Consider the following 123,609-nt stretch of genomic DNA (forward strand, 5'->3'; position numbering starts at 1 on the left):
GGATGTCCATTGCATGAAAGATTGCACAAGATCCACCTCCCACCTCCCACCCCCCTCCCACTCCCCTCCCACAGCCTAAACTGACTCACTCACATCGGGGACTAACGATAAAAACAATAACCTTTGCAGTTGATACGGTGCCTTTCACGCCGTCGGATATTGAAAGTCTTCCCAGGAATCAATGTGAAGCATTTTATTCATTCCCAAAGGCTGAACCTGAATCAGCTTTTACCGATGTAGCTTTTGTTGCAATTTCAGGGCTTTAGAAACGCATCCAGAGCTGAACATGTGTGGCTGAACATTTCTATGTGGTAATTGCTATGTCCAAACTTCCTATCTGAAGGGGTGGATGGGTGTTACCCACATCAGAACTCCAGAAATTTACAGCACAGAGAAAGGATCACATTGGCCCATCGTGTCTGCATAGGCTTTTTTCTCTCTCGACAAAGTGAGACATGCAGCAAGTGCAGCCACCAATGGGTTAAATTTAACAGTGCAGATTTGTTCATTTCCCCAATGGCTTGTCATTCCTTCCTAAAGATCCCCTATATGGGAGGGGGCCAGGCGGGGGTGGGGGTGTTCAGAGGTGAGACTTTGACCTCAGAGTTGGGCTGAAATCTCCATCAGAAACAATGAAGTTACCCAAATACACAGGAACCTGACACTGGTAAATGGATGCCTTCCATTGAGGAAGACTGTGAACATGTCAAACAAGGAACAAACAATGCGTTACACACAATGCCAAACATGTTGATTTTCCGATTTTCTTCTCTGAGAAGGCTGTGGGCATTTCCCTGCAGCAACGTCCGATAACAAGCTAGACTTCCTGTTCGTCCAACTGTTTGTTCGACTTTTACAATAAGTGTGACATTATATGCCGAGGCACTTCATAGTAATAACGATAATAATAATCCTTGCATTTGATATAGAGCCTTACACATATCTCTCGCTGTGTCCCAAACCCTCTTAAGTGCTCTGAGGCGCTAACTTACTATAGAAATTAAAAAGTTATTGTTGTTTAAAATGTATCTCTTACACCCAGGCTTTGGTCAAAATTACTCAGGGACCTGCATCATCTTTGTGAAGCATTGCCAGAGACTTTCACCCTATACATGAAAGTCTCTGTGCAAGTACAGTACAAGTCGTTACTGTTGTTGTTGTTGTTGCTCTTGCTGACCACAAGCCGCCAGCAGGAGGCAGTGTAGATCAGAAAGGAATGGCAGTGTTGCGGTCGGGTCACGTGTGCGGCAGACGGTCAGTTTGCTCAGAGTCACAGCAATGGAAACATCAGTCATTCATTGGCTGTAATTGTTCTGGGCACAAGTCCACACACAGCGACATCTATTACCGCTCACACTACACGCTGTGCCATTAACCAACATCCTGTACATGGGTCAGTCAGAGGTGATTTGAGACCCAAAGAGGTGGTAATGGTGTGGAATGTGTTCACACACATAAGATGGGCCGATGGCGGGATCTGTGACCAGGGGACTCCGATATAAGATAGTCACAAAGAGAAGAGGAAGGAGAGCTTGGTTCAGAAGGTTCCATTTCAGCCTGACAAAGTTGTATTAAACACGTGCGCAGATACTTATACTTTTTAAATCAGTGACACTCCCCCCAAACATGCAAATTGTTGCCCCCTTTTTACATGGCAATCCCCAGCCCTTTTCTGGAGCCACTGTTGTCGACCAGGTTAAGATGGTAGAAAGGCATTAAGGGTTTCAATAGGGAAGTCAATGGGTATATGAAAGCTAGAAGGGGTTTGGGGATAGGACCAAGCGCTACAGGACGCTACCCCACGTGAAGAGCACTGTATAAATGCAAGTTGTTGTCGTTGCTGTAGGACGGGCAGTGGGATTAAAAGTGCAGCTTCCTCTAAGAATTAGTGCAAAATCAATGGGCCGAATGGCTTCCCTCTGCTCTTTAAATTACTATGATTCTATGATTCAATCCTCACCTAATCTGCCCTTGATTTTTTTTCTGAACAAAAGTGACTTTCTTTTCCAGTGGGTGGCGGAGGTCAGCTGATTAATTGCAGTTGCGTCACATGACAGGATGATCCCTGACGTTGTTAGAACTCAAGAGTGCGGTTTAAAGTGCGGAGAGCCAAAAAAACAGGGTCAGGCCTAACAATTTAAGGCGATGTCAACGTAATGAACCATTAGGATTCATTAACCCCTGACCAGATAATCCACGCATAGTAGGGCTGTGAGCTCCTGTGTTTACAGGACAAATAGACAAGTTTGCAGTAGCTACAGAACAAAAAGAGGGCATATTTTGTCTTTAGGAAAGTTTCCATGTGTTGCTCTTACAATTTGGTGTCTCTCTCTACCAGTGCAGGAGAAAAAGAGTTAGTTTTTTTTATATGGTGTTAAAACTCCACAAAGCAGTTCACAATGATGGGGTTCAAAACTGACCCAATATCTTGAAAAGTACAAAGTATCACCACAAGGCGTCAGGAGTGCACCAGCCGACACTTTATCAGCTCAATTTTTAAGGCAAAATAATTCACAGCACCGACACACTTAGATCATTTAATAATAATTATAATAATAATTATTATAATCCTTGCATTTGATATTGCGCTTCATCATGTCGTCGAGATGTTTCACAGTGCTTCACAGGATATACTGTAAAGTGTAGTAACTGTGTATTTGTAGGCAAACACGCCAGTTAATGTACGCACAGTAGTGTCCCACCCAAACAGCCAATAAAATGAGTAACCAATTTTATTTGGGGGATTATTGGCCACGGAACTGGGAGAGAGAAAGTCCCTTCTCTTTTCGAGTGGTACCACAGGATCTTTAATATCCGCCTGAATGTCTCATCTGAAGGACGGAGTACCTTTGAAGTGGGCATGTTTGGGAAAAACAATTGCAGAACAGAAAACAGGGAATGGCCCTGAATGAAAAGGAAGATCGCATTTAATACCAGTGTGGAGTTATTGCAACAGCTTCAGGAGATCAAGGATGTGCAGCTAACATCGGAAATAAGGCTTTATCATGTGGTCGAGATGTCTGAAAGTGCTTCACAAGATTTTGCTGGAAAGTGTAGTGACTCTGTATTTATAGGCAAATGCGGCGGCAAATTTGCACACAGCATTGTCTCACAATCAGTAGCAAATTGGCAAATCAACAATTTAGATGAGGGGATTGTTGACCAGGCCACAGAATTGGGGAGAAACTTCCTTCTCTTTTGGAACAGTATCATGTGATCAATCCCCCCACTCGCCCATGACGCTCAGACAGCTTTGCCCCATTTTCAGATCGTGCTTGAAGACCTTCCTCTTCGACCATTATCTACAGTCACTTCCCCCCGGCTTGGCGTCCTTCTCTGCCACTGTCAAGCGCTCTGGGACACTACCCTGTGTGAGGGACACTGTGTAAATGCAAGTTGTTGTTGTTGACGGGCAGCAAAATGAAAAGGCGAGGATTGAGTCTTACAGAACCTGGATGATCTTTACGCATTTCTCAACCGTAACCTTGATTTTTATAATTGTAGGTATGTGTGTATTACCTGATTGAATTACAGCTTTGTGAGTCATTTCTGTTTTATCTATTGTGCAGCAATGTAAACACCAGTGGACCTGCATTTCCACCAACGTCCTTGATTTCACTAAAGGTGACATGGTTAACTTCAGTGACGCGGAGAAAATTGGCTTCTCTTCGCTGACCGTAGGGACTTTACCGCGTGCAAAGTAACTGCTGCCTTCACCTGCAAAACACGCGGGTGGGTGACTGCGCTTTACAGTATATCCCACGAAGCACTTTGTGGCATCTCGCCAACCTGGTAAGCTCCTGTAATCAGATAATAATAATAATAAGAGTCCTTGCATTTCATATAGCGCCTTATTACATCGTTAAGACATCTCAAAGCACGGGGGGGGGGGGGGGGGGGGGGGGGAGAGGGATGGTAAATGCTTTGAAACTCCACCCTTAACCAAAACAACCGCACCAAAATCCAGAGAGAGAGAGAGAGAGACTAAAAAAAAAGCAAGCCAGCTTTTAGAGCGAAACTTGTGGAACCAGAAAGGGAGGCAGGGTGTGTCGAGAGGAGAGAGCTGGGAAAGGGATCAACGTGAAACTGACAAGGGAAGGAAGGGCTTGTGTTCAGCTCTCTCTCTCTCTCCCTCCTCTCTCACACTCACTCACTCTCTTTCTCCTCTACTCCTGGGGAGTGTTTTTCCTACAGTTTTTGGCGCTGTTTGGGAGTGAGCTTGAAAGTTATAAAGAGCCCAGGATCTGTTTTCTTAAGGGAATCGCTTGTGTGTGTGTGTGTGTGTGTGTTGTGCTGTGTCTATGCTCCTGTGGGGAGGTTTCTGAGCAAAGCGACAGAGAGAGAAAGAGAGAGAGAGAGAGAGATGGGGGATGTAATCTCGACTCACCTCGACGAACCCAAACGTCAGTTCATTTCAGGTAAGAAAATGATATTTTTGTAACCCCCTTTTTACCCTCCTCCCTCCCCCCCCCCTCCAAACACACACACACACACACGGCGAATTATTTCACCACCGAAATCTACCCATTTCTTTAATGAAACCAAACTTCAATTACAAGTTTCTGAGCCGAACGAGTTCCCCCACAGTCACAGATGAATTCTCTGTAACATTGAGAGCTGTTAACACAACCAAATAGGTGTAAATCTCTCTCTCTCTCTGTCATGTCAGTAGACTGCACTAATCCAGTTTGTACTGTGCAGCAAGAAGTCTTCTCGCTTTCTACTGTAATCTTTTATTACCCCACACGGTTGTCAAACAAATATAATAATCCCTTAATCCCCCCCTTGTCCCTCCCTCCCGTGTGGTCAGTATTTCCCTCGATATCGCCTACACATTTGCGGTGATGAAAGTTTTTTGGGGCGACTTTGGGCGCGGATGTGAGATAGTGTATCTGCACATTGGAGTTTAACACAATAACTGTGAGACCTTCGGTCCAAAGCCTTTGACTTGGGGTTTTGTGTTGCGAGGAGCGTTTGTGTAATAACTTTTGAGTGGGAAACCATCCACTTCAGAGGAGAGGGATGGAGGGGGGAGAGGGATGGAGAGATGGAGGGGGAGAGGGATGGAGGGGGGAGAGGGATGGAGGGATGGCCGGGGGAGAGGGATGGAGGGATGGCCGGGGGAGAGGGATGGAGGGGGGAGAGGGATGGGGGGGGGGGAGAGGGATGGGGGGGAGAGGGATGGCCGGGGGAGAGGGATGGGGGGGGAGAGGGATGGAGGGATGGCCGGGGGAGAGGGATGGAGGGATGGCCGGGGGAGAGGGATGGAGGGGGGAGAGGGATGGAGGGATGGCCGGGGGAGAGGGATGGAGGGGGGAGAGGGATGGCCGGGGGAGAGGGATGGAGGGGGGAGAGGGATGGAGGTGGGGGGGACAGGCAGGAGAAGAGAGGGAGCAGAGAGAGAGAGAGAGGGAAAGAAAGCAGAGGGTAAGGAGATGCCATTAAATCGTATCCTATTGTCCAGGTCATCATGAACAATAGTCAGAGATCAGATACACAGAGGGACGATAGTTGATAGTTGATTAAAGCGAAGTGTGGAGTTCGTTAAAAGGGGAGAAGGAAAGAACCTTTTTGTTGGAATAAAGCCAGGAAAAAAACAGCCGTTTTATAGGCACCTGAAAGTCAGAGGCTGGTAATGTGTTTTTTTGGGGGGGAGGAAATGTTAACCCTTTGTGAGTTAATTTGATAGCAGATCCTTGTCACGTCGCTGAGACGCCTCGAAACACTTGACAGGATGTACTGTACGGTGGAGCGACTGTGTGTGTTGTGGGTGAAGCAGGACATAGTGAGGATGCCGATGGTGTTAGCTCACTGCCCTTTCTTACCCCTCCCCAGGCAGCAACAGACGTGCTGGGTGTGACACCCCCACCCCACCCTTTGCCTAAGTAGCTGTTTTTGGTGTAGCAGCTTGGATGCTGAGTGCTGCCAAGTGTTTAACACAACTGGTCTTGCCTCCCAGCCAGCAGACACTGCCCCCCCACACACTCACTCCATTGACTGTCTGGATGTGGCTCTCTGGCCTGACTCCATGCCTTTCCTGGCCTGGGTGACTCACTGTCACATCATGGGTTGTATTTCCTCATCAGCTTCTGCAGCATCGTCTGTATGTGCTCTGATTATTCTAATAACAATCATAATAATATAAATATAATCAATCATTTGCGTTCACCTGAACGGGCAGCCAGGACTTCAGTTTAACATTTAGTTAATCCCAAGAATGGCCCCTTGAACGATGCAATGTTCCCATCAGCACTGCGCTGGAGTTTCAGCCTGGACTGTTGAGTTCAAGTGCCTACGTGGGGCGTCTGACAGCCATCTGCCTAGGCCTGTGATGCTTTCACCCACAAAATACAATCCACTTTACAATATAAGCTGTGAAGCGCTTTGAGACGTCTCAAGGACACGATGAGGCTGACAGACAAAGTTCAGGAGATCTGATGAGTGAGCCCTCTATCAATCCACGTATTGTTGGTCGGACAGCAGTGTTAGTTTGAGCCAAATGCCGAGGGGAGGCAGTGGAAAAAGGCCAGATATTCTGGTTTGTTTTGTGTTTCATTTGGCACTCAATCTAATACTTTCTGTAATTAGGTAAACCGGATGCATCCCTTCAGGGCAAGAGAGCGCACATTCCATTCTAACAATCTATTTTCTGGGATTTCCATGGTATATAGATATATATATACATATATATGGGTGGATGCATGCAATTCTCAGTTGGGTTTGGATACTCTTTTAACTATGGTGATGTGTTTCCGCATGTGTCAGACCAAAAGACAATCAAACTCATACCTTGACCACCTCTGAAACTATTTTATGAGCTGGTATGATACAAACCTAATAATATAAGATTATAATCCTTGCATTTGATCACAGAACCTATCACATCAAACTCTTCAAAGCAGTTTGCATAGCTTCTATCAAATTGAAGTGCTGCTGCGTTTCGCCCACAAATATACGGTCAATTCACTTTACGGTCTATTCTGTGAAGCGCTTTGAGACGTGAAAAGCGCAATATCAAATGCAAGGATTTTTATTATTAAATAAGTGGCTGTGGATTTGCAGGCGAAGGCGGCAGCCAATTTGCTCACAGCAGTGGCCCACCAAAGGCCACCAAGTCAATATCCTTTAGAGAAAATAATCTGCATTGAAGTGTAACAAAGTTAGTAAGAATTGATACGAAAGCCAGAGTTTGGGAGGGGAGAAGGAAGGCTTCAAACTATCAATGTATTTGGACCGAACGACATTGACTCTGAAGCCAGCAGGGCGGGGTTCCTTGAGGGAGGTGCCAACAACGTAAAACAAACTAAGTGCTTCATGTCACAAGAGCTCCGAGATTAAGTTACAGCGTTTAGTGCTCCAGGGTAACCAGAGTCACTAAAACTATTACAACACGGGAGGAGGAGATCTTAATGAACATTGAGCATTAGTGAGGGTGAGGGAGCAGAGGGAGAGCATGTACACACTGTTAGAATGGCCGCCTCTATATTATAATCTAATAATAAGCCTTACATTTGCTATAGCGCCCATTTTATCACATCAACGAAGCCCTTCACAAGGTTTACCACAGAGCACAGTGACTGTATTTTACACGAGAATGTCTGCAATCAGAAATGTCACTTCCCTCAGCTTCCCTCTCGGAAGTGAGAGGCATGGGTATTTGTGAGAAAAAAATGCACAGCGCATTGAACCCCTTCACCGCTGTCAGTCAGTCGCCTCCGTAGTCTCATGGTAACTTGGACCACTGGACCAGATCAATCAGGGCTATTGATTTATGAATTAAATTTGCTTTTAAGTCGGGCAGCTTTATGTACATTTGGAGCCGGGAGGTTATTGAGACGACTTTTGTCATCCCATTAGTCCCGAGCGGGTTACTTTCTGAGCAGAAAGAGCTGTTTTTAATAGAAAAAAATGTTTCACACTCGCCTCCTGGATTACTGAGCCACCTTCCCCTCCAAACCATGGTGGTTCAGACTCTGTGCTCGGTTTATTGAGCTAGCAAAGGGGGCTGGTGTGCACCTCCCCCCCTCACCACCACCATTGGCTCGAACACAATATGGCACGTGTACGTTTTAGTGTAAAAGCAGATAAAAGGCTGGTCAGGAGAGTAGGGAATGCCGGGGGGCACATGACCAAAGACACGTGTGTGGCTGTGTTGTTTCGGATCTGGAATTGCTGCTCTGCGCTGTCAGGCTATCTATTGTATAAGATCTCAGATGAGAGAGTTGAAAACCGACTGGGGAGTGTCGCTTTGAGACGTTTTGCTGCAGTAAACCCTGTGTCGAATGCAGATAATAATAATCGTTGCATTTGACATAGCGTCTTATCATGTCATCGAGACGTCTCAAAGAGCTTAACAGAATATACTGTAAAGCGAATTGACTGAACATTGATATTGTTGTTGTTTGTGCGCATGTGGGTTTTTATCGTGAGCTCTTGCACGCTGTCTTGACTAAACTGAACTCCTGATAAGGAACCAGCAGCTGCTTTAATTTTCTGTGAGCAAAGTGCCAGGGAGAGCAGCTCAGCAAAGGTCTCCTTAGCCCAGTGTGTGTGGACTGCTGCCTGCTAACTGAAATAGCCTTTGTGAGCAATGGACTGAATAACGCCAAGCTTCATAACAATTGCGATGTGTGAAGATAATACTAATACTAATAATAGGTACTTAAAAAGGAAAAATGTGTAGGCTGATGGGATAATGACGGGGAGTGGGACTAGTTGAACAGCATTTTCAAAGAGCCGGCACGGGCCCGATGGGCCGAATGGCCTCCTTTGGTGCTGTAAAATTCTATTATAATCCTTTTGCGGGTGGTGGGAGAAAACTTCTTTGAAGCATCTTAATCAGGAACGTTTTGAAGCTGCCTCTATGTTATTACAAGCTCGGTTGTGGATTGAAAAAAAATATTTCCACATCTGCTCTTTCCTAGAGATGCGGTACATCTGGGATTGCATGAGCTCCTTCTCTCCCCCTGCCCACCCCCAGCTTCCTGGTGGGAAGACTGGAGCTTGAAGCAAGTTTTGAAGTTAATTGGGCTCGTTTTTCCAGCAGTGACCCCCCCCCCCCTCCCCACCTCCAGTGACTTGTGTTGAATCTCTCAGGGAACCAAGTCCTGGACATGCCGAGCTTTAAACCCCCCCACAGCAGAGTTGGGGTCTTCTGAGTCCTCCAAACGCCTCCTATCCCAGAAGAGGATGTAAATGAACAGCATTGCTTACAGACCACAGGTACAGTGCAATTCTCTGTCACTGCCCCGCCCTGGACTCCAAATTATCCCTCGTGAGAAAGTTCAGTGGCTGTAATGAAGGGGTTGAACAGAGACAGAAGTTTGGCTGGAATTAATGTACAGTGTAAAGAGAAAGGAAAGCAAATGCATGTGGGAGAAAGAGTGTCTGCCTGGCTCAGTCTCTGATTCAGGGAGGGAAAGAGGGTGAGAACATGTGATTCAATTTGTCCATGTTTTTGCATGATGTAATACGTAACCAAATCGACTACGTCCTGACAGGTTTTTTAATAGACGTGGCAGATTAAAACAAAAATGATGACTGCATGTTTCATTTGAAGAAATAACGCAATTAAGAAAGAGCCCACGTGATCTACTGTAACAAACTGCAAAAAACAGCAAATCAGTGGGTTATCATTAATGGATTTGTTAGTTGATGAGACAAAACAAAGTGAAACTTGTCTTAATGATAATAACATAATAACAATAACATAATAATATAACATAATAACATGATAATATAATAATAACATAATAATAACAATAATAATGATGATTAGCTTAACCCTTGGTTTGATAAGCACCTGATTCACGTCGTCGAGATGTCTCGAGCGCTTCACGGGATTTCATTGTGAAGTGTAGTAACTATGTATTTGCAGGTGAGAGGGAGGAGAGGAGGCCAGTGAGTTGGACTTCAGGTCTGACATCACCTCAACAGACGGCTGGAAAGACCTTTAACCTTGACCTTCAAACCCATTCAGAGAGCAGAGTTGTCTGTCTGTCTCTCTAGCCCAGCATTGCCTCTCTACAGCCCTGTCAATACGACACGTGACCTTGTATCCCCAGAGTGATGTCTTGCCTACCGAGGCAAGCCTGGGGGGTGGGGTGGAGAGGATCTGCAGGGTTGGGGTCTGGAGATTTCCACTGACCTTATTTCGCCTGACCTCAGAGGAATTTACACCGGCTCCAAACAAACAAAAAAAAAATTGAGTTTCTCTGGAAACCAGGAATGCCTGCTATGAATCTGGACATTTTTGTGGTTTGGAAATCTTGTCTCGCAGAATTCGCCTCTGAGGGTTGGCTATGTTCAGTGGTAAGTCTGGCCTCTGGTAGGGGCAGAAGGTTGTGGGTTCCAAGCCCAGCCTGTATGGGGCAGTACTGAGAGAGCGCTGCACTGTTCAGGGTGCTGACCACTTGCCCAGGTGTAGATGGAAGTTAAAGATGTCAAGGCAGTGACTGGAAAGAGAATTGCTGCCTCGTTTCACCCCAAAATATACAGTCACTACACTTTGTATATCCCGTGAAGCACTTTGAGACATCTCAACGCCTTGATAAGGCCCTTTATCAAATGCAAGGATTATTACTATTAATCTCTTGAAATTCTATCCTGGAGTCACTCTGATTTGCTCCCCTCCTTCATCTCAAGATGTATCTCTTTTACCGTGATTGCAGACATCTTTTCCCACCCACAACTCAGGTACCCATCCAGGGGTTTGAAGCGCTTTCAGTCGTCCTCCCGACATGAAAGTCGCTGTGTAAATGTGAATTGTGTTGTACTTGGAAACCTGTCCGTGTTTGCAAAGAACTTGCTGGGGCCACAGAACAATGTTTTTAGCTGTGAGATGTCAGGCTCGTTCTGGGCTGATTTAGTACTGTAATATTCTGTGTCGGTTCTTTTTGTCAGGTTACATTTAGGAAACAATTCTATCATGGCTGCGTGGGATAAATGGATGGCAAGTCATGCTTTGCGGAGTGCATAAATTATCCCACAAAGCCAGGAATGTTTACTTTATTGTGTGGGCCGTTCACTGTCGTGCCAGTAACTTGAATAATGACTGTGTTCTGTTGACGTTGAAAGCAAAAAGAAATAAAAATGCTGCATGTGGGATCGTGCTTTTTTTTTAATTGAACCTCTGGTTTGGTTCCTTTGGTTCAGCCTCTCTGCCCCACCCTCTGGAACTATACTAGGAGCCCCTCCATCTCGCTTCCTTCTCTCACCTCCTTCAAGGTCCGTCTCAAGATCCTCCTCTTTGACCGCGCCTTCGGTCATCTCCCGCCCCCTTCATCCCAAATCCAACCCCCAAATCAGGTGCAAACTCTCCACTGTCCAGCACCTTGAATGGATTGTTCTTTCAAAGACCCAACACTAGATGCAATAAGCTAAATCTCTTCAGTGCTGTGACTTTCTATAGTTCTAATACAGTCGGGTTTGCCCACTGTAACGAGCTGCCACAAGCTGAACTGTTTATCGCAGATCATTGTATGCCTTACCCCCAGTGTGTTTGATCCGGATGCAATAGCAGACTGTGACGTGTGTTGTGAGGAAGCACAAGATGAGTTTGGGTTGGTTGTTCAGCCTTGAAAAGAGCTTTGCCAAGAGGAGAAGTTACGGAAGTTTGTACAACACTAAATGGGACCAGAGAAAATAAAAGCCAGGACAATGGTTTTTTTTCAGGTGCAACAAGGCAGCAGAACAAGACTTCACAAGTTCTAGGCTGAGAAAGATACGGGAGGGAAAGGTTTCAATGTTGTGAGACTTAAAGGACCCCTGCAATCCTCGGTAGAAAACCGGCAAGATCTTGTCCACTTTATATTCCCAGTGACGTGGCTGCCTTAATCCCTTGGCATGTGGCTTCACTCAGACAGGACTGGGCAAAGCCTGGACTGTTCATATTTAACTACAGAAGAGTCTTGAGTAGAGCACTGCCAAGCTCTCTGCCCAGCAGAGAGGAAAGACGACATTGCTGTGGTTTGTTCCATTTTGGGTTGATTTGCGTTAATGAAAACAATCTCTTATATTTCCATCTTCCAATCCATCTGTCCTTCCTTCACTGTCAAGTGAGCTTTTCCAATTTGGGAATATAAACATTCTGTTCCTATTCGTTTTGTTTGGTTAATGTTTTTTTTAAAAAAATATAGTGTAAGGAGTGGGTTTCAGACTCGGCTCAGTTTGTTCCACTCTTTGAGCTCACGATCTGACTCTCACTCTAGTGTGGTGCTGGGCGAGGGATGGGGGGTGGGCAAGAGCTTCGTCCTTGGAAAGAAGTTGAACCAAGCTCCTGTCTGTCTGCTCGGGTGGGCATCAAAGTTCCCGTGACGCTGCTTTGAAAGAGAAAGTAGTTCTCCCGTTGTCCTGGCTGACAAACCTCCAGATTAAATGCACAGCAGTCACTACACTTTCCAATGCCATCGGTGACGATTTACTGTGGGGCTGTCAGTGGCCAGAGCTTACAGTCAATGGGAACTATCACTTCCTCTGCCGCATATTGAGTTGTGATTTCAACCCCGCCCGCCTCCCAACCAACTGTGTTATCTGTGCATGGTTACAGACCTCATTAAGTTTCTAAGTTACAGCTGTCAATATCAAATCAGTTTAGTTTGAGGTTTTTTTTGTATGGTGGGGATGGGGGTGTGGACAGCGTGAGATTCTAAACGAATGGGAATAAGTTAGTTTGTCCTGTAAAGACCACCTCTCAGCTACAGTTCACTTCTTCAGATCCCCTGTGAATGTGAGTGTGCATTTTGTCTAAGTGTTTCCTGTAACTACACCGTACAATGAGCATCTACTGTTTGGTTGTGTTGGCGTCCAGCATCTCTCTACACCCAGACACAAACACACCCACTTTGTGCCTGGAGGACAGTGTCTGAATGTGAACAGCATGGATGCCTGTGTCTGCGAGCAATCAAGAATATATTTCTGGAGCTGGGAAGGATGGAGTGGTTGGAAGGGAGGGTGGAGTAGGGAATGAAAGGAAAAGCTGTGAGCTGGTCGAAAGAGGAGAGAAAACAAATTGCCTTTAGTGGCTTTATCCATTTATTTCTGTCTATAACAGGATAGTCACTGGAGAGTCTGACCCTTATGGATGTGAATTTGATTTGGATGAATCTCTATTGTCCATTTCCAATGATAATCCTTGCATTTTATATACAGTTGCAACGTATCACATTGTGACATCTCACAGCGCTTCGCAGGATTTACTGCAAAGTGAGCATGAACTCGCGCATACACAAAGCACTGTTAATGCTCTCCTTGAACCAAACATTGAGGTTGTTTCTCAGCTCGGTATTACTCATAATGGTTTTCCCTTCAGAAAAGGTGAGTCAAAGATTGTCAGAAGATTAGTTTGGATGAAGAAAGGTGTTCGGCCCATCTGATCTCACCCTTCCAGAAAAAAACACCCTCACCATTCTCCTTCCCATCACACCATCAAACTGACCGTTTTTTTAAAAAAATGATTCCCAATGTCCTGACCTTCCTGGCAATATGCTCCCAGTCATTAATTACCCTCTAGATAAAGAAATGGTTACTGGTGTATATAATATATAATCCTTGTATAATCCTTGTTTTTACCCCCACCCCACGAATAATCCAGCTGCGCTCCCACAATCTGAGAGAGGGGAGGTTTCACACGACTGTCTTTTCATGCGCTGTCGGTCAGCATGAAAGTGCCATTAATCCCACCTACTGTACTGTTAAACACAAACCGAACAAAGGAGGAAAAATAAAGAGCTCGGTTCAATGCCTCGCCCGCTTCCAGTGATTGCATTTCTATCTGTTGATTCACTCCAACCCAGTGCTGAGCCAAGCAGACTATTTCTTGGCAATCTGAGTTGGTGATCAATCCAGGATTAACCATGTGGGAGCCATGGTACAGTTTTTTCAAGGCTTTAAACTCGCACAGTCTAGGCTGACACTCGGGTGAGGGTGGGGAAAGAACGCTGGATCGTTGAATTAGCTATCCTTCAATGAGATGGTTAAACTCAGCTCCCGCCTGCGCCTGCTCAGCTGGATGTTAAGGATCCCGTGACACTATTTTACAAAGGAAAAGGGTCTCTCCGGCCAATGACCCCCCAGATAAAATCGGTCATTCACTTCACGGTTGTTTATTGGATGCTGCTGTGCCCAAACCGACTGCCTTGCTCACCAACAGATACAGTCACTGCACTTTATCGCAATTCCCTGTGGCGCGTTGTTGAGGTGGATCTGGTATAGTTCACAACCATGAAGAGCAAGTAACTATGAATAATACTAATTAATAATAATAACTTTTAGTGATAATAGATGCCCGTTGAGCTGATATGTCCATTAAATGCTAAAGCATTCAGGACAAGCGAGAGGGGGATAAAATACCAATATCAAATGCAAGTATTAAGATTAAACTCATTTCACCATTTCAGGAGGGTTGTCTGTTTATGTTCTGGGTTACTAGGTGACTAGGGAGTGATGATCAGGGTTTTGGACCAGAGCAGGGAGTTGAGATCAGGAGGGGTGGAGGTCAGGGATGTTTGGGGTAGGAGGGTGACCAAAGGGGAGGGTTTTGAGACGTGCCTTGAAAATTTTTAGAACATAATGAAACATACGTTGGTGCTTCTGTTGGCAAAAGGCTTGGACAACGTTTGAAACTTATTTTTTTGGTGGGGCTTTGCAACTCTTCAGAAGGTTACATCAGGCTAAAGGTGGGGGCTTTACCTTCCAGATGGGGGGGATGGTGGGGGAATGTGGGGTGAGTTAAAGGGCTCCCCCTTAACGTCAGACTGTGTCTTTAAGTCTTGTTTGCTTTGTAGGAGCATCAATTTGCCTGTAAGCTGCCCAAGGCTGACACATCTCGTTCCAGGCAAATCTATGTCCCAAATAAACCTGTGTGAGATAGCGCGAGCTCTGGCCGAGGACAAGGTGACACAGTTGTTGAGCGCCACCTGGATTAGCATTAGGGCACCAGTGCCTGGTGGAAGAATGTGTGTGTCACATCACTTTGCATTGCTGTGCTGTGGTGGGGGGGAAACTATGACGCTATAATGAGAGTCTGGTAGAGGGTAGAATAGGAGGACGAGAAGAAATTGGCTAAAGGACCTTCTTTACAACAGACAACAAGAACTTGATTTGCTTCTGTGTCCCAGGGAGAGGGCGGGAAGTGCAGTTCAGTTGAGAATTAGCCATGATCCTCTAAAGAAGGTTGGACAGGCTTGATGGGCCGAATGACCTCTCCTATTCCTAAATGAATGAGGATTCAGAAGCAAATCTGCCCCTTGTGTAAGCTGTTAGGATGTCTCAGCACAAGAGCAAATTCCTTGTATTAGTCGAAGTTTATATATTTAAAAAAAAACTTCTTTCTCCAATTGCTCGAGTAAATGACTGGAACCGGCAGGAAAGCAAACCCTAAAGCCGTCTCTCAGCGTGTACAGGGCTGTGCAATGTCTGTAGGCCTTTGATCGTGGATACTCAAGCTGCACCTCATTACTGCTGGGTGACTGGCACAGAGCAGGATTCCATCCTCAACCTGCTGATCGTGGCTGGTTTACAGATCAAGATGATTTCAATAAGAATAATAATCCTTTTATTTGGTACAGTGCCTTTCAAGTCAGTAGGACGTCGCAAAGCACTTCACAAGATGTACTGTAAAGTGGATTGACTGTGTAATTTGTATGCTAGACGCGGCAGCCAGCTTGCCCACAGCAATATCCCATAAACAGCCATGGAGTGAGTGAGTGGCTGATTTTATTTGGGGGATTGTTGGCAGGACACTGGGAGAGAGAGAAACTCCCTTCTCTTTTCAAATACTGGCCCAGGATCTTTAATACCCACCTGAGCAGGTGGACGGAGACTTGACTTAATGTCTCTTCCGAAGGAAGGCACTTCTGATAATGCAACACCCCCCCAGCACTACATTGGAGCATCAGCTGAGACTATGTGATTCCAAGTCCTAATGTGGGTAGGGCTAGAACCCACAACTTTCTGAGCGCTACCACTGCACCAGGCTGATGCACAAATTCATATATTAATAATAATAATAATCCACATCTGGTTGTTTCTCAAGCCAAGAGCTGAAACCACTTTAGGACAATGTCTTGCCCAATGTTTGCAATCAGAAAGGGATTAGGTAGAGTTCAGAATTGCCCCTGGAGCTGCTATGCCAGGAATTTGTCCTTTGCAATGGGAAGTATTCCAGGCTGCAGAAGAGCCAGCTTCGAGAATTAAGAATGATGGTGTCAGTCAATTCAACAAAATGTAAAACTCACAGCTGATAATTTGCTGTTGTTTTCTGGTACCACCTTACATCGCTGTTCACGCAGTATTCTCAGGTCAGTGTCTAGGACCCCTTCCTTCCTTCTGTCGCAGGAGCACACCATTTGTGGCACACTATCTGTCTGGTTTGCGTACTCTTGAGCAGGGTGGTGGGTTTTCCGTGTGTGTCGGACGCATATTTAAATAAGTAGCCAAACTAGGATGACTTTGAAGTTGCTTTTGCATCCAGTTTATATGGAAATGTGATTTAATTGAAATTAATAGGCGTGAGCTGTGAACATGGTGCACTACATACAAAATACAGTTGTAATCATATAGAAATAAATAATAATCCTTCCATTTGATATAGCACCTTATCACATTGTTGAGACGTCTCAAAACGCTTCACAGGATACACTGTAAAGTGAGTTGACTGTATATTTCAGTCAAAGCAGTCACCAGTTGCCTGCCCATACTGATAACTTGTGCAGACATTGGACTTCAACTTGATAATAAAACTGTCAAATTGCTTGTCCAACGTTTACACTGGTTTAACTGGAAACAAAATTAAATAATCTTTCATGTGTCGCAGACTCATAAGTGTGCATGAATCCAGTTATTTTCTAATTACAACTTTCTTCATCATTTTTCGACTTGTTAAGTGGGGGTGGGGGAGGAGAAAAAATGTTGGATTAGAGTTAATGAAAAAATGTGCTGGGAATGTACAAGGAATGTTGATAATTTTCCCCCCGGGAATGCTCGCAAGCTCCCAGTGCCTCTTGCAATGCAGTTTAACAGTCAATGAAAGAGAATTCTTCAACACTCATAATACTGGCTATTGAACGTGCTCTTGGAGACTGCTTAAAGTACCCCAAGCTCTCTGTAAACTTGCTGAACAAGCATGTCTCAGCGTGAATAGCTTCCAACAGAAGCCCACAGTTGCCATTCATTCTACAATCTAGATGCTCCCTTACATTCCCAGCCTTCGCGAGCCAGGACTTTGCTCCTCTGTGATGCGGCAAACACACAGTCTGTAGTGAAGGCACTGACCCTGTAGGAAATAGCATTCATAGTGAGGCCAGTGGAAACATTCAAGCAATCTCTGGGGAGATTAACTTTTCATGTTGACGAGGTCCAGAGATTTCTCTCACTCTCTCCAACGGGGGACAGTGACTGGCGGCTCAGGTCAGTGGTGTGGAGAGTGCGAGTGAACCCTTTACCCCAATTCAGGAATGGGACGGGAGTTGGTCCTTCCCCCAATGAGCTGCTGAGTTGAGGCATCACATTTACCCCTGCGTGTGGCGATACAGAGCTGAAGGTCAGGGGTACAATTCCCTGCCTGTGCTGACTGAGCAGATCTCAGTTCTAAAAATCCTGCAATAACAACTTTTGCATTTGCAAGGATTAGTATTATATTATTTATTTGATACAGCGCCTGATCACGTCCTTGAGGCATCTCAAAGTGCTTCACAGAATATACTCTAGGGTGAATTAACTGTATATTTTATGGGTCAAACGCAGTAGTCAATTGCAAGAGTCTTCAGTTGTGGGGGCAAGGCAGAGGGATTGAGGGAGAGTTCCAAAGGTTTGGGATGTCTTCCCGACGTGAAAGGCCCTATACAATGTAATATTTTGTTGTAGTAGCTGAAATATGCATTCAATGTTGTGGTGGCAATCCTTCCCCGCGCCCCCCCCACACCCTCATAATGCTGGACTGCTTTTATCAAGGTTGCTGAACAAATAATAAAATTGCTCATTTCGCCCGGCCTTTCATGCAGTAATGATTCAATCAGATCTCGAAATAATCTCCACACTCTTTTAGCGAGCCACTTTGATTGCAACTCTTTATGCACAATAAGGATTGAAATTAACATCAGTTTCGAATTAATTTCCTCTGCGCACCACTGGAGCTGAAAATTGTTCCAATTTGATTATCTAAGAAAGCCACAAACAGATTTGTCTCGAGCTCCAAACACTTGTGTGCAACCCAAGTACAATCCTTGCATTTGCATTTGATATAGCGCTTTATCATGTTGTTGAGATGTCTCAAAGCGCTTAGCAGAATATACTGTAAAGTGAATTGACTGTATATTTTGTGGGTGAAACATGGCGGCCAATTGCACACAGCAGTGTTCCACACACAGTCGTGGATTGAGTGACCAATTTATTATTTTTATCTATTTATTGAACTGATTATTAACCCCTGGATTGCGATCCACCAATCGACTAACAACCAGGTTCCTACTTACTGCTAGGTAAATAGAGGCGTGTGGAGGTAGTGAGTGAGTAGTGTTTACAGTGTATACATTAGTGTATACATTACTGACTGACTGGCTGTGTGGTTTGAGCACGGTTTATTGAGCGAGTGACTCTCTTTGATCAGGAGTCTCATCAGCGAATCCTTCTAAAAGACGATCGATTTCATTATGGTCTTTGCTTATACTTCTTGCCAGCTTTGCTGTTCCAGCTGGAAGTCAAAGCAAACACTTGGAAATTTCTCTCCTCAGGAACGATTTTAGCCACATAATTTTTGGGGGAATCCAAAATTTCTCCTCTTACGAAACGTGGAGAAGCTAACAACGGAAGGAGATTGATGGCTGCTGACAGGGTCTATTTCCAAGGATCCATTATTGGGTTAATGATATACTGAACAGACTGCTTAAAAAAATTGTCTTATTACATTTTATAAAATGCTCGACTTTGATGGAAATCAAATCGCTCTGAAAAAGGGAAACGATTCCTGTGTGAAACTTCAGGCAAAAAGCAAAGCAAGCCATCGTTGTGTAATTTGGAACTAAAAGTATAACAAGTGCTTTATACAAAGAGGTTTTGGAAAGCATTTGAGCTGCTTCATGTTGTCATGCTGTCAGTAACGCACATATCAGGGTTTTTCAACTGAGCAAATGGTAGCTTAGTGCTGGGTTCAATAATAAAGTGCTCACATAGCTTCTCAATTCAAATCGCAAGCCCCTCTGGGCCTTGTAAGTAAGCAGCTGGGCTGGGAGCGAGCTGAGTAGTGTTAAACACTTACAAAAAGGCTAGCAGCCAAGACCTGGTGATATGCGAGCCAGGATTTCCAATTCCCAATGGGAAACGTGCATCTTTAGGAAAAAGGGGTTGGGGGTTTGGGGGGTGTTGGAAGAGAACTAGGAACGTAGCATTGTAAGGAACCAGCTTATGGCTCATCGTGAGGTTCATCCGACCAGCTTCAAAGTCAAAAGAATGAATAATTCATACACCGGTCTTTCACTCCTGTACCTCATTTGGTTTCTTCAAACACTAAAGGAATTAAAACCAATATTTGAGGTGAAACTGTTGGGTTACAAATTGTGAGGTTGATTCCAACTCCCTGACTGTCCACTGCCGTGGGACGTCCTCCCGACGTGATAGGCGTTATACAAATGTAATTTTATATTGTACTGTTAGTTATCACCAGTGGTAATTGACATCGCCACCAGTAATTAAGGCATCACAAGGTGCTATTTTCACACCAAAGGGGTTTCTGTACTTGCACGTGGTGATTGTGTACATCAGGGAGAAGGGAATCGGAAGGGCAGAGGCTCATGTGAAGTGTAAACAGAGGTATTCAAATTAATGGTCAACATTCGTCATGAACAATCTGCCCTTTGTAAATGGTGAGGATTCAACCTGATGCCTCTCAGCTGCATTGTGAGACTTCTCTCCACTCACATGCTTCCCTTTTCTCTGACCAGGCAGTAGTGTCACTCAGGGATTTTAACCCTGATGGAAGGATAGGAAGATCTGATCAGTTTGCTGTCAAAGACAAAGCGTATGTCGTATTTTTGATTTTTTTTGCGTGTGTAAAGTGCATCCTGTTCGTAATTTCCAGACAAAGCTTACGTTTCGATTAGCCTGGGATCGTCAAGCTCCTGCATCGCATTAGCTGATCAATAGTTTACAAGCTCTTAGTCATTTGCCATTTCGGAGACTTCACAATATTACCACTTGGATTTAATTGCTAATCCGTCACCATCCATACATTGCAATGAGACATAACTGCATTTCAATTGTTCCTCTTTCTCCAATCATTCTTTTCCCCTCCACCCCACCTCCTGATGCTATATTGCAAGTGGATTAGACAGGCTGGGCGACTCTTCAGCCTTGAGAGATATTATTTTCTAACAGAAAACCATCTAATCTGCTCTTTAAAGAATCAACACTTTCTGTTTCCGCTGTCTCCCTGGGGATCCTGTTCCATACGTTTACTACTCGCTCACTTTCCATTTCCATTTGCTTTAAATCTCCTGTTTCGTGAAACGAGACAGAGCTGAGTACCCACCGATAAGGAGACATTGCTTCACTTTTATGTAGGAATAGACTGGAAGGGGTTTGAAGCTGAGCAGTCAGCTCCCTGAACCCCACAGGTTCGCTGATCCCTAAACTTGTAGCACTGGTCAGTGTTCACTCTACAGGCTTGAGCACAGAGACCGGCTGATGCTCTTTAACCTCATTGATCTGAACCACTGCTGCTGCCTGTGATTATAGCTGGGTCGTCTTTGCATTATGTTACTGACATTTGGATCAATGTTTAAAATCCCTGCCCTTTCACCTTCAAATCACGCCTACAACAGCCCTGCAGAATTCACATTTCCGACCTTGCTAATGCAGGGCATCAGCATTAGTAACTAATATCCTTCAGAGAGTTGGCAGGGACTGTGGGAACGAGTACTTGCCGGGTAGGAACAGCCCCAGTTGAATGTTAGTGCAGTTCCTGCCTGCGCTAACTCTTTGTCGCCTTCTCTTTGTTGTTGCAAATTATCATTTAATAAGCAAACAAATGATGAGGGGCCACTGTGAAGCTAAACGTTGTCCCTAGGCTCTAATTTCAACAGCAGTAGAGGACTCAGCAGAAAGTCACTTCTATTCTAGCTGTTTGTGCATTCGCCCCCCTCACCCTTTGCCTCTCCTTTTCCTCTCCGCCATCTCCATTTACTCTAAAGATTAGTCCAAACAAATAATTTGATGGCAAGTTGGAACAAGCAACAAAGTAGGTGCAGCTGCATACCAACTAAGTTTGCAATGCTACGTTTTGTTTCTTTGACTGTTTTAGGTCTTTTGATTTATCCAGACTATGACAATACTTCTAATGTTTTGTGTGTGTTATTATGATATGGAGACATAGGGCAACACGGTAAACATCGTGTTTACGTACCGGCCTGGCTCAGTTAGCAGGGCTCTTACCTCGGAGTCAAAAGGTTGTGGGTTCAAACTCCACGTTGGGGACTTTGAGCTCATAGTCTAGGTCGATGCTCCAGTGTAGTGCTGGCGGTGTACTGCATTGTTGGAAGTCCTTCAGTTAAGACATTAAACCAATGTCTGATCTGTGCCTGTTCAGATAGACGTTAAAGATCCTATTGGCAATGTTCGAAAAGAGAAGGGAGTTTCTCCCTGTGTCCTGGTCAGCAATTTCTCCCCCTCCCCACCTCCCCTGATAAAATTGGGCACTTACCTCATGATTGTTTATGAGACATCGCTGTGCACAGTTTTGCTGCTGTCGAAGCCTAGACTGCGAGTTTGAGCCCAGAACCCTCTGACTCAGCACACACACACACGTTAGAAAGAAAAAGTAATTTGGAAGAAAAAGATTGAACACACAACCAGCTCCAATAATTGGACGTGGAGTTGCTCCAAAGAGATCCCTCTGACTCTCCTCACCAGAGTATACATGTCCAATATTTGATTTGGCATTTGAGTTCCATAAACGGTCATTCAAACACAATGACTGTAAGATATTTTGCGTAAACATTTACAAGTTTGCATGTGGCAGAGAGAGAGAGAGCTTTTGCAATGCTTTTTACCTGCTCTCCTCCACCCTCCCATCTTCTCTCTTGTGATGTGATGTTTTTCTGTGCAAAATGCACGAAACAAATGTTGGATGGAGTCCTTAGCTCACTGTGTGGAACGTGACTGTGAGCGTCTTCTATTCAAGGTGCTGTGGCTTCTAGAAATGGTGCAATATGTAAGATTTCCACCTGACTCAGGTGGTAGCATTCGCTCCTTATAGTCTTCTAGAAGGTTGTGCATTCAAACCCAACTTCAAGCTCTTAATCCAGGCTGACACCCCAGTGCAGTGCTGAAGGGGCGCTGCATTGTCAAAGATGCTGTCCTTTGGATGAGATGTTAAACTGAGGTCCTGTCTGCCTGTTCAGATGGAAATTAAGAATCCCGTGGCACTAGTTGAAAAGGGAAAGGTGTTTCTCCCAATGTCCTGGCCGACAATCCCCCTTAGAGAATGTAAACAAACAAGGCAGCCGATTTGCTCACAGCAATAATAATAATAATAATCCTTGCATTTGATATAGTGCTTTCCACATCTCCTCGACGTCTCAAAGCGCTTCCCAGAATATACTGTAAAGTGAATTGACTGTATATTTGTGGGCGAATGTCCTGGAAGTCATGAAGTCAACGTCCACCTGATGTGAAAGTCACCATATAAATGTCAATTGCATTAGATATTGCTTTCTGGCAAAAGAGTTTAATTTTGACAATTCAAACTATAGCAATAAAAGTATTGTTCATCATAAAAAAAGGTCGGCCAAAATATTTCTCCAATTCCTGGAACTGAAGGGAATTGCATCTAAAAATAATTTGAAGGGGTAGCACTGAAACCGAGACTCTGATTATCAGTCGTTGTCTCCAAATGTTCCTTCTTTTTTTTCCTCACTTCCTCAGCTCTCCCTTTTCCCTCTAAAGCAACCCATCTCCCCACCATGTAAAGCTAGACAGCCCACTTATTGGGATATAATGCACTTAAATGCAAAGCTGATCTAATAAAATTTCTGATGCAAGTAGTGAGCTAAGTAGTTTCTGGCAAAAGGCCAGTTCCATTATTTAATGTTTCCTCTGCCGCATTTTGGCAAATGGCCGGCCGTTTGTATCCATTGCAGTGTTTATGTTCCACTACGGAAATCTTGCAGATACACCTCAGACTTAACGTCTTGTACAACTGCGTTTGAGAATGCGTTTGAGAATTTGTCACCTACCTATACTCCATCAGAAAAGCAACAACAACTTGCAGTTGTATAGTACGCTCCCTGCTCCAGCATTGTATTGGAACACCAGCCTAGACTGTGAGTTCAAAGACCTGATTTGGGGGCTTGAACTCACAATCTTCTATCTCGGAGGTGTGAGTGTTACCGACTGAGCCAGGCTGACGCCTGTTTTCATTTTAGGCAACACGCCAATATCTCCTCTTCCACTCCCAACACCTCATCTTGGCAACTCTTGTGGTACCAACTCATCCCGACTGCTGCGTTTCGCCCACAAAATACCAGAAACATTTTGAGATGTCTCAATGATGTGATACGGCGCTATTTCAAATTCAAGGAAATTATCTTTATTATTAACTCCATACACCAATGGTCGAGTGTTCTCTTTCAGAAGATATAGGACTATTCTTTGTGATGTGGGTTAGGAAGTAGCTGCCGAAGAGCTGAAGGCTGTAACTCAGTCCCACAGCTCATGTTTTCCTGGGGGCATCTGGGCCATTCGATTGAATTGCCACCTTGTATTTGATTCATTATATGCAAATCTGCAATGATGATTACGATTACTGCACTGTTTGTCATCCGGTCCTCACCCTCCCTGATCATTGTAAGGTAGATAAGCCTCCGAACAATGCCTGTTCAAAACGGATGGGAATTGGCAAGGTATCCAAGTGCTGTGCGCATGATATGACTGCACTTGTCAGAACAGCACATCGTTGGGTGGGGTGGGGGTGGGTAGCGGCAAGGAAAATGAACAAAGGTTCCGTTATGCTGGGTTGTGACTCACTCTGGGTATATATTCCAGGTTGGTCGTGTTTGCTTTGATGATGGACACTAGCAAACTGCTGTTTAACAGTAATCAGAGACGAGTGAGCGCATGTTAATTGTTGGCACGGTTACACCCCACTGTATCTCTTCTTGCCTGAGCTTGACGGTTGAGGAAGTGAGAGTTTTAATACATATTCTATATTTACTTGACTGGAAAAGAGAGATATCTAGTGAAGAGAGCAGATAATGCCGATGCACTGACAAGTGCTCTGTGATGAGTTTTTAAACAAAAGGAAATTGGCACAGCTACCAAGGTCGCCCTGAGCAGTTTCTATTCAATGCAACTGGCTGCCGCGTTTCACCCACAAAATACAGTCACTCCACTTTAAAGTATATTCTGTGAAACTCCTTGAGACACCTCTTTTCAAAGACCCGGCACAGACCTGATAATAATGATAATAATAATAATCCTTGCATTTGATACAGCGCCTTATCACATCTTCTAGACGTCTCAAAGCGCTTCACAGAATAGACTGTAAAGTGAATTGACTTTATACTTGTGGGCGAAATGTGGCAGCCAATTACACACAGCAGCGTCCCACATACAGTCGTGGATTGAAATGACCAATTTTTAATTCTTTTTTGAGGGATTATTATCAGGCGTGTGGAGTAAGGAAACTTACCCAAGGTTTTGCCCTGGGTAACCCAGGTCTCTCACTTGCAAAGCGAGTGCTCTAACCACTGAGCTACATGACTCCACGATGGGCCGAACGGCCTCCTTCTGTGTTGTATGATTCTATGAACTACATGATAAGGTGCTTTATTAAATGCAATGATTATTATTATGTTATTGTGCCTTATTGAACCGTATTGTGTCTTGCAGAAAGGACTGGCAAGATCCTGCAAGAGTTTTTTCAGTTCTACGAGGATCAGTATCCACTGGCACTCTTCAATAAGATCCGCTACGAGGTGGAAGAAAATGGTGGCCCACAGCCCCAGCTTCTGGAGAGAAAGGCAAGTGTATTGAATCAGAGGCTCCTGCCCTGTGGCTCTCCGTCACCCGCTCAGGGAGACAAGACCTCACGTTTGTAATGTACTAATTCAATGTGTCCTAATCTGTTTCTCCACGCTGGCCTCCATCTCTGGCTTCCGCTCAGCAGGGGAGATGGTCTCAATGTCTTGTGGAGTTGGGAGCACAGGCTTAATGTAACAGAATATAAATGCAAGTTGTTGTTGCCATTGTTGCTGGCTGTTACTAATGATGCCAAGTCCTCATTGTCAAAACTCAGAGTTCAGGTTACTCAGGGGGCTGAGGAGCAAACAAGCCGATGGAATACACAGAGCCAGATCCTGGCAGCAAACAAATATCCTTATCATTGTATAAACCATTGTTGGTGGCTTGCTCTGTCGCTCTTTGGCTTCTTTGGGTCTGGAAGCAAATGGAAAGTAAATGAATACTTGAATTCTTTACTGAAATCAGGCGTTAGCACAGCCTGAAGGCATTTGGGATCTGTTTACTTGTACCAGTATTTACGATGCTCATCAATGCTGATCTCCACTGAACATCCTCCAACATCTTGACCAATGTAAGGTGTGGGTTATGACACCGGTGCAGAGTATGTCAGCTTCACTCGTTGAGTTGGGCACCTCATGGACAGTGATGAACAATCAAACACACTACGAATGGCGAGTGGCCATGTCTGGCTTTGTCTACAGCAAAGCTCCACATTGCTTCATTGTCACCTTCTCATTATTTGGTTGTAGGCCAAGGAGTGATGGGTCGTGTGATCTGGGACTTTTCACGAATAACCAGGTTTGAGTGGCTCAGACCATTTTCCTTTCCTGGCATTAACATGTGCTGGTTTTCATGCAGTTGTGTTGAGACGGTTGCTGTGGTTCGAGCTGGCAGGTTGGGTTGCTGCCTCTCCCCACCGCACGTTGCTCCCTGGTTAAGTATCTCTGGAACTCATGGCTTGCAGAGAATGACATCTTTCCTTGCGTTGGTATCTCCTGTCTCAAATTCCATATTTCGCTTGCTTCAGATAACTAGTTGGCTTGACCTCCTGTCCCGAGCCGTCATGCTCAAGGGAGAAGAGATCATTTTGTCTCCCCGATGTTTTTTCAGTTGTCTCGGTGTTAAATCAAACATTTTACTTGTTCAAATTTCCTCTCTGCAGAAGATTAAAAAAAAAATTGTTTGGTCAGCCGGGTGTCAGACTCACATGGGAATCCATCACCATATTGAGGCGAGTCCAAACCAAATTACTGAGAGTTCCACATGTGGGTGAAAATTTCCATTTGTCTGGTACAGGGGGTGGGTGCACTCTTCCTTTCTTTCTCTCTTTCTGTTCCACACCTGCCCTGAGGGAATTGCCCTAATTTCAGAGAATTTAGATGCGGGTTGATGACAGCCAAGGCTTAGGGACCCTAGGGTGGGTGTACTTGAGGTAAGTCCTGGAGATAAAATGTTGCATTTTTGTAGATTTAGCAAAAGCTTTCAGTAACTAAGCTTTGGAAATCCATTGAGGGCAAATAGTTATTTTTGCAGAACCTCATGTAACCTTTAAGGTCAACCTTCCGCAGAGGTCAACCTTTAGAAAAGTTCAGCAAACTTCTGGAAACCTGATCTGGTAACTGGAGAAGACTCTTTCATAAGAATGAGCGCTTGTGTGTTTATTCAGGCATCAGCTTTGCACATCCCAGTGTTTGGGTCTCCAGTAAGTCAGTCCTGAGCTGACAGTGCCTTCAGACCATGAGGACCACCCACAGGTTTGTATCACCATAGACAGGATGAAGAGTACACTAGGCTGACAAGATTCCAATGACCTTCCCATGTTTTTCCTTCCACTCATCCTCATAGTAGGAACATAGGAGATCCGATCTACCATTGCGTACTTGATCTGCGTACCGCAGTGTCCCTTAGTTCCACCTTTCTGTCATATCCCTTAATAGTCTTACTGTCCAAATAGCAATTGTCCCTCTTCCCTCATCAAGGCACCCCTCAATACGTATCTCCTGTACGTGCTTTTGGTCAACTTCCCCCCGCAGACCCCCTACCCACCCCGACCCCAGCTCCAGTACCTATCTAGCATTGTCAATTGCTTTGCGACGTCCTCTTGACGTGAAAGGCACTGCGTAAGAGTAAATTGCTCTCTGTGAGACTATTGTCTCTTGTCCTGGTCCTAACCCATTTTTGCGCTAGTTTTAAGGTTGTACCCTCTTGTAACTGACGAACCCACTGAGAGAAGAATGCATTTATCTAATCCTCTCCGACTTTCGGGAAAAGGTTTGATCTCCAGGGTTTGCTGGGTGAGCATGGGGATTGCGCTGGTTGGAGATGGGCCTTGCCATTGAACCAGCCAGTGGGAGGAGAACCTCCTAAATTGGCTCTGCACTAATAACTATCTGGTGGATTGTGTTGGCCGGGACACTAGGGAGAAAAGTTACTATTGAAAACCAATATCTCCTTGCAAATACCTGGTGACAATCAAAGGTCAGATGGGCGGGGGAAATTCAGGCAGTTTTAAAACATCTACAAACCTGCAATGTATGGAATGCTTGGTCTCTCTCCAAATATTTTAACTTGGCAATCCATCCTGATCACCCTGCTCGGCCTCCAACCCTCTCTAGTGTTCATTTGCCCTTCAGTATACATTTACTGAATCGGTCACTTGCTCTGCGGCTGTTTGTGGGATGCCCCTATGTGTAAATTGGCTGCTGTGTTTCACCTACAAAATAGTCATTGCAATTTACAGTATATCCTGTGAAGCGCTTTGAGACGTCTTGACGATGTGATGAGATTCTATATCACATCCAAGGATAATTATTTGTTATTATTATTTTCCGCTCAGTACCTGCAGTAATGGATCAAGAAACTGTTCAGGAGACTACCTTGCAAATGCCTATTAAGTCGATGGCTGAGGAGTGTGGGGGAAGAGGTGAGGGCTAGGAAGGGGAAGTTATCAGGGTAGTGGGGGGTGAGAACCCTTTCCATCAAAGTCATTGGCTGAGTGATAAGCTTTTGATTCAGAGCTCGTATTGCTGTACTTTCTCCAAAAGGAATGGTACTGGAGATGTTGTGTTGGGATATGTCCTTGCTCCTTTGCGGCCAACTGCCTCTTGGTTTGGCAATGTGGAGCTGAAACAAAAAGCATTTAAGTGACTTAGTGGATTCCTGTAGTGTTGTGTACATCATTTGCCTCCCCCCTCCCCACCTCCACTCTGGTCTACTGCACGTCTCCCATCCCCTCTGAACCACCATCGGCAGGAGAATAAATCAGATACTTTGGCCCTAACCTCTGGAACTCCCTCCCTCTACCACTCCATCTCGCCTTCTCTCTCTCTCGCTCTCTCTCTTTCTCTCTCTGTCTTTCTTCAAATTCTGCCTTAAAGTCTACCTCTCCGATTGTACTGACGGTTACCTCCACCATCTCTCTTGCTCAGTGTCCAACCCCATCACTGTGAAACGCTCTTGAGACGTTCTCCTATGTGAAGAGGACTATATGATTGCTGCTCGTGTGGTGTTGGAGGGTTGTTGGTTTGAGCCTCTTACAGACACAGCAAGTCCGTGTGAAATCTGTTTTGTGTTGGATTCCAGACAGTGATGGTAATGAATGAGTTAAAGGATGATCAGCCTTGAGTTATCTGGTTTGGCATGCACCTTGTTTTTTTCCCTCCTTGAACACGTAAAAAAGAAGCATTCAAACCGTAGACAGACATTGCTCATTGTTTGTTACTGTGAAGAAACAAAAGGTCACATTGATGGAATAGATGCGAAGAATTCTGAGGTTTGTTTATGATGCTTTTATTGAGTTAGTCAATCTGGGTCATTCCCTAACCTTGGAACACACAAACTGTGGATCCCAGTCGTAGAATGGAAACCAATCCATTCCCAAGCTAAATGACTAAGTCAAATTGCTATAAATGTGAGCAAAACCTGCATAAAGAACAATTGCTTAACTCTTGCCTTTGTTGCTCACAGGTTCCACTCAAGGATAAACTTATCTTCTCTGGCAATCTGTACCAGTACATGGAAGATAGCAGGAAGTGGAAGAACAGGCATTTCGTTGTCCACGATGATTACAACATCCTGTTTTACGACAGCAAAATGGTGAGATGTGCATCAACTGATTGCATGAGCCGTGTTTCTACCTCGACGGGCAATTTCACTAAGTACTAGAAAGTACTGTTATTTTGTTTTTTTAAGAAGCAAATTGAGCAGATCCACAGCACCTGTCCTTTCTGCGACAGAGAGACAGATTGGTGATGAGGACGCTCGACAACAGTGAAAGGTTTTAACTCAGAATTGCCCAGGTTAATTATCACTCACTGAACATCATGGCCGTGGGTCCTAACTGAATTGGGATCCACAAACCGGATCCCGCTCTCTCCTCTCTCGACCTGGTTTCGGAATGTCGGATCATGACCATTTACTTGCCGACTTATTTTTCCCGGCATTCAAAGTTCTGTGTCCTCGCCCAGTCAAGAACAACAACTTAATACATGCTTTGTGCTGGCTCTCTTAAGAGTCGATCCTTTCAGTCCCAGGAATTTTTCCCCAGGAATTTGGTCAAGGGCAGGATGGGACTTGGCTGTGAACCCAGGGATATCGTGCTCATTTCTCTCCTTAGCTTGACGCTGGCAGTTTCCTCAGGAACTTATCAGTATTTATACCACTTATACCACTGTCTGGAAAATCAGCAACAGAGATTCTTTGTGGGGCGCTTTTAGTTGTGTGATTCCATTAAGAAAGGCACCATACAAGCTGCACATTAGTTCAGATTACTGTTTGCTTCCACATCAAAATGATTCTAACCCCACCCTTGGAAAACCAGTTTGTTTTGCATGTAATGAATGCTTATGTCATGAGCCAGCCCAAGCCGCAGTTGCAACCAAAGCACTATTTTCAGCACAGAAAGAGGCCATTCAGTCCATCTCGTCTATGCCAGCTTTTTCACAGAGTTAACCTTCTGTTCTGTAGACTAATCCATACAGAATTAATTGCCACCAACAACTCCCATTATTGTAGCAAGCGACGAGCAGGATGGTAGAAGGCGAACTAGATGGATCTTTGTCTTTTTTTCGTCTAGCAATTTCTGATCTCCCTTTCCCTGTTCACATTTTGTGTGTCAGCCTGGCTCAGTTGATCGCACTCTCGCCTCTGAGAGGGAAACTCATGGGTCCAAGCCCTGAGCTAGAACTTTGAGCTCCCAGTGTAGGCTGTCACTCCATTGGAGGGGTGGGGTGGGGGTTGGTGGGAGGGGATGTGAGCACTGAACTGTCAGAGCTACCATCTCTCAGAAGAAACGCCAACATGGGGTTGGCCAGAACACCTATTCAGGTGAACGTTTAAAGATACTGTGATCCTACTCCATATTATTATCTTTATCGATAACAAAGTTTGACCAACTTGGATCAGTATAAGTAGAAAATTCCCCAAGACAATCTGCCTGAGTCTCTGGTCAATCTCGAGCCCCAATCATTACTTAAATGCCAGTCTTTAGATTACAACCTGCATTATTTACGTCTGACGACTTACATTCTGCACACAACATTCCATCGTCTTAGGCAATGTCATGAGAGTGACATTGCCTGCGTTCTTGCTTGACCTGTGAACCACTCACGTACCAGGGCCTCACCTATCAATAATAATAATAATCATCATCATCATCCTTGCATTTGATATCACGCCTTATCATGTCATCAAGATGTCTCTAAAAGTGCTTCTCGGTTTGTGCACAGCAACGTCCCACAAACAATCATGGATTGAGTGACCAATTTTATTTTGAGGGATTGTTCAACATGGCACCCGGGGAGAGAGAGAAAGAGAGAAACTCCCTACTCTTTTCAAACTGGTGAAGGTCCTACAGTAAATCAATCTTGTTTTAATGACCTCTGTGGTGTGTACGGCTTTGCAGGCTCTCGAGAAAGGATCCAGTCCAAAAGGAGTCATTAACTTTGCGGGTTACAAGGTGCTGAACTCAGCTGATCACTATATGGAACTGCTCAGTGCCAGCATGCCAGGTACGTACCATGTCTTAGCCAGGAAGTGAGTGACGGATGGTTTTTGGGGCTGTGGGGGCAGCAGGATGTGCGACACATTGTGGAATTGACGGTCTGGGACACCGGGAGAAAGTTACTTCTCTTTTCAAATAACCTCTGACTGTGCGGGGAAGGGGGGAGTGGGGTGGCTCTGCAAGGGGAGGGGGGTTTTGGGGGTGGTTGGCAGGTCATGAGCTGGCGCTCACCCCTTTATCCTCCTTGTGTTTGAAAGGGATCAAAGGGAAGGCGAGCAGCTCGCCCTTTCTAAAATGGCCGACGGAGTTCCGTACCATGATGTGGCATCCATACGGACGTCACTTTTACTTCTTTGTCCTGGCGGAGAAGGAGCAGCAGAAGTGGCAGGCTGTCTTCCAGGATTGCGTGAGACATCTCAATAATGGTGAGCACCGCGCCGTTTGTTTTACGTTTCATTTAAGAACATAAGAATTTTCTAGACGAAAGAAGACCAAGGTCCATTCCAGGTCGCCTTCGATCATCCTGGCACTCGCTTGCACATGTCGTGTCCCAAGGTACACATCCTGAGATATTATTTTCTAACAGAAATCTATCTGATTTGTTCTTGAAAGAATCAACACTTTCTGCTTCCACCGTCTGTCTCCCCGAGGAGCGTGTTCCGTATGTTTACTACTCGCTCACTGAAGTGGTGTCTCTGCAGATTTGTTCATCTATCAAAAAAAAAAGGCTTGCTTTTCTCATCTGCCGAAGGCGCTGGCTGCTTTACTGCTGGATCCTAAAAATGTTTGCAGCACAGGGAGAAACCAGAGTATTTCAGTAACAAGAGTTGGAGGAGCATTTTACTCAGCTTCAAACTTTCAGAGTGTCTTGCTTCTTGGCACATAGATAATAAAAGAATATCCTTGCGTTTGATATAGCGCCGTTCATGCCAGGAGCATGTCTCGAAGCACTTCACAGGATTTACCCTGTACCAAATGTGAGGATTATAATTATTATTATGTGTCGGCAGGAAAAGCGCTTTTCCGTTCTATTCCTTAATAAAACACAGTCAAACCTGAGTCCTTTCCAAGGCTACACGTTGCCATGTGCCTAAAAGAACTCCTGATGCCATATTTAGAAGCTCTCTCAAAACTCTTTCCTATGAGTCAAAATTTGTGATGAGTCAAATTTTCTTTATATAAAAAAAGCTCCCATCTGGTGTCTGACAGGCAGGCCACTCGCTGGCTTGCTTACAGAACCCACTTGCTACCAGTGAGGTAATGAATCCCAGGTCTTGCAGTGACTTTGCTGTACATGTTCCCTCAAGACTTCCCCTCCCACCCCCCCTCCCAAACCCCTTGCTCACGTGCTGTTCACCCACACATTCCCTGTAAAATGACCTTGTTTAAGATGACATTCTCCTGTAAACGGTAAGCGAGAGGACCCGGGTTTGATTCCCGGGCAGGGCAAAACCGTAGGCGAGTTTCATTACTCCACATGGCTCTGTTTAGCTCCCAGTAAGTAGGAATCCGGCTGTTAGTCGATTGGCGGATTGCTTTCCATGGACAATACATTTTTTAAAAATAATAATTTGGTCACTCAATCCACGACTGTTTGTGGGACGCTACTTTGCACAATTGTCTGCCGCGTTCTGCCCACAAAATATATAATCTATAGAATAAATTACAGTAATATATTACAGCGTATCCTGTGAAGCGCTTTGAGGCGTCTCAATGATGTGATAAAGTGCTATATCAAATGCAAGTATTATTATTATTATTTGTCCTACAATGCCTCTCTTTAGATACGCACTGATTGCAGTGTCTTGGAGTGTGTTCGTGTATAAATAAACACAGCCCTCGCTTGAGGCCGGCTATGTTAAAGCTCCCTTTTCATAAACTACTTTTTATTAGCCCCTTGTTGCTCCACACAGTGACTCCGAAATCCAATTGGCTCGAAAGGAGTCTGGGACAGGATCATAGTCCTGACGTGAACCAGATTTGGAGACCACTAAGAGCCATTGTAGTTTCAGGGGTTCCCGTGTTTAACTCCTGTAGATTCTGGTGGGTTGTGAGCTCACTGGTATTTCTGACCAGATTCTCCAAGTGACTCTCCAGGCTGGCCCCGGCTTTGAGCTGAGACACGGGTTCCATAATGGCCCTTTTGTTGCCACACAGTGAAGCTGTGTTTGGTCCGGTATTTCTCTCTCTCTTTAGGTGGCTGTCTCCAATTTTTTTTTAGTTTTCGGAGAAGATTTGCAGGGAGAACTCTTATCGAGAGGTTCCCAGGGAGACAGTGATACTCCCTCGCTCTGCTCTGTCCTGCCCTCCCCTCCTGTCGGGTGGTGCTCAAGGAACTGACCGTGTGGGAGAACAGGCAGCGATTTTTACTCTCGATTTTGTATGAGGTACTTTTTCTTAGGGGATAATGTAGAATGAATTCTGTGCCTATCGTTTCATAGGAATCCAGGAACAGGGAGAAGCCATACTGGATGTCAACCTGGCTTGGTCGGTAGCTCTCTCTCACCTCTTGATTCAAGAGGTTGTGGGACATCATGAAGTTGAACTCGCAAACAACCATGAAGTAAATTATCAATTTTATCCAGTGGGAGAGCGAATTGTTGGCCAGGATATGGGGAGAAAGTGTCTTCTCTCTTTGAGTAGATGAGAGTTGCTGGGTAAACAGAGGCCACAAAGTCTCTCGATGTGCAGCCAGGCTTGTGCTGGAGCCAGGCCAGAGACCCGCCTGTGTAAATCCTACTTCAGGCGTAGCTTGTGTCGATGCAACACCTGAGGCAATGCTACAGTCCTACAGAGTGTTCAGCCTGCCTTACTCTAAATTGCTCTCGTCAAATCTCGCTAGGCGTTTTGCCTCCAGTTCGGATTTCAGCTGCATTTTCCATTTTAAAAAATTTATAAACAATCATTTATCGCATCCTGGAAGGTGGGTGGGGGGGCATTTTTTTGTTAACAAGTTTTTTAAAAGTTTTGGCTTTTAAACTCCTCTTGTGCACCACTCTGCCCTCAACAAAATGTCTGTGTTTTTTCTGGGGTGGGAGGGGTCAACACTTGCACTTGAAAAGCTTGCTAGCGATGGATCTTAATAATCCTTGCAATTGATATCTTGCCTAATCGAGATGTTTCCCTCCTGATGTGTTGGCCAACAATTCTCCCACCGCAAGATAAAATTGGTCGTTCACTTCCTGGATGTTTGCAGGGTTAACACTGTGCATAAATTGGCTGCCGTGATCACCAATAACAACTAGAAGAACAGTAATTATTGTAAATCACTTTGAGGCGTTTTGGGATTTGATCTCTTGTCCATTTATTCTCTCGTTTTACCAACCACCTGATTGAGCAAGCTTCCAAACAGCCTAGAAAGACAAAAACAACTTATTTTTACAGTACTGGACCTTATCATGTCGAGACATCTCAAAGCGCTTCACACATACTCATTGTGAATTATCGTGACTGCTTTTTGCAGTCAAGTCAGCTCACTGTAAACAACATATAATAATAATAATAATAATAATAATAATCCTTGCATTTGATATAGCGCTTTTCACGTCGGGAGGACGTCCCAAAGCACTTCACAGAACACACTGTAAAGTGAATTGACTGTATATTTGTGGGCAAACGCGGCAGCCAATTGCGCACAGCAATGTCCCACAAACAGTTGTAGATTGAAAATGACCAATTTATTATTGTTTTTGGTTTTGGAGGGATTATTATTAGGCTCTGTGTGGAGTAAGGAAACTTGCCCAAGGTTTCGCCCTCTGCCTGGAATTGAACTCAGGTCTCTCACTTGCAAAGCGAGTGCTCAACCACTGAGCTACAGGACTCCACGATTGTTGGTAGATGTGTAGAAACTACTGCCTGGATTCCTACTGTTACTTGCAGTTGAGGTCTAGGCTGATGATCCAGTGAAGGGTGGGGGGGCGGGAAATGCATTGTCAGAGGTGCCGTCCTTCGAGCTCTATATCCCCTGTACACTCGACACTCGAGATGCTTGATGTTTTTAGGCTGTGCAGACTGCAAGGATTATGACGTTACTGACAGCAATGGTAAACTACAGCGTTACTGTACAAAGCCTAAGCTTTCTACACAGTGATTACCCCTAAAGCCCTTCCCCCAGAATCAGACTCTGTCGTCCCCAGTCCCACATGTGGAAGATATTAATTTCCTTTCAACTCCCTGTTTATTGCCAACCATTTTGGCCGAAAGGGGACCAGTTACATAAGGGAAGTGGGTGGGGGAGGTGGGAGGGGAAAAGTGCATTAAGAAAAGAAACTCTTAACTTACATTCTATTCTTGGTCACATAGTTGTAAGAAAATGTTAAAATGCCTTATTAAAAACAAGTATTAAAAAAAAAGGCACCAGTAAATCAAACATTCACCAAATAACTTTGTGATTTTATTACCACATTCTTGCGCCCGGTTGGTGGTCGGATCTATTTATATATTGATGGTCGCTGGACGGAGCGGCCATAGTTAATGGAACGTCTTTGATGCCAGTTCGGAAGTAACATAGGGCAAAAGGAATGCAACTTGGCATCCTAATCGTAGAGCAAGAGCTGTACTTTTGGGGGCCGTTTTGGTGATTTTATTATAATCCTTTTGTTTGGAGTAGCTCCTCATACATCGGGAAGCCGTCTCAAAGTGCTTCACAGTATTTTACTGTTAGGTGTAGTGACTGTATTTGCGACCAGTTTGCCCACAGCAGTGTCCCACCAACAGCCATAAAGTGAATGACCATTTTTATCTGGGGTATTGTCGACCGGGACACAGGGCGGGGGGATTGGTAATGTCCATCTGAACAGAGAGACGGGACATGGGTTTAACGTCACGTGTAAAGGAAGGTGCCTCTGGCAGAGCTAAGACTATATGAGCTCAAAAGAGTTGTGATGATGTGAGGCTTGAACCCGCAACTTTCCGACTCCAAGGTGAAAGTGCTCAGCCAGGCTGACACCAAATTTTTATCTTATCTGTTAAAATTATCGTTCTTCCAGAGTAGGTTTCGACTGGTACGAGGTATGTTTCTGACTGAGAGCCAGATGCCTTAGCAAATGGAAATGACACGTCTTCTCTTTCTTCCTCCTACTTCCCCTTCTTGGAATCTGGCTCCATCCACTGCACAATCACCAGGCTCTGAATAATCCAACTATAAATAAATATTTTTACACATCGTGAAATGTGACTGCCGATCACAGTGCCTTTGAAGCATCCTTTGATCTGAGCTTTTTCCTGCCTCTATTTTTGGACTCTTCAAAAAGAAAATCATTGTTTATTTTACATGCTGTTTGGGGAGGGGAGGAGGGAGTGGTGGGGGGGCGGGTGCTGAGATTATGCAACCTCTCCTTACGTGTTCAATGTGACATGATAATCAGTGAACGGCATCGAACACGTGTGTTACGAGGAGCACCTGAACACCTGTGTCTGAAAGGCACAGTATCAAACACAAGCATTATTGTTGCTTCAGGCTGCAAAATGCTCATTATTTCACATGCTCAGAGTGTATTAGAGTTAGAGCGTTTGACAGCACCAACTCATTGTAAAACAAAGGCACGTTCACAGATGGAAGCAGAACATTCACACCCCCACACCCTTCTCTTTTTCTCTCTTTACCCCCGGTCGCTCCCTCCCTACATCTCTACCATTAGCTTACACAAACCACAAGGCTCCCAGCTGTGCTGCCTCTCACACTGCAGATTGGAATGTGGGCACCATGTTAAGGAGGTCATGGTCTGACAGTGAGCGCGGTCGTGCCAGTGAACTCGCTCGACAGTCAGCAATATCCTCGCCACTCCTCAGCTTCTGAGCAGAATGATTCAGTGTTAAATTCACCCTCATCCCCCACCCCCCTCAGTTTCACTCGGCGCTAAAGACACCCCAGACACTTTCTGTCTTTCTGTCCTCCTGGGCCAGCAGCTTCCTGGGAAAGATGAGTGCGCTGCGCAGACTTTAGTCTGTGCTGTTGTTTGAAACAGTGGATTGATGTCTTAAGTCCTTCCACATGTTCCCATTTCCTATGATTAATGGCTGCGGCCAAAGGTTCATAACTTCTGCCTTCGCTAAGTCATTCCCTTTGCCCTGCACTAATCTGTCTGCGTGATTTACTCTTTCCTGTCTGTATAGTAGCTTACTGACTCCCCCCACACCCCCCACACCCCCTGCTCCCCTCCTGTTCAAGTGCTCATCACATTTTATCTCTGGGGCGTTCAAAAAAATTCCAGTTATTTGTGTGTTTGTTGGGGGGAGGAGTTGGAAATACCAGTTAGGAGGGGGGGGGGGGGTCATCTCTTTCTGTACATTACATCTTGTCAACATTGCCCCTAAACTCAGATTTCCCCTCGAATCGCTGTCTGCCGGCTGCAATCCTGTGCTGAAACCCGAAGCTTTTATGGAGTCCCGTAGATTGGTGGTTAGTGCACTCGCCTCGCCAGCGAGAGAGAGGCCCTGGGTTCGATTCCTGGCTTGAGCGAAACCTTAGGGCAAGTTTCCTTACTCCACACGCCTTCTGTCTACCCAACAGTAAGTAGGAGCCTGGTTGTTAGAAGATTGGTGGATCACTTTCCTGAGGGGTAATAATCCCTCACTAATAAACACGCGTGCGGTTTAACAGCACCTGGCTCCGAAACTGCCCGTGCACAAAGGGCCAGTTGGAGTTAGGCGCTAATTACTATAGAGTGAAACATCACGGTATTTTTTTCTAATGCTCCTCTCCTCTTTCCTCCCCCCCCTCGTTTTACAACCTAGGATTGCCGGAAGATTCCAAAGTGGAGACTCCGGCGTTCAGCGATGCCGTCCGTCTGTACCGTCAGTCAAAGGATCAGTATGGCACCTGGGACATGCTCTGTGGCAACCAAGTGCAGGTAGGCTTGTGGTGAATGGTCTGGCTGGCAGCCTGGGTGACTCAATCGGGTGCAAACCCTCCAGTGCCTTGGTACGTCCTCCGGATGTGAAAGGCGCTGTTTACATGCAATTTGTTGTTGTCATTGTTATAAACTTCCTCCACTTAGTTGATGATCTGGCAGTGGCTCCGCGCTCCGTGGGCTGTGTTCCAGGGCCTGTGTGCCCAGCCTTTTGAACGCTGGCCCTCAGGCTGTGCCAGTCAGCGGGTCTCGGGGAGGAGTGGTGCTGAAGTGAGATTAATTTGAGGGACATGAAAAGTTGAGCCGTGCCAAAATCAACGTTCCATGAAGGAATGCGAGACTAATCGCATTAAAAATTGGTTCCTTTCTTTGTTCAGCAGCCAGGGCTGTTGAGAAATATATTATTCTTTCTCTCTCTCTCAAGTCAAGTCCAATCTGTGCAACCCGCTGCTTGACGTGATTTAATGCAATTTACATTTACACAGCGCCCTTCAAACTGGGATAGCGTCTCGGAGCGCTTAGCAGTTTGATGCCGAGCCGGGGAGAAAGGGGGAGGTGACTGTAGGCATGGTTGAAGAGTAAAGTCGTCAGGTGCGATGTGAAGGTGGACAAGGCAGAAGGAATGAGTCAGTGAGCTCCGGTGGTATATAAATAGTATGTAAGAGGTATTCACAGCAAAATATATAAATCTATAAAGTGTTTTGGTGGAATGTTTCAGCCAGGCCAGCTGATGTATCTCCTGAATGCAAACTGCCGAGAGGAGTAGGGATCAGATCTTCCTCTGTCAGGAGGGAGAGTTAGGAGAGAGATATCTAGACTTTTGCATAATTGTTTCAGACTCAATCTGTGATGGGCGAACGGTCTGAAAACAGCAGATGGCTCTTGGCTGCCAATGACTCTTTCTCTCCCGTTCTCCCTCTCTCTCTCTGTCTTTTTCTCTTTCTTCCTCTCCGAAATGAAAGAAAGATGGCCGTTTAGCACAATGCTCTACTTGTGGCTTTTCTGCAAATGTTTGGAGCTGGTAGTCAGAGGTCATGTGAAGTGACGGGTTTGTTCCATGGGCCGAGTGCCTCACACTCAACAGCTGAAGGACAGAGAGCCATCCACCGAGCTTCCTCCCAAGATGAACAATTTTCGCTTTGTTATTTCTCATCAGCCGAGGCCTGAATCCAATGTGAAACTAAGTGCATAAGGAAAACAGAATATTGGCAAGAAACAAGTCGGGTGAAATAATATGAATTTAAGTGAACACCTATTGGTATTATGAGGGGCTTAGTTCCTGGGGAAAGAGCTGAAAAGAGCCACTAATGATGAAGGACAATAATACAAGGTTGGTGTATGTTAAAGCTCAGTGGAGACGCCATCAAATTGAACTTTTCTGCTCTTCCTATAATTTCATGTTATCCAAAAAGAAACCTCTCCAACTCTCCAAAAAATACTATGCTTTTTGCAATGGAGATTGGCCTAGAATCTCTTGCAATTCATTTGCGTGTTTGTCAAGGTTGGACTTTGTAAACCAAGCGGGATTAATTCCTACTCCAATTGAATAAGGCCTAATGAGTCCTATCATAGCAATGTTCAGCCCCATTCTCTCTCTCTCTCTCTCTCTCTCTCTCTCCTTCTTTTCCTCTAATTCTCAAAGGTGCTGACCATCAGCAGAAAAAACAAAAGTCCGGTCGAAGATGTCAATCTTAACTCTGCCCTGAGTGGCCCCCGTATGTTGCGTATCAGAACAGTAGAAATACGAACGTTTGGCACCACGCTGTAATGAAAGGAATTTGCCATGAAAATATAGGTGTTTAAATTTTTTTATAAAAGATAAGGTTGGCAAATTGACAGATCTCTTTTCATTCCCCTCTTTGGAAACATTTATGGAATATATCCTTATGTGCATTATATATTAATATACATATATATTTATATTCCTGGCAAATAGCATCCCCACTATTACTAGTTTCAGCTCTACTTCTATCCTATGTTCTACCCAATGGTTTAATGTAACATACAGTGTATGTGGGAGGGAAGGAAGAAGGAACATTTCAGTGAGAGCTTGATTCATTTACTCAGGATGTTCCAGGCATTAAAAACCTCATGGTCTCTCTCCCATTCGCTAGTTTTGGAAACAATCTGCAATAGCAAAACATTGTCCAATTTGCATGCGAATTAAACCAATTTCTAATGCCAAATCTTGATAAGAGTGAGCGACTGACCTGAGAGAGGGACTGCCCATATAACTGATTTTGCCAGCATAATGATTGACGGAAACAGGAACAGTATGTTCAATTTAAAGACCTCGCAACAACTGGCAGCTTACAGCGAGCGAGAAAGGTTTATTACAATTGCACTCTCTTTGAGTGAAAATGGTAAATTGCTCGCAAACAATATTCTCCTTGAAATTGAATTTGCATGTGAGCCTGTTTGCTCAGCACTGCAAGTGAGCGCCTTGTCCCTTGTAGTATAATGAAGTTTCAGCCCTCTGGCTACTTTGCATTGCCTTTCGGTTCAGAGGAACTTCTAACCATTCACGTCTGCCTACAGCAGGTTGGAGCCACTCGCAGGCCACATCTGGCCCGGGGGAATGATCTCATCCGGCCCGCGAACCAAATCAGGAGACTGGGGGCTCAGACTCTGAACGGCAATGGGACTGGCCAATCAGGATAAAATACTGCTTATGGTGCTCACAAACATTTCTCAAATCCAGCACCCTGGCTTACAATATACACAGTCATTATGTTTCACAGTCTGTCTATACCGGGAAGTGCTTTGAGACATCTTCCGGACATGACAGGCGCTGTTTCAAATGCAAGGATTATTATTCTTTTGCTCAGCGATCTGTAATAGCTGAGTCTCCTTGTATGGTAAACTCACACAACAGTTCTTGCTAACAGAGACCGAGAGAAAACATTGTGCCTTTTGCAAGATGGTTGGCAGAAATTCTCAGAAGGATTGTGAAGGAGACTGTGTTTTATAATCTTTTTTTTAGTCATTGTGTTGTTATTCTGCAAAGGTTTTTATTGCTTGATCAAAGGGCGCATTAAAGTCTTTCGGAAACCTCGTGGCTGAATAATTCACTAATGTGGAAACTTGGCATCTGAAAACTCTGCATCGCTCTTTTATTGAAGCCACTTTATTGGGACCAGTGTTGTAGATGGCATCTTACTGTTGTGCGAAAGAATAGTTCCCTCTGTTTAAAGCTCATGCTTTAAGAAATAATGCAGCTGTCCATGCTGAGAAAACTTCTAAAAGTTCCCAAAATATCCTGGAATGGGTCGCTGAGTAAATCCAATTATTAATAATGCTAACAATCCTTACATTTTCTATAGCACTTTTCAAAACAAGAGGACATCTCAAAGTCTTTGCAGGATACACTGTAAAGTGTAGTGACTGTATTTTGTAGGCGAAGACGGCAGCCAATTTGAGCACAGAAATGTCCCACCAATAGCCATGTAATAATAATAATAAGGGGATAATAATCCCTTCCAAAAAATAATAATAATTTAGTCACTCAATCCATAACTGTTTGAGGGACGCTGCTGTGCTCAATTGGCTGCCGATTTTCACCCACAAAATACAGTCAATTCACTTTACAGTATATTCTGTGAACCGCTTTGAGACTACTCAAAGACGTGATAAGGAGAGCTATAACAAATCTTATTATCCTTATGGAGTGACTGATCCTTTTTTGGAGGGTTTTACTTGGTGGATTTTGTACATAAATCAAATGACTTGTAACCTGCGGTTTAAGTTTTGCCTGAATTGAAATCCTTGCAGGCTTGGACTTTACCCTGAAGTGTGGAGCTAGTGTGTGGTCTTCTGTTTTTGACTAAGTAGCTTGAAAGTCCGCATCATATCAGAGGGCTACTTGCAATGCGAAAATAATAACCTAAAACATTTGATCTCAAGTCCCGAGCGAGATACAGTGAAGACGTCTTAAGTGATCTTTTTCTCTCCAAAAGAACATGTCTTTGATCAGCGCTCCATGTTTTTACATCAGATCAACGAGAGAGGTTTGGGTCGAGAAAACTTGTGGGCATATTTGATCTTCACGTCTGGGACTTTGAGCTCATGGTCTCGGCTGATGTGCCAGTGCGGCGATGGTGAGTGGAGGAGGTGCCGTCCTTTGGATGAGATGTTGAATTAAGCCAAGGTCTCTCTCTGTTCAAGTGTCGCGAAAGATCCCACGGGCAGATGATGCCTCGAGCTGACGTCTCATCCAAAGGACGGCACCTCGAACAATACGGCGCTCACCCAGCACTGCTTTGGAGTGTCGGCTGAGACTATATGAATTCTAATTCCTGATTTGGAGGCTCGAAGCACAAACTTGTGACTCAGATGCCAGATGACTACCTACTGATTAAGTGCCTCCACAGAGGAAGGTTTTACTAACCGCTGGTTTGTTATTTTTTTCTCCCTCCACAGATTATGAGCAATTTGGTGATGGAGGAGTTACTCCCAGAGCTGGGGACGTTGATTCATCCCAGGCTGAAAGGGAAAGTTCATGATCGACAGAGAGCTTGGATTCTGGTGAGTATTTGAGAATTTTTATAAATTATTATTTTCCCTCTATCCACACGTTTCTCAGCTAGAGTTTTTTTTTGCAATAATCTCCCCTCTGAGACCCAAGTCAGGATTTTGCACTCACAGTCTAGGCTCCAGTGTCATTCTGGATGGAGCTCTGCATTGTTAGTTTTTTTTGATAGAGCGCCTCATCACGGCGTTATAGTAAATCCTGACGAAGCACTTTGAGATGTCCTTGCTATGTGAAAGGTGCATTATCAAATGCAAGAATTATTAGTAAGACAGGAGGTTCTTGCTACTTCTTTCAAACTTCCCTGCCCGTAGGCAAATGGTTAATAGCACCAGCGAATATAGCACTAAATACGTAGACACGTAAACTGTAGTTTCAACCCTGTTAGTGCTGAGTCACCAATCTCAACCAGGGCAGCAACAAGCACATCTCATGTTTGTCTCAGTGCTCCTGGGCTTGAGGGGAAAATTGAGCAGCATTCTTTTCTCTTTCCCACTTTCCACCCCACTTTCAATCACTATCCTGTTACCCCCAGTCAAAGATTATGTTGGGTTGGAGTTGCCTAGCTATACCGTTAGATAAATATTTGTGCATCCAGGCTGGCTCAGTCGGTAGCATTCTCGCCTCTGAGTCTGAAGCTTGTGAGTTTAAACCCAACATCGGAATTTAATACTCGGATAGGGCCTGCATTATTGGGTGTGTGGTCCTTCAAGTGAGAATGGACGAGACCTTGGCTTAACTTCTCATTTAAGAATGGCACCTGACAATGCAGGGCTGCCCCCAGAACTAGGTTGGAATGGAGTCAGCCATTGCTAAGCCAACTAAGATTCTTCATCCAAAGCAGTCTTCAACAACAACAACAAATTGCACTTATATAGCGCCCTCCACACAGGGCAGCGTCTCAATGCGCTTAACAAGTGGCAGAGCCTGACTCTGAGCCTGGGGGCGGGGCAGGTGGCCATAAGCACGGTCAAAGAGGAAGGTGTTCAGGTGGGCAAGGCGGAGGGATTGAGGGAGAGTGTTCCAGAGTTTTGGGGCTTAGTGGTTGAAAGTGCAACCTCCAATAGTGGGGTGAAGGGTGTGAGGGATGAGCAGGAGCCAGTGCCAGTTGAGCGGAGGCACCGGGTGGTGGATTGGGGAGTGAGGAGGTCGGAGAAGTAGGGAGGTGCCAGGGAGTGAATGGATTTGAACACGAGAGTGAGGATCTTGAAGTCGATCCGTTTGGTGATTTGGAGCCAGTGGAGCCTGGGCCAGAACTGGTGAGATGTCTTGTGATCTTGTGGTGTAAAATGCTATGACTGTACAAGGACAGATAATAACATCCAATTTGTGTCCTGTCTGTAACATTCTGGAGAAGCTGTTAGCCTTTGTTTCCCAGTGGGAAAGTTCTTGCTTGAAGTGTTGTTGCAGAACGTGGCTTTAAACAAAGCTCTGGCTGTTTTGAGAAGATACTCAGCCATTGAATGTGAGCCTGAAGTGACAAATTGACATGATGTCATAAGGTTAGTTACACAACTCGATTTAGAAGTTGATAATGCGCTCTTTATACTCCACCATAAGGCACCCTGACACGGAAGATCTTTCATTTAGAGCAAGTTTATTTCCTGAGGTGTTTACTCAGAAGTTATTCCCAAATGATAAATCCTTTATGTATAAGTAGGAGTATATTTTTTGGACCTGCTGTATATGGAAACCCAACAACGTGTTTAAGAGTATACAAACCAGACTCAGTTCCTCTTACATAAGCCACCTTCATACGGAAATTAGCTATGTCTGGAATGGGATGCGTACTCTCTCTGTTGGAGGAACACAACCTGCTTGTCTAATTCCGGAGAGTATTAGGTTGGTGAGGGACAAGACTCGGGGAACCCAGAGTGTGGGTTAGGAGTGTAACTGCTGGAGTTTATGGAAGATAGACATTGCTTATGGCATTAATATCTAAAGTGAACATTCAACTGAACTTCAACATTGGTGGCTTGGTCGAGAAATGGTCAGATGTGATTCAGAGGTACGTAGAACATTGAGATCTAAATGGAGAGTGGTAGAACACACTGAGAAGTGAAAGCTCCTTGATGGGCTAAGCTTCTAACGAGTGGGGGGAAAATAGATGTGAACAAGCCACACACAATGCTTACAAATCCTCCTCCCTCCTGTAACTCATGTTAACTACGTCACCCGAGAAAAGTTATGTAGACTTTTTTCCTCAAAACTATGTTCCAAAAAAAAAGTACAATGTGTTTTTGTGTATAGGCAGTGTTGCCAACTGGAAAAACATGAACTCTAGCCAAGTCTAGGATCTGCCTCCAAACATCAGAATACGCTCAGCCACTTGAGATTGCATTAGATTTCTCAGTTACTCTCTTTTTCGCTCTATCGTCACTTTCTTATGTAAAACGTTAAAACTCAAGGAAGGCACAATGTACACATTGGATAAATAAATTGATAAATAAATAAATTAGAGTTGAGATGTAGATCAAAAGGCTCAAGAGCTGAATGGCCTCCTCCTGTTTCTATGTTCCTAGGAATGCACAGAAACTATTAATTCCCCTCTAACCAAAATCCAGCAGTCAATGCTATCAATGGCAACCTATAGACTCCAGCAGTTACCCCAATGCACACTCTGGTGTCCCCAAAGCCTTGGCACTTGCCAACCTGCACCTATTACTCTCTGGGATTAGGTAAGCAGGCTGCGTCCCTCCAGGGAGAGAGTGCATTCCATTCCAACAATCTATCTCTGGGATTTCCATGTGTAGGTGGGATGAGTGGAATTCTAAGTTTGATTTGGAGACTCTTAAGCACATTGATGGGGTTTCCACACATGTCAGACACCTGGCCGACCAAACAAAAAGGTCGAACCAAATGTCAGCAGCTGTGGAAAAGCAATGTTTTAACCGTAGGTTGAGAACATCTGTCTCTTACCCACTGTGTTGGTTCTGTGGGTACCGCAGGCTGTTTTTGTATGGAATACTGTGGTCAAATGACCTGAAGTGTTGGTGTGTGTTGCCATGGTGACTGCAATGCCTTTGAGCATGTGATTCATGATCCCACTAAGAATAGTGATGTTGTTTTGTTCAGTAGGGTGTGTTCTGAAAGCAATTTTCTTTAGCTGCCAATGCAGAAAATGTAGTCTAGGCTGATGCTCCAGCACAGTGATGTGGGAGTGACATCTTCATCCGAGACATTGAACCAACGTCCCATCTGTGTCTGTTCAGCTGGGCGTTAGAAGCCCTGTCGCTACTTGAGGAAAAAAAGGGTATTTCTCCTAGTGTCCTGGCCAACAATCTTTCTCCGCCCCCACCCCCCATCTGATTTAAAAATTGGTCATTCACTTCATGGCTGTTTGTGGGACATTGCTGTGCGCAAATTGGCTCCTGAGTTTGCATGCAGAGACATAGTAAAATCCTGTGAAACGCTTTGAGATGTGTCAACATTGTGGTGAGATGCTCTGCCAAGTTGCAAAGGTTATTAAATAAATCATTTTTTCTGCCTCTGACTTCATGTGTAGCCTTCTTCACATATGATAATGTAGTGAAGGGAAGAGACAAGACTGAGGCAAGAGGTTAAAGGTCTAAAAATCACAGAAGGATGATCTTGGTTTGTATCTGACCAAGTCTCTGCTCTTGTGCTCCACAGATCACGGAGGCTGTGTACAAAATAGTTCAGCAGGAGACAAGACGCCAGTATGAAGCTGTGCTACAGAAATGCGAGCGCTCCCGTCCTGGTTTGGAGAGCAGGATTCGTACAGACATGGACCAAATCATCAACTCGAAGGAGCACGTGGCTAACAAAATCAGAGGTCAGTGATGTTCATGGACAATGGGCTTACAGATGGGAGGGAAGGAAATTTGGGAGGTGATGATGGTATGGCGTGGGGATGGGGAAGAAATGGATTGAAGCCAATTATCCCCATTGGGAAGCCCTTTGAACCTATAGCTTGCCTGCCTTTCTCACGTCCCCCATTCACTTCTAAAGTGCGGGCTTCAAGACATACTGGGTATTTGGTCAATATTTATTTATTTATTGGCTGCATTTCTTAGCCAGAATGGGATTTAATTTTTTCTTTAAAAATGTCCCTTTTCAAGGCCTACTGAAACCCTGCTTCCAAAACCATGGCTGAATTTTTCACAATTTGCGCTGAGTAGCTTCCCTGACACAAAACACACATTCTCTCTCACACTCACACACAACGCTCTCTAGATGTCTAGACATTCATGTGAGGATTTCTCAAAAGGGGCCATAGACCACTGTGTTCAGGGGAAAATGGGTTGAGAGGCAACAAAACAGGGGAACAGTTGAATCTTTGTGCAGGTTCTTAAAATAGCAGGAATGTGTGTCTTGCCCCCACTGCAACTATTCAGGCTGACGTAAGTTATTATGCTTACAAAGTGGACATTTTTCTTATTGGGAATTGGCTGCAGTGCTCCAAGCAGGGATCACTGCTGACCAGAACAGCGATAATGTGCCCTGAGGAGCCCTAACCACAAGTGGACCCGTCAGCAAGGATTCAGTTCAGCGTGTTTGAGCCTATTCCAACTGTTCTGTTTAATTCTTTTGCCATCGTGCGCTGTGTGCTTTTTTTCTCTCTCCTGTTCCCGTTTCCCTCGATGGCGATGTGGGGGCTTCAGCCTTTGTGATGCCGAAAGCCGAGGCTTGTGTACGAAGCCAGGTCCAGCCGTACATTGGCTCAATCCTGGACGCCTTGATGGCCCCGACCAGCAGGGGCTTCGCTGAGGTCAGGGACGTGTTCTTCAAGGAGACCGTGGAGATGAACATGAATGTGACGAATGAAGGGAGTCAGCACAAGCTGGGAGAGGTGAGAGGAGCGTCCGTCTATACGTTGGGGCAGCGTGATATATGTCACCTGGCTGGTTGGTTGGTTGGTTGGTTGGCTACAGGAGGTGGGGGAGGGGGGGAAAGAGGACGGTTAGACTCCCCCAATGCCTTCAGGTCCACAGTTACTGCACTCGGCAGAAATTCACCGTGAAATGCTCCGCTACGTCACAGCCATGGTCTGAAATGTTGTTTGTTGTTGCTGACCCTCCCTACCTCTTCCTGCTTCTTCCCTCCATTCTGCCCTCACGCCGATCTAGCCTGTCTTTAAATCCCTTAAAGCCTGCGGTGGGACATCCTGACGACATGAAGGGCACTATAATAATGTCATTAGCTGTTTGGTGTTGCCTCTTCGACTGAACCGTGGCTCACTCCCCCCCACCCCCCGCTGTAAAGTGCTCCTAATGGAGGGACGTTGTGTCGGCGCGAGTTGTTGCTTTAGTTATGACGTCGCGGTGAGGCCTGTGTTGCTCTTGTGTTTCCCAGCACATGGAGAGGCTGACGCTGCTGCCGTACCACCCGGTCAAGATGCAGAGCGGCTACGAGAAACTGGAGCAGCTCCAGCCCCAGCTCGAGGGCCTCCAGCAGCGCTTCGACCTCTCCAGCCCGGCCGTCTTCGTCCAGCGTGGCCAGATCCTTATGAGACAGGTGAGCCGCGTGGCGGGGCCGGTACCAACTCTCTCATCTCCCGAGCCTGAATTCGCTGTGGGTTCAAGCCCTGGGTCGTGGACTTTGACGTCACAAGTCCAGGCCGTCTCTCCAGTGCAGGAATAGTTAAAAGTATTGAAAAACTCACTGTCCTACAGACAGAATCAATTAGGACGGTTAGAAGGGAGTGACTTGCCAGCGAAGTCGGGAATTTGCTGTAATCCTCTCAGACCGCCTGAGCACCACATTCCAGCTAAGGCGAAGGCGAAATGGCTGATCCTTTCAGTGCGGTTCAAAGGGAGTGGTGACTGAGTTCGTACACACACATACAACAGAGGCGTCATCTAGTGCAATGCTGCCCCCTACTAACAATGGTGGGGAAACACACAGTAAGGCTGAGCAATCCAATACGGTGTGAACCTTTTCCTCCTCAGCAAATGGACAATGCAGTCTACACGTTCGAGCAGCTTCTGCACCAAAACCTGGAAAAATCCTCCGGGAAGGAAGATTTGTGCAAAATCATTCAACGCATCCAGGAGAGAGTGCTGAAGGTGAGTGTTAACAGTGCGTTGTGCCAGGTTTGAGCAAGTCAGCTCGTTGGTTGGGTGGGTTGGTTGGTTGGTTTGTTGGTTAATTAGTTAGTTAGCTAGTTAGTTTAGAGTATGTGGGGCATGGAGGGGGAGGCTGCACAAATGGACTTGATTTCAGCGCAGTGAGATGTGTAGGATGCCGTATTCAGCTTTTGTGGAGCAACAGAGGAGAGTTGAGGGGGAGCGATGTCAGTTGCTGTTTAACGCCTCTGGTTTTGCTCTTCACCCAGAAATACGACTACGACAGCAGTACAGTCAGGAAGAGGTTTTTCCGCGAGGCACTTCTCCAGATCACCATCCCCTATCTGCTGAAGAAACTCTCTCCATCTGTCAACACGGTAAGAGCCAAGCGCTGAAGAAGGCCTTTGATCTTCCTTCATGGCCTGGGGTCGTGCTCCGCCTCTGTAAAAAGCGCTCTGGGGCGCAATCCTGTTTGAAGGGGGGGGCGATTATAAATACAAGTTGTTGTTTCACATTACTGACACCTGTGCTCAAATACGTTCGCAGGGGGTGAAATTCCAACTGGGTCCAGATTTATTCTTATTTGTTTTCTTAGCATTTCAAGAAGTCCTGAATTTGGTAAATTGGTTGAATTCGTCTTTTTTTATTACAAAACCTTCCGTTTTTTCCGTGTTTCTTCAGTAAAACTTGCAGGAACATAGTCTTCATAATTAAGAACTATTTATCTGTCTGCGACGCGGCGCTGGGGGGAAGCTGTGAATCACAAAGCGACGGAGAGGTTTAGATGAGATGATTCATTGTCGGTCAGAGTAGAATCTGATTATCTTCTGTACACTCTCGCTCTCTCTCTTTCTTTCCTCACACTCACTCACTCTTTTCTCCCCTCGTGCTCTATCATAGACTCTGCCCAAATTTCAAGAGTTCATCTTTGAAGACTTCTCAAAGTTCATCTTGGTCGATCACATTTTTGAGGAGGTTGTTCTTCAGTCAGTTTCGAAAGATATAATGATGGGTAAGTCAGCCACTTGTTTCTATAGGGGTTAGCGGCCTCTCAATTGGAATTGATGTGCCGTTTGAAGTGAGTAGGCAGAGAAAAAGAAGTGAGTGTGAGAAAAGAATGGGCGGTTGGATTGCAGAAAGTGCTTTGAAATGTCTCGACGACTTCATAAGGCACTAGATCAAAGGCAAGAATTATTATTATTGTTAAATACTCGTCCAAACAACCTCCATTTATAATTGCTGCAGTATTCTGGGCAACGAGTGGAGGGGGATAAAAATGGGTAAACGTGAAAAGACGTGCGCACAGGAAGCTTCAGTGTCTTCTATGTTGAGGTACGTGCTATGAATCGCTTTGAGACGTCTTAACGACCGATAAGGCGCCATGTGAATTGCAGGGATTATTATTATTATTATAAAGTTGGACGGTTAATATGGTTGGAGCGCTGCGAACATCTTTTTTTTCAAGTTTGTTTCTCTTTCCTTTCAGCGGTGAAGGAAGCAGCTGTTCAGCGGAAACACAACCTGTTCCGAGACAGCATCGTGATCACCGGCAGCGACCCCAACCTGCACCTTCTGGGCGAGGGTCCTCCCATCGACTGGAGCGGCGAGTTTGGGGGTCCAGAGAACAGTCCGCCGAGCACAGCAGAGAAACGCAAGCGGATGAAGCAGGTGGTGTCCATGATCCAGGAGGAAGGAGTCTTTCTCCGGCCGGATGAGGTCCAGAGTATGGGGGACCTGAAGGAGGAACCGGAGAGCCAGGAAGGTCCAGACGAGGACGTCTCAAGCCAGGCCAAGTCCCCCGACAGCGTCAAAGAGATCCGCGACCTGTTGCCGGTCATCACTGTCGAGAAAGCCCTGCCGACCGAGTGCTCCCTGAGTAACGGAATCGCTTGCCAGGACACGCCCGCGGGCGAGAGCAGAGTGGAGGAAGAAAGCGAGCGGGCGACAGCCACCGAGACCAGCCAGGTGCCCGCCCCGTCCTCCAGCCGTGACAGCGGCTTCCAGTCACCCTCCGATGAGGAGCAGAGGACCGGGGCCGGAGATGCCGATGGGGCCACGGCCACTGGTCAAGAGCCCAGTGAGAAAGTGACTGTTTGCCAGCAGGAGGACCAGGAAACCGGGGAGGGGGTCTCCTCCTCAGAGAATCCCATCCCAGTCCCGCAAGACGCCAGCGCCACAGAAACAGAGGAAACAAACACTGCGTTCTAATTGACAATCAGACCCAGAGAGAAATTCACTGACTGTCAGGACTGGAGTTGATTGTTTCTCAGAGGGAAATAAACACATACGTTTTTCTTTTTTTTTGGCTCGCCCTTGGATGACGGTAATAACTGAGAAACTTGCTCAGTAAGCCTGCTTGGCCCCCCCCCCTCCCCGCCATTGCTATCGGGTTCAAACTTGTTGCCTCTTTTTTTGACATCCCCAAAACTTCCAGCAAAGCCACTCGGTTTCTCCTCCTTGCTCCCCCGCTAACAACTTTATCTGCATTTTGCTTTCCTTGTGTATGTTTTTTTGTGTGTGTCCTACACCTTTGTCATTGTCTCGTTCCCTCTTTCTTTCCCCCTTTCTCTTCCCTTCCTCCTTTCTTTTGCCCCTTGCCTCTCTGCGGTCCATCCATCCTTCCCCAAAATGTTTGATACAATCACAGTACTCTCCGGCCAAAGCAGAAGTGCTCGCTGGCTCCTGCTGTTCTACCACAAACCATCTTGTCTTTGAGGCTTTCTTGATTGAAACCACCATCACCATCCTCACCTACCTACCCGTCCCCATATTAGAGCAACCTTCATCACCTCTACTTTGCTGGCAAATGCAATACACCACCCATGCAGACAAGCGGTTCATTTCCCTAAATGTTCATTTCCTAACACTGTTTACTGTGCATTTCTGGAAAGGAACAAAATGCTGCGTTTTTACTCGTTTTTGGATGGCGGATCGCGGGGAGAGAAGACGTGAAATGGGCGTTACGAAGAGCGAGCTCTGGGGCTGGAAACCAAACGCCACGTCTCCGCAACCGAGGCTTGGGCTACGATCAGAGAATCCAGGCGATGCTCACTTCTGTTACTCGGCTTGATTTTTTGGAAACTTGTTTTTCATCCACTTCCACCACCGTCTCACACACCTCTCCTCCTCTCCCACCATGTCCTCTCTTGCAGCTGTGGGCTGTATCGTCGCAGAAGCAAATGCTGTGTAAGTGCGGGGCTGATCGCTGGTGAGACTGGAAGTGTGTGGACATCATAATCAATTTTGTTCACACTCAGATGTCTTTCCTGCACTGCTACAGATACGCAGCCTTAAGGATCCTTTTTTAAATAAAGCAAGTGTTTATTTAAAAATGTTAGGGTATATAGAGGAACAAAAAAAACTTTCTGCGGGATATTCTTACAAGATGTCTAAAGTGACCTTCACAGGCTTTGTGATGATGAATGTATTAGAATCAAGCAGTTAAGACAATCACAGTAGGGGGTACGGAGGGAAAAAAAACTATTGTAGAGAATCATAGCAGTCGTTTCTATAAGATTTTATTATTTTAATATGACAGAAATCTGGTCGCTTCTACTCAGAAGAAGGGTTGCAAATCTCTGGAGGGGTAGAAAGAGTCCAATGCATCGCAAACCTCTTAAATTATACTATGTGATCATCCTTTCTTTTGGGGGTGGGGGGGGAGAGATTAAACGAAGGAGGCTTTAAATTCACAAGGCATTCCTGACTCAAAGAGCAATACTGTTGAGAATGATTGCAAAAAATACGCCAAAGAATTGTTATATATAAAAAAAAGTGCAATCTCACCTGGGAAACAGTTTAACATTGAACAATATCTTATTTTAATGTTGGGTCCACAGGATAAATATATTTATATACACACAGTGTAATAATACGAGGGCTCATGATGGCTTGTGGTGGAGGAGAGAGAGAAAGAGAAATGCATTCTATAATAATCCTTGCATTTTGATGTAGCGCCTTATCACGTCATGGGACATCTTAAAGTGCTTCACAGGATATACTGTTAAGTGAATTGACTGTACATTTTGTGGGTGAAATTCTACTGATATTTTGCCATTAATTGAGACCTGTGCTCTTCACAACCAACCTGCAACCCTGCTTTATTAGGAATGGAGGTTTTTATTTTTTAATAAGAGAATTTTATGAGGTATCATCTAGCGTTAAGTGCTTATTTAACTATTAAATATTTCCTTGGGTTCGCTTGAGGCCAGTGATCATAGCTTTTTGCATTTCCCTTTAATTACTACAACACTAATTGACTTGTTTTTTTCCCACCTCCCCCTCCTTTCCGCTGTATCATAGCTTACGGTTAAAAGCTTTTATTTTGTAGCTTTCAAAACAGGATGGGAAGATGTACAGAATCGTGCATTTAATCAGTGGACGTTTGTTTTTAAACCGTACTGAAGTGACACACTATGAGCAAATCCACGTCAATGTCCACCCAAATTAATCACTTTAAAATTCCTCCTCGACTTTTGGTTATTTTTTGCTGCTTTCCTTCTAACCTTTTGAGGGGGGCGGTGGGGGGTGGGGGACAGGGGGTTTGCAACCGGTGATCGTGACTGTTACACCTCAACTGTGGGTTCCCACAGGGATGCTCCTAATGTTTTGTTAAGCTGCCTTTGTCCAAAAGTGTTGAAAATATGCATTCAATAAAGTTTTTTTTGAACAGGACCAGTTTACGACATATATGTATTTGGCGGAGGACAAAACGAGTCATTTTTCGCAAAAATCTCTTCTTGCATGAAACTCCAAAGGGTGGGGGCAGAGAGGCTGAAAAGATCTGATCTCCGATTACGTCCACTGACGATGAAGTGAACGGAAGTTGTCGGCTGGGGTGGCAACAACAACAAATTGCATCTGTAACTTGGGAGAGGAGGAGGAGGGGATAAGATTGGCCTCTGTGTGAAACGAGGAGGATTGGGTGGGAAATGAGAAACCTGATGAGTTGCCTTCAGCCTCTGCCAACTTGGGTCTTGCTGTTGGGTGGAGCTGGTTCCAATTTTCTAGCGCTTGAAAAGGTTGCCCTCTAGTGGGGAGATGCTGAGGTGCCGCTTGTAGCAATCGGAATGACCCCACGTGCTGATAAGGTGGACATTTGAGTGTTTGTTCATGTTGTCACCGGCTTGAAGTCCTCTCTGCTGAGAGGCTGGATATCTGGGCAAACAAGTGCACGGCTCCTTATAGCAGCAGTTATTTCATGAGGCTTGTCCACGCCAAGTGGAATGGGTCGATAAGATAACAGTGGCTTTGTCAATGTGGTTTTATCACTCCACAATACACGGTGTAACTAAAGAAACAATAGCGTTTGCTATCCTTGTGCTATGTTGGTTCCATCAACAGATTCTGTTTTTCTCCTGCGACTATTTAACACTGTCTGAGTGTGTTTGTTGCTCATCGTTCGATTGTTTTGCGTAGAGATCAGTTTAACTAAAATGGATTTTGATTCATGTTCAGGGAACGCAGCTTAACCCAATCAAAGCAACGCTTAACCTGTTTAGCGGCGGTGCCCGAATGTTAAAGACCTTGCACTGCTATTGGAAAAGAAATAGGAATTTCTCCTGGTGGTTAACCCCCCGCCGATAAATATATCATAGTCACTTTGTGGCTATTGGTAGTGGGACAGCAATTTTTAACCTCTTGTCCAGAGGACGGCACCTCTAATAATCCAGCTCTGCTCCAGTACTGCGTTACAGTGTCAACCTGGACTGTGAACGTTTTACCCAACGTAGGGCTCAAACCAGTGAGTTTCTGTCCCGGTGGCAAGAGCACAGACACAGACTAATTAAGCTGAATGACACATCTGCGCTGGTCGGTCAGTTGGGCGCCTCCAGCCTCGCAGGGGACACGTGGACTGAGCTGTGCGATAAGCAATGAAACCTGTGGCTACTTTAGACTTCATGTCACTGAGAAACAAATTGTTACAAAGACAAGGAACCGTCACGCTGACTGGCAAAGTGTGGAAGTGTCAGGCTGACATCTTCCTTGTTACTTGTAACCTTCCTGCTGTCTTGCACCCTGGCTCTTGGCCCTCGAGTCTGTAAGAGCAGCAGGACACCGGTCTCTTGTTAGGGTTAGAGTCTACATTTGTTTCTCAGGCAAAAAACTAGTGTTACATTTCAAGGATTTGTTTTACCTTTAAACACTTCCGTTTATATATATTATATATATATGGTATGTAGATGTACACAAATAAGCGATCATACACACATTTATAATCATTTTAAAACTTTAATATAAAATGTTTTATTTTCCCAGACCGCCAGCGAAAGAAAGGGGGATTATTGGTCCTCCGACAATGCAATTACACCCACACTTGGAGGTGCAATGTTCTTTTCATAAAGCAGCATTAAAGGAGCAGATTCTTCCTCTGCGTGTAAATGTTTCTGGCAAAATCCATTTACGTATGTGGTGGAAATTGGAATGAAACACATTTTTCGGGTCATTTGCATGTGATTTCGAGCCAAATGAGCCCCATATCTGCTCTCTCTCGCGCTCTCTCAAACCGGGAAAGGTTTCCCAAAGAGATTGCAAGTTGCAGTTTATTCCATTCGGCATGGCGAGGGTTAAAGTCAGTACCGTTTAATACCCTTTTATTACTTTAAAAAGCTCATTCGCAAGTCAAAATTCGAAATGAACATTAAATAGACAAAGCTGTTTTGCTTAACAGCTTCGTGGGAAGATGCAAATGTACACAAAGTGCCTTTTGGGGCCTGTCTGGGGCTATAGACACGGGATTGGCTCGATGTCTGTCTGGTATGTAGTAATGTGTAGGACAGTCATGTGTGATGTATATCTGGAATAAATGCAGTCATGGCTTTAGCTGTGGGAATTCGCTGCCAGGAGGAAGTCGCAGAGACTGAAAGATACCGAGATGATAAGGTGTTGCTGAGGTCAGTTTGGACAGATTCCACTATTATCGAGGAGGTAAAGGGGAAGGGGAGAGGAGGGAGCCGGGAGCTGATCTCCGCTCAGTAACAATTGGAGGATTGTAAGCTGCTTCTCTGACCTACAGTTCCACTCCATGCAATGCCTGGAATTCACCAGCAAAGCAATACTGTTCACCCAGTGAAAGATTAAACTAAGAGAGAAAATAGCAAGAATGCTTGGCACAATTACACAATAACAATCATTGCAATTTGGTTCAGCATCAAGACATCGCCGAGAGGATGGTACATGATATAATCAATTCTTTTCTTGATTTCTTACGTGCACTGTATGTGTGTTTATGTACAGTTCATTCTACGGCTGACACTGGCATTTGAGTCATTCGTTAGATGCTGGTCTTGAGGAATGGAAGGAATTTTAACTCTTTTGTTGGTTGTCCTTCCCATTGTAACATTTGGCCTGAGATGAAGCTTCACTGTGTCAGCCTAGACTGTGAGCTCAAAGTCCCCGACATGAGTAGCTCTGAGTTGGCCTAATACACGCCTTCCACAATACCCATATAGGACTTTTAAACTTGGCAAAGTATTAAACAAGCGTATGTTATTTGTTTTTCTAAATCAATAAGTAGTTTTTTCTTTTTGGTTTGACAAAGAACGTTCCAGTTCTGATGGATAAATGAAGCCACTCGGTTTCTGTGAATTGCAGCCATTGACTGCTTTGAGCCAAAGAGCATGTTAACATCCACACACACACACAAGGAAAGGCACATGGGTGAAGAGCTTGTCAGACAGCTTATTATAACCGTGCTTCTTTTGTGCGTCGTTAACAAATCTTTTTTTTAACATTGAGTGCATCATTTCCCTTCTGTCTCGAAGGCTTAGAGGAGATAATGATTCCTGTCCAGTTGTTGACCACCAACTTGTGCTTTGGAGTCTCCTGACGTTTTTTTAAACAATATATAATCTTCTTTCGCGAGTCAGCACCTGTTGATCAGTGGGTAAGCCAAGAAGTAGCCGATTCCAGCCCCCACCACAATGCTCAGGAAAACCCACACGTTGTAGGACATGGCGCAGAGCATCAGCAAGTAACTGATCGCAACTTGGACGATATGTAGAAGTGACTGGGAAGAGTGCAGCCGTATCCACCTGCAATTGCCAATAAAAATAATATTAATAATAATCCTTGCATTTGACGTAGCGCCTTGTCATGTTGTTGAGACATCTCAAAGTGCTTCACAGAATACGCTGTAAAAGCGAATTGACTGTGTATTTTGTGGTTGAAATGTGGCAGCCAATTGCGTACAGCAGCGTCCCACATGTAGTCATGGATTGAGTGGCAATTTTTTTTAAAAAAGGGTTTATAAAGGGAAGGTGAATTGCCATTTGACTCAACAACCGGGTTCCTACTTCCTGCTGGATAAATGGAGGTTTTGGGGAGTAAGAAAACTTGCCTAAGATTTTGACCTGCCTGGGAATCGAACCTGGATTCTCTCGCTTGTGAGACGAGTGCTCTAACCAATACGATACAGGACTCCGCGCACCTGTTTCAGCATAAAGGTTGAGTCCTGCAACTTTCCGCTTGAGAACGCTTCACAAACAAACCTTGAGCGATTAAATTAGCAGCTCGTTCCACCTCTTGACACTTTAATTGCTTTGACCTGCCTCCTTGGGCCACAGAGTTTCCATTCTGCAGGTCGCACCTGGGTAGAATCTGAGGCTATCTCCAGCTCCCAGACATGTGCTAGATGACTGAGCTAGCCCCAAAATTCCACCGAGCCTCAGCCTGCGGGTGGTGTAAAACTATGCAACACTGGACTCAACTTAATGCTATGAAGGGGGTTGTGTTATGTGTGTTTGTGTGTGTGTATGGGGGGGGAGGGTGAGAGTGGTTCTGGAAAAGATGAGATGGGCCGAAGGGGGTTTCTTCATCTGAACCAATCTTGATTTCTGAGACTCTGACTCATTGATACAACACTGTTGCCCCATGTTTAACCCCATGTTTAATTGAAAACCAATGAAGCTCCAGCAGTTATTGCAGGTAAATCTGTATGCAATGTGCCAAGCTGCGTTCCGCACACACTTTATCGGGGTCCAACAAGTGGGGATTGGTTCAGATAAAGAAAGCGCCTTCGGTTTGTTTTAAAACGATTTTGTTTTCATTTTGAAATCACTACCTCCCACAGAAATATCAAAGATAAAACCACTTCCTCATTCCTCTGCACATGTTGTTGTTGTTGAGTTCTAACAAGGAAATTCGCTTGCTTCTAAGTTTTGAGTTTTCCACAGCAAGGCGGGACCTTAACTTTTAAGGCAAATAACTGCCTTGCAGGCTAAGACTATGTGGAATTTCAGGTATCTAGTAACTCCTAACTGTGGTATCTGAACATACAACTTTATTATCAATCATCCTCCATCTTCTAAATCTTCTTCCCCTCAGCCCTGATCCACCATTCTACCAGATCATGGTAGATCTGCACCTCAACTCCATTTACCCGCTTTTACTCCATATCTCTTGATGCCCTGACGTAAAAAAAACCTATCCACCTCAGGCTTGAAAATTTGAATAGATCCAGCATCCACAGCCTTTTGGGGAAGAGAGTTCCAGATTTCCGCTATCCTTTGTGTGGAAAAATTGCTTCCTGATTTCAATCCAATGTGACCTGGCTCTAATTTTAAGATTATGGCCCCTTGCTTTTAATTTAATTTTGAATTTAATTTTAATGTTTGTCCCACCACATGACTGACTGAATCTGCAACGGCATTCCACTCTGTTAGAAGGGGCAAAGGGGTCGATGAGTTCAGTAACACAAGGTCACGCATTTGAGAGGAAATCAATGAAGGAATAAAAGGGAAGATTCTTTCACCGGTTGAGACGAGGTCTGTCTGCAATTTATTTTAAAATCGGGAAATTGATTTTTTTTTTAAAAAAGGGATATGTTTGGTTAATAGGGAGTGCGCGGATCACAAGATGGGCCTTGGATGAAGAAGGCCCTTCAGTCCATTTGATCTGATCTCTCAGAGTTCCTGCCCTACCAACAGTTCTCCCATCACACCGTCCTGGCCTCAACCACCCTTCCTGGCTGTGGGGGCAGAGAACAGATCCCCCACCCTTTGGAACTCCATCCCACAGTCCCTTTGTCTCCCTCCCTCCCTTCAAGGCATTACCTCAAGACCCTCCTCTTCAACCACACCTTCACTCATCCTCATACCCCCTACCCTCCTTGCCCTGCACCCCTCCTGATCCCAACCCCCTGCTTTGGATCCTAAACCCTGACTGTCCAGCGCATTGGGACATCCTCCCGATGTGAAAGACACCATACAAATTTAATTTGTTGTTCTTGTTCCAGTCATCGATCCCCCTCCGGGTAAAGAAATACTTCCTGTTGTCTGTCCTGAAATTGTTCTTTGCAAACCCAGGACCTCTCTTCTGCTGTCTCGCTATATCCGAAATTGGGAACGAGATTGTATTAGGTGGCAAATGCGGATAAAGCATCAACATAGACTCGATGAGCCAAAAGGCTTGTTACAGTGCCTACAGCATGTAATTCTCCAAACTCTGACGTGTCTTCAGTTAATTAGGAGTGTTCCTCAGTCATTGCTCACTGCACATGTTGTGTTTACAGGGTTGGTGTGGGCTGTGCTTCCACTTGAACAGGACAGTAAGTTGAATAACATGCAATTATAGATTTTTTTTTCATTTTAAAATCATTGCCTCCCACAGAAATTGTCAAAGAGAAAATAATTTCCTGTTGATTTGGGTCTAAAGTTAGTATAATCAATGGTTTTCAAAATGCCTCCATGGGATGGCACTGCTAAGCGTGGTGACCGTGTATTTTGTAGGCAAACATGGCAGCTGATTTGCGCACAGCAAGGGCTCGCTGACAGCCTTTGTGAAGTCAAATTTGATAATGACATCAAGTTTGCACTGGTGTTTTTCACCACCTATTCGAACCACCTTCCTGGCTGCTCCCAGTTTATCACTCTTGATGAGCTCTGTTGATGGCAGTTTCATTTTGACTAAAATCTTACTCAGTCTCAACCAATCCCCTTTTCGCTCTCAACTTCTCCAAATACACACACACAGGTCTTCACTGTGGACACGGCTACTGCAGTCTGTTTGCTTATATTGAAATCCTGCCTTCTTCACGGCATTCGTTCAATTGTTGCAAATCTCCGTGACTGCTATTAATCCTCCTCAAATTACTTGCTCAGCTACAAAGCCTGGTGTCATTTTCAAACTGCATAATCTTATAACATGCTCTTTTCCTCCCCAAAACACAACACAAACACCCCACTACCCCACATACACACCACACACACAAAATCCAAAGTCATTTGCAAAGTCATGAGACCTAAATGAGAAACAGCTGAGACTGAGTCACAGCCATTAAATAGGGAAGAAGCAGGAGTTAGTGCACATTAGCTTGAAACTTTTGGTTGTTTAGTTCACTCCCAAAACTCTGAGTAGAAATACAAGTGACAAATAACAATAATCCTCAATTGATTATAGAGCATTTCAGGTTGAGAGGACGTCTCAAAACATTTCACAAGGTGATTGTACATGGCACCCAATTTGCACACAACAACAAGAAGATTACATTTGTATAGTGCCTTTCACGTCGGGAGGACGTCCCAAAGCGCACAGCAATATCCCACAAACTGCCATGAGGCAACTGATTGCGTTTATCTTGGAGGAAGGCTTGTTAACTAGAGGCAAACCCTCTTTCCTTTTTGAATAGCACCACGGGATATTTAATGTCCATGTTAACAGGCGGAGGGTAGCCTTAGTGTAATGTCTCATCCGAAAAGATGGCACCTCTGACAATGCACTGTGGAACAGCAGAAGTGTCAACCTGGACTGTGAGCTCAGAGTCCTGCCCTGGGATTTGAAATAGGTACCTGTGAGTTATGTGATGGAGAAATCTGCCCAGACGGAGGAAAGAATGAAAAGGTTTGTTCGCTCACCTTTGTCTCGAGCTGCTGTTCCTCGCTGAATTGTTAGGCGCTGTTTCTGTCACTTCCTCTGCTGTGAGGGGTGTGGGTGTTATGAGGTCCAGGGCTTTCTTGTCCAGTTTCACTGTCAGAACTTTTAAGATTTCGTAAACCGTGGCAATGAGCAGAATGACCATCATAGTCAGAAGCATTCCTTCAAACAGAGAGCGCGAGAGAGAGAGAGAAAATACTTTACACACAGAGAACACCTGGCCAACAATCCTATGGGGAAAAAAAAATTAGTCACTCACTTTGTGGCCTTTTTTGGGACAGTGCAAGTTGGAAATTGGCCGCTGCGTTCTACAAATACACTGTAACCACATTACATAGAAGCCTTGTGACATTCTTGCTGTCACTGATTAAATATAAAAGGAAGGATTATTATTTATTAAAATTTGTGAGCAGCCAGTCGGGAAAACTTTAAAATGTGGTTGGGAAATAAGAGGGAAGAAGAGATGGAGAGGGAGAGAGAAAAAAAGCACTTAGAGAGGAGACAAAGTGATGGTGGAAAAAATCGAGAGAAAGAGAGAGTGATTGAACTGGGCTGGGAACCGTGAGCTGCTTCAGGCAAATGTATAATCACTCAGTAACTACTGGAGATGCATACCTGAGAGCAAGTCACCTGGAACCTCCCTCAGCCAGGGAATGAAGTGTAACTAAGGGCAAACTATAGCAGGGATCAGTGCATTGGATTAAAACATTTAAGTGTACGGCGGTGAGGGAACAGGACTGCTCCATAAAGATGAACAGCGTGTTCACAGAGGAGTTAAAATGTAACCAGCAATAGCTTTGAGAACATCTCTGTGCTGCCAAGACTGCTCCGGTCGTCCGAGTCGAGAAGGAGCCTAAACTCACTCAAGAGGCAGGTGAAGGGAATAAACTCCGTACCTGTTAAAGAGTGGACATTCCAGCAGCTAAACAGCAGGAGCACTCGATCCGACACGTAGAAATGCATCTGCAACACACAAGAGACAATAGACACCTGCACTTTAGGGGCTGTTCGCGTCTTAAGCTTTCCCCCCCCCCCCAAGTCCAAAGCTTGCCGGCCAGGTGGTGCTATCAGCAGCGAGGTTAGACTCCGGCAGTTACCCCCAACGCACACTCTCGGGTTCCCAAGCCTTGGCTCTTGCCAACCTGTGCCAAATCCTTTACTAGGATTAGGAAAGCAGGAAGCATCCCTCCAGTGTGTCCAGTGTGAGATGATACAAATGCACAACAGTCACATTGTATAGCAATTATCTGTGAAACACATTGAGACAATTTGACGTTATGGGCGATACTGTATAGCAAACGCGAGAGTTATTATTATGAATCACAGGCAACAGTTGAGGTATTGTTAGCTGCTCGTTGCGGAGGGGGTGAGTAATCCTGGTCAGCTCTCAGCTGCTTGTGCAAGTCGCTCACTCCCTCCTGTTCTGGTGCCAAAATGCCAGCAGAAAAGTTGAATGAGTTCCAAAAGGACCGTTGGCCCGACATGAGCTGCCGAGGGGATTGCAGGGCACAGCACGACGCTCAGAACTCCACTATGGTGTGGGGAAGATTACTATCATGTCGGGCTTGTGCTCACAGCAAACACAGGATCTGAGCTGAAACCTGCAGCCTTGCATCAGAGAAACAGAATGTTTTTTNCCCCGTGGCAAGGCAAAACACGCACGCTGTGTATATATTTCTGTAGACAGTACCAAAGAAGGCATCGCTATTTGTATAATAATCCTCGCATTCGATACAGCGTCTTATCATGTCATCGAGACGTCTCAAAGCGCTTCACAGGATACACTGCAAAGTGAATTGATGGGATATTTTGTGGGTGGAAACCAGGTGGCAGCCAATTGCGCACAGCAGCGTCCCCACACACAGTCGTGGATTGGGTGACCAAATTATTATTATTTGTTTAAGGGATTATTACCTCCAGTAACAACTCAGTCCCTAATTACTACCGGGTAAGCAGAGGGGTGTGTGTGTGTGGAGTAAGGAAACTTGCCTCACCTTTTGCCGTGCCCGGGGATCGAACCCAGATCCTCTCGCTTGCGAGACGAGTGTTTTCACCAAATATGCTACAGAACTCCACAGTTTTGCTAATGCAAAGATAAGAGACAAAGTTCGCACCAGTGGGAAATAAGCCCCTTCCTTCCTGATCTTTAAATCATAAAATATCCTGTAGGAATGGAAGTCCTGAGAACTGTTCCCACATCACCTTCTGCCCTCTCACTCCCATCTGGAGAGTCTCTGACTGACACATCTCAGCCACACTCAGAGAGGTGTCAACATATCACATATCACTCACTCCCCTCACCCCTCACTCCCCCCCTCACCCCTCACCCCCCTCACCACCCCTCACCCCCCCTCACCACCCCCCCTCACCCCCCCTCACCCCTCACTCCCCCCCTCACCCCTCACCCCCCCTCACCCCTCACCACCCCCCCCTCACCCCTCACCACCCCCTCCCCACCCCTCACCCCTCTCACCCACCCCTACCCCCCTCACCCCTCACTACCCCCTCACCCCCCACACATGCCATGTAGTCTTAGAGAAAGTCTAAAATAAAAGGGGGGGAAAAAAATACATTCAGCTGCAATCCTTTGCATTCGATTTGCCCAATTTGCAGGAGCCACGAAACTTTATTTGCGACCGACTTGTTCCCCCACAATGTATGTGATTGCGATGTACTCACAGACACCATTCCGGCTGTTGACAAAGCGAGAGGAGCAGTGATCTCCCACAGCAGCAGCACTGGGGGTCCAACCAGATATGTCGCTGGGGATTCACCGCAAGATTCCCAGAACAAGTCACAGCTCTCTCACTCTCTCACACTCACTCTCACACTCACTCTCTCTCACACTCACTCTCTCTCTCTCACACTCACACTCACTCTCTCTCACACTCACTCTCTCTCTCACACTCACTCTCTCTCTCACACACTCACTCACACTCACTCTCTCTCTCACACTCACTCACTCTCTCACACTCACACTCACTCTCTCACACACTCACTCACACTCACTCTCTCACACTCACTCTCTCACACTCACTCTCTCACACTCACTCTCACACTCACTCTCTCTCTCACACACTCACTCTCTCACACTCACACTCACTCTCTCACACTCACACTCACTCTCTCTCTCACTCTCTCTCTCACTCTCTCTCACACTCTCTCTCTCTCACACTCACTCACTCTCTCACACTCACTCTCTCACACTCACTCTCACACTCACTCTCTCTCTCACACACTCACTCTCTCACACTCACACTCACTCTCTCACACTCACACTCACTCTCTCTCTCACTCTCTCTCTCACTCTCTCTCACACTCACTCTCTCTCACACTCACTCTCTCTCACACTCTCTCTCACTCTCTCACACACTCACTCTCTCTCTCACTCACTCTCACACTCTCTCTCACACTCACTCACTCTCTCACACTCACACTCACTCTCTCACACTCACTCTCTCTCTCTCACACACTCACTCACTCTCTCACTCTCTCTCTCACACTCACTCTCTCTCTCTCACACTCACTCTCTCTCTCACACACTCACTCTCTCACTCACTCTCTCTCTCTCACACACTCACTCACACTCACTCTCTCTCTCTCTCACACTCACTCTCTCTCTCTCACACACTCACTCTCTCTCACTCACTCTCACTCTCACACTCACTCTCTCTCTCTCACACACTCACTCTCTCACACTCACTCTCTCTCACACTCTCTCTCACTCTCTCACACACACACTCACTCTCTCACTCTCTCTCTCACACTCTCTCACACTCACTCTCACTCACACTCACTCTCTCTCTCACACTCACTCTCTCACTCACTCTCACTCTCTCTCACACTCACTCACTCTCACTCACTCACTCTCTCACTCTCACACAGTGGGTCGCTGTGCCTCTGGTTACCGCAGTCAGGAACCCTCCGATCTGTCACATGAAGCCGCCACAGATGGTGATGGCGATGGTGGTGGTGGTGAGAGGTTGGAAGCTCCATCTCGACTTCATTCTGGGAATTGTAGGCCATCCATTGGGAGATCCATGAGCCCTCCCCCCCCCCCCCCCCCACACTGACCTCACACACCCAGAGCCAATGGCCTCATGGCGGGGCAGAGACCGGGGGCTCCTCCGGGGTACAATGTCCCAGTGGAATTACTCATAATAATAATTTGGTTTGAAGAGGTTTTGGAGGTGGAAAGGAATTGTGGATTTGATGGATTTGAACTACAGGATCCAGAATGCCCGGCGGCAGAGGAACAGCTGTCCGGGTTTAAATACTCAGGATGTGGTTTGGAGGGAGTGAGTACATTGCAATGTGAAAGGAAAACCATCTGAGTTCTCTTCCTCCTTCAGCCCAGAAACATGTCCGAGCAGTGAGCTGAGCTGTGAGCAGTGGCTGTGGCTATGGCTGTGATCTGAGCTGTGGCTGTGATCTGAGCTGTGGCTGTGATCTGAGCTGTGGCTGTGATCTGAGCTGTGGCTGTGATCTGAGCTGTGGCTGTGATCTGTGGCTGTGATCTGTGGCTGGGGCTGGGGCAGGGGCTGGGGCAGGGGCTGGGGCTGGGGCAGGGGCTGGGGCAGGGGCTGGGGCAGGGGCTGGGGCTGGGGCAGGGGCAGGGGCAGGGGCTGTGACCAGGCAGACCAGGCAGACCAGGCAAGGGGGGCTGTAGAGCAGAAGAGGAGAACAGGGACACACAGAGAGCCTTTGTGGCAGAAAAGTTATTGATTTCTCAATGAGAGACTTACTTGGGAATTCCTGATGGCCAGAACTCTGTGACACAGAAAAGGGTTTCCTCCCTCCCTCCCTCTCCCTCCCTTCCTCCTCCCTCCCTCCTCTCTCCCCCTCCTTTCCTTATTTCTTCCCTTATCTCTTCCTCCCACCCCATCATCCCCTCCCTCAAAACTATAGCAGAAATGGACATGGGACTGTCACTTCTTGCTGTCTTAACCTTCACCTGGATTTATTCTCACCGGACTCTGGGGATGACAAAGGAAGAAAAGGGAAAATACAGGTAGGATTTTGCTAACTCTCTCCCCACCCCCCACCCCCTCACCCCCAATTCTGGTGTTGGGTGGATGGGCCTGCTGCAAAGCTCCATTGCAAGTGCTGTCTGTACCTGACAACTGTGTAGGTGTGTTCGTAAACTCTGGGACACTCTCCCTCTAACCCTCTGTCTTGCCCCCTCCTTCCCCATTTTCAGATCGCACCTGAAGACCTTCCTCTTAGACCTTGCCTACAGTTACCACCCCCCCGCGGCTCAGTGTCCTGCTCCATCACTCCATCACTGTCAAGGCCCCCGGGGCACAATCCTGTATGAGGGGCGCCATATAAATGTTGTTGTTGTCATGTGCAGTCAGCGTTAATTCCAGGATACATTACTCCCCCTCTCCCTCCTTCCAACTGGGCTTTAGTTTCTGACTCACACTATATCCTGGCAAGTGCTGTGAGACACATCAATGTATTGTTATTACACCGGAATCTCTAATTCAGAACAACAAATTACATTTGTAAAACTTCTTTCACAGGCTCACGACCCAAGGCGCTGGACAGCCAGGGATCGAGCTCATGTCATTTTAATATCTTACCATTGGAGAATGTTTCTCTTATAGTAGAACTGCACTCCTTCCCCTCCCTCCCCCTCTCCAAGAAATGGTGACCATTTTTACAGTTTTGTGGGTATACGCACTGCGAGGATCACAAATCTCCCATTTCTGCTTTTACAGGGACCAGATTCTTGAAATGTTTGACCACGCCTATGGCAGCTACATGGTAAGCTGGTGTTTCTCTTCCATTTGCTTTGGGTCCAAGTGTTTTGTAATAATTGCCTCCGTCCGTTCACAAGTCACATTGTTGAGACATCGTTCAAATAGCGAGGAGCAAAGATCTAAATACCTGCCCGCACTAATCTGGGATTAGATGATTTATTTCCTTTATAAAACACTGGACTCTTGCCAACCCGCACCTTATGCTTTCTGAGATGTGGTAAACCGAATGTTTTCCTCCAGAGAGCGCGAGCGAGCGAGCGCGCATTCCATTCCGACAATCTATCCCTGGAATTTCCCATCCGATGCAGTTGGGAGGCACGGGATCTCAGTTGGGTTTGGAGACCCTGGACGGAGGATGGCGATGGAGATGGGTTTCCGCTTGTGTCAGACACGGGGCTGGGCAAAACATGTTTGCTCTTGATAAACGTGGGCGTGACTGTGGTTCACTGCTAATGATTTGACTCCTGTATATGTCTGCACCCCCTCCCCCCCCCTCTCTCTCTCTCTCTCTCTTTCTCTCTCCCCCCCACCCCTGTTAGAAACACGCGTACCCGGCAGACGAACTGATGCCGCTCAGCTGTCGCGGGCGAGTACGCGGGATGGAGCCGAGCCGCGGGGACATCGACGACACTCTGGGAAGGTAGGAGCCCGAGCGCCTCACGGTCTCCAGTCGCCCGCACGGAAATGTGGCAGGAATGAATTTTGTTTGGGGAAACCAGCTGCATGGCGAGTATGTTCCTCTCTGCACTGGGCCCCGTGTTTACACTGCAGTCGCCTCTGGCTTAGTAAACCTTTCACATGAGGCCCTCGTTTTGTGTTGGATTTTTTTTAAGTGCCAAAAAAGATCCTGTTTTTTACTGTGCGTGTTCTTCCCATGTGAAAGGCGCTTTATACGTGTAATTATGTTGTTGTTTTTGCTTTTGGTCCAAATCCTTGACTGTCCAGCGCCTTGGGATGTCCTCCTGACATGAAAGGCGCTATGTATTGTTAGTGGTGGTGGGTTCTGCTCTCAATGATTTTTAAAATAAGCAAGTGTAGTAACTGTGCATTTGTAGAGCAAGAGAGAGAGCCTAAACTCAAATGATGTCCTACTTTGAGACTGAGATAGGTCGATGTGTGTGTGGGAGGGGAAGCTATTTATCAACACTGGTACTATACTGCTTATCAGAAAATAAATGTGGCAACGGAAAGTTCGCTAGCACAATGGACCTTAAGCCGTTTAAGTATTAACTTGTATTCTTTGATGTGGCTGTCTCCATTTGGAAAAAAAAACTTGGCAGAACAATGTGTTTTTATTCTGTAGTGCAGGTCCATTTTATTTCCCCCAAAAAAACCTCTTGGCCTTATTTTTTGCAAAACCTCTTCAAACGTCAAATCTGAGGTGGAACTCCTCTGACTTGAAGTGTCTCCCGGTGGCTGCAGCAGCAGCTTGCAGTCAAACTATTTTTGTAGCGTTCTTTTTNATTAAAAAAAATTGTGTTTTCCCCAAATGAGATGTCGAAGATTTGTACGAAGAGGTCAGCTTGGCTCAGTGGTAGCACTCGCACCTTTTTTTTTTAATGACAATAATGATCCTTGCATTTTGATACAGCGCCTTATCATGTTGTTGAGATGTCTCAAAGCGCTTCACAGTTTATACTGTAAAGTGGATTGACTGTATTTTGTGGGTGAAACGCGCCAACCAATTGAGCACAGCAGCGTCCCACAACCAGTCTTGGATTGAATGATTAATTAATTAAATAATTTTCTTGCTGATTTGTAACTTATTTTTAAATATCCCTCTCCCCCCCCCCACCCCCCACACGGTTCTGTTTTCTTTTCAGGTTTTCACTCACTCTCGTCGACACACTGGATACTCTTGTTGTAAGTACGATAACTTGTCGTGGGGTGGGGACAGGGTGAGGGGAGTTGAAGCCAACAGTTTCCTCTTGTTGGAAAACCTCCTAATTGTTCAGAGTTTGAAGATGACGGGTGGGCTGAATAGCTCTGACTCATCGCACGTGTACTAACAGTATTTTTCTTTGGGTGAGATCTGTCATGCCTTGCCACACTTGTCAATACCTCGCAGGCCAGTAGCTCAGCTGAGTAAAGTCAGAGGTTATTGAGTAAAGTCAGAGGTTAAGTTCAGGGTCAGTCGATCGGAACAAACCTCGTTCAACTGTGCGGTTTTGGACGTTTTATGAAACTCTTTCCCAGAACAAGGTGACACTCTCCCTTTCGCTTTATTTCACGCACGTGCTTTTCTGAATGGGAACCGAGCAGCTCTGAGACGATGAGAATTCCCGCTGTGTTTCTGGCCACTAAACATTTTTGCTTCAGTTAGTGGCCACTGTTTAAATAATAATAATAAATAATAATAATCCTTGCATTTGATATAGCGCCTTATTGCGTCGTTGAGATGTCTCAAAGCGCTTCACTATAATAAGATTGTATACTATACTGTAAACAGAATATATTGGTAAGAAGATTGACTGTGTGTTTGTGGGAATTATTTTGATGTATTGTATTTTTGATTGGTTTTCTAGGTGCTGAACAAACTGGACGAGTTTGACGCCGCGGTGCGCAAAGTCATTCTGAACGTCCGGTTGGACAATGATATCGTGGTGTCCGTGTTCGAGACGAACATCCGTGTGTTGGGGTCAGTTGAAACGCAGTGCAGCCGCAGTTCTCTTCTGGAATTCTGGGGTGTTTTGTTGCAAGTCGTTGACTTGGCCTCGTTTGGTTGGCAGTCAATCCGCTTGGCCTCCAGCTTTCTGTAGTAATCTTGACGGCCCAATGCCTTGCACAGTGGAGCACCAGCGCCAAGACATGTGCAACGGCTCCCGCTGATGGTGGGTTTCTGGCCACAACAATTCTCGAGAGTATTATTTTTAATAATAATTCACAGGATATGCTGTAAACTGTAGTGACTGTGTACTTTCTGGGGAATACACAGAAGCCGATCGCGCATAGCATTGTCCCACAAACAGCCGTGGAGTGAGCGACCAATTTTGTTTTGATGCTTTCAGTCATCTTTGCCTTTATCCCCACCCCCACCTCGTTCACCCCCCCCCCCCGCCACCCCCATCCTCTGTCTACAGCGGGTTGCTGGGAGGTCATGTGATGGCAACCATGTTGAAAAGCCATGGCAAGAGGATGGCTTGGTATAAGAATGAACTGCTCTACATGGCCCGAGAAGTGGGCTACAGACTCCTGCCGGCCTTTAACACGACAAGCGGACTACCGTACCCCAGGGTAAGTACAGACCACAACCTCGCTCAGACGCCTCTCTCTCTCTCTCTATGAAAGGGTGGTGGAGGCCGATTCGATAACTACTTTTAAAAACGCGGTGGACGGGTATTTGAGGAGGACGGGTCTGCAGGGTTATGGGGAAAGGGCTGGGGAGTGGGATTGACATTACATTGCTCTTCTCAAAGAGCCGGCACAGACTCGATGGGCCGAATGGCCTCTTTTTGTGCTGTACGATTCTGTGATTCTCTCTCAATGTGAGACGTTTTATCAACCTGGATATTAATAAAGAATGGCTGAGATCGATAGCGAGTTGCCCCACCATTTGCGGGCGAGCTTTCAGCCCATTCTCTGTCTCCGAGTCCCCGTGTCGGCTATCTTTATTGCTTGTTTCCCTCTCTTTTGTTTGCCAAGGTAAACCTGAAGCATGGGGTCTTGAGCCCCCTGTCCCGAACAGGCACCGAATCAGACACCTGCACGGCTTGTGCGGGGACTATGATCCTAGAGTTCGCTGCTCTGAGTCGGCTCACGGGGGAATCTGTTTTCGAGGTACCTGAAACGTTAATTCATCCGCTCGCTGTTGTTCCTCCAAGGCTTATTTTGTGCGTTAAGCTGGCATTGGGTTGCTTCACGTTGCCTGCCTTCCCCACCCCACCCTCTCTGCCCCCACCCTTTGGCAATCCATCCCAGAGTCCCTCCAACTGGCCACCTTCCCTCCACCTCTATCAACGTCTGTCTCGAGACCTTCCCCTTTGACCACGCCTTTGATTGTCTTTACCCCCCCTCGACCCTTCCACCACCCACCCCACTTGGCTCCCATCTGCAGCCCGGGTGTTGCACTGCATTTCCTAGGGACAGGAGTCAGCCACTCAGCCCACAATTCTGTTCCACCCTTCTATTAGATCACGGCTGATCTGTACCTCGACTCCATTTACCTGCTTTTTCTCCATATCCCTCGATACCCTGTCCTGACAAATATCCATCGATTTCAAAATTCCAATTGACTGAGCAATCCGCAGCTTTATTTCGGGGTGTGGGGGGGGTGTGGAGGAGGGAATTCCAGATTTCCACAAGACTTTGTGTGGCAGTTCTTGTTTCACAATAACTTAGTATTTCACTTCCCTCCCCATCCTTCCTCTCTTGGAAGGAACACGCGCGCAGAGCCCTGGACTACCTGTGGGAGAAGAGACAAAGAGGCAGTGATCTGGTGGGCACGGTCATCAATATCCACAACGGCGACTGGATCAGGCGAGGTCAGCAAACTTCACCCTGTGATGTTCTGTGTGGAGAAAATCCCAACTGGCTATACTGTTCCCCTATGAATAACAATTGGTCACTCAACCCACGACTGATTGTGAGACGCTGCTGTGCGCAATTGACTGCCGTGTTTCGCCCACAAAATACACAGTTAATCCAACTTCTGTTGTTCAGTTGAGAGCTTCTGCTATGGACTTGGTGTTGCTAACAATCTCCATTTTATTATCTCAGACAGTGGAGTGGGTGCTGGCATAGACTCCTACTATGAGTATTTGTTGAAGGCCTATATCCTGCTGGGAGATGATGTGTATTTGGAAAGGTTTAATACAGTAAGTGAGGTTTTCTTCTTTTCTGAAGGTTAACTCTGCTCAGTGGGGCTTCTGAGATAAGGAGAAGGAACTGTGTCACTAAGGTGTGATGAGCACTGAGCCAGAATGGTGAGCTCTGACACATGCAGAAACCCACCACCATTGCTTAAGAGTCTCCAAACCAAACTGAGTATTCCCCCCATCCCATCTATACATGGGAATCGCAGAGGTAGATTGTTGGAATGGAAGGTGCACTCTCTCTCCCTGGAGGTATGCATCCTGTTTACCTAATTCCGGAAAGTATTAGGCGTAGGTTGTCAAGAGTCAAGGCTTGGGGGAGCCAAGAGTGTGCATTTGGAGTATTGTTTCAATATGATTGGATGTGACTCACTTTGATTTTAATTGTCGTTCCAATTATTCTAGATTTGGTCAGTTATGAGGCCCGCACAGTGAATGGTGGGTTGGAAGGAAGGGACCATTAAAAAACACTTCAAAGTCCTAACACATCTTTCCCTGACCCGGTTCTCATCCCCCTCGGAGCCTGACTGTAAAATGCAATAACTGTTTCAACATCTCCCCTGTTCTTCTGGCCCAGCATTACAGAGCCATAATGAAGTACATCAGTCAACCACCTCTCCTCCTCGACGTTCACATGCACAACCCGACAGTTACGGTCAGGAAGTGGATGGATTCTCTCTTGGCCTTTTTCCCCGGCCTGCAGGTACGCCACCTTCGTTTCTTGCTGCGTGCAAATCGGACGTCGCAATCCTCTGTAACAAATGCAACGCTTTGCACCAAATCCCGTGAAGCCCTCCTCGAGACGGTTCGATGACGTGATAAGGCTCCCCGTCAATTGCAAGGATTATTTTATTATAATAATAATCCTTGCATTTGATATAGCACTTTTCACGTCTTCTAGACGTCCCAAAGCGCTTATGATCATTAATGTAGAACACTTGCACCTATTCCTTCTGCTGGGGGATGAGGTATACTTAATAGAAACCTGTTACTTTTTGTTTCCAGGTGTTAAAAGGCGACTTGCGGCCGGCGATAGAAACCCACGAGATGTTATATCAGGTCACTCAGAGACACAAGTTTCTGCCTGAGGTAAGGAAATAAGCAAATGTTAAGCAGGTGAAATCCTTCTCGAGTTCAAACTCCAGGCAGCTCAAAGCCTCCTTTAACACTATCCATCATTTCAAAGGTTTTTTGGCGATTTCATTCCGCCAAAGCGTTGCTGGCGTGTGACGCGCTTAGTGTTCTCGCTCATGTCACGGTAAATCAATTGGCTGGTGCTGGCGGGTGCCTGGAACACACCGATCATCTGCCGCGGTGCTGCATTGATAATGGAATGGGGTCGAGTTCAATGGCAATTTACTGTTTTCAGCGACTTTTGTGATCAGGTTTATCTTGTTCCAAAGACAGCAGTTCTGCAGTGAGAGAGATATGTTCAGTGATGTTGAACTGGCCAGTCTGCTGCGTGTGTTCTATGTATAAATGCTGCATTGAGGTTCCCACCTGTTCGTGTTGAGGACAGTGATTTTGTCACCTCACTCCTCACCTCACCGCTGCTTTTTTCAGGAGAGTGTATTCACAGCGGAGGAACGGAGGCAGAACCTTTGGTGTGAATACTGTAGTAATGTAACTTTTTAATTGATTCGATGTAACTTCTGAATGCCGTCTCTTTCGAACAGAATACAGATTATAATTTCCTTTTATTTTTTTCATTTATATATATAAAAGGCTTTCACCACTGATTTTGCGGTTCACTGGGCTCAGCATCCTTTGAGACCAGAGTTCATCGAAAGCACTTATTTCCTTTACAAGGTTAGTGCGTTTCACTGTTACAATATTATATTATTATACTATCATAATAATTTGGTCACTCAATCCACGACTGTTTGTGGGACGTTGCTGTGCGCAATTGGCTGCCGCGTTTTGCCCACAAAATATACAGTCAATACACTTTACACTGTATTACTTGCAGTGCTTTGAGACAGTGATAAGGCGCTGTATCAAATGCAAGTAATATTTATTATAATAAATGTTAATGTAAGAAACACTATTGTGGGGCAGCTATGCTTTATGTGTGTATATAGACAGAGGTGTAAGTGTGTGTGTGTGTGTGTGTCTGTGTGTGTGTAACATGTTTCACACAGGTGGCTGAGCACCTAAGCTGAGGGAGGAGGGATAGAAGATGACTGAAAATGTACTCAAAAAGATAAGGTGTGTTTGTGTGTCGGGGGGACAGGCGTAGACAGGTTGGAAGCTTGCCCGCTGATGGTGACCGGATAGATAGGGGAACAATAAAGCAGGCTGGTATTGGGTTAGTTTCACCATTGCTCCCTGACAAGCAGATGGGATTCTTTTCATTGCAACAAAGAAATGGCCCTTTCTTGGGCAGACTTTGCTTTTCATTCAGAGAGGAACCTGCAGTCTAAGCTGCTGAGCTGGCCTTCCTATCGCTTTATCTAATGGGCCAATTGTGCTGCTTTAGATGGTATCTGAGATAGCTATGCTCGTTCCAAACCATCTCATGTTACATTGCCTTTGCAACAACATGTGTGTAGTGTAGCTCAGGTACTGACTGACTCACTTGTTATTGCCAAAGGCTACCAAAGATCCCTATTACCTGCGCGTTGGCAAGTCGGTGGTGGACGGTTTGAACCAGTATGCCCGGGTGCCTTGTGGCTTTGCTGCCGTCCGAGATGTCCGAACCGGTCACCACGAGGACAGGTAAGGAACAGATGGAGACTCACTATTCTCAGCCCATTAACCATCAGCTCGGGGCGGTGCCAGCCAGGGCAGCCTGACCCAGTGCAGAGCTGCTTTAAGGCCAGGTTTGCTTCAAATCTCTTAAGCATATTTTGTAGATAATTCATAAACTGGGTTCAGGATGACGCAGACCCTTTGGTCCACTTGATCTCATCCTTTCAGTAATTCCAGCTTTATGGAGTCCCGTAGCATAATGGGTAGCGTGCTCACCTCGCAAGCGAGAGGACCCAGGTTCGATTCCCGAGTGTGGCAAAACCTTAGGCAAGTTTTCTTACTCCACGCGCCTTTTGTGGGGGAAAAAAAATTTAATCCACGATTGTTGGACACTGCTCTGTGCAATTGGCTACCTCCTCTGGCCCACAAAATACACAGTCACTACACTTTACAAATATATTTTATGAACCACATTATTATTATTAAAACGCAGTGATTGTTTCTGTGCTCGGTTGTTAAGCTGTGATGTTGTTGTTATTTCTCTCCAGGATGGATTCCTTCTTTCTTGCTGAGATGTTTAAGTATCTCTATCTCCTCTTTGCTGAAAAGAACGAGCTGCCCTTTAACATTGACGACTATGTCTTCACCACAGAAGCTCACCTCCTGCCTCTCACATTAGCCACGATCTGTCGCTCATGTAACACAAACACTACGGTAAGTTTTTACACAACTTTTTTTCCACAGAATCATTCCGATATTGGTGGTAAATTTGTTGCTTGGCAAATGTTTGGTGAGTGGATGGGCGAGCTTTCAGCTCCTCTCTAGTAGTTAAAAGTTCTCTCGCTACACTAAAATTACCTGATTCTGTTTCCCCCTTTCTTTCCTCCTCTTTCCCGCTCCTCCCTCTTCCCCCTATCACCCCCCACCCTCAGAGCACGGATTTGGAAAGCCAGGAAGAGGGCACCCTATCTCACACGTGCCCGAGTGTTCAAACCATGTTTCCTAATAACCCTTCCTACGCACAAGCCATCAGGGACACCTATAGAGATATGGTGGCTGACGCTGGCCCCCGAACATCTTCTATCAGGTATTTTGTACAATAATATAACAGAATCATAGACATTTACAGCACAGAAGGGAAGCTCAGTGATTCGTGGTATTGGTGGTAAATGCATTGCTTGGCAAATATTTAGTGGGTGGGTGAGCTTTCAGCTGTTCTGCCCCTCCCACACGAGCACCGGAACTCCCTCCTGGAGCCTCCCTCCCTCCTGGAGCCTCCCTCCCTCCTGGAGCCTCCCTCCCTCCTGGAGCTTCCCTCCCTCCTGGAGCCTCCCTCCCTCTATCCCCACTTTTAAAGCCTGTCATACGACTTGCCGGTAGTTTTGGGTTATCATTATTCTTTCCCACCCACCCATCTCCCGCCAGCCTCGTGAAGCACTTTGAGTCATCCTCCTGACATGAATAAGAGCTGAATAAATACAGGTTATGCTGCATTGTATTTCTGTTTGTAAAAGGTGTAATTAATGATAAGCTTTTCTATAAGTAAGTAAACTTTTGCACAAAGCACAGACACACACAATCTCCTCAGGCGCTTACACATTGTGCTTAATGCCTCCCTCCCCCCTCCCCTAATGTCCATCTTGTAAAGTGACATGTTTGTGTGTGGTGTTTGTGTATTACAGGGAGGAGTGCATGGAACCCACCCAGACTCCCGTCCTTGCTTCCCTTCAAACCAAGGACTTTGTTCCCAGCAGTACAGAACATGGGGATCTCCTGAAACAGATGGGGTTCACCTTAACATTGGGGGGCGATGGCAGCCTGCATTTAACCCACGTCCCTGACGAGGTGAGTGGCTGAGATGCGGCTGGGCAGCAGAGGAGGAATGGGGTCAGCCAGTCTGTCTTGCACAGGGTGGTCACAAAGTCCTGTTACTCCCTGCACTGTGTGCACTGACCAACAACTGAGACGTGGAAGAATGATACTAATCATATTCAGTACAAGTGTTTAACTGTATTTATGGACTGTCCAGAGGATCGGTGTATGTGTGCATGTGTGTGCGTGTGAGAGTGTGTGTGTGCATGTGTGTGAGTGTGTGTGTTTGTGAATGCGTGTGTGTGTTTGTGAGTGCGTGTGTGTGTGAATGTATGTGAGCGCCATCCTTTTCATGGCAGCACGGCCTGAACAGGTGGTGGAAGCAGATTCAATAATAACTTTGAAAAGGGAATTGGATAGATACTTGGAAAGAAAAAGATTGGCAAGGCTCTTGGGGAAAGCATGGGGGAGAGGGAACGGTTGGTAACTCTTTCACAGAGCTGGCACAGGCTCGATGGGCCTCCTTCTGTGCTGCAGGATTATATGATTCTATACCTTATCCCCTTAAACCCACATGAAGTCCTGAGCAATGGCCTCACTTGACGTGGTCAGGGTTTAGCCAAGTAGCAGCACTTAGAAGAAATCCACACCCAACTGCCTTTTCTCTCTCTGTTGGCTCACCCATGTCAGTGTGTCTTTCTCAGGCTTCGAACCCCCGAAGTGCTCAGCACAGCCTCAAGTTCATTGCGGAAATCATCGAGCTCGCCAAGACTCAGGGCAAGGAAGAGGCAGCCTCGCTGGCTGTGCAGATCGTGTCTCCCCCGTTTCTGGGGAGGGTGGTGCTGGCTGCTGGCCCGGCTCACTTTGGAATGGATCTTACCAAACAGGAACATGGGGTGAGCCACCAGATTTCGCAGCAGAAACGCAAACTGTTGTCTGTGTCTGTCTGTACAGGTTGCGGCCACGGTTGGGGATGTTGTGGATGGGGGGAGATGAACGGTGCTAGCCGTTGGGAGGGGTCCGAGACTGGATATAATTAATGGTATCACTTGGAGTCTCTCCACTTGTCTAGATGTGTAAGACTAAACCTTTGGGTACAGGATCTGCCCTGGTGCCCCATCCTAACATATTCCACCATTCCTGCCTTGTCGCCTAGTTGACTTGTATCTTCTTTGCAGGTGAAGGGGAGCCTGGCTAAAGCTGTTCCATTCAATGCCTGCCTGGACATAGCCAACCCAGCTGACATCAGGGGGAGAATTGTGCTGGCCCAGCGTGGGGACTGCATGTTCGCGGTCAAAGCCAGGAATTTACAGAAGGCTGGAGTGACCGGCGCTATCATTATTGGTGGGTGTCTGTCACCGTGTGATGCAGAGAGAGAGGATGTGGCCACTGTAAGCTTGCATTGCTTGGAATCATAATAGCAGTTTAATGTATGGCGACTGTGAATACTGAAACGTCTCTGAGCGCTTCCCAGGGAATCGCTGTTAATTGCATCCCAAAGTTAATAACAACAACGACAACAAATTACATTTGTACAGCAACACACACTGGGACCAACCCAGCATATCTCCGAGAAGGGGATGGGTAAAACCAGACGGGAGGGGTGGGGGTTTGGGGAAATGGATTGACCTGGAGTTTCATCCTTCCTTTCCAACCCTACAGATAATTTGGAAGAGAGTAGCAGCGATGCCTCCTTGCCTGTGTTTCAGATGGCTGGTGATGGGGAAAACACCAGTGAAATCGAAATCCCCCTGGTTTTCCTCTTCACCAAGGAAGGCAATGTCTTGCTCAAAGCTTTGAGGGAGCAGCAGAACGTGGATGTTCTACTGGTGGATAAATCCAAGCAGCTCGGACAAGGTCTGCAACACTCCATTCCACCAGCGGTTTCCGCTGGTCTCTCATCTCATCTCATCTGGGCTTGTGGTTTATACCGGGTCCTTCAAGTGGGTTAGCGTCTTGGAGCACTGAACAATGGCGGAGTCTGAAGCTGAGCTGGGGAGAAAAGGGAGGTGAACGTAGGCGCGGTCATAGAGGAAAGTCTTCAGGTGAAGTCTCAAGCCGGACAAAGACAGAAGAGGGGGAGGGGATTGAGGCACGGAGTTTCCAGAGGGTCGGGGCAAAATAGAGGCTGAAGAGGTTGGGAGGTGCTAGGCCATGAAGTGATTTGTAGGGGAGTGTGTGGATCTTGAAATCGTTCCATTCTGTCTGTATTGCTTTGAGTGGCTGTCGTTTTGGGTTTGTCTGTTGGGGTAGGAATATGTTTGGATGTTTGATCTCTCTTGTTCTGTTGGGATGTTGACTCCCATTATTATTTATTATTTTCCCCCTCCCTCTTCCCCTCCCTCAGAAGGTAAGAAAAAGGAAAGATCGATTGGGGAATTGAAGATCCACATCCATATTGACTCCAGTGAGGAACAAATGGCTCAGATGGAATTGGACATCAACACGGAGCGCGGTGGAAGCCATGGAGCAGGGCAGTCAGGGGAGGCTTTCCCGGAGGAGACCGTTCCCGGGGGGGAGACTTTCCCGGGGGGAGGGAGGGATGATGAGGAAGCTAGCAGGACCGATCCCCAGGGGAGTAGCGAGGGAGATCCCGACTCCGTGCCCCTCGATTGGAGGGAAGAGATGGAAGCGTTTGAGGAATTAAACTTGGACGAACTCTAAATCACTGGCTTCCAAAGACACCTCCTCCTGTCCTTAACCATGCAAAGTGTAGTGACTGTGCAGCTCGCCCTCAAAACGCACAGTCGCTACTCTTTACAGAATATTCCCGTGAAGCACTTTGAGGACTTTTCCTCCACACATGAAAGGCGCTGTACCAAATAGAAGGATTATTTTATCATCATTATTGCGTGTGGAGTCAGTTTGCAGGTACTCTGGGAAGCGCAGTCTGCTTCTGTTGATCGCGCATGGATTGATCCATCGTTCTCTGCCATCTCTCTGAACAAGAAAATCTAACTTAACTGAAGCGATTCAGGTTGCAAGCTCTGGTTTGGGGAAGAAACTATGTTTTTTTTGCACTGCCTTTGGTGGATGTAAGCGCTTATTTAAAAAGGAAGCATTGGGTTCTGGAGGTGATGGGTTTCCATATATTTTAAATATAGGAAGATTACATTGTGGTTCGAGTTTAACCAGTGATAGGAAAGCAATTTGGATGTGGCAAATAGTTTATAGCACACATGCTCTATCCTACGAAGTGCTTTTGAGACGTCCTCCCGGCGTGAAAGCCGCTGCATTAAAACACAAGGATCATTACTATTTTTCTGTCTGGAACTATCCTAGAGTCTCTCCGACTCCCCCGTTAAAGCACATCTTAAGATGTTTCTCTTTCAACCGTGTTTTTGGTCAACTTTGTCAAAGGGAGGGGAGGGGAAAAATAGAGTTGAATGGCTGAAGTATTACGAATTGTTTTTGTATATACAGGTGTATGTGTGTTTTAATACAGTAAACTCCTGATAACTCAACAGTCCAAGGGAAAGTAGCTCAGTGACTAGTTATCAGGAGCGGTGAGTTAGACATGTGTATTAATACATAAATAATTGCCATCCTGATATTGACAGCATGTTGGCTTAAGTGGTAGTGACACGTTAAGCCAGGGTCGAGTTATCAGACGTTTATTGTATTCCTACAATCCCAAGCTTTACTGTCTCTCAAAGTTTTGATTCCATATCCTTTGATCTTAGTTTGTAATTTAGTGTTGCTCACAAACTACACAGCCACTACACTTTACAGCAAGTCCTGTGAAGCACTTTGAGACGTGAGAGGTGCTATATCTTATGTAAATGTTGTTATTTGCTGAGAAAGCCTGACCTGGCATTTTGTACGTTTTTCTATTGCCATTCTATTCTGGGTTTAAGAAAATTGTGCCATTTATGAATGTTGGCAACATTCCTTGAGCACGAACCAGCTGATCCATCAGTGAATAAGTGACAAGTCTCACTGATGCTATTAATATCCAGTCACTACACTTGACACTAACTTCCTGTGAAGTCCTTTGAGATGTTTTGACAACGTGATAAAGCGCTGTGCCAAATGCAAGGATTATCATTGTTCTGTATTTCTCTCACTCGGCGTGAATAGAGAGGAAAGAATCTGAACCCACTGCTCAGGTCCCACTCACACTGCCTGTAGAGCACTTGAAATCGGTGTAAAGCGAGTGCTCTAACCACTGAGCTACAGGACTCCACGTGGTGTCCTGTAGCTCAGTGGTTAGAGCACTCGCTTTGCAAGCGAGAGACCTGAGTTCAATTCCAGGCAGAGGGTGAAACCTTGGGCAAGTTTCCTTACTCCACACAGAGCCTAATAATAATCCTCCAAAACCAAAAACAATAATAAATTGGTCATTTTCAATCTACGACTGTTTGTGGGACATTGCTGTGCGCAATTGGCTGCCGCGTTCGCCCACAAATATACAGTCAATTCACTTTACAGTGTGTTCTGTGAAGCGCTTTGGGACGTCCTCCCAACGTGAAAAACGCTATATCAAATGCAAGGTTTATTATTATTATTATAAACCGATTGCGGTGTGTGAATACGAGTGGCGTGACTTATTATCCACCCTCTCATTCTTCACCAGAATCAGGTTAGAGGTCACTGTACTTGAATTTACGGGCAATTCTACACTTTCAGTTTGCGCTTTTGGGTCCAATAACCTGCCAAAACTCACATGTGAATTATGACCACTTGTGGAGTCCTGTAGTGTAGTGGTTAGAGCACTCGGCTCGCAAGTGAGACGATCCGGGTTTGATTCCCGACCAGGGTGAATCTTAGGCAAGTTTGTTTCCTGCGCACGCACACACCTCTGTTTACCGAGCAGTGGGTAGGAACTCAGTTCTTAGTCAAATTGTAGAGTGAGAGAAAGAAGTCCTAATGGAAACTGTTGGAATTGTGCAATATATCTAATTGACATTAACTTATATATTTTTGATCTAGTATCGAGATTGATAGAGAACTGTACAAACTCTAGACGTACTGTGCCTTTATTGACTTTTATGTGGTGCGAATGGGCCAAGTAATCTTTGATATGGAACTGCGCAGTGCAGTGCGGGCCTTTTCTATAACTACTTACGTTTACATGCTTAAAATTGAATAGAGTCTTTGTTGATTTAAGAGAACGTGCCAACAATACAATGTGACGAGGCTGATGTTGACTTGTCTTGACTTGAAGTGTACGTGTTTTCTGGGCAATGCTGAAAGCACGGTGTAAAGTGAGCAACAGCTGCTGGGTTGCAGGTCTGAGACTTAAGGGGTTAACTTGATGAACACAGCTTTCAGAATCACCGGTCTCATGATCGGTGTTGGCCCAATATTACCGCAGTTTAACCCTGTGCTTACAGCATTGTGCAGAGCAGAGAACAGCCGTGGGTGAACATCGTTCAGTTGTGTTCCAACTTTGGTCGATTTTTCGTGGGAAAACGGCGAAGCTACAATTTGGGGCATTTCTTAACGGCATTCGAGCGTAAGGATCCCAAGAATCACAAATGGAGGTTTCCTTTCTCCAACGGGAATTCTATTTCCTCTGAGGGAATGCATTTAATGAACATTCCTGATTAGACACCGAACGACCCCACTTTACAGTAAATCCTGTGAAGCGCTTTTTTTGAGATTTCCTTCCGACGTGGAAGGCAGTGCGTCAAATCAAAGGCACGGTATAGCATTATTATTATAATTATCGTTGCTATTAGTCTGTCTCGCTGCCTTTGGCGGCATTTCAGAAACATCGAGGGAGCCTCAGCTTAGTTTTAAATGAACCAAAAGGTCTCCGAGGACACTCTGTCGTGCAGGCTCCGAAAAACGTTATGGATATCAAGTTCCGAGCGGGCAGCGGGGATCCCTTGCGGGTCGGTGCCGCGTGTGGAGTTTCCTTGTTTTGAGAGAAAAAAAAATATCCCGCAGCTACAATTGTAGATTGTGCTCCGAACTTTATGCCAAGCGGGAGCGTTTTGATCTCTGTTAAATGCAGGGTCAAGCTCTGGTGACTGCACATCGGGCGGGCGGGCGGGCGGGCGGGGAGTGGGCGCAGAGTTAAGGGAGCAATTTGGAGAAATTAACTCGAGAGTGTTTTGCCGGAAGGGTTTTGTCGCATTGATATATTCTGCCTCATGTTCCGCAAAAAGCCCCTTTGGGCTAAATAAACCGGACTGGAATTTCAAGAGGTTTGAGTCTGTAAAAATGTTTAATCGAGAGTCCCCTTTGGACGAAAGTCGAAGCCGAGATAATTTGTAAATTGGGTTCCAATGGACGCATTTCCAGTATATTGCAAAATATTTGACCGGTCACTGGATTCGCGGATTCGAGTGTTGTGATTGTTTTTGAGAGCAAAAAAGCGAAATGTTTTTTTTATATAAAACAGAATTTCGATTCAATTTCCTCGTTAAGTTGCAGGTGTGAAGCTGTTTGTTTTGAAAAGAATACATTTCCGCTGTTTTATTTGCAATCGTCACCCGACAGACGGACGGACCAACACAACCTCTGTCGAGGAGGACCTTTAAACTGAACCTCTGCTGTGCTTTTGTGACATTTATTTCGGGTTCTGATGAGTCTCCGCAATGCGTCTGCGGCAAGAAAGTCAACTACGGTGGTTTGGGGGGGGGGGGGTGTGGGGGGGTGTGGGGGGTGTGTTGTGGGGGGGGTGTGGGGGTGTATGTGTGGTGGGGGTGTGGGGGGGGGGTGGGGGGTGTGTGGGGGGTTGTGTGTGGGTGTATGTGTATGTGGGGGTGTGTGTGGGTGTATGTGTATGTGTGGGGGGGTGTGTGTGGGGGTGTGTGTGTGTGTGGGGGGTGGGGGTGTGTGGTGGGTGTGTGTGGGTGGGGGTGTGTGTGTGGGGGGGGTGTGGGGTGTATGTGTATGTGTGGGGGGGTGTGTGTGGGGGTGTGTGTGGGGGGGGGGTGTGGGGGGTGTGTGTGTGGGGGGGTGTGGGGGTGTGTGTGTGTGGGGGGGGGTGTGGGGTGTATGTGTATGTGTGGGGGTGTGTGGTGGGGGGTGTGTGTGGGGGGGGGGTGTGGGGGGGTGTGTGTGTGGGGGGTGTGTGTGTGTGGGGGGGGGGGTGTGGGTGTATGTGTTGTGGGGGGTGTGTGTGTGGGGGGGGGGGTGTGGGGGATAATAAGGGGTAATGTGTCCTTTACACTAAAACTGGGGCATTGTTGATGTATGTGACTTAGTTGGGGTGTTATGTACAGTATGTGTGCAATGGTCTGTGTGTGTATGTGTGTGTGGGTGTGTGGGGGGGGTGTGTGTGGGTGTGGTGTGGGGGGGGTGGGGGTGTGAGGGGTGGGGGTGTCTGTGTGTGGGTCTGTGTGTGTGTGGGGGTGTGTGGGTGGGGGCTGAGGGCAGGTGTGAGCCGGAACCCCAGTTGGGGGTCGGGCGGCTCCGGCCGGACGTGTGTTGGGGACGGGCCGGGCCCGGGGCGGAAGGGGCGGGGCCCGGGGCGGAAGGGGCGGGGCCGGCGCCATGTTCTCGGGGCTGCAGGAACTCGGCATCGCGAGCGGCGATGAACTGAAGGAAACTCTGACCAACTGCACCGAACCTCTGAAAGCCATCGATCAGTTCCAGGTGAGAGGGGGAGAGGGGGAGAGAGGGAGGGGGGGAGATGGGGGGGAGAGGGGGAGAGGGGGAGAGGGGAGGGGAGGGGGGGGAGAGGGGAGAGAGGGGGGAGAGGGGGGGGGGGAGGGGGGGGGAGGAGGGGAGAGGGGGGGGAGGGGGGAGAGGGGAGGGGGGGGAGGAGGGGGGTAGAGAGAAAGATGCGAGAGTGGGGAGAGATGGTGGAGGAGGAGGATGATGATGATGATGATGATGATGAAGGGGCTCCGTGACGAGCCGTCGGGAGGGCACGAGTTTGATCGCCTGTGTCGTGGTGACGAGAGGGGTCGAGGTCTCCGGAGCTCTCATTGTAATCACTGAAGCAGCACCGGGGGACGTGCGCTGTGTTGTATTTACGTCGCTTGTTCTCTGCTCGAAAGTTCAGGGGTACTTTTCACGTCCCGTATTTTAGCTCTGCGTTTCTTTTCCCATTTTCCCCCCCCACCACACCCCCCAGATCGAGAATGGAATCTTACTGCCGTCCCTGCAGTCGGCTCTGCCTTTCTTGGACCTGCACAGCATCCCGCGGCTCGAGTTCCACCAGTCCGTGTTTGACGAACTGCGAGAGAAGCTGCTGGATAAGGTCGCCACCATCGCATCCGAGGGAAAAGATGGAGAGAGGTAGAGCCGGGAGAGCAGGGGAGAGGGACGGAGTCGTAATGCAGCGTACGACGTCTGCGGGTCGAACGGATTTCAATCCCTTCCCAACGTTGCTCCAATGCACGTGATACAAACCCCCCCCCCCCGATCGCGTCGTCGAGACGTCTCAAAGCGCTTCACGGAATATACCGTAAAGTCAATTGACTGTGTATTTTGTGGACAAAACGCGGCTGCCGATTGCAGTGAGCGTCCCACAACCAACCAGTCGTGCATTGGGTTAATAATGATTATTATTATTATTGTTTTGAAGATACAACAAACTGGAAGATCTGTTGGGGAAATGCTTCCCACTGGTGAAAGTGCCGTCAATACAGCCGGTCGTTATGTGTGTAATGAAACACTTACCAAAGGTCAGTCATTCACGTTAACATTGTTTATGGTGCTGCAGTCAAACCAACATTCCCCCCCCCCAATGCAATGTTGTCTTTGCCCAGGGTAACACTCCTAACTACATGTCCACAGGTACCCGAAGAGAAGCTGAAGCTGGTGATGGCAGACAAGGATCTGTATAAAATCTGTGCCACTGAGGTCAAACGGCAGATCTGGCAGGACAACCAGGCGCTCTTTGGAGATGAGGTCTCGCCGCTGCTCAAGCAGTACATCGTTGAGAAGGAAAACGCCCTGTTCAGCAGTGACCTGTCAGTGCTGCACAACTTCTTCTCGGCCTCCCCCAAAGCCAGGCGCCAGGGAGAGGTAAGGACGGCTCGGAAAACACTCGTCACCAAAGCAAAGCCTGCCGCCCGCACACCGTCAGATCGAAGGGAATCCCTTCGAGTGCTGAATGTACTGCTCTCCTGTCAGTGAAAAGCTAAGGATTGTTGCCAGTAAATGCAATAAAAGTCACTTCGGCCGCCCTCCTAACCCCACCTTCCCTGCCCTCCACCCCCTCCTGATCCCTGATCCCAGCTCGGGTCCAAATCCCTGACTGTCCAACGCTTTGGGACGTCCTCCCGACATGAAAGGGGCTGCGTAAATCTCATGTGTTGTTGTTGTTGTCTAGGTTGTGCAGAAGTTAACCAACATGATTGGGAAAAACGTCAAGCTCTACGACATGGTTCTGCAGTTCCTGCGCACTCTGTTCCTGCGCACGAGGAACGTGCATTACTGCACCCTGCGGGCAGAGCTCCTGATGTCCCTGCACGACCTCGATATCAGCGAAATCTGTTCAGTCGACCCCTGTCACAAGGTACACCACCCCCTAACTGCACCAGTAAACGCGTTAACCTCAGTAAACCTCACATAAGTCGTATCAATTGGAACCACACTTTTAATATTGTGTAGAATATAAACTCTTGAACGATCGGGGCTTGGGCAGATGTACTGTTTAGGCAATGATCCAATTGATACAGATCAGACTGATGCGGGTTTTACTGTACAAACCCATTCTTTTAATGACTCTGAATATGAGATATCGCCAATCGCAATAAATGCCGTATTATACACGGCCACTTCAACTTCAGAGTGAGACGCCGTTGGCTGAGCTTCACCTTCTCACCACCTTTTCTCAGCTTGAGTGACAATAGTTGTTGTGGGGCTTCTTAACCATGCCAAGCAGCTCAGCGGGATCCCATCTCACCCCTATTAGAATCCGAGAGCCTCGAAACCAGATCGCCCCCGAATCTTCTCTGCCGCGCGGAAATCCCGCAGTTTTATTGTTGTGCCACTGGGTGACTTTGTGTGTCCTTTGCAGTTTACCTGGTGCCTGGACGCGTGTATTCGAGAGAGATTTGTGGATGCAAAGCGAGCCCGAGAGCTGCAGGGTTTCTTGGATGGAGTGAAGAAGGGACAGGAGCAGGTGCTCGGGTAAGTGTGTTCGTGGCAAACGCCGGTGATCAGCCTTTACAGCAGTGCTGTCTGGTTTTAATAATAATAATCATCCTCACATTTGATAGAGATCCTTATCGCATTATGGAGATTTATCAAAGCACTTCACACAAGATCTTATAAAGTGTAGTGACTGTATATTTTGTGGGTGAAACGGGGCAGCCAGTTACGCACAGCAGTGTCCCACAAACAGCCGTGGATTGAGTGACTAAAGTTTTTTTGTGGGGGGATTTGTGTTGGTGCTTAAAGCTCGGCTAACACTCGGGATCCTACTTACTGTTAGGTAAACAGAGACGTGTGTGTGCAGTAAGGAAACTTGCCTAATATTTCACCTTCTCCCCCCCACCCCACCGGGAATCGAACCGGGTCCTCTCACTTGCGCGCGAACCACTGCACTACGAGATGTTTGGGATTCTGCCAGCGTGCTTGAGGTTTTTTTTTTCCGTTGCTAACGTTCTGCCTCTTTCCAGCGACCTCTCGATGATACTCTGCGATCCCTTTGCGATAAACACTCTGGCCCTGAGCACTGTGAAGAACCTGCAGGAGCTGGTCAGCCAGGATGCGTTGCCTCGGGTAGGTACCAACAGCCGCTGGTTCAGATCAGGAGTGGCTTACACCGCGTCTTCTGTGTAAAACGCACTGCTGCATGTTGAAAAAAATCATCCTGTCAGAAACTGTAGCCCTCCGTTTCTGTGTATTCCCCTACATTTATGTTTTCTCTTGTTGCGCACTGGAGGTAATAATAATAATAATCCTTGCTTTTGTTCCAGCGCCTTATGTCGTTGAGGCATCTCAAAGCGCTTCACAGGATATACTGTAGAGTAAATTGACTGTATATTTCCTGTTGTTAAGTTAGCTCAGGATCTGCGTGTGGTGCTTAAAACTCTTGATTGTGGATTTGGACAGGACAGTGCTGACCTCCTCCTCCTGCTGCGAATGCTCTCACTTGGACAAGGAGCCTGGGATATGATTGACAGCCAGGTGTTCAAGGAGCCCAAACCAGTACGTGAGCAAAGCTTTGCCTTTTATGTGTGGAATTAGGTTGTGCAACGCGATAAATTGTTTGTTTGTATTAGTCGTGACCGACCGATCTCACTTCCAGTCCATTGTGTGACATCTTACGTCCTGTTTTAAGATTGTTTTTTTTCTTTGTTCCTCTGTTTGATGTTTTTAAACAGTCTGTTTCCCAACAAATAAACAATGGCTTGCAATTTTTATGATGATTTTTCAAGAATAAAAAAAGCTTGTGGTTCGTGGCATTGACACGAATCTTTACCTTTGTGCGCTGAGCACATGGAGTGATGTTGTGCTGTTTTCTGTAGGAGATCGAACTGACTACCAGGTTCCTGCCCAACCTGATGGCCTTCGTGGTGGATGATCACACTTTCAACGTGGACCAAAAGTTGCCGAGCGAGGAGAAGGTCGCCCTCGTGTACCCCACCACCCTGCCCGAGTCCTTCCTCAAGTACGTCAACAGTGAGAAGTTTGCATGTTATTTCCTTCTATATAAGCGCTCCGAGACCCTACCCCAAGTGGAGGGAGCTATATAAGTGCAAGGTGGTGGTGGTGTCGAGAGATCACTGCCCTGTCCTATCCCCGTACTCCTTCCAGCCTTTATCTTTCATGTACCCATTTACTCCCTTCTTGAAACCCACAATGGGCGCTGACTCTACCACCTTACTTGGCAGGGCATTCCACATCCCAACAACCTGTCAGCAATATTCTAGGTCACGTACGCAAAGTGTCTGTTACAGAGTAAGGCTGTTAATTCTCCACTCTTGCCAGGTTCGTCCAGGAGAATCGGGTGGCCTGTGAAATCGTGCTTTATTACGTGCTACACATCACTAAACAGAGGAACAAAAATGCCATCCTCCGTTTGCTCCCTGCTTTGGGTGAGTACGAGAGTTGTGTGCAGTTGTGATATGGTTTTCCTTTAAGCCGTGTGTTTGTACAGGATTGCATTATACAGTAAAAGAAGCGAGTTTCTATCCACCGTTCATTGTTTGTAGCTGCTTAAAATGGCACCCGGCAGCTTTTGTGGGTTAATATAACCCAATGCTAACTGCTAACTGCATCATAGTTAATATCACCATGACACTGATGTCCTGATGGGATTGTCCAGGTGACACATTTATTTAACATTATTTCATTCTCTGATGTCTCCAGTGCCCCATTCAATTAACCTGCTGGCTGGGCTACCCTTGTTTAAGATTTTAATTTGACTCATACCATGAAAAGTTATCACTCTTAGATTAGCACAGTGTTTGGGATTGAGGGAATCGTGCTAGTGGGTTTGACTGGCCAGGATATCAAATGGTGAGTATGTGTGTGTGTGTGTTTCTCTTCGTTGCAGCTGAGACCCACGGTGACATGGCATCCAGCGACATTTTCTTGCACCTGTTCACCAGCCACCTGACGTTGCTCACGGAAGAGTTCGCTTCAGAGGAGTTCTGCACCACGCTGTTCGGATTCTTCCTTACATCGATTTCCAGGTGAGAAACATTGGCTTGTAATTGCAATCAAAAACAAAGCCTCAATAAATCACTCTGGTGCTCTTGTGATGACTTGTTACCTTCTCAAATGACACAGGGCTTCACCGGTGCTCTGAACAATCGGATTCCTGCACAGAAACCTTTCTTAAGGATCGTCAGAGAGATAGTTCAGGCTCGAGTTCAGGGTTCTTTAAATTCTTGATTTTAAGGTCCCGGTCGGTGTCTTCTTTTCTAGTAAAGAGAACGTACACAGACATGTCCTTCGGCTGCTGCTCCATCTTCACCTCAAAGTGGTCCAGTCAAAGATGGTTTTGCTGCTAAAGACACTGGAACCTGGCAAACAGGTAGGGAATATCCATTTCTATTGAGCATGTGACTGATGTAAAAATAAGTGCATTTGTCAGCAATTGAAGGGAAGCTATGCTTCCTAAAAAGCTGATAATAATAATAATAATGTTTGTAATAATAATCTTGGGAGTCCTGTAGCTCAGTGGTTAGAGTACTCACTTTGCAAGCGAGATATCTGGGTTCAATTCCAGGCCGGGCGAAACTTGGGCAAGTTTCCTTACTCCACACTCCTAATAATAATCCCTCCAAAACAAAACAATAATAAATTTTCAACCCACGACTGTCTGTGGGACGCTGTTGTGCGCAATTGGCTGCCGCGTTTCGCCCACAAATATACAGTCAATTCACTTTACAGTCTATTCTGTGAAGCGCTTTGAGACGTCGAGAAGACTTGAAAAGCGCTATATCAAACGCAAGGATTATTATTGTATTTAATACAATGCCTACAACGTTGAAATGTCTCGAAGTTTTTCGCGAGGGATTGCTGTAATTGCAGCCACTGTGTATTTGGAGGAAAAAACGTCCAAGTGTCTGTTAATCACGTGTGTCCGGCAGCGAAGCTGACTGACTAACTAACTGCCTTTGTGCAGAGCACTGAGGCAGTGAAGGAGCTGTACACCCAACTCACTGAGAAGATGGAGGTGGTGAAGCAGAGCCCTGTACAAACGGGGGAAACGCCACCTCTGGACCTGCCTGTGAGGACAGTCACTGCACCCACCACCACCACCACCACCACCACCGCCTGAGAGCTGGAGCCCTTGTGCCAACACCTATTGCCAGGTTCACTGGCCCTTGTTTTGGAGTGGATCTCTGAGCGCACGGAAGTCACATCTACAGCTCTTTCCTTGTTAAACCTATAGAAGTTCAAAGAGTTGAAGTCCTGATAAAATCCACATTTTTATTGGCAGCATTTATTCTATTTAGCTTCCCCTCCTCTTTTCTCCTTCCCCCCCCCAAAAAAAAAAACAATTGCACACAACAGTGCCCCACAAATAGCCATGAAACAAATTACCAATTTTTTTTATTTGGGGGATTGTTAGAACTTTTTTATTTAGGAAGTTTTATCGGCAAGTTCAGGACTTTTGATTTTTTTTTAACCCGGTTTTACCAAGGAAACCGTTGCCTTTAGTGTGATCCAAAGTAGTAAAGAGTGGCGGGGGGGGGGGTTGAATATTGTATTTTGTACTGTATTACAGTTACTTAAATGTTTAAAAACTATGTTTTTGTTTCAATAAGGCCAACTGGAAATTTCAGTCTCAGCTCATTTCTTATTTAATGTGCAATTTAAAAAGGTGGCCATTTAAAATGATGTATCACTTTTTTTTAATGAAAAAAAATAAAAGTTTGAAATATGTACATGTTTGACTTGAACTCACTATTTGTAACGTACTTAAGAGTTGATTGTTCATTTAAGAAGGGAATAGTTTTACTTAGCACGGTGCACAAATTCTTCCCATTATCTCCTTATCTCCCCACTTTGCCCTCAGGTTTATCCCGATTAATGTCTTAACTTGAATAACACTTTAAACAGGTTGATGGGCATTTTCTCCCCCAGATACACTTATCATTTAAATGTTCATTTGGTGACAATAGATAAATGTATGATTATATATAATCAAAAATACTTTCCCGGTCAGCACAGTGCCAATACAGTCTGTTCAAATAAAATGAGTTAAAAGTCCTTTCGGTTTAAATTTTTTCAAGAGAAGAATAGGTTACATACAGCGCTGCTCTGTTTTTTTTTAAAAAAATATTTGAGGTTTGTGTGGCGTTCTCTTTTGTCAAGTGTGTTTTGTTGATGTTACTGGTGGTAGCTGACAAGTCAAACCCACTGTTGGGCAAGTGGTTCTGTTTGGAGACGTACAAACACGCACCAGAGCAATGAGTTGCTTCCTGTGCTGCAGAAACCAGTGGATTGAAGAACCAAACGAGAAAATCTGGAATCCTACAATTGCACTGAAATAGACGGGACATGAGAAAGGAATTGGAGAATTGGGAGTCTGAGGACTTCTCTGTCTAAGTAATTCAAGTCCTCCACGCCGGTTGGAAAATGTCATTCACAGCCCTTGGAAATCGGTGTGTAACTCTTCTCCGAAGCCATGGCCTTTAAAAACTGCTATCCTCTTCGTCCTCATCTTCTGTAAGCATTATCTTGGGAATGTCTGGAGGCACATCTTTCCTGGGAAACGTGGCCCTGAAGGACAAGGAGATGTTCAGTATATTGCCTGTAAAATATGTATTGTCTTTGGGGGACAAATCTTCATCACTGGCTTCTAAATAGCCCAACTCCTCAGTCCTGCTCCACTCACAGTAATCGTACTCCTGCGTGTCAGCGCTTGCAGTCACACCGTTTGTTACTTTGCTATAGCGGTGACTTTTACCAGCCATTTTGCGCCTTGAGGTGCCATTAGGCATGTCTTGCGAGCCCTCGATCCCAGCCAGAGTTCTCACTGTTGTCTTATTCGAAGAGAGGCTTGATGAACTGGGCGGTCGGCAGTGGGACTGCAGATATAATGCCTCGTTGGAGCTCTGCGATCCTCCCAAATTCGACTGCCGAAAAGTTTCCTTGAAAAAGGAATTGTCCATGCTGCTCTCTGGAGTGAACTGCAGGTCAAGTTTTGGGATGAAAATGGCGTCTCCGACGTCCTCTTCAGTAGATTCGTGGTCAAACATAATCGGTGATTTGCTGTCAGGAACCTTCGCATACTTGTCCAATGAGTCTGCCCGTGAAATAGCACCATCGCGATTCACATCTGAAGTGCACTGTTCACCTTGCAATTGGCCCATCCATGTTGGGCATGCATCCTTATCTCCATCATTAAACCAGGTGTTTTGATGGTGTCCGAAGCTCCATTCCGGTTCTACGAACCACTGCTGGTGGACATTTACCTTTGCCTCTGGTGGTCTGAAATCTGAGCAGTGCAACCAACCGTCCCTGACATCATCTTTGTTGTGGGAAAACTGTTCGCCTTCATGGTCGCTTTCATCTGTGTCCTTCCACTGTTCTTGAGAAGACTTCAGGTTCTGGTAAAACAATCCCTTCTTGTCTTCCAGAACATTGGAATCAAAGTCCATCGTCGGGATTTTTATAACTGAAAGCCGTTTGGGGGGTTCTCTCGCTGTCTCGACAGCCCGTTTGCTGTGGAGACCCAAGTCATTGACCTGATAGACCAGTAAGTCCATCACTGAGAGTTGTTCCTCTTCCATTCTGCAATTGGACAGATTGCCAGTGAGAGACTGATTTCTGTTGAAGAAAGTAAGGGGAAAATGTGTTGGCTACACTTGATCTGGGTGGATATTTCCATCTCCGTATGAGATGCACTGCTCAGGTTGTAATTACAATAGTATTTGCATGAAAATCTGTGCCACCGTTTTATTAAAATGATTGCCTGAGACCAGCAGAAGATCGAGCCTCTGCCACGACACTCTTTGCCTTTTCAACCTGAGTTTCTCGGAAGTCTATGTTTACCTGATTGTGTTCTGCTGCTTCTGAGGTAGAGACTTGAGTGTCATGTGTTGGTCAGATTTGCTTTTGCTCTTGGCCGAGCTATTTGGCGTGCTGGAGCACTGTAGTTGGTGACTGATTTTTAACCAATTGTGACTAATCGCAGGTGAAGCCATCTCTAAGGAATTCAGTTGGGGAAATAGTTGGTGCAACATTAGAATAGCAAGTACAAGAACAATTTTGTTTCATATACAGGACAAAAAANGAGCATTGCATAGCGCTAAACAGTGTTAAAGCAAACTACAACAATAACATCTGGCATTTATACAGTGCCCTTTGCAGGGCAGCATCTCAAGAGTGCTTATTATAAGTGAATATAACTTAATATGTGCGCATTAAGGCAATCAAAAGGATATAGAGGGGATGTGTGACCCACATCTGTAAGGGTTAAACAATTATGGTATTGTTTGATTTTTGTGGTCTTATTTTCAAAAGGTTTGAGCTACATGAGCTGAGGTGCAAGAGCGAGTTTCTGGGTCTTCACTGTGAGATCAAGCGCTCAGTCTCACCTTGTCGAGGACTGAAGCCCAGATGCCTGAGTCGACCCCCAGCACTCAATGGATTGATTATCTTCAGCCTTGAATAAACGGACAGAGTCAACCACTTTTCCATAGCACATAGGACTACGGCAGTCTGCCATAGTAACTACTGCATGTTACAGGGACTGGTTTGTATTGATTCCCGACAGGTAAAAAAATAATAAAGTAACGATTATTTGATAATGGCACAAATAATAATTCTTTCATTTTGTCTAATAATAATAAACCTTGCATTTGATATAGCGCTTTATCACATCGTTGAGACGCCTCAAAGCGGGATTTACTGTGTAATGACAGTATTTTTGGGCAAAAATAATTTAACCCGCAACACGCACTTGTGTTATTGTGGGTTAAATCTAGCTGGTACCTCTTCCTGTTCTGGTACCCCATGCCTGAATCTAGATTAATTTGGGTCAGCAGTTTATGTCTGAAGTGCCTCCTGATGCCGTCTTGGTTCAGTATGTCACCATCGATGATCTGGGTCTTTGAGAGATGAAACAAAAGTAAGTTGTTTGTTGATTTATTGAATACTATATTGCCCATCGCAGCAGCAATGAACCAATATATATTCCAAGTAAAGCATCTCAAATAGAATCTCAACAAAGAAACTTCTTTAAAGAAAAGTTATATTTAAAGGTAAAACATGGATGTTTCCTGTTATATTGTTTTCTCTGAGTGTCTGCGAGGTTTGATCTTAAATAGGAGTTAATTTTATCTCCCTGTTGCTCGGTCCCATTTGTCTCCTCAACGGTCAGCCACAATAAAGCCCCAGCAAGCAAAACAGGCGAGTTTCCTTCGCAGGATTTCAAAGGAAAAAAAATCTCGGCCTTCCCCTTTGATCAGTAAATCCAAGACATTTTAATTAGCCACAGCATAACAACAACAACAATTACATTTGTATCGCGCCTTTCACGTCGGGAGAACCACCCAAGGCGGTGACAAACCTGCCTTGCAGCCTATTCAGTAGAATACACATCTATTGATCGACTCACAATACAGTTATATTACGTACACTATGAGCGTTTGCAGACTGCAGAGATGATGGCGCCCTTTGGCTTGTACACACATTGACCTTCTTCACCTTTGTGTGATTCCTCATCTGAGTTGCGAGTAAATTTGCTGTTTTTCCTGATACGTTCAAAGGATCTACACCACTGGAACTTTGGCTACTTTGACAAAGAGAAAGAGAAGAGTAAAGCAACTACTTTATCAGCAGCTTTTCTCTTAAGAAAATTCACCGTAGCACAACATTCAGCTGTGGGTCTGGCTGAGTCGGTCGGGCCCTTGTCTCTGAGTTGAATTGGTTGTGAATTCAAGCCCCTCGTCGGGACTTTGAACTCACTTGGTAGACTGGGCTGACAGTGCTGAGGGGAAGTGCTGCATTGTCAGAGATGGCATCCTTCGGATGAGACATTAACGCAGTCTGCCCGTTCGGAAGATGCTAAAGATCCCTCGCGCTATTTGAAAAAAGAAGGGAGTTTCACCTGGTGTCCTGGCCAACAATCCTCCAGATAGAATTGGTCATTCACCACATGGCCGTTCGTGGGAAATTGCTATACGCAAATTGACTGTGTTTGTCCACAAAATGGGCAGTCAGTACACTTCACAGTAAAATCCCGCAAAGTGCTTTGAGCCGTACTCCTGGATCAGAAAACTTAATTTGGAAACCAATCCTCCTCTGCTCTTGAAGGGAAAACGCTTGTAAATTAAGACTGAGCTTAACAACTTTCCACAATTTGGTTATCTTAGTATTTAAACTTACAAATGGTCATAAAAGGCTAAGACTATGTGGAATTTCAGGCCTCTAATTCCCACTGCATTAGAATTCCGAAACGCGTTGAAACTACATCCCAAGAAAGGGTACTATAATAATAGCCTTTATATTTTCCTCTTCAGACAAAGTACCTTTGAGGCAAGCGATACAAGGCGGGGGTGACTTCAATAAAGTGATCACCATTTTGCATGAACATAATTGCTTGACTTTTAAGACAAAGTTTTAAAACTTTCAAATTCGTAAAAAGTCCAAGAGATCTCGAAACTTTTGATAAGGACGCTTTACTACGCCTTCAATCAATGTTCGCCAGCGATCTTCCCTGTAAACGTGAGCTGGCCTTGTCTTCAATCAAATGAGACCTTAATGTCTCTACCGCAGGGCACTTTAATCTCCAGCCAAGAACACACTCAAATGAGTGTATTTATTTCCCTTCTTTTTTGGCACCAGGGGAAGTTAATGATGAAACATAAACTGACAAAGGGGTGTTTGAGGAGAAGGAGAAAATAAGACGCATCAAGCGAAACTTGCTTTACCTCTTTGTGCATCTTAATCTTTGGCCTCTGAGTGCAGTGTCCTGTTTCAGACCTCTGATGTAACTCTCGGATTCAAACTGTGTTGGTTGACAGAACTCAGCCTTTGGTATTTTGATCTGGAAGCAAGAAAGTCTGTCATTTAGGGAAGTGAGTGACAAAACCCCATCGGAAAAGTGACCCACGGAAAAGGTAAGCTCATCATTTATCCCCACCTTCCCCTCCCTCCCCAATGCCTAATGTGCTGTTGTAATCATTCCATGGACCAACTATGTAGACTTGGCTTCATCGATTGAAGATCTACGACACAATCCCTTTAGTAACGGTGTCTGCAACAGTGGACATTACATTCCTAAATAAGACCAAATGGACTTATACTTTAGGGGCATTTTGAGAACATTCTCTAATCCTTTCTCTGCCCCCCATTCCTTCCTTGCCCCCTCTCTCACCTCGGTTTTCACTGCAATCCCTGCAGATATCAGAAAGATGGGGGTTGGGGGATGGTGGGCAGTGTTGTTTGATCGCAGCAGAGTTACAACAGGAGAACATCGATAAAACACTTGGTGCCCTATTACAAAAAATTGGCTCAACATTATGCAGATAAATCATCCTGACACTAAACTGGGTCACTATGCTTTTTCGAAGCAAATGTAAAATATGCTGGCATATTACTAACTCAGCAAAACAGTCAGAAATAAATTGTCTAACTAACTCCCTAGCCCCTATGACCGCTTCCCCAGTCCAGCTCTCATCTGTTTTGTTTTTAAATCGCCGCGTCCCACTTTATTTTAAATAGCGAGATTTAAGTTCAACATCGTTGATCACAGCTCTGATTTGCAAAGCCTGACCAGATTGACCTTGGAAGTTTGCCCGCAGGAAGCTTGGCAGACAATGCTGCCTAATGACAGGCCATGCGGTTTTAGCTGGTTAATCTCCACCCCTGGTCGCACACACTATGTTCCCCAAGCCTTGGCTCTCACCAACCCGCACCTCGTAATCTCCGGTATTAGATAAAACAGGGGTGCATCACTCCAGCTGGAGATTGCACATCTCATTCCAGTCAACCGGAAAATTTCCATGCGTCGGTGGTGCAAGTATGTGGAACTCATTGTGATCTGGGGATGTGTCAGACACCCGGCTAACAAAAAAAATGGCACCAATGGGAAGGGGAAACGTCCAGGAATGGTGTACCAAAGTTCAAATTTTAAAAAAAATTAATTATAAAATTGTTTTTATTCCCCACTTAAATAATTCACGATGTAAATTAGGCAAACCTGAAGCAGGTTTCCTTACTCCACACTGTTAAGCTTGCAGTAAGTAGGTAGTAGGATTAGGGGATCACTTTCCGGGTGTAATAATCCCTCAAAAAAATCCACGGTTGTTTGTGGGACACTGCACTGCTGTGCGCAATTGGCTGCCACGTTAGGGTTAGGGTTAGCAAAATACACACTACACAATCCACTTTACAATATATCCTGGAAAGCGCTTTGAGATATCTCAACGACTTGATAAGGCGCTATATCAAATACAAGGATTATTATTATAATTAGTTAAAATAATGCCTTGTCCGAGTGTGGGAAATGAATTACTTACAATGATTTTGTTGTGGGTGTGGGGAGCTGCAGATTTATCATGTTTCCGTGGTTTACTGTTGAAACTCTTCAAGGAAGTTTGTAGGTCTGAATTGTTTGTTTTCTCTAAGCAGGAGTTTCTGAACTCTTTCTCAGATTGGATCTGACGCTTGGATTTTTTCCATAAATGAACACTGACTTTCCTATTTATTTTCTAACAAAACGTTACAGTGAAACGTCAGTATTGATCATTCATGGCACTGTGGTTTTTGTGGGTTGTTTGGGGCATGGTTAAAGGAAAAACAGAGAGGAGACAGACCGAAGGGTAGTTAAAGATATAGAAATGCAGAGATGGGGGAAAACAGATCAAGAAAACGGGAGAGAAAAACAGACCAAGACTAAAATCAAGGGGAGAAATTCCATGTGGGACTCGATTTTTATTTTAGATTTTTATTTTTAATTTTAGATTGCGTTTCGCCCACAAAATATACAGTCAGTCCACTTTACAGCATATCCTGTGAAGCGCTTTGAGACTTCTCGACGACATGATAAGGCGCTGGGTGTCAAATGCCAGGATTATTATTATGATTTACTAATGCTAATATTCTTAGCATTTCAAAGCATTTTGTTAAATTCACTCTTAACCTGGAAGCCAGTCTCCCCTCTGTAGTTAGTTCTTAAAATAATACAGAAAAAAACCCAGCTTAAATTATGCCTTTATTTAAGAAATTGCCAAATTCTGGCTGCTAAATGCTTAGTAAGGAAACAGAGCAAATTTGGAGCCAGGTGTGATTTCTATCCTTCAAAGAGAGAGAGAGAGGGAGAGAGACGGAGAGAAACCTGAAACAAACCAAGCAGTGCACTGAGCAAATTGATTCTAAGAGAGGAAGATGTATACAGCATTTGAAAAGGAGCAATTGATTAAAAGCCGGGAAGCTAAAAAGATTATTTGGTGATAATCTGACAGCAGTGATTTGATAGCAGGCAGTTAGATTCAGACGTCTTTTTTTTTTACCCCCTTAGAAGCTGGTGACTGTAGATACTCCTGGTTCACATCAGTAATAGTTGCCATTGAGACGGACAGACTCTCGCTGCTATGTCCTGTCCTGTCTGTCAGGTTATGACTCTACTGCCTTGTGAGCAACTTGCGGCAAAAGCAGTTTAAACCTGTAGCATCTCTGGTTACCATGGACTCAGCCTCAGGAAAGCAAGTGCGGAACATTCCCCGCCACACAATGGGTAGATCACAGAGCTGGTGATCAGAGCGTAGGTTCCAAATTTGTTTGAAGCCATCAGTTAACTCGGCCACTTTGACTCTTAAAACCACGACTTGTAAAGACAGCAACGTCCACGTCATAAATCTTAGCATTTTCACCTCATCAGCTTTCACTGTTTCTGACGATTCCTGAAATGGGGTTTGAACCCACATTAATGTTTAATTACATTAATCAAGTGCAATGAAATGGCTTGTTTAAATTGTGCAGTGGTGAGGATAATAATAATTGATTATAAGCCTTGCATTTGATATAGCGCCTAATCATGTCGTTGAGACGTCTCAAAGTGCTTCACGGAATAGATCGTGAAGTGGAGTGACTGTATTTTGTGGGACATCGGCCAAAAGTGATGAGATGTGAGAGGTTAAGTGTGTGTCACTGACAGATTAGAAACGTACCTCCACTAGTTAGTTCAGAATCAGAAAATATGAACCATACAACAACAACTTGCATTGACACAGTGCCCCTTTACGTAGGGTAGCAGCTCGTGGAGTTTAAATAGAAGTGCAGTGAATTAGAGACTGTATTTACAATTTTTTTTCCAAATGCTGCAAGAAATGAGAGCAAATCGAAATGCAAGTGAGATTTTTCCCCAGAGATCTCCAGTCAGTGTAAGACCTTGGCATTAAATCAGAGACCGTCTAAAACATTTGGATATTTTGGTAATAACATTTCATGGAAGATATGTGTGTGAGTGTGGGTGGGGGTGTGTGGGGGGGGGTGTCACGGAGACATGACGTATGATATGCCTGCAGGAGTGTGATTAACGTTAAAGCCTTTTTACGTTGTGTGTGTGTGTGTCTGAATTTCATTGCTACGGGTTTTGTATCCTCACAACAGCAGCTGTTTCCATGGAGACACATTTCATCCTTTCATCCTCCTCACTGCAAGGAGGACCAATTGGCTGTTGATTAAACCCAGCAAATTGCTCTAAATATCCCAGCACGCACGCCTGCTATTGAACCAGCCCAGTCCCAATCCAGCCCTGGATTCAAAGCCCCTCTTCGTATTATTATTTTTTTTGCAAAATATTTTGTGTTTTCAGGTGCATGTTAAGAAATTCTGCATTTTATCTGCACACTGACACACGCCTCCCCTTTATATTGCAATTACTCAAGGGATGTAATCCAACCACACATGCATTAAGCATAACTAAAACGCACACAACGATATGCAGATCTGACTCGACAGTGTTTTGTGGCTTATTTATATTTGCAAAAGCCGGCTGAATTAAGCTTGCGAGGGAGACAGACACCAGAGGTAAGGTCAGGTTTTCCCTTTGCTGGGATGCTCAGTACTGTAATATGCTTTAATCCATCCATCCATACTTCGCTTTCCTCCCTCCCTCCCTCCCTCCCTCCCACCCTCCCTCCCTCTCTCCAATAACACTGTTGAACCATCATTTAACAGATTTTTAAACGGTGTTGTCATCATATGCCTTGAAGCAACTTTATTTTTCGTGTCATAACCTCAGTATCGTACCTCTCTTTTTTTTCTAATCGAGCAGGCTATTAGCATGGATGACATTGCAGTAATTCATCCCTATTTCTGCTGGAGAAGTAATACTTAATAGTCCATTAAAGTGCACAAGGTTTGGCCTTTGCTGACGTGTTGGTGCCGGGTGCTTTAAGTAAGCCGAATGATGCTCCTTCTTCAGACAGAATCGATTACTAGCTTTTCAATTGCTCTCTCTCTCTCTCTCTCTCTCCCTTTCTGTAGCTTGAATTGTTGCAGTTCTCCTCTGCCTCAGCCCTGGTTCTCTCGTTAAAACACATTGTGAGAGTCACTCAATGCCTTCCCTGTCCAAAGGCAGCAATCCTCACTCTCCAAGAATGGAGCCGGGCGTTTTGATCTTCCTGCTGTACGTTGTGATTGTCCATGAATTGGTTTGCGGTTGGATGGAGTACAAAAGGCAAGCAGCCAAACCCAAAAAACAAGCAAGTCCCGTCTGGTCCTCGGGGTGAGTACTGCAGCTGACAAGTTCAATTTATTTATTTAATTACTATCAATAATTATAATCCTTGCATTTGATATAAAATATATTTCGCCCACAAAATACACCGTCAATCCACTTTACAATCTATTCTGTGACGCTCTTTGAGACATCTCAACGACTTGATAAGGCATTGTATCAAATGCAAGGATTATTATTGTTATTATTAACAGGAGCTGAAGGGGAGGATTCTCTGCCCCCAGTGACTGTTCTGCCTTTCCAGGTCCTGCCGATGAGCCAGGCTGGGTGTGTTGTCAATCAGCAGTGATTGCCCTGGGATACTGTGGACCCTCCTGGCTCAGGAACTGGACGACCGAAACCCCCACCGAGGACTGGCTTGATTCCAATATTTCGCTGTCAGACATGACTCCTTGGAGCCAGTTCAGCCCCAAGGAGCTCCTGCTTAACCACCTTCTTTTCACAGTTTGTGAAACTATCAAACCGACTCGATGTTGCACGTGTATTGGCGTGTCAGCTTAGAGTTTGTAACTTCAAAGTCCTGGGGTTTGTTAACGTTTTACAAACTAAATGTGACATTGGTTTCTGTCATTTGACAGTCACCAAAAGATTGACTTTTCTGTGAGTTTCTGATAGCTCTTCCCATCTGATCGGCAGGTATGTGAAGTGCAGGAGCCCGGCTAACACCAGGTGGCCAACCCACACCATGAAACGGGAGAAGTTCAGGGACTGGAAGAAGTCTGGACGTATTGTGAGGAAAGCGTGAAACAGCAATGTAACTCAGTGCTATACTTGTCAAGGTGGGGAGATCTGTTACATCCCTAACGTCTGCACAAAGCTGTCAATCCAGAACCCATCAGAGTGCGGTGGCGGAGCCTGTCACACCAAATGTCTTGTGTCATATAATTGTTGCAAATGAAACAACTGACATTGAAAACAATTCTAATTGTTTTACGTGTTCAGGGTTATGTCTGAACAAAGCTGTTCTGTGTTATTCCTTGTGTTTTTTTCTGTTTGTTACGTGGCAATAGATGACAGGAATACAAGGATATCTGCAAGAGTAACTCAGTGCTGCCGTCCAGTGGCACAATGTCTGGGACCGACCCCGAGATCTGTTTTACTTGGGGATGGTGCTGTGCAATCGGAAAGCATTGGAACATAGGAACAGGAGGAGGCCATTTAGCCCCTCGAGCCTGTTCCGCCATTGTATAAGATCAGGCTTTGTACCTCAACTCCAATTACCCGCTTTTGCCCCCCGGCTGTTTGTGGGGACGCTGCTGTGCGCATCGGCTGCCATGTTTCGCCCACAAATATACAGTCAATTCGCTTTACAGTATATTCTGGGAAGCGCTTTGAGATGTCTAGAAGACGTGATAAGGTGCTCTATCAAATGCAAGGATTATTATAATATCCCTTGATACCCTTACCTGAGAAATATCTATCCACCTAAGACAGATTACACAAACTCGAGCATTTTTCTACCATGTGGTGAGATGTGAAAGCAGAATGGGAGTCAAAACCCTTTCGTTGGTCTGTATCTCCAGTCAGACACCTGTGATTGTATCACCTTTTTACTCTCTGAGTACTCAACAATTAATTTTGCTCACAAAATAACATCAATCTAAATGTTGTCCACGCTGACGCAGCAACAACAACAACAACAACAACAATACAAGGTTAGCACAGTAGAAGACTGCGATGTAGATTATCTATATATAAAAGCATGTCATAATAAAGCCTGTGCTTTGTATTATACACATTGGATCCAGACTTGTATTTTATCGTTTAAGATGATTCTAATCTGCATCAGTTGCTTTATGTTTCAGTTTATTACAGATGATTTAGAATATGAGAGCAATACAGTATTTCAGACAATAATAATCCTTGCATTTTGAAATCCGCTATTTCTAGCAGGAGAGCTGACCGATATTAAGAATTAGCTGAATTCTTGAGAACATTCCAGTCCTGCTCGTTTGGGATGTTGGATATAACTCCTTATTCTGCTCTGTGCACTCCATATAGTGAATATGTTGTTGGGGCTCGATTCCATTCTGTTCCACTTAGCAAATTCTGCAAAACATATCAATGTGCATTTACAAATAATAATAATAATAATCCTTGCATTTGATATAGCTCCTTATCACGTCGTTGAGACGTCTCAAAGCGCTTGTATTGTAATGTGAATTGACTGTGTATTTTGTGGGCGAAAAGCGAGGGGCAACTGCGCACAGCAGCGTCCCACAAAGAGTAATGATTGAGTGATATCAAATGCGAGGATTATTATTGAGAAATAACTAGCTACATCAGAACACCAGAAAATAACTGACATGATCCTAATCTTCAATAAAAACAGGAGGGGTCTAAGACTTAGATTTACGGACCGGTTAGCATGACATCCATTACAAATCTGGAGTCAATTACGAAGGAAGCAATTTGGGAACTTCCAGCCAGACTCAGGGTAATAAATGGGGACGGGTCTCGTTTCTTGAAAGAGAGGTCACTTTCAATAAAATTTGCTGGCGTATTTTGGGATGGTAATGGCTTAGACAATGTAATTGATATCCTATATCTTCAATTTCTGATGCTTAACAGTCCCTCATGAAAGCAATGTGAGTATAGTGAAGGCTCCATGGACCATGATTGATGTTGCAAACTGGATGCAGCATTGGTTTGTCAATCCTGTAGAGAGCAGAAGGGGGTTAATACAGGTAGAGTTTGTGTTGGGCAATACAATGATGACAGTATATCCTTCATGTAGGACAGTGTCTTGGAGCGCCGCACAGAGGCAGGGTTGGACCCCGAGCAAGGGAGAAGGGGAAGGTGACCATAGGTGCGGTCACAGAGGTAGATTTTAAATTGAGATTTAAAGATTCGCCCACCAAATATACAGTCAATTCACTTTTCAGTATATTCTGTGAAGCTTTGAGATGTCTGAAAAAGACAGAAGGATTAATGTAGGCAATAATGGCTAACAGAACACCAAGGGGATGAATCCTGCCCATGTGCTCCTCGCTTTGCTCCCTGGTGTTTCTGAAAGTCTTGGTGTATTTTTTTTATATCAATCTGCACCTGAACTGTGCATGTGACACAGAGAGAAGGATTTGCCAGGGTGGCAGATTCTGTCAGCAAATTCAAAAGAGAATTTGGTAGATATTCAGAAACTGTGAGGGACATGAGAGTCAGACTAGTGCAGTATTTTTTTCGGGTCCAATTTGTGTTATTTCTTGAAAGGATTCCTCAATAAGTAATTTAACTCAAACAAATAGGAATTCCTTCTGGTAATCAGAAGTACATCACACATTGGAAGAGGCTATTGAGTGAATTTGAAAAGGAATTTAAAAAAAATGGGGTTGAGTATCTCTGCTGCAATGCAATCATCTTCTGGAGAAGAGTTTCCCTGAATCAGAGAGAATTCTAACAGGAGTCCTCATTGATAATGAAAGAGGATGTGGCCAAAGCCCCCAAAAGCTGGAAGGATGTGAAAACACAAAATTAGTTTTTTGGTCAGTTGACTGTCTGACATTTGCGGAAACTCATTAGCATGCTGAAGGTCTCCAAACCAAACTGAGAATTCCCTGCCTCCCACCTATACATGGAAATCCCACAGATAGATTGTTGGAATGTAATGTGCACTCTCTCCCTGGAGGGACACATCCTGCTGACCTAAACCACAAAGAGTGGAAATGCCTGTGATTCTTGTGCTTAACATCTTTTGACAGTGTTAGAACCCGTTTTTAATGTTAATGAAGAAATGTAATGAGTCAAACAGAACTGAACGACGCAGCTTAACTCCTGATCTGGGCTGAGTTAGAAGATGGCATGATCGACTGTGTCGAACGCGGCGGAGAGGTCCAGAAGACAAGGAGGCAGAGAGAGCCCTGGTCACAGATAGAGAGGATGTCGTTTGTGACTTTCATAAGGCGCAGTCTCTGTACTGTGCGCGGAAACCGGACTGGAGGGGTTCGAAGAGGGAGTGGGAGGAGAGGTGTGCGCGGAGTTAGTTGGCAACAAAGCGTTCTAGAATTTTTGAGAGGAAGGGCAGGTTAGAAGTAGGGTGGTAATGGCTGGGGTTTGAGGGATCCAGGGAGGGTTTTTTCAGGAGGGGATAATGCTCAATCAATATATATATAGTAGGCTTCTTGCAAGGTCATGATCATGGGTTTCTCTATGTGTTTGACCACAAGATAATCATCCCCATTTGGTCGGGGTCAGTATGAGTCTGAGTTTGAATGAGCTGATCTTTTGAACTATAATAATAATCCCGGCATTTGATATAGCGCTTTTCACGTCTTTTAGACGTCCCAAAGCGCTTCACAGAATAGACTGTAAAGTGAATTGACTGTATATTTGTGGGCGAACGCGGCAGCCAATTGCGCACAGCAATGTCCCACAAACAGTCGTGGATTGAAATGACCAATTTTTTTTTGAGGAATTATTAGTCGTTTACAATACTTACACGGCCAGAACCATCCATGTCCATTATTCGTCTTTTGGTCTGTAGAATTGAGGATATATCGACCTCCGAAGTCTCATTGATGGAGCCAGAAAATATAATAGTTTTTTTAAAAATTAAAAAAATTTTTTTTTTTTTTAAAATAACAGAAAAGAATAGTGGAGCTGGAGAGGAGTGTGTTGGAGTAATCCGGGGGGGGGGGGGGGAGGTGACAAACGCACGAGGGTTTCAGCTGCATTTGGGGTAAGGTACGGTCGGAGATGGGCAATGTGGGGGTGGTGGAAGAAGGCGGTTATTATTATAATAATAATTATATTTAAGTATTTTTCACGTGTGCAGTGAGCGAGTGCGCACACATGTCAGTAATGTGGTAAACGAGAAGTGGTGAACAACTTTTCGCTTTAACTAAAACTTACAATAAACACAAGTTTTCTCGTCACAACATACAAGTCATCTCTGAAAAAGGATCCGCATAATAGCGATCCTAAGTGGAGGCCAGGAAGTGTGATCAGAGGTGTTGATGGTGTTGAAAGAAAAAAACGTCAACACCTCTGATCTCAATGGCTCCTGTCCTCTACCTAATTCCTTCCTTTCTCTTCCTTTCACCGTCCCCTTCTCTGCTTGTGTTTATAAACTCTCTGTGCCGACATACCCCAGTTCTGACAAAAGATCATCGACCTGAAACGTTAATTCACTTTCCTCTCTCAATAGTTGCTGCCTGACCTGCTGAGTGTTGCCAGCCATTTGTGTTTTTATTTCAGTCTAACAAGGTAATGTATTAGCTGAGCCTGTTCAACTGGCACAAAATCTTCATTCAGATTAGGACAAACCAGTTGTTGGTCTGTAAACTGGACTTCAGGTAGTGTTCAGAATTCTTTCGCTCTGTCTAATATAATAATAATCATAATAATAATAATCCTTGCATTTGATATAGCGCTTTTCACGTCTTCTAGACGTCTCCAAGCGCTTCACAGTCATAAATTTTATTATGCTGATCTATTTTTAAGTATTTCTATCTGAAACTATTTGAATTAGCTCATATCATGTGGTGTATGATTCCACTTCCTTTATGTTTTCCTTTCTTGAAAGTGTATTTAATTTCTCTTCCACTTAAGAGATCTGAACATGACTGACATGCCCTCCGATTCGTTAAGTTGGGATTGGCATTCCGAGGACTCGGGGGCCAATGAAATCTGCCAACCTGAGCAAATTGGTATTCTCAACTCGACTCTCCTGAGTTTGGCCTTTGTGATCGGTACCATTTTGAACGGCGCAAGTTTGTATATTTTCTGGTTTTGTATCAGGAAATGGAGCCCTGGACTAATCCTGCAGTTCAACTTGGCATTGGCAGACGTTCTTGTAACTCCTTCTATACCCTTCATGATCGCCTATTCTTCACTGTCATACTGGCCTTTTGGACCGTTTCTCTGTCAGCTGAAACTCTTCTTACTGAAAGCCAACAATTTCAGTAGCATTTATTTCCTCACTTTGATTAGCATCCACAGATATCATATGATCGTACACTGCACAACAAAAACATGGTTCAAGGAAGCGTGGTTTATAAAGTTAGTTTGTGTTGTTGTGTGGCTTCTAGTGCTGTTCCAAGGAATTCCATTCTTCTTTATCCTCAAGACATCTGAAATCAACAACGCTACCCAGTGTCTGGGCATACATCAGAACGATCTGCTATTTTCATACTTCGTGTGGGACATGGTCATGGTGTCAATCGGATATATTATTCCACTTATAGTGTCCATCATCTGCTACAGTTTGCTGAGCTGCTTTATCGTTAGACTGAAGCACAACCAGCTGAAGAGCAAGAACATGAAACTAAAGTCCTTGCGAATGATTGTTGTGTCCTTTGTGTTACTTGTGATCTGTTTCCTGCCTGTGCACATATCCAGGACGGTGGCAGTTACAGTCAGGTTCTTCCACCCCGAGCAGTCCAAGTACTTAAACTTTGTCAAATCCATTTATTATAAATGCTTGGTGCTGTCCAGCTTCAACTGTTGCTTGGATCCTTTGCTTTATTTTTTCACTTCTAAGAAATTTAAGGGATCACTCAAGCGGGTTATGATGCCTACCAGGTCCTGTGCCAAGATGTGAATCGTAGCTTAACCCTTTCAAAACTCAGATTCAATTAAAAAATAACGGGCATGGTAGGAACTGGATAATGGGATTGATAATAGCAATAATAATAATATCCTTGCACTTGATATAGCGCCTTGTCTTGTCTTTGAGACATCTCAAAGCTTCACAGAATATACTGCAAAGTGAATTACTGCATATTTTATGGGCGAAACACGTGCGGAAAATGGCTGCTATGTTTCGCCCACAAAATACAGTCAAATCACTTTACATTGCATCCTGCGAAACCCTTTGAAACACATCAATCATGTGATAAGGCGCTATATCAAATGCAAGGATGATTATTAAATTACAATAAGAGGACATGACAACACTTGTGTTTAAGCAGAGATCAGATTAATTTACGTGTTCTAGATGCGATATTGTGTAAATACCTGTAATAATCAGTAACGCTGAAGTGAAAAGAATATGCTATAATTTTAATTGTGTTTGCCATATTATTAAGAGCATTTACCATGTAGCTTTGAGTAGGACTAAAAGTCATGTTCAGTGTAAAAATATAATAAAGCTTCTCATTTGTTTGCAATAATAACTAATGTTCAAGTGACATTTCTGCTTTTTATATATATATAAATATATATATATATATATTTGTTAGCCAATTCGCTCCCTTGGAATTGGGGCTGGAGAAACAAGTGGGGATTGTCTTGGGGTTCTGGGTGAGGATAGGAATGTGGACCTGATGGAATATTTGAATGGGAACAGATTCTGTGTCTGTTCCGGGATGACTAGAGGTAAGGCCTTGATGACTTTTTCTTGTAAGAAGATCAGAAATACATCTCAGATCCCCAGCACTGTCCACTTTGGACTTTTGGAGCTAATTGAACCCCATGTCTGAGTAATTTCTTTCTCTCCTATTGCACCGTATCAGTTCCCTTTTAGTCCCAGTTGAATAATTAGTGTAAAGCTCCTTCCTCATTGTTATTTGAAGAGGGTCTTCAAATAGATTGTGGTTTCCTGCATTATGTAATGAAAAATGCCATATTATTGAGACAAACTATCCATACGAATCACCTACGCTTAAGACAATACGCTATTTAAACAATAACCTAAACTTATATTTAGGTTGCAAGAAACTGTAGCCAACTGCTGATTGAGAAGGCCTTTTAAATAATACACAATTGTTGAACGGCCCAATAGTCTGCACTTGACCCACAATTATGACACTATCTGTACTTGAACATGACAGCAGAGGTTTTTCTTTAAAAACTGAACAAGCCGGAAGTTGATTGAAATAAAAAAAAAGAATAGAAATAAAAACCTGACTTATATATTTTGTTCCCTCGGCAGGTCCTGCAGCTCCCGACTGGACCACATTGTGGTTGCCACATATACTGCAAGTGGTTTGAATAGGCCGACCATTTTGTCATAGCCACAAGGGCTGGGAGAGAAATAACAGAACAGACAAGATTGGTTTAGGTGTCGTTACAAACTCAACCTATTGTGAGTGTTATAAATAAGTATTCTACAAAGTCTTCTTTGCGTACAGTTTTACACCCACTCTTGTGGGCATTATCACTCATACGCAGCCTTACTGCTAATCGGTGGTACGATCAATTAATATCTTTCACGTTTGAACTGCAATCTACGAATCACCTCAATCGAGTTACCATCAGCAAAGCATGTTGCAGTTTGTACAAAAGGGAGTTTATTTTGGTTCGAAGTGTGGAAACACTTTGCTGAGCTGCAATCAACTAGAAAATATACTGTTTTTCCACATTGTTTTTTAAAAAAACTTGAACCAAGTTGTATCTTGTGATACTATTGGTACCTTTAAATACCGCATCAGTTAAGTAAGAAATGAGAGAGTTCGGATGCATGCCAATAATGTGTCCTGGAAACTGGTAAAAGAGAAGTTATTCTGACTTTGACTCATTACAGAAACAGGATTTGGATAGCTGGTTACACCCAGCAGTCTAACAAGCGATGTATTATCAGTTGTGTCTGTTCAGCTGACGAGAAACATTCGTCTAAACCTGGATAAAATGTCTTCAAGCTGGTTTAAAGGTAGGGTTCAGATTTCTATCACTCTCTTTAATATATAAAGGCTAAATGTATGCCATAAAATGTATTATTGAGTTAACAAAGGTTTCAGATGGGAGCAGGATTGGGTGAGGCTATGATAATGAAGTATACAGAATCAATCACTCACATGCAGTGATGTTAGCTGTGTATAAAATTTAAAAAAGTAAACCCGAACAATACTTCTGGATGCACCAAGACTGCAGACAAGAAAACATGGGTTTAGGGTTGCTAGATTAAAGGCAGTACAGAGGAGAATGAGAATGATCCCCAATGCTAGAGGAATGGGTCTGAGCAAATGCTCCGAGATGCTGCCCCGTGGCACTATATAAGCACAGATGTGGTTGAATGAGCTATCAGCAAGGATTAGACAAGCTAGGACTCTTCCTTCTTGAAATAATAATAATAAACCTTGCCTTTGATATAGCGCTTTTCACGTCGGGAGGACGTCCCAAAGCGCTTCACAGAACACACTGTAAAGTGAATTGACTGTATATTTGTGGGCGAACGCGGCAGCCAATTGCACACAGCAATGTCCCACAAACAGTCGTGGATTGAAAATGACCAATTTATTATTGTATTGTTTTGGAGGGATTATTATTAGGCTCTGTGTGGAGTAAGGAAACTTGCCCAAGGTTTCGCCCTGACCTGCCGGGGATTGAACTCTGGGCTCTCGCTTGCAAAGCGAGTGCTCTAACCACTGAGCTGCAGGACTCCACAGCACTGAAAGAAGACATCTGAGAAGGAACCTTGTAGAGGTACTGCACATCTATATAGTTTATATGGGATTGGAAAAGTAAACTCAGAACAATACTGTTGTATTGATTTGAAAAATGTACACTCTCTTTTCTCGAAGGAAAATGAACTGAAGCAACTGGATTAGTTCTTCAACGTTGCTGGCCCAGGAGCAACAAAAACTTCTTGCAATGATCTTCAATATTTCAATCAGCGATAAGACTTGTAAGCCTCAGCAGCAAAGTATTTTAATCCCCATCTTCCTATGTGTGATTTTTGTCCTGGGTTTCATTCTAAATACCATGAGTTTGTGGACATTTTGGTTTCGCTTCAAGCAATGGAAAACGGGCATGATCCTCCAGTTTAACCTGGCTTTAGCTGATGCCATCATAGCTCCCGCCGCACCCTTGCTGATCACCTACTTCTCAATATCCCACTGGCCCTTTGGACAATTTCTATGTCAACTGCAAGTGTTCCTATTGAGCACACACATCTATGGGAGTGTTTACTTTCTCACCCTGATTAGTGTGCACAGATATATCACAGTCGCACACGTAACCAGGGTGAGCATGTTTAAGGTAACAAAATCAATGAAGATCATTTGCGCAGCGGTCTGGATGTTCCTTTTTGTACAAGGATTACCATTTTTTTTTGTCCTCAAAACATCTGAACTGTACAATGTCACCAAATGTTTAAGCATACATCAGACTGAACATTCAATGATATATTTTGTGTGGTCCATGGTCATTGCATTCCCTGGATTCATCATCCCAGTCACAGTTTCGATCACTTGCTACGCTTTGCTCGGATCCTACATAGCAAAGATGAACTCCAGCCTTTCAAAAAAAAGAGCTGCAAAGATGAAAGCGATGTGGATGATTGTGATATCCCTTGTTGTGTTTATCATTTGCTGTCTGCCAATTCAAGTGACACGTATAACTGCTGTAATAGTTAAACTCTTCTACCCTGAGAAATGCCAGCTGCTATACAAAATGGAAAATAGTTATTATATGACTTTAACATTGGTCAATTTGAATTGTTGCCTGGATCCTCTACTTTATTGGTTTTTAAGTAAGAAATTCCAAGAGTCATTTAAAAGCAATCTGGATGTATTCAGATGATTATGCAAAACATGTTGTTGCGGATCTATAAAAATAGCAAGTTTGGCTAATCCTTTTGAAAAGGAACTGCACAAATTGTTGGCAATAAAAAATGATTCAGTGCTCTTAGATGATGAGTCAAATGTGATGAAATAATACTTTGGGAAATTGGATAGTTACATGAATCAGTGGTTTGCTTTTGCCTGAAACTTACTGTTACAATGCTTTTATACGTTTATTTCATTAAATTCTTGTATGTGAATTCTAGTAAAATGTGATTTGTTCAAAATCATTTTAACTTGTGTTCTTGATTAACAGCAACAACAAATTACATTTGTTTAGCACCTTTCACGTCGGGAGGACATTCTGTTAATTACGTTTGATTTGGAAACATAATGAAGAGTACGCTCATACAGTAGGTTTGGAAAGTATCAGGTTGGATATACTTTAAGTTTCTCACAGACAGCAGCTTTTGAAGGAAATGGTGACCACAGCACAGCTTCTGCAGATCCTTCAGATAGTTCACAGGCCATTTCAGAAGGTGAGAGAGGCTGCAAACACATATATATGTTACGTTTTGTGACCATTTGCAACACAACCAAACAGCATTACGTTGCTAGTTCAAAATAATTTATTAGTTCAGTTCCCATCTGCATTGACATTTTGGCTGCAAATTGAAATTTAACAGATTAATTTGAAAAGATATCTTAAACGGAGCTGATATATGCGAACAGTTTTAAGATATTTTGAATTTTTGATTCCTGCTAAAATTTACTGTTGTTTGGGTAAGTTTTATAATCACAAGATTGGTCTGGATGAAGAAGGAAGGTCCAATTGGCCAATCTGATCTAATCCCTCCATTAAGACTTACCGAGCAGCTCATCCAATGACGGAGTAGTTAAGGGCACAGCCTGCTATAACACTAGGTTGTACAGACCTCAAAATCACATTGTAAACTTATTTTCTCCCTCATGCAAGTAGAATGACATTTCCATTAAATCCCCATGAGATATTCTATGACAGCCAACACTGGAATCCTGCCGCACTAGTCTAGTAGGACCATTCAGGCTCATACTTAGTAGCTGAAATTTATTCTAGCCATTGGCAGTATTGCCATATACAGTCGTGGATTGAAAATGACCAATTTATTTATTTTTGTTTGTTTTTGGAGGGATTATTATTAGGCGTAATATAGTATAATATTGAAAATGCTGGAGACCAGAAAAAANGGAAATATTTGAAATCCACTTATCCAAAATGATCATTTTTGTTGGGTATTTATTGAAATGCTCTGGACTTCTAGCATTTCTGTTTTGAATTTGCTGATCACATTTGTGGAGTCCTGTAGCTCAGTGGTTAGAGCACTCGCTTTGCAAGCGAGAGACCTGAGTTCAATTCCAGGCAGAGGGCGAAACCTTGGGCAAGTTTCCTTACTCCACACAGAGCCTAATAATAATCCCTCCAAAAACCAAAAACAATAATAAATTGGTCATTTTCAATCCACGACTGTTTGTGGGACATTGCTGTGCGCAATTGGCTGCCGCGTTCGCCCACAAATATACAGTCAATTCACTTTACAGTATATTCTGTGAAGCGCTTTGGGACGTCCTCCCGACGTGAAAAGCGCTATATCAAATGCAAGGATTATTATTATTATTATTATCACCAGCCGTAGCTGCAATGACGTTGTTCAGCCACAGAGTGAGGCTACCATATCAGAAACGTCAAAACAGCCAGCAAAATCATACCAGTTAACAAATCTACAAAGAGGTGTAGGGATTCCAGGAAGATTTCCATCGTTTTCTCAGCCTCCTGGAACAGGTGTTATTTCCTTTTCATCACATATACCTACCAAAAGATACACGCACATAAGCAAAAGTATTCCTAAACTCACTCTTGAGTCATGGAGTGATTTTAATGGATGTCCTCTGTCCTCAGTGATCCAAGACTGCTTCCTATCCTAGGCTTTTCAACCTCCCCTAATTCCTTGGTCCATTGGTTTTATGACAAGTATTTTCCAGCACCTTGGGACGTCCTCCTGACGTGAAAGGCACCATACAAATGTAATCGTGTTGTTGTTTTGGCAAGCTGACAATTCCAAATGTTATGGTCACATCTCTCCGTGGTGTAATAAGCGTGGGGATTCCTATTAAAGCTGTCTTGTTGTCCTTTTGGACTATTGTCTAGAAACTCTTTACTGCGATAAAGCTAAAATTTTACCAGATTAATTCACTCAATTGTTTTCCACCCAAATATTTTCTCTCTGAGTCTGCTGTATTAAAGTATGGCAAATATCCTACCTTTTGTCTTTTTTTAAAATAATGCATTCCTCTGACATTTGTCAGCGATGCACTTACCTTTTGTGAAGTATTCCTCGCCCCATAAAAGACCTGAACTACGTATGTAACTTAATTGGCAACTCACGTCATGGCTGTTTGTGGGACTTGGCTGTGTGCAAAATGGCTGCTGAGTTTCCCTACAGAATACGCATTCACTCCGCTTGAGAGCAATCACCTGTGAAGCATTTTGAGAGGTTTCAACATTTTTGGCCATTAGTCAAATACACTAAAACTCTGGCTAGCCAGAGCAACGGTAGGGAGATCCCATTTGGTGAGCTGAATTTCTGACTAAACTCCATATAAACCACACTTCCTTCATCCACTCTCCGTTACTTCAGCAAGAAACTCTATCAGGTTTGTTAGACATGATTTGCCTTGAACAAACCCGCGTTGGCTGTCCTTTATTAATACCTATATGTTTCAAAGTGAGAATTTATTTTGTCTTGGATTATAGTCTCTAGAAGATTCCCCACTACTGACTGACTGGCTGGTAGTTGCCGGTTTATCCTTCTGAACCTTGTTGTACAGGGGAGGAGTAACATTTGCAACCCTCCAGTCCTCTGGCACCACCCTGTTTGTGGCCAGAACCTCCGTTCTTCTGCACATGGGAATCAAAGTTGATATCCCCAGCCATTGAAGACCAACAAGCGAGGCGGGGGGAAGGGGGTCTGGCTCGGTATGGATTATCTGGAGTCAAATAAGCCAGGGGTTTATGATATAATGATTCTTATCCTTTTATACCCTTATTTCTTGCACACTATGGGCCTTAATATGTCAGGTAGAAGTAACCAGACAAACAATTATTGCTTTTAACTATCACTCAAAAAGTAGCAAAGTAACTTTTTCCTCCTTACCTCCTTACATTCCCAGCCTGTGTTGTCCATATTTTCTTGTTATCGTGTATACAGCAATAATGCAGATTATCAAAACACTTGATTTAACAAAGAAGCAGGGGGAGGTCAAATGCAATGATTAGTATAGCATTAAACATGTCACAGCTTCTCCCGTCTAGTAAGATTACCTTTTATAGCTTCTGATGAAAAGTAAAATCTGCGCTTAGTAGTAATTTATTGAAAAAATGCATTCAGAAAGATAAATTAGCCTTATGATCTCATCATTTGGATGAAGGGACACACCCAAAAATCTCGGCTCAACTTTCTCTTGAGAAGCTGAATGATCTCCTGTGCAGTTCAGCTTTATTCATTTTCATATCGAATTTTCATCATTCAGTTTTTTAAAAATGTTACCTGTCCGGGTCAAATTCATTAAAAATCCGCTTTGCCGCAGATGGGATTTTGACCTGTTTTATGTAAGGTGATCAAGCAATAACTGCAAAATATTGCACCCACCCCACACCCCCACACACACACACACATTTCTACTGTTTACTAGTGCCCATATATCTTGGACAATGTCCTCCTGTTCAGACACTGTTATATTGTTGTCAAGTTCCCTCGAGGTGCAGCCTAGTTTCTAATTAAACTCGCTGGTTGATAATCCGAATTAGATTACTATCTTGGCCTTCTCCCAAAATTGGAAAATATTAGCTCGACAGCATAGGATTTAACTGTGGTTCTTGATTTCAGTGTTATTTTCTACATTCCTATTTCCCCAGATCTCCCTTTCCTCTGTTCCCTTTAGCCGATTCGATCCATACATCCACCATTCAGAAAACGATACGCAATCACCGTTTCCTACACCCGAATGAAATCCACACCATGTCTTTTCTGCTCCCAGCAGCTGTGAATGCCCATTGGAAAAAAAAACTCTTGTAACTGCTGGGTGGGAATGATTGAAATATGAAGTTATTGACACTTTGAAAGAGGACAAAGAAACATTATTGGCCACCGAAATAATTTTACAATTATGCAAAAGCTTCTCTTGATAAAAAACTGATTTCACCTCAAGGCTTCTCTCTGATTATGATTGACCAAAAAAGTGTGAGTTGGTTTATCCATATAATTATGAGCTTTTCCTTGTGAGTGAATTTGTTAATAATCCAGTTAACATGAGTCTCCACAATTTGACAAAATTCCAAACCCACATTTGTGCTTCCACGCTTTTTTATTCAGCTTTAGTATCCAGTTCTCACCATTTCAAAGACTATTGTCAGCTTGCTTATTCAAAGCAACCAAGGTTTAATTCAAAGCGAAGGATTGTTTGTACTGAATTCACTGGAAACACAACCTCTGTATTCTCCCCATGGAACTCAGTGCTGAATGAGATCTGATGTTACACATTTCTTATTGCCTGATAATGCATAACAAAGGTGCATTCTCCAATATTCCCATCGGTTGGTGAATCAGAAGAAGGCAGCATAGGATCAGTATTGTCACTGGAAGAATTAAGAGGCTAAAAAAAATACACAACATGGAAAAACATGGAAGGCTTTGCCGTAAGTGGCTACTGAAGCGATGTTCGTAACAACATTTAATATAATAATAATCCTCGCATTTGATATAGTGCCTTATCGTGTCTTTGAGAGAGCCATTGCCTCCCAGCCTCGCTCTTTCTTCTCCTCTCACTCCCTCCATGAACCCCTCCAATCGGAAACTGCTCTGGTCAAGGTCACAAACGACATCCTGACCATATGTGACCAGGGCTCCCTCTGCCTCCTCGTCCTCCTCGAACTCTCCGCCGCCTTTGACACCGTGGACCACTCAATCCTCCTCCGTCACCTCTCCTCCCACCTCAATCTTCAAGGTTCTGTCCTTGACTGGTTTAGGTCCTACCTTTTATACTGCCTCCACTTCGTTGCGGCAAACGGCTTTTCCTCCAGCCCCCGCACTGTCTCGTGCGGTGTTCCTCAGTGCTTTGTCCTCGGTCCCCTCCTCTTCACCCTCTACATGCTCCCCCTTGGTGCCGTCATCCGCAGACATGGGGTAAATTTCCATATGTATGTGGATGACACCCAACTCTATCTCTCTGCCTCCACCCTGAACTCCAGGACCACTGGCGCCCTGACCGACTGCCTGTCCGACATCAAGTCCTGGACGAGGGCCAACTTTCTCCAACTCAACGTCAGCAAGACCTGATTGGCTCGCGCCAGTGCCTCCACACCTTAGGCGCTGGCAGCATCAGCCTCCACGGCTGCACACTCACCCTCACTAAGCCAGTCAGGAACCTGGGTGTCTTGTTTGACCTTGAATTGTCCTTTCTCCCCCACATCCGTGCCATGACCGGCACTGCCTACCACCACCTCCACAATATTGCCAGACTACGCCACTGCCTCAGCCCTCGGGCTGCCAAAACCCTCACCCTCGCATTCGTCACCTCAAGGCTTGATTACGGGAACTCCCTCTTCATCGGCCTTCCCAACTCTTCCCTTCACAAGCTACAGATCATCCAAAACTCTGCAGCTCGTATACTCTCACGAACTAGGCTCTATGACCCCATCATTCCCACCCTCGCCCGACCCCACTGGCTCCCCATCCCCCAGAGGTTCGAGTTCAAGATCCTCGTCTTCACCTTTAAGACCATCCATGGCCTTGCCCCCTCCTACCTCTCTGACCTGCTGACTCCCTACCAACCTGCCCGCTCCCCCCGTTCATCAGGCTCCGGCCTGCTCCATGTCTCCCGCCCGACCCGCCCTACCATCGGTGGCTGGGCTTTCAGCCTCTCTGCCCCCACACTCTGGAACTCCATCCCACGATCCTTTCGCCTCACTTCCTCCGTTACATCCTTCAAGGCCGATCTCAAGACCCTTCTCTTCGACTGTGCCTTTGGTCTCCCTCCCACCTATCTGCCTTCCCTCAACGCTACACCATTCCTACCCCATGCTCGGGCCCCAATATCTGACTGTTCAAGCGCTTTGGGACGTCCTCCCAAAGTGAAAGGCGCTCTATAAACGTAATTTTATTATTGTTGTTCAAAGCTTCACAGAATATACTGTAAAGTGAATTGACTATATATTTTGTGCGCGAAACATTTAAAAGGGAATTGGATTAGTAATCAAAGGGAAAGGCTGGAAAACATTATAGGGAGGAGGCAGACAATTAGCGTAAGAATGATTAGCTTCAGTGGATCGCAAGATTGGACCTGCGCACTGACGAGTTAACTCGGTGATGCTGGGCGGAAGTCACTCCTAAAGAATAGATGACACTTCAAAGTTCAACATCTGTTTGAAAATGTTTTAACTCTGCAAATGTTTGCGTCCTTGCCAAATCTATGGCAAACAAATGTACGTGGAGTTGACTGTATAGGTGTGTCTATCTTTACATTAGCATTAAGCTTTCGGTAAATACAAGAATCCTGTGTGAGCTCCTGTTTCACATCATTCTCAGCTTTCTTCAGCCATTGATTTTAAATGCTTCTTTGCCATGTCTTGGTCACGAACAATATGCTGCCACGAATAGTAATAATCCTCGTATTTGAGACAGCACTTTATCACGTTGTTGAGACTTTCATAGCTCTTCACAGAATATATTGTAAAGTGGATTGACTGTGTATGTTGTGGGCGAAATGCGGCCGCCAATCGTGCACAGCAGTGTCCCACAGACAGCCGTGGATTGAGTGGCCCCACTTTTTTTTATTTTTGAACAGATTATTACCCCAGGAAAGCGATCTGCCAATTGACTAACAACCGAGTTCCTCCTTGGATGTCGGGACGTCCTCCTGACGTGAAGAGCGCAATACTAATGTGATTGGTTGTTGTTGTGAGGTAAACAGAGTAAGGAAATTTGCCTAAAGTTTCACCCCTGCACGGGAATCAAATCCAGGTCCTCGTGCCTTCGAGACGAGCGCGCTAACCGCTCCCTTAGAGGGCACTACTATAAACATTAACGTAGGAAGGTCCTGTCAAAAGCCCAGGTAATAATAATAATAATAATCCTTGCATTTGATATAGCGCTTTTCACGTCGGGAGGACGTCCCAAAGCGCTTCGCAGAACACACTGTAAAGTGAATTGACTGTATATTTGTGGGCGAACGCGGCAGCCAATTGCGCACAGCAATGTCCCACAAAGTGTCGTAGATTGAAAATGACCAATTTATTATTGTTTTTGGAGGGATTATTATTAGGCTCTGTGTGGAGTAAGGAAACTTGCCCAAGGTTTCGCCCTCTGCCTGGAATTGAACTCAGGTCTCTCGCTCGCAAAGCGAGTGCTCTCACCACTGAGCTACACGACTCCACGGGGTAACACCAGGTCACCTTATGATGCATTTCACAAGAGTGAGATCCTATTGATTTAACACGTGTGAGCAATTATATCTGAGTGGGACAAACGGTTGAAATGATTTCCAGTTAAAAAAAAAAAATTGCTTGGCTTGTTTTTCTGCCAAGGAAACAAAATGTTCTCAGCCCCAGAGCAGACTCAGCAGTGTTTCCCTCCCTCCCTCCCTCTCTCTCTCTGGGTGGGTGGGTGGGTGGGTGGATAGTTAGCAAAAAAAAAGGATCATTTCCGAAACGAGTTGCATCAGTCTGGGCCAATGGAAAGTGTTCTCCTGAGCAAACAAGTGTGGTATAAATACTGCTTCCAGGCGGACTGTCCCACTGAGCTGCAGGAGAGTGGCAGAGAGCTGAGGGGTCTGTGTCTCAGGCTGTTGCCTTTTTGGGGGGGAACGACTCGATCCGTTTGCTGCGTGTGGGTTTATTTTCATTCTTTTAAGATCTATATATATATATAAAAAAGTCCACTTTCGCAGCAGTGATGTCGGTGTCCGCGAGCTCCAAACTCAGCAAAACGTTGCGGGAACAGTACTTCAAACTTCCTCAGGGAAACGCGGTGCAAGTGACCTACGTGTGGATCGATGGCAGTGGAGAAGGATTGCGGTGTAAGACCAAAACCCTGTATTCTGAACCCAAGACAGTACAAGGTGATGTGTGTGTGTGTGTGTGTGTGTCTTCCCCTCTGACAGCTCAGTCTGTCTGCGCTCCTGTCCGATGTCTCCTCTGCCCTCCTCTCCTCTGCCCTCCTCTCCTCTGCCCTCCTCTCCTCTGCCCTCCTCTCCTCTGCCCTCCCCTCCTCTGCCCTCCCCTTCTCTGCCCTCCCTCCTCTGCCCTCCTCTCCTCTGCCCTCCTCTCCTCTCCTCTGCCCTCCTCTCCTCTGCCCTCCTCTGCCCTCTCGGCCGCTCTGCCCTCAGTGGCTATTCCCGATCCTGACGGTGTTGTGTTGTGGGCAGATATCCCGGAGTGGAATTTCGATGGTTCCAGCACTGACCAGGCGGAGGGGTCCAACAGCGACATGTACCTGGTCCCGGTCAGTATGTTCAGGGACCCCTTCTGTCGGGATCCCAACAAACTGGTGCTGTGTGAAGTGCTCAAGTACAACCGCAAACCTGCAGGTAAAGGGGGGGTTGGGGTGGGGGGGGGTTGGGGGGTGGGAGGTGTTTTGGGGGGGGGATGTTGGGGGGTGTTAAAAGTTGTTTTAATGCAATATCACACTCGGCTTTAACTCCTTTTTTTTAAAATTACACATTTAACACCGGATTTCATGTCTGGATCCCGAGTCAGTGTCGGGACCTCAATTCAGATCTCCTTAACCAAACAATTCAGATTTCCTTAACCAAACCCAGAGGGTTACGAGCCTTTCCTTTGGGGCTACAGTACTCGGAAACAGTAAAGTGTTTTGTCGGTGTGTTTGCGTGGCGGAGGGAGGAGGGCGGAGGGAGGGAGGAGGAGGGTGGAGGGAGGGAGGGAGTGGAGGGAGGAGGGGGAGAGCAAACGCTCATTGTAACTTGAGTTGTTTTGCAGAAACTAATCTGAGGCACACGTGTAACCAGGCGATGGACCAGGCGAGGCAGTCCCGGCCCTGGTTCGGATTGGAACAGGAATATACTTTGTTTGGAATCGATAAACGTCCCTATGGATGGCCTCAGAACGGATTTCCGGGACCGCAAGGTTAGAGACCCCCTGTTACCCACCCACCGGGTTCACCTGTCCCCCAACCGCCAAACCAATTGGGGGTTGTTTTTTTTGGGAGAAAAAAATAAAAACATTTCACTTTTAGTGGCTATCGGTCTCCGCGCTGCTGGAGGTCTGGAACCTGCGGTGTTTGTTTCTGTGCCTTTAATGCTGGAAACCCACCACAATTGTCAATCTAATGTGGGGGGAAAAAAGGTTATTCCTGATTTGTAGCACATTTATAAAGCTCTGCTGCTGGTTTTCAGAGCACAAGCAATTGGGGATGAGCTGTTGCCCACCGTGTGATGGCGGTGCGATATAAATAGAAGAGGTACAGGTATACCAAACCAGGTCTGAAAAGTTGCTTTTATCACAGAAAGGACCAAAGGCAGAGGAGCTGAGCTTTGCTCTTTAATGCAGCTGTGAAGGGGTTTAGAATTGGAACCCCTATGTTTCTGATTTCTTAAGAAGTGGGGGTGATTACTTCCTAATGATTGATTTGCACCACCATGAAACGTTTAGGAGGGGGGAAATAAAATACCAATAGACCCACCACAGCGGAGACGAGGAGGTGCAACTGAATATCAGATGCCTTTGCTCCTGTACATTGTCCCCTTCCTCCACTGCTGTTCTAGAAGTAGTGATCAGAGAGAAGTAAAGTTTCAATAGCCCAGCACATTTTGGTTTAAATCAGTGAGGTTAAGCCTGCTCAGCCCATTAGCCAAATTAAACCCAATGTGTTCCACTTAATGAGCGAGGGTTGTCCCTGCAGACAAGTCCCTCCTCTCCAAACTATTTCCAGGCCCCAAATTGGCAAAGGACAATGCAGACCTAAGCCATGGCTTCACAACCACCCAATCAGGTCGGGTGACTGGATGGCCTCTCTGGCAGGGCAAGCCTGGCCTGAACCTAGTGACCAAATGCTCAAGTGAGCTCAGCTTCCCCTTAATGAGGACAGTTCACACTCTTCAGGTTGGAAGTACTGCAATATTAATCCCAACCAACAGAGGGTTGAAAGCACAGCTGTTGCCAGGAGCTCACTCCTTCCCATAATCCTCATTTATGGGTGAGATTTGGTCATGGTAACCAACACAAGTGGATCTCAACAGGAGAACTTTTCTGGCATTTGCTAGTTCAAGGACTAATTGATAAGAACAGATACGAATTACACTTGATTCCGAGAAGCCCAGCACATGTGGGAAGCATTTGTCAATGTGTCACTTCTGCAATGTGTTCTATGTGTGTATGGAATGTGTTTTGGCTCCACTGCTCCCTTTCTCATTCCTTGCTTGCTGCAGTAGCAACGAGAGAGAGAGGGACCCATTGCTGAAATGGTGCTGATAAACTGAGCAATGGAAAACTCAGCTTTTTTTTGGCAAACTTTAGTGGAAAAAGTGGCATGTTGCAACATCTTGAGACTGCATTTTAAAATCCTGTAAACAGTGTTCTGGAGTTCTGCATAAATGACTGGGTTGCAGGATGGAAACCTTGCAACAATTTTCTCGAGGATTGCATTAAACGGGTTAAATCGAATCCAGGATTATTCATGGTCGGACTGAAAGGGCCTCTGTTCTGCTCCATTTCTTAAACAGTAAAACTCACATAAGTCGTATCAGTTGGGACCATAACATTTAATATAACATGCTTGAAGTCTGAATTACAGGCAAACTCTTAAATCTTATACAATCAGATTTAATCTACTCTGCATATGCGTAATTCACTACAGGCAGTAAGTGCAGCCAACATGTGGTGATGGGTCAAGACTACGTTTCCCGCAATTCAATGCGTCTTGGCCAGTCGCTGCATGTGCACTTACTGGCAAGCATTGAATAACGGAAGACTAAGTTCTTCCGCGCAAGCGGCGACAGATCAAGACTGTTTCCAGTAAGTGTCCATGCGTCAATGGGTAAATGTCATTTCCCGTGATTCAATGCAGCTGTTAAGTGTGGGAGTAATGGACAGGGAAGAAGCGTTAAGAGATGATAAATCCAGTTAGTGCAAAGAAATCCAAGTGATTTTGGTATAAAACTGAATGGAACTCGATTGCATATACGAATAAAGCGATTATACGACTTATAAAGATAAGACTTGCACAAGTTTTACTGTACAACCAATTTTCTGTTGCAGGACCCTATTATTGTGGTGTTGGAGCAGACAGAGTATATGGTAGAGATATAGTGGAATCTCACTACAGAGCCTGCATGTACGCTGATGTGAAGATATCGGGCACCAATGCTGAGGTCATGCCATCTCAGGTAGATAACTGAGGCTTGAAATTATTCATGACCACTCTTAAAATGTAGAAGTGTGCAGCATTTATGTAAAAAAAATGTGTGGCCAAGTACAGAAAAATATGCTTACAAATATGGATTGAACTGAACTAGAAATGCAACAAAAACAAATTGCATTTATATAGCTCCTTCCATAGTGGGAGGATGTCCCAAGTCACTGAAGATGAGATATTCTTCTACAAGCTTTTGTGGTTTAACTATTCGTTGTGGAGGGTTGAGTTCTGGCAGATTACCAGCAAACTGCTGGGCCAGTTGGGTGGGGGAGGGTGTGAGGGTTTATTTTATTGGTGTGCCTGGGGGTGGTCTCTATCATTTTGCGATTTTTGAAGGCCTTTGCCTGAAGGAAAAAGCCCCCAGACCTACTTGTAGACTGCATGACATAGGTTCCAGTTAGTGACTATTTTCTCTGACTGGCAGATTTTCACAGTGGCTGTAGATGTGTTGTGGATTTAGTAGTGCAATAGTGGAATGCAGCATGTTTAAACTTGTGTGTTCGCTGGCTGGGGTGCCAAGATTATCAGCGGCGTATCCATGGATCTAGACATAATTGCACTTTAGCATTCCCCAATATTGGAAAATTGCAATGTTGGTATTAATTTGGGATCGAGGTTTCTGCTGTTCTTCCCAACTGACTGAACTAAAGAATTTTCCAAAATTCTACAATTTTTTTTAAAAGAATTTTTGGACCTCAATCAATGTTTTGCCTTTTGTATCTAACTTTTTCCTTTTTTTCCCCCTTCAACGTTTGTCATTCTTAATCACCTCATTTGTCTCCTTCCTTCCCAGTGGGAATTCCAAATAGGGCCATGTGAAGGAATCGAGATGGGTGATCACTTGTGGATTGCCAGATACATCCTTCACCGTGTTTGTGAAGACTTTGGTGTTATGGCCACGTTTGATCCAAAGCCGATAACTGGAAACTGGAATGGAGCTGGGTGCCATGCCAACTTCAGCACAGAGGAAATGAGGAAAGAAGGAGGGCTCAAGTAAGTCTTTCAGTTCTCTAATTCTGCACATTCTCATTTGAGAAACTACTTCAACCCACTCCACTGAGAGTCAATGAATTTGTCTGTGCCAATGAGTGTCAGGAACACTGAATTGTCCAGGTAAACGATTCTCTCTCCTCAGGGTAATTGTAGCATTGAACCTAGTAGCTCCTTATGCTTTTACCAATACCATTGATAAATAAAGGAAACCATAAGATTATTAGGATACAAGATGGGAAAATGACCTTTTATGACTCATTTAAGAAACTGTTTAATTTTGTGATGAGAAGTCGGGAGATTGAATATTTTGAAAGATTTTGAAAGATTGAATATTTTGAAAGATTGAATATTTTGAAAGGATGAAAGGATGATCACATGGGCCAAATGGTCTTCACCAACCAAAATATTGGCATCATGTGAACGTGGGCTGAATTGAGTTCTAAAATTTTAATATTGAACTTTTCAGGTACATTGAAGAAGCAATTGAAAAGCTGAGTAAGAGGCATGCCTACCACATCTGTGTGTATGATCCGAATGAAGGAAAGGATAATTCTAGAAGGCTGACTGGATTGCACGAAACCTCAAGTATCCACGATTTCTCGGCCGGCGTAGCAAACCGTGGGGCCAGTATCAGGATCCCACGTCAAGTTGGCCAGGATCGTTGTGGATACTTCGAGGACAGAAGACCATCTGCAAACTGTGACCCTTATGCTGTCACAGAAGCTCTCGTCAGGACCTGCATCCTAAATGAAACTGGGAATGGGCAAAAAGTTGCTATAAAATAAAACTTCAGAGAAGAATGGGACTTAAAACTAAAGGACTCCATAGGATTTTTTTAAAAGGTTGAGAATAGAAACTTTCTCATTTGGTCAAAAATCACTATTAGACATGAGCTGTTTTTTTCCCGAGGTGCTTACTGCATACTTGTATGGTGATGTGTATTTAATACTTATTCTGGGTTGGAGACTTTTTGATACACTGCTTTTTGTATTCTTACATTACCTTAAATGGTAATATTTTATTCTCAATTTGGGTTGTGTACCAATTGTGTGAGTTTAAAAGGGGTAAGTTTTCTGGGGTTTTGGGATCTGCTACTCATTTAAACACAACAATTTTAAGTGTTTTATAAACCATAGTAGAATATTTCTTTTTGAATGTACACTAAAGTTTCTTCTAGAATGAAAACTCTAAAGTCTGGTTCTACTCTGAGCTTTACAAACCTCCTCAAAGACTAATGGAGAAAGGATACATGATTGTAACTTGGACTTTCTGAGTAGC

The 123,609-nt window shown here is 45.1% G+C and overlaps 7 protein-coding genes and 1 long non-coding RNA gene across 11 annotated transcripts in view; 7 read left to right on the forward strand and 1 right to left on the reverse strand.

The window, feature by feature from the left end:
• The first annotated feature begins 3,734 nt into the window (after positions 1-3,734).
• Positions 3,735-53,094, forward strand: niban2a (niban apoptosis regulator 2a). Its single transcript, XM_007909628.2, has 15 exons — positions 3,735-3,792; positions 4,195-4,418; positions 24,880-25,010; positions 28,978-29,106; positions 30,914-31,019; positions 31,270-31,437; positions 37,748-37,863; positions 42,283-42,387; positions 46,025-46,187; positions 47,017-47,204; positions 47,708-47,869; positions 48,304-48,420; positions 48,690-48,797; positions 49,321-49,432; positions 49,907-53,094. Exons 2-15 carry the CDS (start codon positions 4,364-4,366, stop codon positions 50,626-50,628), a joined length of 2,382 nt encoding a protein of 793 aa, XP_007907819.2. The 5' UTR covers positions 3,735-3,792; positions 4,195-4,363; the 3' UTR covers positions 50,629-53,094.
• Positions 53,095-54,631: 1,537 nt separating this feature from the next.
• On the reverse strand, positions 54,632-62,308 carry slc31a2 (solute carrier family 31 member 2). Its single transcript, XM_007909627.2, has 4 exons — positions 62,286-62,308; positions 61,188-61,254; positions 60,273-60,453; positions 54,632-56,453 (listed from the first exon to the last, which is right to left on the reverse strand). The coding sequence occupies exons 2-4, from the start codon at positions 61,252-61,254 to the stop codon at positions 56,285-56,287; spliced, it is 417 nt and encodes a 138-aa protein (XP_007907818.1). The 5' UTR covers positions 62,286-62,308; the 3' UTR covers positions 54,632-56,284.
• Positions 62,309-65,156: 2,848 nt separating this feature from the next.
• Positions 65,157-78,703, forward strand: si:ch211-282j22.3 (ER degradation-enhancing alpha-mannosidase-like protein 3). 2 transcript variants are annotated; one of them, XM_007896244.2, is made up of 20 exons: positions 65,157-65,302; positions 66,015-66,060; positions 66,596-66,696; positions 67,880-67,919; positions 68,582-68,694; positions 69,137-69,290; positions 69,699-69,833; positions 70,432-70,537; positions 70,773-70,870; positions 71,445-71,570; positions 71,873-71,956; positions 72,593-72,676; positions 73,461-73,585; positions 74,107-74,272; positions 74,491-74,645; positions 75,241-75,403; positions 76,075-76,266; positions 76,549-76,714; positions 77,033-77,227; positions 77,718-78,703. In XM_007896244.2, exons 1-20 carry the CDS (start codon positions 65,205-65,207, stop codon positions 78,032-78,034), a joined length of 2,664 nt encoding a protein of 887 aa, XP_007894435.2. In that variant the 5' UTR covers positions 65,157-65,204; the 3' UTR covers positions 78,035-78,703. The 2 variants fall into 2 exon arrangements, with proteins under 2 accessions (XP_007894435.2, XP_007894437.2); XM_007896246.2 differs by having other exon boundaries at positions 77,721-78,703.
• Positions 78,704-82,786: 4,083 nt separating this feature from the next.
• On the forward strand, positions 82,787-89,628 carry nelfb (negative elongation factor complex member B). Of its 2 annotated transcripts, none has more exons than XM_042337781.1 (13): positions 82,787-82,921; positions 83,406-83,569; positions 83,859-83,958; positions 84,071-84,301; positions 84,609-84,794; positions 85,299-85,411; positions 85,903-86,005; positions 86,285-86,434; positions 86,755-86,897; positions 87,218-87,324; positions 87,786-87,924; positions 88,160-88,268; positions 88,863-89,628. In XM_042337781.1, the coding sequence occupies exons 1-13, from the start codon at positions 82,820-82,822 to the stop codon at positions 89,016-89,018; spliced, it is 1,803 nt and encodes a 600-aa protein (XP_042193715.1). In that variant the 5' UTR covers positions 82,787-82,819; the 3' UTR covers positions 89,019-89,628. The 2 variants fall into 2 exon arrangements, with proteins under 2 accessions (XP_042193715.1, XP_042193716.1); XM_042337782.1 differs by having other exon boundaries at positions 86,339-86,434.
• Positions 89,629-98,640: 9,012 nt separating this feature from the next.
• On the forward strand, positions 98,641-100,350 carry LOC103180410. The gene is made up of 3 exons (XR_488105.2): positions 98,641-98,725; positions 99,185-99,425; positions 100,074-100,350. It is a non-coding gene; the product is annotated as an uncharacterized LOC103180410 (long non-coding RNA).
• Positions 100,351-104,994: 4,644 nt separating this feature from the next.
• LOC103180409 (P2Y purinoceptor 4-like) lies at positions 104,995-106,097 on the forward strand. Its single transcript, XM_007896242.2, has one exon. The coding sequence runs from the start codon at positions 104,995-104,997 to the stop codon at positions 105,973-105,975; it is 981 nt and encodes a 326-aa protein (XP_007894433.2). The 3' UTR covers positions 105,976-106,097.
• A 1,874-nt stretch (positions 106,098-107,971) lies between these two features.
• LOC103180407 (P2Y purinoceptor 3-like) lies at positions 107,972-110,105 on the forward strand. Of its 2 annotated transcripts, none has more exons than XM_007896241.1 (2): positions 107,972-108,024; positions 108,896-110,105. In XM_007896241.1, exon 2 carries the CDS (start codon positions 108,966-108,968, stop codon positions 109,893-109,895), a length of 930 nt encoding a protein of 309 aa, XP_007894432.1. In that variant the 5' UTR covers positions 107,972-108,024; positions 108,896-108,965; the 3' UTR covers positions 109,896-110,105. The 2 variants fall into 2 exon arrangements, with proteins under 2 accessions (XP_007894432.1, XP_007894431.1); XM_007896240.1 differs by lacking the exon at positions 107,972-108,024 and adding an exon at positions 108,747-108,797.
• A 7,598-nt stretch (positions 110,106-117,703) lies between these two features.
• LOC103180406 (glutamine synthetase-like) overlaps positions 117,704-123,609 on the forward strand; it is a 5,975-nt gene continuing 69 nt past the window's right edge. Inside the window, 6 exon segments of the mRNA NM_001292519.1 lie at positions 117,704-118,027; positions 118,334-118,495; positions 118,905-119,051; positions 121,182-121,309; positions 122,132-122,331; positions 122,798-123,609. The exon segment at positions 122,798-123,609 is cut by the window's right edge and continues 69 nt beyond it. Of these exon segments, the coding sequence (NP_001279448.1) occupies positions 117,862-118,027; positions 118,334-118,495; positions 118,905-119,051; positions 121,182-121,309; positions 122,132-122,331; positions 122,798-123,116 (1,122 nt within the window). The 5' untranslated portion in view covers positions 117,704-117,861 and the 3' untranslated portion in view covers positions 123,117-123,609.

Source organism: Callorhinchus milii, unplaced genomic scaffold, assembly GCF_018977255.1.
Source record: "Callorhinchus milii isolate IMCB2004 unplaced genomic scaffold, IMCB_Cmil_1.0 Scaffold8, whole genome shotgun sequence".
NCBI classification, from domain to species: Eukaryota; Metazoa; Chordata; class Chondrichthyes; order Chimaeriformes; family Callorhinchidae; genus Callorhinchus; species Callorhinchus milii.

What these genes read in the sequence shown, in the direction of transcription:
- niban2a (XM_007909628.2), top strand. Translation starts at nt 4,364, where the DNA reads ATGGGGGATGTAATCTCGACTCACCTCGACGAACCCAAACGTCAGTTC. An exon ending in CAAACGTCAGTTCATTTCAG is followed by an intron (nt 4,419 to 24,879) that starts GTAAGAAAATGA and finishes TGTGTCTTGCAG; the next exon opens with AAAGGACTGGCAAGATCCTG. An exon ending in CGTGGCTAACAAAATCAGAG is followed by an intron (nt 46,188 to 47,016) that starts GTCAGTGATGTT and finishes TGGGGGCTTCAG; the next exon opens with CCTTTGTGATGCCGAAAGCC.
- slc31a2 (XM_007909627.2), bottom strand. Translation starts at nt 61,254, where the DNA reads ATGCATTTCTACGTGTCGGATCGAGTGCTCCTGCTGTTTAGCTGCTGG. An exon ending in GAATGTCCACTCTTTAACAG is followed by an intron (nt 60,454 to 61,187) that starts GTACGGAGTTTA and finishes CTCTGTTTGAAG; the next exon opens with GAATGCTTCTGACTATGATG. An exon ending in AACAGCAGCTCGAGACAAAG is followed by an intron (nt 56,454 to 60,272) that starts GTGAGCGAACAA and finishes TGGCAATTGCAG; the next exon opens with GTGGATACGGCTGCACTCTT.
- si:ch211-282j22.3 (XM_007896244.2), top strand. Translation starts at nt 65,205, where the DNA reads ATGGACATGGGACTGTCACTTCTTGCTGTCTTAACCTTCACCTGGATT. An exon ending in GAAGAAAAGGGAAAATACAG is followed by an intron (nt 65,303 to 66,014) that starts GTAGGATTTTGC and finishes CTGCTTTTACAG; the next exon opens with GGACCAGATTCTTGAAATGT. An exon ending in CGGGGGAATCTGTTTTCGAG is followed by an intron (nt 69,834 to 70,431) that starts GTACCTGAAACG and finishes CTCTCTTGGAAG; the next exon opens with GAACACGCGCGCAGAGCCCT.
- nelfb (XM_042337781.1), top strand. Translation starts at nt 82,820, where the DNA reads ATGTTCTCGGGGCTGCAGGAACTCGGCATCGCGAGCGGCGATGAACTG. An exon ending in TAATGAAACACTTACCAAAG is followed by an intron (nt 83,959 to 84,070) that starts GTCAGTCATTCA and finishes ACATGTCCACAG; the next exon opens with GTACCCGAAGAGAAGCTGAA. An exon ending in AAGCCAGGCGCCAGGGAGAG is followed by an intron (nt 84,302 to 84,608) that starts GTAAGGACGGCT and finishes GTTGTTGTCTAG; the next exon opens with GTTGTGCAGAAGTTAACCAA.
- LOC103180409 (XM_007896242.2), top strand. Translation starts at nt 104,995, where the DNA reads ATGACTGACATGCCCTCCGATTCGTTAAGTTGGGATTGGCATTCCGAG.
- LOC103180407 (XM_007896241.1), top strand. Translation starts at nt 108,966, where the DNA reads ATGATCTTCAATATTTCAATCAGCGATAAGACTTGTAAGCCTCAGCAG.